The sequence below is a fragment of the Taudactylus pleione genome, unplaced genomic scaffold (assembly GCF_031769625.1).
Source record: "Taudactylus pleione unplaced genomic scaffold, aTauple2 ptg000571l, whole genome shotgun sequence".
Taxonomy (NCBI): domain Eukaryota; kingdom Metazoa; phylum Chordata; class Amphibia; order Anura; family Myobatrachidae; genus Taudactylus; species Taudactylus pleione.
Genome location: NW_028284973.1, coordinates 9,125,286 through 9,269,464, shown reverse-complemented (window position 1 = coordinate 9,269,464; position 144,179 = coordinate 9,125,286).

Below are 144,179 nucleotides of genomic sequence, written 5' to 3'. Positions count from 1 at the left end.
AGTTGTATTATTTAATCCAAGGTCCGGGTCTGTTGAAATCAAGGGCCATAGTTTCCTCGAAGTTTCATTTATAATGGGGGAATAGGTATTAAATCGTGTGACCCATGGTAGTCTATTATCCTGTCTGATCTTGGGTCTTGTTAAAAGCAAGTCCTCCCTGTTCATTAATAGCACCTTTCGTTTGGTTAAATTAAAGTTGATGTTTATTATAGCCTCTAGAAACAAATTTTTCCACCTTATCATCAATTTGTTCAGAGGCTCTCTCTTTATTTCTAGTAGTTCTAAGTACCCTTAGCATTTGTGAATAAGGTAAGCCCGCTTTTATTTTTTTGGGATGACAACTCTGGTATTTTAATAGTGTATTCCTATCAGTGGGTTTTCGAAATAATGTTGTAACTAGATTAACACCTTCCCTAATTAATCTAACGTCAAGGAAGTCAATGGACTCTTGGCTCATCATATACGTAAATTTAACTGGGTTTGTTGTCAAATTATGCCCCTCAATGAAGCTTATGAATTTGTTCCCTTCCATAGAATAAATAAATCGTCTATGAACCGTGTATAAAAGAGAATATCAGATCTAATATCACTATCCTGGAAAAATAGACTCTCCTCGATCATAAACATATAAGCGTTGGCATACGCCCGAGCTGCCGACGAGCCCATGGCGCAGCCTGTTATTTGTTGATAGTACACATTATCAAACATAACATTTTTTTTTGTCAAAATCAACTCAAAAAGCAGTATATAATTGTTTATCTGACTGGGATTAAACAATTGGCTTTCAGACAACAACTGGCGAACAGCCCCAACACCATCTACATGTGGTATGATAGCAAACAAGCTTGATACATCTGCTGTAATAAACCACACATTATCAGGTAAGGTTTCAAAGACTTTTAGCTTATTCAAAAATGCAGTACTATCAAGCAGAAAATTCCTATGCTTCTGAACCAATGGTTGAATAATGGAATCACGCCAAATAGATGAAGGCTGAAACAGTGAACCCCTCGCCGATATGATAGGTCGGCCTGGGGGACTAAAAATACCCTTATGAACTTTTGGGAGGGTATAGATCACAGCGGTGATTGGAAATTCAGGAAGTAATATATTCATCAGTTTATCATCAATAATCGATACATCTCTGGCAAGCAATAATAATTCCGAGAGTTCTTTCTTAAAGGACATTGTGGGGTCACCACTCAATTTTCGATATACTTTTTGATCACCAAGTTGTTTAAGGATCTCACAAGTGTCCTGTAGGATGATTGATCCGCCCTTATCAGCAGGTCATTTCGTAAGATTAGAGTTTTTTGATAGAGAGTGTAGAGCTTGTCTCTCTAATTTAGATAAATTAGGATGTATCGATGGACTAGACTTAATGGCAGATGACACATTATGCTCCAAAGAGTGCATGTAAGTTTTAATTGACGGGTTGTATGATATGGGGTTAAAATTAGACTTCTTAAGATTTTTCAAATTAGTTGGAATGATAGCACTCATAGAGGGATTTACACATTTAGAAGGTTGTTTTACAAAAAAATTCCTTCAATCTTAATTGTCTTTGTAATTGAAATTTTTCAATCTCCCACTCAAACTCATATAGAGGATTTGTAGGGATGAATGAAAGACCCTTCTTTAAAAGACTAGTTTCGCTGTTAGACAAAGTATGTGAAGAAAAAGGTTGAATATTACTTCCTCTGTGACAATGGGGGCTTTGTGCCACGTCTGGCCCCTTTGGTTCTGTCCACCACATCTCGTGTGGCGCCTGATGTGAGAAGTTGTTTTGTACGAGTGGATACCCCTAAAGGGCCAGAGGGTTGTCATCTGGAGTTTGTCTTAGGAATGTCAGTGTCACTCGCAGTGCTATAAATTTCCTGGGAGGAATCAGTATCGAAGACTGTATTTTGTGGTTTATGTCTTCTCAAAAAGGGTTTTCTTGTATCATAATTCTGCTGGCCCTCCGATAACCAGCGATAAACCTGATGCTTCTCATAATCAAGTTCGACCTTCCGTAATTTTTCTTTTATAAAGTTAATAAGTTCTCTCTTATACACATTTAATTATTTGGATAGTTTGTTAATCCAATCAAGGTCTTTATCAGATTGCAAAGTAGCAAGATGAACAGATTCAAAGCATTCAATTTTTTCAACAATGGTTACCAGCTCTTTCTTAGATTGTTCAATAACAGCAAGATTAGATCGTAAGAACATCGATTCAAAATCGCTACCCACTTCTTGCAAAACATCGGGTCATTGCGACCAATGGTCGGACAATTCCTAATTCTGAATTCCGAGGGATTTTCTTTGTCTTGAAATAGTCACTTAATGATATACCATGAAGTTTAAGTCTGCAAGGACTGAGACGCCCAATTTGTCTTTAGACGACGCTGTCGGTCGCACCATCGGAACTAGCAGCTGCTGCGTGCTAGGTGCAGATTGTCCACCAGAGTATGGCCTCCAATGTGAGGGATTATGCATCTGAGTTCGCAACCACGTCAATGACTCGCTCGTGACTTTCTCATAGCACGCGTATAATGAGCACATTTCCAATACACTTCTCATACTGTGTGTCTCAATCGCAACTGTGCCACTCTATGTACACACTGTAGGGTGCATGCGCCGTGCGGCTGTGTAGCGACCCCTCTCACACTACAAGCCAATACCCGAGTTATTGCACGTGAACGTGGGTTACTGGGCAGTGTGAAAGGGCCAGGTTGAAGTAAGCCATTCACAAGCATAGGAAGAGCTATAGGTTAGGATAGCACAGGATGATCTCATCTGCAAGGGCCGGCTCAGCACTTGATGGCGGTGTCGTGCCGCCAGTCTGAAAGGGGTCTCAGCCAGATCGTACCCGAGATGGACACGTGAACAAAATCCCAGGTGCGACCCGGCAAACCAATGTGAAAAAGGCAGGGCTACATTTAGCAGGAACAAGCAGTAACTCAGTATCTGAACCTCTCATTAACTATGACGTGATGCCCTCTTTTCTAAATACTATATATATATATATATATATATATATATATATTTAATAAATATATAAATCATTGTTGTTCTATAGCTCCACCCCAGTAGCTCCACCCACGGTTCCTAAACCTATTTCTTCAGAAAAATAGCCCTGGAAAAAGGTATTAGACACATGCGCTGCAGCAAAAAATCGCATTGTATGTAACTCAGAATGAGTCCCAATGAGAATTTAATATATGTAATTTGTGCAGCCCATTGATCAATATGTATTGTGGGCCTGATTCAGACCCGGACGCTATGCTGCGCTCACTCGCATTGAGCGATTTTTCGCAATCTGCGCATGCATATGAGTCACAATGCGCGTGCGCGAACCAGTCATTGCGATGGGAAAGTGCTCGCCCATAGCCTGCAGTTGGGCCACTATTTTGAGTGACAGATAGCGCCATTTGTGGGTGGTAACAGGGGAAGGTGCTTGTAAATGGGGGCGTGGATGTGCGAACGCAGGTGTGCTCGACCGTCAGAACGGCGTTTAATGGGTGTGCATAATTAGCAATGTAGCGTCATTACACACGTGACTGGGTTATATTTTAGCCCGAACTGCTCGCAATGTTGTGGTGGGAAAAGACTACCACAAGCGCTGCGAACAGCTCCGATGGCTCTCGATGTTCCCGATTAATCCTACAACTGCCGGAGATGACGTGTGTTGCGAGTGGCGAAGGGGCATCTTTATACAGGTGCGAGCATATAGTGCGGCCGCTCGCTGTTACTTAGTGGGCGGCTTTACGCGACGCAGTGCGAGCACATGATTTAAATGGCCAGCCCCTTTTAGCCAGCGAGCGGCTGCAAATAGCGTCTGGGTCTGAATCAGGCCCAGTGTCTGTTAGATCAGTGGTTCTCAAACTCGGTCCTCAGGACCCCACACATTTCACGTTTTCCAGGTCACCCAGCAGGATCACGGATGTACTCATTACTCAATGACACATTTTCAAAAACCCACAAGTGGAGCTAATTATTTCACTTGTGCTTCTGTGAGGAGAGCTGGAAAACATGCACTGTTTGGGGTCCTGAGGACCGAGTTTGAGAACCTGTGTGTTAGTGTATGCTACATCTACATTTTTGCAGTTCACTGTAATCGTCAAGGGAAAAATGGGAGGTGAAATAATGCAGCTAAATCAGTTATCTAGGTTGGATTACCAGCAGAACGCCATTGAAGACCTCCGCAGCGAGTGTGTATTCACCCCCGACCAGAACACGGACCTGTCTCTCCGTGCCCTATAATAATAAGGTGTAATTCTCCACATCTGACATAAATTAGTTCCAATAAACCTTTAGGGGCTGAGCCCATAACTAGCAACTCAACCTAATAGCTGCAACTCCTGATTTTAATTACAGCTTTATCCTGACCACTTGGAGCTCAATCAACACTTCAGTAAAGAAAACCATAACATGACTGGAGGTGTGGGGACAGGGCCTCGCTGACATCAGCTGGCAGAAGGGGAAATAAAGAGGGCAGGAAATGACGTGGATGGAACGGTTTGTTTTACTTGGCATTGCAAAAAAAACAAAACACAACAACGTATGATAGTTATGTGTTGTATAATGTGTTGGAAAAACAGAACAGATGAAAACAGCTGTATGCTGGAAAAACAAACTCGAACGTATCAAAAACTCTGCAACACACTGAACGATGTTGAATCAGATAAGTGAATATAACAAACAAGCAGAAGAAATGATATATTATGCCTCAAGCAGGTCATGTAGGGTTTATTTGTTAGATTTGACACATAACCTTGGGATATTCTGCACAGCAAATAGCATGCTTGTACATTATGCACAGAGAATACAATGTATCAGTCTATGTCGAGTGATAATGGGGAACACTGGTATTTTCTGCGGGTTATTCACTGTGCACTGATTCAGGGCCTGATCCAGCAGTTGCGATTTCACATGGAACGCAGCTGTAAAAATATGCTAATGCATACCCGACCATAAGGATGCCCATTGCTGCCTTCTCATATTTGTCCGATGTTGCTCTTCTGCGTAAATATCGGTAACATCGACACACATCGGCTGGTCATGCAGCATTTTTAAGGCAAGTTTGACCAGCCACAAAGACTGCAGCTCTCCTGACAGGCGAATGCAATCACAATGGCCGATTTATGCACGTCCATGAAACGGCGTTTTGAGATGGTCCAATGCGCCTGTCTTTTTATGACCAACCCCTGTTGCCACCCTCAAGCGCTGACTACTTGTCACTCACTTTGCAAAAGGATCCTCCGGGCGTACATATTCGCATAGCAAACGCTGTGCACAAGCAGTTCGGTTTAAACGCATGCGCAAAGGTAGATAATTATGGAAATATTTGCATTGCGGCTTAATGGGGTTTAACTGGGCAGCAAATTTGCAAGCACGCCATGCAGCCACAAATGTGATCTCTTGGCATGCAACTCTAAATAACTACTGTATCCAGAGCTGCCCAATTAAACAGGCAGATCATCCCCCACCCCCAAAACCTCTGTGCCTCCAACCTCTTCCATGCTATATATGTGTACAGAATTGTGGACAGCTGCGATGGCTCAGGTGGCCGTCTCAGTACACAGCGCCGGAACTAGCAGTCCCCACGCCCGGTGCAGGCCACGCCCCCTTGTGACATCATACAGAGCAGGCCACGCCCCCATGTGACATCATACAGAGGGGGAAGGGCTGCACCAGGGATTGCAGCTATGCCCTGAGCATCCTCAGGATGTTCCGGGGGGCTGTAAGGACGTTCCAGGCAGCACTGCTGCAGAGATCCAGGCTCTGCACTCACCCCTAGTTATTCCCCTGTCAGGACAAGTCCCGGACGCTGTTGAATTAGCATATAAATCGCAGCTGCCGGAGCATTTTTGTACAAATTTGAAACAGGCCCTATAATAATATTAACTGCACTTCACCTAACTTACAAAGTACATTTGAATGTTACATGTCTGTGATAAAATATATATGAAGCTGCACTGAGTACAGAATATTTTTATTAAGTAGAAAGAGATTAATCACTCAGCTATTTTTCTTAGATCTAAAAATGTGAAGTAAAAAGATACAATCATATCAGTGTTGCTGTAACAATAAACGACCTTATTAATATTGTATTCCATAGTAGATTTTTATCCAGAGCACTTCCTCATCATGGGAGGCAAATGACAGAACACTGGATGAATTTTATCCATATATTTCGTACATAAATCAGGAGTAAGTCATATAATTCACAAGCTATTTCCTCAAGTTTATGCAGCCTGAATTTAATTTGAGATGATGGATTGGACCAATCGCAAGGGCTCTGTCTCAGGTCAAGGCTCTTTACCATACTTTGCGGAAGTAAAGACACTCAGTTTCACTTATGTTCTTCGTTAAACAGTTTGAGTTGGAACAGGGATATGTCAGATGCAGGTAGGTAAAAATAATAGCGTTTGGTGTATTACAGAGAATATGTTTTACATTAGCATTTGAAGAGTGGTATAACATTTTGGTTTGGAGATATTTATTCAGTCAGAAACTGAACACATGGCATTTGGTTACATGTCTATTGTATTGCCTTTGCCTATGTTTTTTCTCCACACAAGGGGAGGGGAAAAACGCACACCCTGCTCCCATAGATGACACCTGTCCATTTGGGACACAGAAATCACTGGGAAAATGGCGTGGGTGCCATTTTCCTGGAGATCTGTGCATTGGAGTGATCACCAGGAAAATGGCAAGGGCACCATGTTCTCAGAGATCAGCAGTAGACGGATCACCGGGGTAAAAAAGGCGCCGGTGCCATGTTCTTGGTAATTAGCGCATGCACAGTAGACTGCTCTGGGCATGTGCCTGCAAGGGTGATGGAGGCTTCATACGGGCCCCCTCCTCTCTTAGGGCCTGATTTAGAGGTGGATGTAATGCAGCCATGACTGCATTTTTATGCTAATGCCGCAGGCGATAGTACTCTTACAGAGATTCCCACTGGCTGCAACTCAAATTTGCCACTTTGCATAATAAATCACACCATCGGATGCACATCGGTCACCCCATTGGATATTAGAGCAGGCCTATTGTTGCTCAAAATGTCCACTGTAACATGGCCACCGTGGCAGTGCAACTGCGTAAAAAGGATGCAGTCGTAGACCATGATGCGTCCGCGTCTAGCTAGCTACCTGTTACCACCCAGGAACACCCAAGGAAATTGTCCCTCTCTGTGTCTAAATTCTTTCTGCATCTGCCGGAGGTAACCATAGGGCCACATTCACCATGCAACTTTGCAGATTGAAAAACTTTGGCAGCTTGCGACCGAATTCGACACTGCGTCCACCTCTGAAACAGACCCTTCATTAGCACCTGTTCTGTTTCCTATTTGAAGTAGGGCTTCTCCAAAAGACCTCTATGGGGAAGGCGGCTGAACAGTCTATTAAGCTGTGCAAATCTAAGCTTTTTGTGGCAAGATAATAACTCCATCTAAGGACAGCATTGGCTTCAGCTGTCAATCAGGGAAGCTGGATAGTTTTTCTGGATCCCTGCAGGGTCAGCCTAGAAAAGAAAACTAATACCTCTTTTCCACCAAAAACCCAGGTCCGACCTGGGTTTTTGGACATGGTTCCAACCCTGGTCAGACCCAGGTCAGACCCATTTACACTGCACCTTTGATCAGGGTTACTCCCAGGTCAGCCCTGTTCACACTGAACTCAGGTCTGCCCTGCTAAACCTGTGAGGTCATAAAAAGTGGGAGGTGAATGCTCCACAACCACCAATCCGCTCATTTTAGGCATGATCCAGATCAGATAACCCGGGTTGCACCGTTTACACTGCACCATTACCTGGGTCCATCCTGGGTCCAACCCTGGTAGCTACCTGGGTTGGATTGCAGGGTCACTTGACCCAGGTTATTTTTCAGGGACCCTTTTACACTGAGCTGCGACCCGGGTAGACCCAGCAAAAACCCAGGTTTTTGCTCTGGTGTAAAAGGGGTATAACATCGCAAGGGTTCACCTTTTTCATAGGAAACCACCGGGGAGTGAACTTTCATAAATGACAGTAGTACACAAGGACGGATCTACTGGTGGTGTATATTTATCAAAGATAAAGTGGAGAGAGATAAAGTACCAATAAATCAGCTCCTAACTGTCATGTTACAGGCTGTGTTTGAAAAATGACAGTCTGGAGCTGATTGGTTGGTATTTTAGCTCTCTCTATTTTGTTTCTTTCCAGGATTTGATAAATTCTCCCAACATTCTGTATTGCTGCGATAAGCGGTGATACTGAGCTCATATACCTCCATGTTGATGTGTACTGTATTACCACTAGTGCTATCACACCAGGCCCTTGAAGGGGCTATAACAGAAAAATTTGCTTAGATATTACATGATAAAAAAACAAATAGTTTTGACATGATGAATATTGACCAAACAAACCCAACCCGTGTGCAATAGTTACCTGTAGATCCAGTCCAGCCCTGAACAGCAACACATGGTAATGGGAAGGCCAGGTGATCATTGTACATTTTACTCATGAGGTTCCAGATCATAATGTCACCTTCATTATTTTGAATACTTTGAGGTGCTTTGAGGTACCCACAATCATATTACATTTTACCACAAATAAAAGGTTGTACTAGTAGGTGCGCTTATCAATGCTGCCTATACACTCTGAAATATATGAGTTTCACTAATACTCATAAATTCATAACATAAATACCACAAATAGTGACAGGTGTAATGACGCTTTGAAAAAAAGAAAATAAAGATAAATAAATACTCCCCTATTGTGGCAAGCCTTATGATTCCTCTGGAATTTTTAAAGCAAGCATATAAAAGGAGAGAAAAAACAACATACAATAGTGTAATACTATTACAGAATATCAAGAAAGATCCCGCACCAGACTATCTATAGTACATCTCTTATACAACTAGGGGCAATCAATTAGCTACCCCTATAGGTGCATACACACACAATGATTTAGTTAATGAATGATTTTAGTAAACGATTTTCTACCTTGAAAAACTTAACTAAAATCGTTTACTAAAGTTGTTCATTTAAATGTAATGAACGATTTTTTAGAACTACAAACGATTTTTGCATATTCCCTTACTGAAAATCGTTGAGTTGACAAGTCTGACTGAACTACAAACTACAAACTGCAAACTACAAACGTGAATGCGCATGAACGAAAATCGTTCATCGTTTGACTCAGAAAGTGAACGATTTTTACAAATGATTATCGTTAAACGATATCGTTTAACGATAATCGTTCAAAAAATCGTTGTGTGTGCATGCACCTTTAGGATTATAGTGTATAATTAAACCATAGGTGCTTATTGCATGTAGGTGCTGCCCATTGATTCAAAATTAGGTATATTTATAACAAGAAAAAAAGAAAAGGAATCAATTTCAATAAGGGTGCACTCAAACCCCTTCTGATAAATAAAATATATACATTTTTATTGTATATGCTTTAAAAAATAGTTTTTAATTCACTGGCTGGTAGGTATATAATGAAGGAGGTTATATAGTGCCTCTTCCAGTTGTCAGTTAATAGACTATATAAAGTGCTGACTATTGCTCAAAAATATTCAATAGTACCCTATTTTTATCAGTATGCCCTGAAATAGGACCTTCTAAAGAGAGATATAAATAAAAATATTTTTATTTTCTAATTACAAACAAGTACAGATTGATAGACAAGAAAGTTTTATTAATGTGAAAAGAATTAAAAATATATATAAAAACAAGGTCACATACTGTCTTCAATCCCTCAATTAAGGTGCCGTTTAAATTGAGGGAATAGAAATTAATAGCAAAGATAAATTAATGCAGAAATTGTCTATTCCCGTGTCTCTAGAACTATAACAACTTGCCTGTCATTACTGGTTAATGGAAAATGCAACAAATGTTTCCTCTTCTAATTTGCTACAATAATAAGTAACACTGTGTTTATGATCTGTGGTAAAGACCTTTTACATTAGCTAACAGTTTCAACATAATCTGGATAATTATCCAGAAATATATCTATTTAACAGTATTTATTACTGGTTTAACCAGTATTTAATGACAGTTGTAACAACTATTTTCTAATTAACTAATAATAGGAATTAGTATTTTGTGCCCATGTGTGCTTAACCTGTGGAAAATATCTATTATATTAGCTAATAGGCTCAACACAATCTGAATTAGACAGTCATTTAGGTATAACAACTTGCCGTTTAAAATAAAGTTTGCATGGACAAACACACACATGTAATAGAGATAATAAATATATATATATATATATATATATATATATATATATATATAGAATTGAAGACAGCACGTGACCTTGTTTTATATATATTTGTAATAATTTTCACATTAATATAACTTTCTTGTCTATCACTCTGTACTTGTTTGTAAAAAGAAAATAAAAATATTTGTATTTATATTTCGCTTTAGAAGGTCCTATTTCAGGGCATACTGATAAAAATAGGGTATAATTGAATATTTTTGAGCGATAGTCAGTACTTTATATAGTCTATTAACTGACAACTTGAAGAGGCAATATATAACCTCCTTCATTATATACCTACCAGCCAGTGTATTAAAAACTATTTTTTAAAGCATATCCAATAAAAATGTATATATTTTATTTATCAGAAGGGGTTTGAGTGCACCCTTATTGAAACTGATTCCTTTTCTTTTTTTTCTTGATATAAATAGTGTAGTACTGTTTTATATAAGTCAATATCAAATCACGAAGGTAATAATTAGTCACAATCTAAGTTGTCAGCATTATTGGGTATGCCCCCCACTCATTAAACTCACAGCCACAAACTTGCGTATAGATCTCTTAAGGGTATCTTTCTCTCAATTCCCTTTTAGATATGTAATAGATAATAATTTGGGTTTTCCCCCTATATATCACACTCACGATTTCCTCCCTTAGGATATTGGGCGTATCTCAAATTCTTGAAGGATTTCTCAGACACTTTGTTTAATTTATTGTTTATTCTCACTTTATTGACTCCAATGCAAAAAAAAGTAAAGATTCTTTTATTCAACAGCATAAAGTTCCCAAAAAAAAGAAAACTTAAAAAACAAAGTGTGTCCCCAACGGATAGAAGTTAAATCTTACTGGACCATCAGATGTTAGGGATCCCAAATTATAGTCCAAAGTACGACAAAGTCTCTTTCCTTAGTGGTTAAGAATTCCAAAAGTAACAGCCAGTATTCCCCACCTGGAGATAAATTTACTAAGATGGGAGTTCTATTAAGAAGTGATTTTGCCCATAGCAACCAATCAGATTCCAGGTAGTTTCTTCTAGAAGGTGCTACATAAATGAGAAGTAGAATCTGATTGGTTGCTAAGAGCAAAATCACTTCTTAAATAGAACTCCCATCTTAGTAAATTTACCCCCTGGAGTCAATAAAATGAGAAAAAATTAAACAAAGTGTTGGAGAAATCGGGGAGTATTTATCTTTATTTTCTTTTTTCAAAGCCCCATTACACCTGTCACTATTTGTGGTATTTATATTACATTTTATACATTCTACCAAAGTACATTTTGAATAGTCTTTTTCATGACGAATTGGCTATTCCAGGTAACATATGTACTGTATGATAATCTATTGAAAAAGTTATTTTATTTTAATTTGACATGAATTAGCAAGGAAAAAAATGAATAAATATTATACACATGATCCTACAGATATACAAGAGTTCAATCCACCAGTATGTTTTATGTGGGAAAGAACTGGAACACTCTGTGTGAACCCTATATAAACACAATAAGAACTTACAAAGTTCCCACAGATAAGGTCTTAGGGATCTATGGGCCTCATTCAGCTTTGTTCACAAGTCTGCGTTTACACACACCAGGTCGAAGTTTGCATTCAGTGCATGCATACACACCGCAATGTGCATGCGCGAACCGGCTGCTGTGATCGAAGGAACGCAGACGTGCCTGCGCGTTTGAACGCAGTTACAGGGGCTTGCGTAATTAAGCCCCAGCAACGGCATATGCAGCCAGAGGTCTACATGGCGCCAGGAAGCTTCGCAGTTTGTGAGTCAAGGTCAAGCTCAACCACAACTATGCGTATGGGTCCGATGTCACTCGACGATACCGATGTTTTCGCTGACTTGTGTATTTATGTAATGGGAAGTGGGCGGCTTTATAAGCTGGTAGGCGTCTTGGTGTAGTGCTGCAAACGTGGTACTATCACACTGCGATAGGAATAAAACACACTACATTGGCCTCCTCAGGAATAAAACACACTACATTGGCCTCCTCAGGAATAAAACACACTGCATTGGCCTCCTCAGGAATAAAACACACTACATTGGCCTCCACAGGAATAAAACACACTACATTGGTCTCCTCAGGAATAAAACACACTACATTGGCCTCCTCAGGAATAAAACACACTACATTGGCCTCCTCAGGAATAAAACACACTACATTGGCCTCCTCCGTCGTGCGCATGCTCAGTTCAGAACATCGACCCACTTGCGAGCGGACAGCCGCTCGCGAGTGGGTCTGAATTAGGGCCTTAATACGGTGTTAGTGTACAAACACTTTATTTAGGAATTATACTTTTACACTCTCTAGGGTTCTTAAAATCCTAATTATACTTAAGTTTATGAGAGTAGCAATAACTTGCGACAAAAGAAAATAATGAAGTAAAACTAATTATGAGAGGCTTTTTTTCTAATTTAGTAAACTGCAGAGTTCAATTATATTTCAAGGAGAGCTGTCAATTTTTTTTTTTTTCAAGAAGATTTTAAGTTTTTCAGTTTTGGACAACTCCCCATAATATAAAATGCTCCAGTGTAGTATAGTGGGTTGTGGAGGGCGGGCAGTAGCCCCTTGGACCTCCCATTAGCAATGCACTGTTACTAAATCTGAATGAACTCTACTGAAGACTACAGGATGGATTGTAAGATGGCTGGGACAGCAGGGTGTAAATAATATGGAATCTGTGGAGGCGCACGCCAATAAATCCATTCCGTTGCACAAAGTTGTTCACTTGAAGCATTAAATAAAAGAAACCCAGGTGACCCCTTACTTTCATGAGCTAAATGATAGTAAAATTACAGTGAAATGAGGGCATACTTGCCCACTGTTCCGGGACCTCTGGGAGGCTCAATTTTTAGAGTAGCCCCGAACACTGGAAGAATAGGCACTTCTCCCGAAGGAATGTGATGAATCTTACCGGCAATCTGAGGTCCGGACATAGGGGGTGGGCCTAACAATGCAATTTTATGATAATTGCATCATTTGGCCCTTTCCTCTATTTTAATATGGAATGGGTATGTAATACCGACAGTCGAAATACGGACAGCGGCATCAGGTAAGTATACTGACCACCCCCCTACTCCCCCTAACCCTAACCCTCCCTTATTTTAGCCTAACTATAACCCTCCCCATTCCACACCCTATCCCTAAGCCCCCCCATTAGTGCCTAAACCTTAGTCTCCCCACTTTGTGCCTAAACCTAACCCCCCCAGTGGTGCCTGACCATAAACCCCCCATAAGCTAACCCTAACCCCACTACGCTGGCTACACCTAACACTCCCCCCCTTCCCAGCACTTCTAACAGCTAAGACGCCCTGTATTTAGCTCTTTCTGGATGGCGTCCTTCTGGATTCTGGCATCCGGATTTTGACACCTATTATAAGTCTGCGGAAGCCTGTGTCGGGCTTCCCCCATCGGGATTTAGACTGGCCAGCATACAAGGCGCAAATACTCTAACCCCCCCATCAATGCACACTTGAAAGTCCTTTCCAGGCCAATCCCGGATGGATGAAACCAAATGTTGGTAAGTATGAATGAGTGCTATTTTGCAAAAGAAAAAAAGAAGACATGTCTTCAGTGATAGGAGACAGTGTTGTGTTGTGTTGCTAATTAAATCGGTAATATCACACTACAGTCTGCATTCAAAATGCGGATTGTAGTAAATAGAGCCCTAAAAGCACAATATATACAATATCTATACAGTACTGTATATATAAAAACAAATGTCCTGACTCACTGACTCATCAATGCTGAAGTCAAACCACTGGACCTAGAAACATGAGATTTGGGGAGTATGGGCCTGATTCAGAGCCGGACGCTCTGAAAGAGCGCTCACTCTAAATCAGGGCATTTTTTTTTTTTGGTGCGGCCTCCGGTCCACTCGCATAGCTGTGGGTAACCACCCACAGCTATTGCGAGCGGTCAGCTGATGGTCACGATGGTCTCGACCATCGCGACCATCGGGGCTTGCGACGAGACCCTTGCGGCAGGGTCTCGTTCCCGCAAGCCCCAGTGAGCTTCTGGCTCTTAATAGAGCCGGAAGCTCACCACTGACATCACTCGTGATGTCATGTGGGGCCGCCCCACACAGCAGGAGTTCCGTCGGGAATGCCTCCGTTTGGCCAGCTACCCTCCCCGCCCGCCTCCAAAACGGTGCGAGCTGTCGATCAAGTCGCTAGCCGGGTCTCGCGCATGCGCATGTCGGAGCCATCTCCGGAGTGTGCATGCGCATTGGCCAAACATCGACCCGCTCGCGAGCGGGTCTGAATCAGGCCCTATATTCCTTCCTTGACATAAGCACCCACTAGGCAGGGATTTTACTTATCTGTACTCCTTTACCCCAGAGGCGTAAAATGAACTAAACATATAAGCATACCTCCCACCATGACCCTCTCCAGGAGGGACACAATGCTCTGGTTCTGGACTTCCCAGGTAATTTATGATTGGTGGCGGCTCCAGAGGTGGGGCTGCAGCACAGTCCAAAATTCAAATAGGGGAGTCACACCAACTGTCAGTGAGTCCCAGCCAGTGATGTTTGGCAACGTGTGAAATGACAGTTGGTGTGACTCCCCTATTTGAATTTTGAACTGCGCTGCAGCCCCACCTCTTACCAGGGAAGTCCAGGACCAGAGCATTGTGTCCCTCCTGGAGAGGGTCATGTTGGGAGGTATGGGTAAGTTAAGTTAAGATGGGATGAAGGTAATGGAAATACAGTGTCTAAGGTCTACCTGGGTGAAATCAGTACATACTGTAAGCTGTTTGTGTGTATCATCGTAAACACACACAAATACACACACAGATATACTGTATATATATAAAATGTATATATTAATGCAATTTTGTGCAGTGATTTTTTTATCTTTTTGTTTATGTGATTACTATTGGTCAGAGGCATTAACAAGTGCCTTCTTTTCACTTGCCGCAGATTTATATTACTTTTGCTGGGCAATAAGCTATAGCTGTGGTTCTGAGGCTTAATCACCTCTGCAGCATCTTATTTGTGTATCTCATATGGCAATTAAGCCATGACACAGAATGAAAGCTGACAGAGATTTAGTATAATGCTGCATGCTGTCCAACTCTTAAGCTGAGCCGGGGCATTTGCATACAGTTCTTTGGCAGGCTGACTACCCAGCAACAACTAATGGGTAGGCAGTGAGCTCTCAATCAGCATCCAGCTTCCTCTGATCTTTATCTACCACTTGAGGATTTATCATGTAACAAAGGAAGCATCTGAGTTACTGCAATCTACTATTAACAAGATATGAGGGATAAACCCTCTTTTGAAAGAAAAAACAGGATAGAATTATTCTGGAGGATGCTACACTCCTTAACCTCAGACAGAATCTGGGGAACTCCTCATCCTCAGACAGTACCTGAGTAATCCAACAAACTCCTCATCCACAGACAGAACCCGTGGAACCCAAGGAACTCCTCATTCTCAGACAGACTGTAAAGAATCAGAGGAATCCCTCATCTTCACAGGGAACCTGAGGTACTCCTCATCCTTTGACAGATATTGAGGAACCCGAGGAATGTCTCATCCTTGGACAGAGCCTAAGGAGCCCAAGGAAGTCATCATCCTCAGAGAGAACCTGAGGAATTCCTCATCCTCAGACAGAACCTGAAGAAACTAAGGAACACCTCATCCCTAGACAAAATTTTAGGAACCTCTCTTCCCTCTGTTCATGGATTGAATGGAATGGTGATGATGCAAATAAAATGATAAATGACTACATACCAGTAAGGCTTGTTCATGCTATAGCCCCCAATTCCTATGTTCTGCTTGTAGCTACTGTAGCAATCTGTTGATCCCCATAACTGATATAATCAAAAGCAAGCATTGGAAAATGGTTCATGGCAGCCATATGCCTGTGCTCTTTAATGGACACAATAAGATTAATTTAGGGCTATTAGAAGATTTGGTACCTGCCTCCTCTCTGGAAGTATGTAGACTGGGAGTAAACATAGGGCCTGATTCAGAGCCACTCGTAAGCGGCAGCTCGTTCGCTCCGAGCGATGTTTGCCCAACTGCGCATGCGTACGGATCGTTATACGCATGCGCGAACCAGTCAGTGCGGCCGAAATTCATGTGCTCGCAAAATAGCTAATGCCTGCTAATTTGAGTGACAGGGTGAGGCGTATGTGGGTGGTAACAGGGGAAGGTGCTTGAAAACGGGGAGTGGAGATCAGAACGCAGGCGTGCTTAAAGGTCAAAACGGACGTTTTATGGGTGTGCATAATTAATACAGCAGCGTCATTGACCACGTCACTGGGTTTTTTTTTAAGCCAGAACTGCTCGCAAAATTGTGGTAGCAAAAACCAACCACAAGAATAGCGAGCAGCTCATACCCTGTTCGATGTACTCGATTAATCTAATAAATAGCGGACATGACGTAGGATGCGAGCGGCCAGGGGAGCGTAGTTTCCCAAAAAACATCCCCAAGCTTTGTTCGCTCGTTCAGACCTAGAGGCGTGAACAGACCACAAACAGCGAATGGTTCATTTGAATAGCCACCCCTATTTTCAGGACGAGCGAGCCCTAATTGCGTCCGGCTCTGAATCAGGCCCATAGGCTGTTCATAGTAAGGACGTGTTAAAATAATTATGAAACAACTGTAGTTATTTTAGGAGATGTATCCCTAAAATAAGGGATGGACAGTATATGCTGTGGTCAAGGCCGGTTCCAGGGGGAGCCGCGCCCTGGGCAGGACGGTATTTTGTTGCCCATTACCCACGCAGGACCGAAAATGGGGGAGTGGACTAATTACCATAGGCCACGCACCCTGTGACTTTATTTGGGGGGGTGCCCGTATGGCATGCCTTCCGAAAAACGGGACTGTCCCGCTGAAATCAGGAATGGTTGGGAGGGGTGCGCCTTCTATGGGGTGGTGCCCCTGTTCGACCACACTGGTCGAACATGCCTCGAGCCGGCCCTGGCTGTGGTGATGATGATGGTGGTGGTGGTGGCTTTTATCAGCACTACAAAATCATTACCGTCATGGCTATATTATATGTAGTGACCATCTATTACCATTACTTAGGGATTGTAATTCTGCTTATACACACGCACCGCAGTTGCTAATATCAGCGCTGCTATTTAAATGTTTGCATTCACATTGCGATCGCAGGCAGACATAAGGACGCCCACTTCCTCTTACTCACATCCGTATACTAGGGCAACATAGCGAAACCATCGGTAACATCGAGTAACATCGGACCCATACACACACTTGCACAAGCCCTGGCCTTACTCAGAAGTTGCTAACAGCCACGCACGCAATCAGTGCTATGGCTGCTTATAGTCTTGCAGTGGATAATTTATGCATGCCCCTGCAACGGCGTTGAAAAGCACTGGCACGCCTGCGTTCGCCCGACCACCCACAAACGGCACTTCCTGTCAATCACTCTGCTCTGGGTCTGGGTATCCTCTGCTATCGCAGTTCCAAACGCAATTGCTAGTTCGCGCACACGCACTGCAATGCATACGCATGCGCAGTAAACAACAATCTTCCGATTATGTGAGCATTAGCAACTGCGTTCCGTGCTGAAATTTTAGTGGGGGTACACACATAAAAATTAGCAAAATAGACGTTTGGGGGGTCTGCAAGTATGGGGTAGGTGTTTTTTTGATTGCAGGTGCTTGCTGAAGGTGCGTTTTTTATGTCACTTAAATCTTCACTTTAGCGAATTTAAACCATGCTTTCACCCATCAAGTACCCCAAATCTGACAGGACTACTTTCTTTCACACAAAAAAAATGCTCAATGTTATTCTTCACCACTTGTGCAAAGACGCTATATACTGTATAGGCAATTGAAAGCACTTAAGTACCCCAAATAGCTTCAGGGGGGCTAATCGAGGACATCTATACTGATCCCCAATGTTAGTGCATCTTTTGGGGGGTGTCAGGCTGATTTACCCATCTCTGACAGCACTTTTCGCCTGTTTGAGTTTCGCCGGGATGCGTTTTCGCGTCCTTTGGAAATTAATACAGCGAATAGCAGGGGCGCGCACGAAAACTTTTTGCATCCAAAAAATGCGATGTAGGTGAAAAGTCTGGCAAGCGGGTGCAAAACTAATTGAATATGGCCCTAAGACTGTCAACCGTTCAATCTCAATGCTATGATACAGGGGTAACTCTATATACTTAAACACCTTTTTCACCATCTGAGGCAATTATTTCTGTTTTTGAGCTCGACTTAACTTGAGAGAGCAATGCTTGCACAGCTAGCTGGCTGTTGATGCAACAAGACCCATCTGGGTATGCATGACATGTGGGTGATTAATACAGACTCCAAACTTCAGATTAATCCAAAATTCCCCATTACAGTCCAGGTTTTAAGAATATCCATGCTTGGTTAAATCAAATTGACTGGGGTCCCAGAGGCATCAACAGGTCTGGTGACACCCGGTGCACACTCCGAAAAGGGGGCATGGTCTAACAAGAGGGTCGTCGTCCCATGGAAAATCCCTCTGAGGGCGTGCCCAGCATCCCCGATGATGCTTGGCTGCCCCCGGAGGCTAGTGCCTGCACTGCCGGCTCCTCCTCTGTGACAGGAGCTAAGTGCTGCAGGAGAATGTCACACTGCAGCACCAAGGTCCTGTCACTGAGGATGAGCCAGCATTTTCATGTCACCCCCTCCAAGGATGACACCTGGTACGGCCCGCTCTCCCATAGTGATGCCACTGTGGGGTCCTATTTAATTCACCTTTGCTCAAGCATAAATGTCCTTAAAACCTGGACTGTAATGGCAGAGCTTGGCAGATGCTGGATAATCAAAACAAAATCACTTACTCTAAATTGTCTAAAATCCCCCCCCCCCCTAAAAATGTCTCAAAATCCCTACTAAATGCAAAGTCCTGTCACCACTAACATTTAGAACTGACACTTAGAAAGTCTGCACTTACTGGCTGATTTATCCTGAATAATTACAAGTCAAATTAACCAGTTATTGTAACCCAATCTATTACCTGCAAAAATATAGCATTAGATAAAAAAACCAAGTTTGACAAGTGAATTCTTTAAGAACACAAAGACAGAGCATTATTATTTAGTATTTCATATCCCAAAAAGTCAAAATGCTTCTTGAATAAAAATGGTTATTACAATTTGACATACAAAAATATAAATGCAATACAGTTTCTTTAAACTAAAACAGAAATAAAAGATAGAAACAAATGGAGTAAAGTAAGAAATAATTAATGGTGTAATTTGCCGTCTGGGGAATGCTAGCAGGTATGAACAATTAATCCATAAAAGAGTTAGGGTTTAATTTCACTACACATGATATGAATTTTCAAACATATTTTAAGATGAAACATGATTACATGATATTGAGTCCTATGTATTACTTCTTTCATTATTGTTATAGGCACCTGAATGCCATAGGCATGTGCACAGGGTATGCAGTGTGGGCTCCCAAACATCCCCTTCATGGAGCTCTCACATGAAAACCCAGTGAATAGCCCAGGATCAAGAGACATTAATACCAGCCATGTGCCAGGGGCATAGCAGTGATATTGGCGAGCACTCTCTATAAGACTTTATCCTTCATGCAGTAGTGTCAATAGGGGGTGCAGGGGTTGCGATTGCACCTTTGACACCATCTGAGGGGGTGACAAAAAATAGCAGAGCTGTTCTTCTATTTTTGTGTCACTAAACAGCATCATCAACACTGTAGCGGGAGAGGCTGGGGCTACCCAGCAGCTCCTGGAGAGCTGGGCAAGTCCCTGATGTTATGAGAATGGGGGCGTGAATATGCATTAATGAGCCCAAACATCATAAACACCTTCGGAGTGTGCAAGCCGTCCGTAGAGACACACTGGGTGACAGCAACCCTAGTGACGCTATTGCCTTAGTGCTACCAGCACTGCCTTCAGTTACCTTCAGACTATCAGGGCAATCTGATACCCACATCCATTCTGTACCAGATGTCCATACACCAATCTGGTGCACATGAGAAGAAGCATAATAAAGGCTTCAAGCTTCACATACACTCCTACACTCCTACTGTCAAAGTTAATCTAGAGGGTCCCGATCTGAATCTACAATACCCCAGTGATGTCACGTTGATCTTACAAATAATAGATTATATTTAGGGGTGGGTAAAGGGTATGAAGATTTTTTTTTTCTGATATCATACGAGGGTGTCTAAATCTTACCTTTTTAGACTTTGGGCCCCTGGACATGATCAGACGTGTAGAGTTAGGGCCACGAGAGGGTGATTCTACATTGTTGGGATCTGTAATGTCCACACCAGCTGCAGCATAGGACACCACACCACTGCTTAAAGAACAACGGGGTCAACACCATTAGGAGTGCAAACACCACAACCAAATGTTTACCTAATACCAATGAATTTCATTATTTTATTGGAGATAAGATGGATGTCATCTGATCTAGAATGAAGCTCATGGTCATTTCATCTTTAGTCTCCAACTTACATTATATTCATGTTGGGAAAAGTCTATGCTAATAACGTAACTTATTTGTGATATGTATGGTCTTGAACACATGTGGCCTAAATCGTACACAAAAGCGCATGCAGCAGCCTCACCCCATTGAAACTTGCACCAGCCCTGGGGCAGGTGCAGTTCATACTCACCTACTCTCCAGGAACCTGCGGGAGGCTCCTGATGTCAACAGTCTTAATGTCAATATATCATCCCTGGTGGCCTAGCTTGCTCCTGGCGGAAGCAGTGAGTGCAGCGCAGTTTCTGTATCATGTGACAGTGACTGCCGGGTCTGAGCTGTACCCTCTGGCGCTCCCGTGGGTATTTCTAACCCTAAAGCAACCCATACATGGTGCGATATGTACCTTGGGACGCGATGGCCGATCCGATGGTCGGCATATCGGGTGGTCCCACACATGGAGCGATCCGCTGCTCGACCGCCCGATATGCTGGCACCTCCCTCCCACAATCGTATAGTGCTGCATGGGATCATACATCGCATCCCCAGATCAAGTGAACATGGAGTAAGATCTGGAGGTGCGATGTACGATATCATGCCCACACACAGGCCCTGATTATTTATTTATTAACAGTTGCTTAAATAGCGCAGCATATTCCGTTGCGTTTTACAATTGGAAACATTTATAGAACAAAACAGGGTAATAACAGACAGACATAGAGGTAAGAGGGCCCTGCTTGCAAGCTTACAATCTATAGGATTCAGAGGCGCTCGCTATTTGCGAGCGCTCGCTCTGAATCAGGGCAGGACGTTTTTGTTTTTCGCCGGCCTCCAGGCCACTTGCTAAGCTGTGGGTGACCACCCACAGCTTTAGCGGGCGGCCTGGCGATGGTCTCGATTATCGCGACCATCAGGCTTGCAACGAGACCCTTGTAGTAGGGTCTCGTCCACCGCAAGCTCCAGTGAACTTCCTGCTCTAATAGGAACGCCTCCATTTGTCCAGCCAACCCCCTGCACGCCTACAAAAAGGGGCGAGCTGTCATTCACAATCGACCGCTGCCCCGTCTTGTAGTGAGTCCAGCAGCGAGTAAAAATTCACTCACTACGGGGCTCGCGCACGTGCAGCGTGCATGCCGCGAGTGCTCACTGCCCGGCCAAGGACCCGCTTGTGAGCGCTATGCGCTCACGAGCAGGTCTGAATCAGGCCCTCAGTACGATATAGCAGCGATATCGTACCAATCCGTCAAATCTGCAGCTATATCACACCGTGACCCTCATTCAGACCCGCTCGCAAGCGCTAAGCGCTTGCAAGCGGGTCGATGGTTGTGCATTGCGCACGTGCGGCAGGCGCATTGCGCGTGCGCTCGCCCCGTAGCGTATGAGAATTTCACTCGCTCTGAGGCTCGCTACAAATGGGGCGGCTGTTGATGTTTATCGACAGCTCGCCCCGTTTTGTAGCCGGGGTGGGGGGGGGGTGGCTGGACAAACGTAGGTCACCCACAGCTTAGCAAGCGGCCATGAGGCCGGCTTTGAAAAAAAAAAGTGGCCGCCCTCATTCAGAGCGAGCGCTCACTTTTTGCGAGCGGCTCTGAATGAGGACCCGTGTGTGGTCACCTTAACTCTCTCTCTAGTGCCTAACCCCTCCTCCCCTGCAGCCTAACCCTAATGCCTCCGTTTGCAAGCCTAACCCTAATGTTGACCTTCTCACATAGTCGACATTGTACCAGTCCACATTGCTATTGCCGATTTTTTAACTACATTCCCCTAGAACAAATTAATTTTCAGATCATAGAATCTAGAAAACCTACAATATGCTTTTTTTTTTATCCTCACTTGTTGGGAGTGACAGTATAGAAAAACTATTCATAAAACTAAAAAAAAAAGTAAATTTACTTACGACCCCCGCGTCATCCAACATCGCAAACAATTAAACTTCAAACTCCAGCGATTTCTGCAGAAAGATTTGTCTCAGAGAGATTTTTAGCCAGCTATAATTTATCTAGTCAGGACTGTAAAACAATCAGTATCTGCTAAATCTGATTATTTTCTTAATATATTTTATTGTTATTTCTAGGTAGTTGTTTTATTTTTCCTAGAAAGTTTGAATGGTAGTAGAGCTTACTTTCCCACGTGCCTGTCCTGCAGAATTCCCCAAACACTTCATTATACAGAGAGGTCCCTGCACAGCATAGCTGACCCCATTTCTAGCGATCAGCCAGTGTTACACTGTTTCTTTTAGACTCTACGTTTGTCTGTTGGGCGCTGGGCATAATTTTTGTTTTATAGTATAAAGGTTATTTTTATTAAGTGGGCCATTTATCAAATCTAGCACTAAATTTCAACTCCTTATCTACACATTTTCTTTCATTTTTCTCTTTAATTGACACACACATGTACTCAGGAGAACGTACAAAGGGCTCCATTCATGAGCAGGCAAACTGGTGCGGATCACTCAGCAGCTTATAATGTACTACTGTACATTAAACGACAAGAGGACAGGAGTCTGGGACCCCGCTTGTGGGGTTTGCCAAGAAGCTAGTACATTGCTTTTGAAGAGGTCCAAGTTATTAAACCTAGATCACCCAGTAACTGTAACAAGGCGCCAAAAGTACCCTAACACGTAATATGTGAAATTCCGGGATGCAAATAGGGATTTAGAATGGAAGATCTGCTTCCATAAAACGGCTTGTCCTGATTCCTCTTGTATGATGAGTAAACCATATGTGTCTCATCCCCAGAGCCGTAACTAGACTTTTTAGTGCCCTGTGCCAGAAAGAGCATTGGCGCCCCCCTCATTTTTCAAAGGGACATGATGCAACCAAAAAAGGGGAATTGCCTCATGGGGAAGGGACAGGGAAGAGATAGGAGAGGCCAGGAGATGCTGGGGATGAAATAAGAGGAAGCTACAAGTGAGAATGATAATATACAGAAATTTGACAGGCCCAAACAGCGCCCCCTGACCTGTGGTGCCCTGTGCAATGGCACCGGCCGCAGTACCCTAGCTACGGCCCTCCTCATCCCCTCCTCTATCCCAGGCGGCCAGCAGCAGACTGAGCGCGGCAGTAGACTCATGCGCAGGTCACCGGGAAAATAGCGGCTGACATTTTTCTAGCAATTTCCCCGAGGCTGCCATTTTCCAGGCATTTTGTGCAGGGCTGCTACAGCCGACGTGGGACTTTGGAGAGGTAAGTATTAGCATGGGTGCAGGGTGTGCGGTGTGGGCCCCCCTGGACCCAGGGGCCCGTGTGCAACGTGCACTCTGCACTTATTTTAGATATGCCCCTGGTCTTTAAGGTACTAGGGTCTAATTAAGAGGTGGACGCAGTGTCCATGCCGCCTGCAGTTGGATTTCAGTGGGTGTTCCTGAGAGGTAACAGGGCGTGGACTAGCCAGATGCTGGCCTGTCGCGGGTGCGTCACTGGCGTGTCTAAAGACACAAGACCCAGGGCAGGATGCATGACGCATCGCAGTCGGGATGTGATGCATTCCGCCGGTCTTCGCATGCATGCCGACGTTAGTAACGCCGGTATACAAAGGTCCACGCTCTCAGTATGAGCAGCCCTTTGTGTTGAAGGGACTTCCGGGCCTATGACCCATCCAGCATGTTGAGTGCCAGGATGGATCCGATTGAATCCCTCTATCAGCACTCTGCGGAGAGAAGCCCATAGGATTCTATCGGTAAAGCCATCAGGAAGATGGCATTACCCACCGTAACCAATCCCCAGAGTGCTTGGTGCATATGAGAAATGCGGTCAAACCTGCATTTTGGGGGTTTGACCGCATTTCTCCCCTTCCTACATCTCGCCCCCAATGTCCAGATGGAGAAACTACGCTTGCCATAGGGCTGTTTCGGTGGTGCACCGATGGTACGTCTAAAGATTTGCACAGCTGTATACGGCATCTCATTAAGAAAAAAAATCGTCCACGGTATTAATATAAAGATACAGGCCAAGCCGCTGCAAATGGCGCGTCCACCTGAATTTTGTGAATCCGGACAGATCCAGGTCACCGTTCTGATCTTCCCACAGTTCGGAATTCGGATTTTTAAATCCAAATTTCTGGTTTCAGATTACAAAAAATTACATGATTTTAGCTGATTTTAGCTGTTTTTAAAAACTTTTTATCAATTTTTTTATTTTATTTTAAACTTAGATCCAAAACCAAAACACTAGAGGGTGGTTTTGCAAAACTAAAGATGAATCCAGATCCAAAACCAAAAACATGGTGGTCAGCGCACACCTCTAATTATAATGGAATGTCAGTATACAAATCTAGGGGAAAAATGTTTATCTCACCCATTTGCACACTACTTTTGGCCATACTGTACTTGCCTACCCTCCCGGATTGGGCAGGAGGCTCCCAAAAATCAGGTGGCACTCCCGGCCACAAGGACAGTTGACAATTCTCCCGAGGCAAGCCGTCATAAGTGGCAAAATCAGTGATCACGCAAATCTGCATGGGCACAACTACGAACAGACCCTCCCTCTGCGCTTGCTCCTTGGGCTTTTACTGACACTGGGCCTGATTCAGAGCCGCTTATAAGTGGCCGTTTGTTCGTAGTCAGACGATGTTCGCATGCGTCGGTGTAACAGTGCGCATGTGCGTACGTCTGATTGCGGTCATTTTTCAGTCAATCGTAGACACAGCAAACAGGAAGTGACATGTCAAATGTGATTGACAGAACTGTCCATTTTGGGGTGGTGACGGGGGTGGAGATGGAAAAACGCAGGCATGTCGAGGCGTTTTTTGGGCGTACATAAATTATCTTATGCAAGCGCCAAATGTGAACGGAACAAGTGATATGTCACTGTCTGATCCAATTTCCATTAAGACTGCTCGCTCAGCTTGTGGTCTGGTATAGTCTACCATAATGACGATGGTCTCTTCGTACTTCCCTGGGCTCATCGATGGTGTAGCGATTTATCAATTGAGGCCACAAAAACAATCATCTTTTAATTGCTAAACTGCTTGTAATGTGTTTAGCAAATAGACCTTTTTTAGTAGCTAAAAACTGAACGCAGGTGAACTACTCAGCTGCTAATTTCTGGGTCATACAATCAATTAGCTAACAAATGTTTTTTTTTTGTGGGCTTTTAAAATATTTGTAAGTGTTTCTTTTTAGGGAAACAACATTGTACGCATGTTTGTTTTTTTTCATATTTTTTTTTGGGCCAAGAAACCAATCGTCCTTTTGTTTTTTGTTAAGTGTTAATTAAAACTCATAAATTGTTTTTAACCCTTGTTTTTTTTTTAAATATTAAATGTTTCTATTTCCGTTGTATTGTTTGTAAGTTTGTTTGAGGGATTACCTTTTAACCAGTTTTTGAAAAAATCAACAATCGAATTCTGCAGATTTTGAACATAATTTTATTAAAGTGTCCATTTTTTTTTGTTTTTTTACATAAACATATTTATTTTAAGGTAACAAAATTTAGAAATGATTTTGGCCACACACAAACAAAATAAGTGGCATTTGAACTAAAAAAAATAATCAAAAAAAAACAATTCACAAGAAAGGAGAGGGAGGTTTTTGGCATGAAGGAATATGGGGCAAACACAGAGATGGATTGTGGGAAATTAGCCAGTGCTGTCATCGCCTTTTAGGCCGTTTGGCCGGGGGTTGGAGGGAGCCTGAACGGGTCCGGGATCTCCTTTGGCTGGCCTGGCCAGAGGCAGATGTTGTGGCCTCTGGACTAGGCATAGGGCTAGGCACATTTGGAGGGATGGCTGTTGTTGTGCCAGAGGTGGAGGGTCCTGATGTTCCGGCAGGAAGGGAGGCCGGCTCCAACATGTGCTGGCAAACGAGCTGCTCCAGGGCATTTACAATTCTCACGTTGGCCGCAGCAGTTTGCTCCAGGGTGTCCGCCACCCGTAGCAGATTGGCATCCATCCTCAGCAGAATCTCGGTGTGCTGATTTAACATTGAGATCAGTGAGAAGGGCCACTGCCTGTGAAGGGGAATGCCCTGGACTGTCTGCCACAGGGTTCCCAGCCGGATCTACTGCTTCCTCCCCTGCAGAGCCAGAAGAAATTCTGCGGCCAAAGCTCACCTCTGGAGCAGGCTCATCCGCCTGTGTCTCTGTGAGAAAAAAGAGAAAAGAGTAAAATTATAATCTAGATATTTTACAAAACACATTTCTGAGTTGTTAACATTACAACATTTACCTGGGGCAACATGAGGAGCCGCAAAGTCTGGCATGTCGGTATCCATGTTCGACACGCCCAACACCTACTCATCCTGCACACACCCCTGTGCCAGCTCCTCCAAATCCGTGAGCTCAAGTGACACAGGGGTGGGACCCCCACCTGTACCCCCTGCATGCCTAGCCCTATCAGCCAGTTTTTGTTTAAGCCGATATTTGAAGTCGCTCCATCTGTTGGTTAAAAAGTTGACATTATTACTGCAGTATTTGGACCTGTAAACACTTTTTAGTCAAATGTAGTTTTTACGTACCGGCGTTTGACCTCCCGGGTTGAACGTTCAAACTCACCCACCCCATTGACAGCACTGGCTATGTCATCCCACAGTTTCCATTTCTGGGTTGCACCCATATTCCTTGGTGCCTGTGCCAGGTTGTCATTGCACATTTGCACCAAAACCTCCATCTCCTTCCTTGTGGATTGTGGCTGCCTTTTTGGGGGGGCCCTAGTTTGCCTACTAGGCCCAGCAGCCTCTTCCATGGCATCCTCCACACATTTTTTTTAAATGGTTTAAAATTTTTAAAGTAAAATGTTTCAAAATGTAATGTTAAACATAAGCATTTTCCCATAAAAAAACAAATACTTACATGGTGCCTCTTGGCTAGTACTTTGCTGCTCTGTACTCATTGTCTTTTCTCAATGCAGCAGATCGATTTGGGCCTTCAGTGTAATTTTTATACATGCGTCAGCATTATTCGGCCGCATCATTCATTGTGCGCTCCTATTGTCCGTCCTTAATTTGAGCGGGAAAATAAAGACTATTTATGGCTTGGTGTGACTCCATTCGAGGTGGCATTTTTGGATTGTTGGAGGTATTTCGGTGTAGAGTGGTTTGTTGTTTGGTTGGTGGAACGTGAAGGAGTTGTTTGTTTTATTTGGAAGGAGCGTTTTTTTATTACTTTCTTTGTTTAAGTTAGCATTTTTGCATATTTTTATTTGCTATTTTTTTTTATATTTTTGAGTAAGTATTTCAATAATTCCCATAAACATTTATTAAAAAATTTTTCAAAATTTTTATATTGTTTGTTTTTTTATTTTTTTTACAGTTATTTTGGCTGGAACCCAAGTGACCTTTTATAACTTTTGGATATTTGTCTGTTTTTGGTAAGTGTTTTTGGTTTTATTAATTAACAAATTAGATGTGTTGGTCTTAGTATATGTTTCGCTAAGTAATGTGTGCTTGTTCAGTGTAAAATCATGTCTTAAGTCTAAATGTAGCATACTATTTTGCGAACTAATGTGTGCTTGTTCTGTGTAAAATCATGTCTTAACTCTAAATGTAGCGTACTATTTTGCGAACTAATGTGTGCTTGTTCTGTGTAAAATCATGTCTTAAAAGTCTAAATGTAGCGTACTATTTTGCGAACTAATGTGTGCTTGTTCTGTGTAAAATCATGTCTTAAGTCTAAATGTAGCGTACTATTTTGCGAACTAATGTGTGCTTGTTCTGTGTAAAATCATGTCTTAAGTCTAAATGTAGCATACTATTTTGCGAACTAATGTGTGCTTGTTCTGTGTAAAATCATGTCTTAAGTCTAAATGTAGCGTACTATTTTGCGAACTAATGTGTGCTCCCTTCTCTAAATGTTAGTAAACTATATTTGGTTTAATTCCTAGTTTATAAAATGAATCTCAAATTTTTTTTATCCTTTTGAAATGTAGGTGGTTTTTCACATGACACTGCCCAGGCCTGTAAGATTCTTTGGTTTTCTTTGAAAAGATAAGTATATTTTTCTTAACACATTTGTCTAAAACAATAACTACCTGGCTTAACATTTCAGGTTGATGTTGGTCGTATTCTCTTGGCAATGGTTCCAGAACCCGACCAACCTCAACTTCGTCCCAGGCGTAGGCCTCATAGGCATGCAAGGCCCCAGATATATAGAACACGTGTCACCCTTTTTGGAATGCCAGATGATGAGGTGTTAAGGCGCTACCGTCTGCCTCCAAAAATCATCATAGACACTCTCTCATTAATAGAGAGTGATCTTGAACGGCAAATTGACAGTCCTACAGCAATACCACCACTTACGCAATTCATGTCGGTGTTACATTTTTGTGCCTCAGGATCCTTTCAAACCACCGTGGGAATAGTCGCAGGAATCTCCCAATCCTCCTTTTCTAGGATCCTGAGGGCAGTGATGGATGCACTATTTAAACACCTCCATCATTTTATTAAAATGCCATTGGATATGGGTTCCCTTAATGTGGTGAAGGATAAATTTTACCAAATTGCTGGCTTCCCACACATCATAGGGGTTGTGGATGGCACTCACATACCACTTCAGCCTCCAGCAAGGCTGCAGGCAATATTTAGGAACCAAAAGCACTTTCATTCGATGAATGTAATGGTGGTATGTGATGCCTCCCTCCAGGTCCTGTCCCTGAATGCCAAATTCCCAGGCAGTGCACATGATTCCTTCGTCATCCGGCAATCAGGGATTTGGCACAAATTAAACAACCTTCAAGCTGGTGATGCATGGCTTCTGGGTAAGTTGACACCTTCTGTTGAAACCAATGCAAAGCTTGGTACACAATGGTCCTGATGTTGTTTTTTATATTTTCACAGGAGACAGTGGTTACCCTTGCAACGCCCTGGCTGCTCACTCCTTATTTGGTTCCCACACCAGGGCCACAAAGTGAGTATAATTCCGCACTTACAGCCACCAGGCAGGTGGTGGAGCGCTGTATCGGCCTTTTAAAAGGCCGATTCAGATGCCTCCACCGCTCCGGTGGCGACCTCATGTATTTGCCGGCTATGGTTTCCAAAATTGTGGTCCTGTGTGGGATTTTTCACAACATCGCCATAAGGAGTGATGTCCCAATGCAGCCAGAGGATGCCTTGCCTGAGGACGGCCCCCCCGAGGTTGGTCGGAGGTCAGTATGTGGGGGGGCCATACGCGATCAAATTTTTGCCTGGTTTTTTAGGTAATTATTTCAACAAATTAATTTAATTGACACAATGTAGACATGTATTTTTTTAATGTACACTTTTAACTTTTTTTTTTCTTTTTTATTCCCTAAAATGACCATAAAAATCCTTGCATACTACCTGATCAACACAAATAACTTTATGTGGACACATTGGATATAACTTTGGGAACAATGATTTCCTCTCCTCATTTGTGGATTCATGTTGGCATGCTACTTCAACAAACAGTTCCTGATTTTTTATATATTTTGGGTTTTTGGAATTTGTGGGACTTTTGTGTGTGTTTTAACTGTGATTTTGTTTTGACAAATCACTTGGTGTTTATTATTTGTGTGCAATAATTTTTTTTCCATTAAATAATCATTTCCTTCGTAAATTACAAACAAGTGAAACCTGTTCCAAAAACTGCAAACATGCTTAATGCATAACACTGTAATTTATTAATTTCTAAACTTTTGTACCCTGCTTTGTTGCTAAAAACAAACACCAAAGGTATTATGGTGAATCAGTATGTTTACAATTCTAGGCCTAAGCAGGTTGCTTTAATTTTTACATTACCCCAAAAAATAATTAGACTATTTTTGACGTTAATTCTAAAAACCTATTGGTATTGTTATGTGTTTAATGTGCAAGCTTACATACTTACTTGACCTTTCTCCAAACAAATTGTCATTACTTAAAAATACAGGGATAAATAGTAGACTTATGTAAGGTTCAACAATCTAAGATTTACAGACAAGGAATGAGACTTAAATAAATCAAAATAAACTTTATTTTTTTGGTTTTTTTGGGGTATAACGCCACAAACTTATTGGTGCAGGATCACCAAAAGGTGGTCCAAGGCCACCAGCATGCCAATTACATGGCCCCAGAGTTCCGCCAAGTCTCCTACAATGGCCTCGTTACGCCTCTGGGCCTCTGTGGGGATCAAAAATGTGAGGGTTACTAAAATGACACCTTCATTTAGAATGTTCAAACCCAAATAAAATTCTGGATATAACAAAAATAAACATCAGTTACAAAAACCTGTCCTAAAAAAAAGGAATGCAAAACGAAAAGATTTACAACAAATAAGGGGCCAAAAAGTAGAAATAACCAAAAAAAACATATGTCTTAAACCTAAGCAAAACTACGACATTTGTTGGTACCGTAAACAAGAAAGACACAAGTGGGAGTGTTTGGACATGTGTCATATGTGAAAGGGGAAAACATCCTTGACATTGTTTCACAAAGATATATCTAAAAAACATTTGAACTACTTTACTATTTTGAACTGCACAGGCAAAAGGACAACATCAACCAAATTAATTTACAAATTAAAAAACAAAAAATTAAATAAAATAAAAAATAGTTTACAATGTAAACATACCAGCCACACTGCGGACTGGGCCTGGAGCCACGAAATCCTCCTCATCTGAGGTGGGCCAGTGGGTAATTGAAGGAGGGGTTATGGCTGAGGGAGTTGAGGGTGTGGAAAAGTGAGGTGGGGTTTGAGGGGAGGGGGAAGTTGGAGGGATGGTCAGGTGAGGAGAGGGAGGGGATTGAAGGTTGGCAAGGTCTGGGGTGGAGGGGGAATTTGGGGAGAGTGGGCAGGGGATGTTTGGGTGGGAGTGGGGGATAGAGGACGAGCCACACGTCGGCGCCGTCTGACTATCTGCTCTGCCCCTAAATGATGGAGAAAAACAATTTTAATAACATATTTTTATTTTTTTTTAAATTTGCATTAAAATAAAAAAAAACAGGGATATACTGTAAACAAGCACATGCAGGTATGACCAAAATATATATATAAAAAAATATAAACATACACAGAAACACTTACTTTGGCCAATCCGGCGCCGCAAAAGGTCCAGCAGGCGTGGTGATCTGCGCCGCAGATCCGACCACCTGCGTTAGGCCCTACGTTTTTGTATATTGGTGATGGGGTGCGGCTGGTTGGTAATGTGCACGTCCATCACTTCTGTAAGCACCATTAGCTCCCGCCTACAGAAAGCGTTGGCTTTCATGATGGCAATGATTTTTTTTACACAAAACAGTTTTAATAAAGGACCTAGAAAATATTTCATTGGCTAATGTACTTTGTAAATTAACAGAAACAATTCTATTGGTTAGTGTATGAGTCATGTGACCTACACCCTCTCAAATATAATGTGAGTTATGATAGGCTTGATGCAGTGACATGCGTAAGCTAATTTAAATTTAAACCAAAAAAAAATAAAAAATCTGCTTTTACAAAAAAAAAAATCATTACTAGCATTCAAACAAACTTTTAAATTCGAACAACTATCCCCTTGGTCAAACCGTACGTATTCTGTGGAAGAAATGACACACACTAACAAGAATAAAGTTTATTGACATTGAAAAAAAAAACAGGATTGCAAACATGTGAATAACAATTAAGGTAATTAATATAGTGATTGCCAGTAATCGATTCAAGTATGTTTGCAGAATGAAATCGCAGGCAATCGAAAACTGACAGGGCCACGCTCGCTATTTTGAACGATCGCTAGCTAGAGGAGGGGTTGGGAGAATATGGGGCGGAAGGTTAGCTACGAGCGAACATACAAGCGAGCGCTTGGATTGAAATATTTCCGCTCGTACGGCGGACGAGCGATCGGCCACTTGCGTCCGGCTCTGAATCAGGCCCACTGTTCTATCTATGGTTCTATAATGGTTCATAGGGCCTGATTCAAGGATGACACAATGCAGATGCTTGAGGCGTTAAGCGATGATCGGGAATCTGCGTGCAAGTCGCAATGCGCATGCCTCAAGTACCATTGCCGTCATCGCTCACAGTGATGATTCATTTGCAAAGTGATTGACAGTCAGGGACTGTTCATAGGCAAACGCAGGGGGGGGTTTCCATCTGCCTGGAAACCCTACCCCCCTCCCCAGCACACACCATGACCACAATAGAAATAGTAATATAATACAATGTTACTAGTGCTGCATGCTCTTCTCAGTATCACAAATGAAATAATTATCACCACCTGTGGATCTTTTAAAATGTGTCAGCCAGTAATAAATAAATATACCTGTGCACCAACTAGGAGATGTGGAAAACATGCACTGTTAGGGGTGCACTGCTATAGACCATCAATAGGATTAATTATTAATACTGTATAATAATACACTATCCAGTGCACAAGGAGACCAATATGTACATGTCCAGGGCAGTGCTAGGTTCTTCTGCTGCTACCCCAGACTCCCGGACTCGCTCCAATACTCTGGAATGATGCCCACATCTGAAAAAAAACATTCTGCTCAGACAGGATGGCCCTACTGCTGCATCTGATGGCGATACTGTGATCGCTGGTCCTGTATATGCTGGGATTATGACACAATACACTTTGCATGATGCATATTAAAGCTGGATAAGTACTAATTATGCCCTCTTCATGAACTGGCCACACTCACTCTAAAATCAAGCATTTGGAAACCCCACTCTAGAAATCCTGCGTTTGCCACTGCTGTTTGTGGGCAGCAACGGAGGAGGGTGGTGACCCAAACCGTTGCGACCGTTTTCCGGGGCATGTCTCAGCCTGCTATTGTGATTCAGACGCAGTTAAAATGGCTCCGGCGTCTCAGTTCGGTTACTCAGAAGTCCGATAAGCGGCTGATCTGTGATTGATGTGTGCGTCACTGTACGCAGTCGCTTGGATTTGCCAAGCCGCCGGTGCGACATTTAGAAATTTTGCAAATTTCTGGTGACTGCGCATGCATCATAAAATTTGCAAATGTGGTCCGTGCATGCGTCGCATAATGCATCCACAGTAGCCGGTAGCTCTGTCCTAGTCGCATATTGATCGGATGGAGCCTAACGTGAAAAAAAGGCGTTTCAGGGCGGTGACTGCGTTGGGGTGTCATGGTGGTGGCGGTGGTGTTTGAGGCATCCATACGCAGCTAAGATAACTGTTTCAAAAGGGTCTTTTGCCGCCAACCAATACCGACGCTTGTGGCTCAGATAATGCAGACACACATAGACGGTTGGATATCCGCAGTAAGTACTGTAGGCTGCCGTGGCCGGACGTGAAAGCTTTCGCGGGTGCCTCCACCTCAGAATCGCCTCCAGTACGGACAGTATTTGTGTCCATGTGACGGGGAATATAGATTGTAAGCTCCACCGAGGCAGGGACTCACATGAATGGACAAATATTATCTGTAAAGGGGCTGTGTAATATTTAAGCGCTTTATAAAAAGGCGTTACTGAATAAATAATGCCACGTTGTAGAAGTACGTAAACAGAGAAATAATATTCCCATTTAGGTTGGGTTTAGCACAAGGGCTGCAAGACAGCTTTTAACATCGCTGTAATAAGTCTGCTGTATTGGCAGCACACACTGATTAATGCTCTGTCAGGCGTTGATGTGTATGATTATACTAGATGTCACAGGGCACTGTATTTATATATATGAAGCTTTGAACTGACCTACAACCATATGAGCATATTGTGATTTTCTGTATCCAATAAGTCAGTTGTAGCACACCGTATGCAATATATTATGCCTGATTGTTTTGAATTAGAAGTTACTTTAAAAGGTTATAAATCTTTCTATTCGTATGTCAGCTAAACTTTCTTCTGCTTAAAGGGCCGTTCTGCCACTTGTCCTAATTGAGCCCGGACAGTCCTGATTTTATTGCTCTGTTCCAATCAGTCAGGCAGTTGGGGAGATACTGTAAGTCCCCATTCATTTCTGTACAGTAAGTAAGCCCAGTATATATAGTGTAATTGCTAACACTTTACTGATACTCTTCAGCAACTAACCGGATGTGTTGTCACGGCAACAGTTTCTTAACAAAGGGCCCTGATTCAGCAGTGGATGGAATTGCAAAGCTGCACGCAAGCAGTTTTGCAATTCCGTCCTTTCAATTATGGTAATGCAGAAGGAGGCATCATGCCGCCTGCATGCATTAATGCACCAAGCTGCGTCCATGGATGCAGCATCAGTCAACTGAGTATTAGGATGACTGAGCGCTAAGTACTATTGTTAGTTAATTCCTATTGATCTATGTTAAAAATAGTAAATAAAATAAGTAAAATAATTTTAAAAAACAGCTTTTTTGAAAAAAAAAAAATGTTTCAAAAAAATAAATAAATTACTAAAAACGTTATGCGCCAGCAAGAAAAGCAGGGAGGGGAAAAGGGTATTAGGATAGGTAAAAAGAGAGACTACAATGTTTCAAACTCTTTTGAAAACAATGTTAGAGCAGGAGGTGAAATGATATTCAATGTCCAGATGATTAGGAGGGATCGAGATATTTTAGCTAGTGTTCTTGACTGCCCCTACCTGTGGTTTCATCTGGGACTCTTGCAGCATGCGATCTTCTCCTCCTTTGCTGTCCAGAACACTCTGCGGGGATCTGACTGGAGCATGTCACAGCGGCTGGTGATGATGTCACTTGCCGGCGGCTTCCTGCTCTCACGGTCCTGCTTGGAGTTGCACACTGCTCTGCTCTATCTTCCAACGTTTCACGTCCTTCAAGACGCTTTGTCAAGGATATTTTCTTAATGAATGGGTGTTCTTTAAATAGCAAACTTTATTTAAATTAAAAATGGTGGCCGATACTGGAAGTGACCTATACTTGGCGGTAACCATATGCTCCTAATAGTCACATCATTAAGGTCTCTTATAAATGCATAGGGTAGAATAGAAAAGTAGGGAATGAAGTTAAAAAGGGGGGGGAGAAGGATGGTAATAAAAACTGGCTTGACTTTTAACATAAATATAAATATATATATATATATATATATATATATATATATATATATTAGGGGTGTGCACAGGCCACTTTTCGTGTTTTGTGTTTTGGTTTTGGATCTGGATCTTTCTTCGTGTTTTGGATCTGGATTGGTTTTGACAAAACCACCGTTCCGTGCTTTGGGTTCTGGGTTTTGTGTTTTGGATCTGTATTTTTTTTTAAAAAAGCATAAAAACAGCTAAAATCATAGAATGTGTTGGTTTTTATGCTCCTATGCTATTATTAACCTCAATAACCTTAATTTCCACTAATTTCTAGTCTATTCTGAACACCTCACACCTCACAATAGTGTTTTTATGTCCAAAAGGTTGCACCGAGGTAGCTGGATGACTATGCTAAGCGACACGAGTGGGCGGCACAAACACGTGACCCATCTAGGAGTGATACTGCAGTGGCAGACAGGATGGCAGTTTGAAAAACTAGGCCCCAAACTGTACATAATGCAAAGAAAAAAAAGAGGTGCAAGATGGAATTGTCCTTGGGCCCTCCCACCCACCCTTATGTTGTATAAACAGGACATGCACACTTTAACAAAGCAATCATTTCAGCGCCAGGGTCTGCCACACAACTGTGGCTGAAATGATTGGTTCGTTTGTGCCCCTACAAAACAAGCTGGCAATTAATCTGTCCCTGCAAAAACTGGCTCTACGGAGGCAAGATGTCGTCCTCATCCTCCTCATCCACCGATTCGTCACCCTCTTCAGTGTTGTGTACATCCTCATCCTCACAGAGTATTAACTTGTCCCCACTGGAATCCAACACCACAGGTCCCTCTGTACGTTCTGGAGGCTGGTCTCCCTGGAAGAGTTGATAATTCATTTTTATGAACATCATCTTCTCCACATTTTGTGGAAGCAACTTCCTACGCCTTTCGCTGACAAGGTTCCCGGCTGCACTAAACACTCTTTCGGAGTACACACTGGAGGGGGGGCAACTCAGGTAAAATAGAGCCAGTTTGTACAGGGGCCTCCAAATTGCCTCTTTTTCCTGCCAGTACAGGTATGGACTGTCTGACATGCCTACTTGGATGCTGTCACCGATGTAATCCTCCACCATTCTGTCAATGGTGACAGTATCATATGTAGTGACAGTAGACATGTCAGAAATTGTTGCCAGGTCCTTCAGTCCAGACCAGATGTCCAAACTTGGTCCTTCCTGCCCTGCATCACTGCCAGCGGGTTGCTTAGGATACCTAAGTATTTTCCTGGCAGCCCCAGTTGCGGGAGAAAATGAAGAAGGAGCTGTTGACGTGTCACGTTCTGCTTCAGCTGACAGTGTTTTCACCAGCAGGTCTTTGCACCTCTGCAGGCTTGTGTCGGCCGGAAAGAGAGACACCACATAGGCTTTAAACCTAGGATCGAGCATGGTGGCCAAAATGTAGTGGTCTGATTTCAACAGATTGACCACCCTGGAATCCTGGCAAAGCGAATGAAGGGCTTCATCCACAAGTCCCACATGCCGAGTGGAATCGCTCCGTCTTAGCTCCTCCTTCACTTTCTCCAGCTGCTTCTGCAAAAGCCGGACGAGGGGAATGACCTGACTCAAGCTGGCTGTGTCTGAACTGACTTCACGTGTTATATTGATCTGATTTCAAGAGATTGACGACCCTTGGATCCTGTCGAAGTGAATGAAGGGCTTCTCCTTCTCTGTCTCCATCTTTCTCCAGCTGCTTTTGCAAAAGTCTGATTAGAGAAATTACCTTACTTAAGCTGGCAATGTCTGAACTAACTTCACATGTGGCAAGTTCGAAGGGCTTGAGAACCTTGCACAACACGGAAATCATTCTCCACTGCGCTTGAGTCAGGTGCATGCCCCCTCCTTTGCCTATGTCATAGGTGGATGTATAGGCTTGAATGGCCTTTTGCTGCTCCTCCATCCTCTGAAGAATATAGAGGGTTGAGTTCCATCGCGTCACAACCTCTTGCTTCAGGTGATGGCGGGGCAGGTTCAATAGTGTTTGCTGGCGCTCCAGTCTTCGGCACGCAGTCGCTGAATGGCGAAAGTGGCCAGAAATTTTTCGGGCCACCCAAAGCGTCTCCTGCACGCCCCTGTCGCTTTTCAGAAAATTCTGCACCACCAAGTTTATTGTGTGAGCAAAACATGGGGCGTGCTGGAATTTGCCCAGATGTAATGCCCGCACAATATTGGTGGCGTTGTCAGATATCACAAATCCCCAGGAGAGTCTAAGTGGGGTAAGCCACTGGGCGATGATTTCCCTCAGTTTCTCTAAGAGGTTGTCGGCGGTGTGCCTCTTACTGAAACCGGTGATACACAGCGTAGCCTGTCTTGGAATGAGCTGGCGTTTCTGAGATGCTGCTACTGGTGACGCTGCTGCTGTTATTGCTTAAGGTGATACATCTACCCAGTGGGCTGTCACAGTTATATAGTCCTTAGTCTGCCCTGTTCCACTTGTCCACATGTCCGTGGTTAAGTGGACATTGGTTACAACGGCATTTTTCAGGACACTGAGGACACTTTTTCTGACGTTTCTGTACAGTCTCGGTATCATACAAAAAAACAACAATATAGGTCGTACAAAAGAAATCAATATGTTATATCTATATTATTTAACCCTCTTACATACTAATTCTGTTTATTCTCCAAGATAATTCGAGGGGTGCTATCTCTGGACCATAAATCTGATATACAACAAATAGAGAAGAAAGTGGTCCCTATAATGAAATGCACTAGTCGTAAATATAGATGATCATTATTAAAACATAACCTTTATTGGATATATATTAAATAAAATCAGCGAAGTAAAATGAGAGAAAAGTAATGAAAGTTAAAATAAATGGCTGTAGTATTCAGTGTATCCCTTCAATCAACAAAGGAACTATGTGTATATATATTATAACTAGTCAATAAGTGTTACAATTTAAGTACCAGATAAAGTATCTAATTCATAAAGGGGATTCTGAGTATATGCTACAATATAACAAATCGCTGTATTGCAAAGGGATAATTCATAAACCCTTTAACCAGTCTATGATATGTATGAAATGACTGTTCTGCAAAGGGGCTCACAAAGATATAGAAGGTGTTCATTTACAGAAGTATTATATAGATCTCAAAGGGACTATCAATATGTTAATATTATGTCTATATATGACATGAAATGTCCCAGTAGATTATGACAGTGAGTATTGATACTTTCTGATATAAAGAGTAATGAATAATTGCTCATGTGAACCTATTATTGTCTCACAGCTGTCATTAATCACTTAAGCTGACTATCTCCCCAATTAATATTACTGCATCTAATGTGATATACGTTATGTTATCACTGATACAGTACAACATACACTCTTTTCTAGATATGCAATAGTACTATGCAATTATACTGTTCCGGTACAATAGATACTAATCATCTGTTTATACAGCAGTCGCAGCCAGTCCGCTGTTCACTCCTGCTAATACCGGCTTTACAGTGCAGTGATGCACATCTATAACGATAGTCCGGTGGAGTGTAAACTACTCGTCCGAACACACAGCAGCTGCAAAGCCTGTCCGCTGTTCAGTCCTGCTATTTCTGGATTTCCAGTAACAGGATAATCCTAATGGCAATGAGTAGCTCTAATGCCGCGATCGTACATAAACTGTATAAGCGGTTAATAGCGGCTGTACTGTTAACACATTTTGACACCTTATTAATACATTTCAATAGATTAACACTTCAATGGGTACACTTTATATAATACTACAGCCTAACGCCGACGCGCGTTTCGCTGTAGCTTTTTCAATAGGCAAACTGGCTGCGACTGCTGTATAAACAGATGATTAGTATCTATTGTACCGGAACAGTATAATTGCATAGTACTATTGCATATCTAGAAAAGAGTGTATGTTGTACTGTATCAGTGATAACATAACGTATATCACATTAGATGCAGTAATATTAATTGGGGAGATAGTCAGCTTAAGTGATTAATGACAGCTGTGAGACAATAATAGGTTCACATGAGCAATTATTCATTACTCTTTATATCAGAAAGTATCAATACTCACTGTCATAATCTACTGGGACATTTCATGTCATATATAGACATAATATTAACATATTGATAGTCCCTTTGAGATCTATATAATACTTCTGTAAATGAACACCTTCTATATCTTTGTGAGCCCCTTTGCAGAACAGTCATTTCATACATATCATAGACTGGTTAAAGGGTTTATGAATTATCCCTTTGCAATACAGCGATTTGTTATATTGTAGCATATACTCAGAATCCCCTTTATGAATTAGATACTTTATCTGGTACTTAAATTGTAACACTTATTGACTAGTTATAATATATATACACATAGTTCCTTTGTTGATTGAAGGGATACACTGAATACTACAGCCATTTATTTTAACTTTCATTACTTTTCTCTCATTTTACAGTCTCGGTATCGCCTGCCTAGTGAAGTGGAATCTAGACGGGATTTGGAACCGGGGACACACTACCTCCATCAATTGTCTAAATCCCACTGCACTAATGGCGGATACCGGACGCACGTCTAACACCAACATAGCAGTCAAGGCCTCAGTTATACGTTTTGCTTCAGGATGACTGCAGTCGTACGTCATCCTCCTCGCTAAGGACTGTTGGAGGGTCAATTGTTTAGTAAAAGTAGTGGTGTTCCTACTTCCTCTCTGGGATGATGAACGACTCCCAGCAGCAGCAACAGCAGCAGTGGCAGCAGGAGGCGTAGCAATGCAGGATCCTCCGGAGGAATCCCAGATAGGAGAGTCAGTCATGCCAGTGACATGGCCTGCAGGACTACTTCCGATCCTGACTAAGGAGGAAATTGACGAGGAGGGAGTTGACGGTGTGGTTTGCAGGCGCTTGGATACAACAGGACAACGGGATTTAGGTGTCCCTGGACTGGTTACGGTCTTAGGCAAAGTTTCTGAACTTGACAGTAACTTTTTATTAACACGCTGCAGGTGCCGTATAAGGGAGGATGTTCCTAGGTGGTTAACGTCCCTACCCCTAATTACTCCACCTTTACATATGGTACATATGGCAAGACAGTTGTTGTATGGATTTGGATAGAAATATTGCCAGACCAAAGAGGTGGAATGTTTGGTCTTCTGCCCAGGCATGACAGTGATGGGCTTTTTCATCCCACGGACAACAACTGTCTCCCCCGGAGCCTGATTTAAACAAACCACATCACCATCAGAATCCTCCTCGTCCTCTTCATCCTCAGCACCAGCTACACCAGTATCCTCATCCTGTTGTACTTCAACAGTGACATCTTCAATTTGCATATCAGCAAGTGGACTGTGGTTGCTCCTTTCAGCACTTGCAGGGGGTGTGCAAATGGTGGAAAGAGCCACCTCTTCCCGTCCAGTGCTGGGAAGGTCAGGCATCGCAACCACCACCACACTTGGACTCTCCTTGGGGATTTGTGATATCTTCTTAGAATGCACAGTTCTCCGCTGTGCTTTTGCCAGCTTAACTCGTTTGATTTTTTTAGTGGGAGGAGGGCTTCCATCGTCATGTGAAGCTGAACCACTAGTCATGAACATAGGGAAAGACCTTAGCCATTCCTTGCCACTCCGTGTCATAAATGGCTTATTGGCAAGATTACGTTTCTCTTCAGATGATTTAAATGTTTTTTTCAAGGTCATTTTCCTGAACTTTGTCATTTGGGATTGTATGTGCCCTCTACTATGACATTGGGCATCGGCCTTGGCAGACGACGTTGATGGCATGTTATCGTCTATGTCATGACTAGTGGCAGCAGCTTCAGCACTAGGAGGAAGTGGTTCTTGATCTTTCCCTATTTTATTTTTATCGGAGAAAGTTTGGTCCTCCATTTATGTTATATTGATATATACGTGCGGCTAAGGCGTACACAAACACAGAAAATAATTTTTTATTTTTGTTGGAGACTAGTGCACTTTGTGGGTTACACCACCCTTTAAGAAATGAGCCAGCCAGCCCTTTACTTATGGGACACAGGCGCACGCTTGGCGCTGCTCCTTTGTTGATGCATGTGCAGCCACAGTGCACACAATTCATAAACACAGAAAAAAAATTTTTTATTTTGTTTGGAGTGCCCTTTGTGGGTTACAGCACCCTTTAATGGACAAGCCTGCCGGCCTTTTACTTATGGGACACAGGCGCACGCTTGGCGCTGCTCCTTCGTTGATGCATGTGCAGCCACAGTGCACACAATTCACAAAACAGAAAAAAATGTTTTATTTTGTTTGGAGTGCCCTTTGGGGGTTACAGCACCCTTTAGCAGTCAATCCAGCCGGCCCTTTATTTATGGGACACAGGCGCATGCTTGGCACTACTTTGTTGATGCATGTGCGGCTACTGCGCACACAATTCACAAACACAAAAAAAAATATTTTTTTATTTTGTTTGGAGTGCCCTTTGGGGGTTACAGCACCCTTTAGCGGTCAATCCAGCTGGCCCTTTATTTATGGGACACAGGCGCACGCTTGGCACTACTTTGTTGATGCACGTGCGGCTACTGCACACACAATTCACAAACACAAAAAAATCTATTTTTTTATTTTGTTTGGAGTGCCCTTTGTGGGTTACAGCACCCTTTAGCGGTCAATCCAGCTGGCCCTTTACTTATGACACAGGCGCACGCTTGGCACTACTTTATTGATGCACGTGCTACTACTGCGCACACAATTCACAAACACAGAAAATATTTTTTTATTTGGTTTGGAGTGTACTTTGGGGGTTACAGCACCCTTTAACGGACAAGCCAGCCGGCCCTTTACTTATGACACAGGCGCACACTTGGCACTACTTTGTTGATGCACGTGCGGTTACTGCGCACACAATTCACAAACACAGAAAATATTTTTTTATTTGGTTTGGAGTGTACTTTGGGGGTTACAGCACCCTTTAACGGTCAAGCCTGCCGGCCCTTTACTTATGACACAGCCGCACGCTTGGAACTACTTTGTTGAAGCACGTGCGGCTACTGCGCACACAATTCACAAACACAGAAAATATTTTTTTATTTTGTTTGGAGTGTACTTTGGGGGTTACAGCACCCTTTAATGGTCAAGCCAGCCGGCCCTTTACTTATGACACAGGCGCACGCTTGGCACTACTTTGTTGATGCACTTGCGGCTACTGCGCACACAATTCACAAACACAGAAAATATTTTTTTATTTGGTTTAGAGTGTACTTTGGGGGTTACAGCACCCTTTAACGGACAAGCCAGCCGGCCCTTTACTTATGACACAGCCGCACGCTTGGCACTACTTTGTTGATTCACGTGCGGCTACTGCGCACACAATTCACAAACACAGAAAATATTTTTTTATTTGGTTTGGAGTGTACTTTGAGGGTTACAGCACCCTTTAACGGACATGCCAGCCAGCCCTTTACTTATGACACAGGTGCACGCTTGGCACTACTTTATTGATGCACGTGCGGCTACTGCGCACACAATTCACAAACACAGAAAATATTTTTTTATTTGGTTTGGAGTGTACTTTGGGGGTTACAGCACCCTTTAACAGTCAAGCCAGCTGGCCCTTTACTTATGACACAGGCGCACGCTTGGCACTACTTTGTTGATGCACTTGCGGCTACTGCGCACACAATTCACAAACACAGAAAATATTTTTTTATTTGGTTTGGAGTGTACTTTGGGGGTTACAGCACCCTTTATCGGTCAAGCCAGCCGGCCCTTTACTTATGACACAGGCGCACGCTTTTCACTACTTTGTTGATGCACGTGCGGCTACTGCGCACACAATTCCAAAACACAGAAAATATAGATTTTTTTTGTTTGGAGTGTACTTTGGGGGTTACAGCACCCTTTAACGGTCAAGCCTGCCGGCCCTTTACTTATGACACAGCCGCACGCTTGGAACTACTTTGTTGAAGCACGTGCGGCTACTGCGAACACAATTCACAAACACAGAAAATATTTTTTTATTTTGTTTGGAGTGTACTTTGGGGGTTACAGCACCCTTTAATGGTCAAGCCAGCCGGCCCTTTACTTATGACACAGGCGCACGCTTGGCACTACTTTGTTGATGCACTTGCGGCTACTGCGTACACAATTCACAAACACAGAAAATATTTTTTTATTTGGTTTGGAGTGTACTTTGGGGGTTACTGCACCCTTTAACGGACAAGCCAGCCGGCCCTTTACTTATGACACAGCCGCACGCTTTTCACTACTTTGTTGATTCACGTGCGGCTACTGTGCACACAATTCACAAACACAGAAAATATTTTTTTATTTGGTTTGGAGTGTACTTTGAGGGTTACAGCACCCTTTAACGGACATGCCAGCCAGCCCTTTACTTATGACACAGGTGCACGCTTGGCACTACTTTATTGATGCACGTGCGGCTACTGCGCACACAATTCACAAACACAGAAAATATTTTTTTATTTGGTTTGGAGTGTACTTTGGGGGTTACAGCACCCTTTAACAGTCAAGCCAGCTGGCCCTTTACTTATGACACAGGCGCACGCTTGGCACTACTTTGTTGATGCACTTGCGGCTACTGCGCACACAATTCACAAACACAGAAAATATTTTTTTATTTGGTTTGGAGTGTACTTTGGGGGTTACAGCACCCTTTATTGGTCAAGCCAGCCGGCCCTTTACTTATGACACAGGCGCACGCTTTTCACTACTTTGTTGATGCACGTGCGGCTACTGCGCACACAATTCCAAAACACAGAAAATATAGATTTTTTTTGTTTGGAGTGTACTTTGGGGGTTACAGCACCCTTTAATGGACAAGCCAGCCGGCCCTTTACTAATGGGACACAGGCGCACGCTTGGCGCTGCTCCTTTGTTGATGCACGTGCAGCCACAGTGCACACAATTCACAAACACAGAAAAAATATATTTTTTTTTAGCACTTGGGGGGAGTACCCCTGACTGACAGAGCACCCCCTGGACAACACTACAGCACCCCTTTAGGACTGGGACACTGCACAGGACTTTGGAGTGGACACAGCCCCTATGGACAACTGACTGCACAACACAGTCCAGCCAGCCCCTATGGACTTTGAAGTAGTGGACACAGCCCCTATGGACAACAGCAGCACAGCGCAGCACAGCACAGCACAACACTACTCTGCACTACACTACACTACACTACACAGCCCAGCCAGCTCTAACTCCCACCCTCCCTCTTCACTGTCCACAGCCGAGTGAGAAAATGGCGCCGACGCGGGTACCTTATATAGGATCCAAAACCCACGAGATCCGGAAGGCGGGATGATGACGTTTTGCCTCGATTTCAGATCCGAGTCAGGCGGGAAAAGTCGAGCCTGACTCGGATCGGCCTCGGATCGGGGGGGGTTCGGATTTCAGAAATCCGAACCCGCTCACCCCTAATATATATATATATATATATATATATATATATAGAGATATATATATATATATATATATATATATATATATATATATATATAAAAATTAAAAATTCTAAAAATATAAAATAAATTATAAAATAAAAAGTTTAAAAAGGCTGGCTGAGTGACCATAGGGTCATGCAGACCGGCCATCGTAGATGAGGGAAAGAGGCCAGGAAATCTCTATCAGCTGATGGAGCTCCTGGCCTCTTACTCTGCCCCCAGCCAACGGTGGCGACACGCCTTCTCACCCAAATGGCAGCAGACTGTCAATTACTGACAGTCAGGTGCCGCTCTGCCTACAATCACTTAGGATCTGTTCTGCACATACGGGAATCTGTGTCCAGCAGTGCACCTGTGTGCGCTGCTGGACGGGGGCTACAGTGCCCTTAAGTACATTACAATTGAGGAAGGGTCAGACTGGCCATATGGGGTCCAGGTAAATCCCCTGTAGCCCTCCCCTGCTTCAGAGTTATGCCCACTAACATACGGAGGTGGGGCACATATAGTGGTTTTAGTGAACAAGCAGCGAATTACATCACTACGCACCTCTACTGAGCAATAGGCTGATGCCTGGTGGGAGAAGCAGCAGAGCGTCACCCTTGCAAATAAGCTAGGCACTGAAGGGGCAAGCTGCGGGCAGGAGGAGGCAGAGCCGAGCACGAGCAATAGATTTAATTAGGTGTCTGTAAAGCGTTACTGATTGATGGGAATATCAGCGAGGGCTTCTGCACGATCATCACTGTGTAATACGGATAAACCTACTGACGGCTTAGGTGTGTCTTGTGTTTGTGTGTGGTGGCCTCTAATTATACTTATTAATTAAAAAATACAGACTCAGGAAAAAATTGGGAATTAAAAAAATCAGCTAATTATTCATAATAATCAATCTTCTTCTTTAGGGAAAGAGGCCTAAGCTCTAAAACAGGGGAGTTAAAAAGCTATTGATAAATAAGCATAACCAGATGACCACCACTCAAGCCAGCCCCCAGTATCGTGGTTTAAACACTCCCCCGCCCCTCCCCTTCCCCCCAGACTTATGTCAAGTCTTTTGTTATCCTAAAGGACTTCCTCTGTTTTGGTTTTAGAGTGTTATGTTATGAATTACACTCTTACTGCCAGATTATTAGTACCCTATAGCTCTAATAGAAGATTCATAGTGTATTACTGTTTTAGTAAAGGATTCACAGATTATCACTATTCTAATAGAGGGGAACAGATTACCACTAGTCTACTAGAGGAGTATCACTAGTCTAATAGCAGGGGAACAGATAATCACTAATTTAATAGAGGGTTGCACAGATTATCACTAGTCTAATAGAGGGGGAACAGATAATCACTAGTTTAATAGAGGGTTGCACAGATTATCACTAGTCTAATAGCAGGGGAACAGATAATCACTAGTTTAATAGAGGGTTGCACAGATTATCACTAGTATAATAGCAGGGGAACAGATAATCACTAGTTTAATAGAGGGTTGCACAGATTATCACTAGTCTAATAGCAGGGGAACAGATAATCAGTAGTTTAATAGAGGGTTGCACAGATTATCACTAGTCTAATAGCAGGGGAACAGATAATCACTAGTTTAATAGAGGGTTGCACAGATTATCACTAGTCTAATAGCAGGGGAACAGATAATCACTAATCACTAGTTTAATAGAGGGTTGCACAGATTATCACTAGTCTAATAGCAGGGGAACAGATAATCACTAGTTTAATAAAGGGTTGCACAGATTATCACTAGTCTAATAGAGGGGGAAAAGTTTATCTGTAATCTAATAGAGGGGAACAGATTACCACTAGTCTACTAGAGGCGGCAAGAAGTATCACTAGTCTAATAGCAGGGGAACAGATAATCACTAGTTTAATAGAGGGTTGCACAGATTATCACTAGTCTAATAGAGGGGGAAAAGTTTATCTGTAATCTAATAGAGGGGAACAGATTACCACTAGTCTACTAGAGGCGGCAAGAAGTATCACTAGTCTAATAGCAGGGGAACAGATAATCACTAGTTTAATAGAGGGTTGCACAGATTATCACTAGTCTAATAGAGGGGGAAAAGTTTATCTGTATTCTAATAGAGGGGGGACATATTGGACCTCATTCAGAGCTCTCTCGCAAGCGGCCGCTCGTCCGCATCCAGCGTATGCATATTTTTCAGAGTGATGCCATGGGAAGCGATCGCTCGCCAAGGCATAAGCACAGCCACTTTGGCTGTGCGAGCGATTGCTGTGCGTATGCTGACACCCATTAGCGTATGTTAAGACGCTCACTTGCACACATCATCTCCAGGAAGTGAATTAAAACATTGGTACATCGAGCACCATCGGTAGCGATCGCAGCGCTTGTGGTTGCCTTACCCTACCGTAAGCACTGCGAGGACTTCAGTGTAAAAAACAGGCATGTGATGTGTACTATGACGCTGCCTGTTAATTATGCACCCCTCTAAAAAGGCATTGAGACACTCAGGCACGCCTGCGTTCGCACCTCCACTCCCCCATTATTAGTGTCCTGCCCCTGTTACCACCCACAAACGGCCTCTCCTGTCATTCATTACACTAGGCTGTCTATGCTGGGCGAGCGAGCGGGCTGCACTCGCACAGAGTAGTTTGCGCAGGCGCAAAATGAAGAGTGCGCATGTGCATTCGCAAACCATCAGGCCGCTTGCGAATGCACAGCACTTGCGAGAGACTATGAATGAGGTCTATTATCCCTAGTTTAATAGAGGGGACAGATTACCACTTGTCTAATAGAGAGGAGGAACCAGATTATTAGGGGGAATAGATTATCACTAGTCTAATAGAGGGGGAACAGATTATCACTAATCTAATAGAAGGGGAACAGATTATCTTTAGTCTAATAGAGGGGGGACATATTATCCCTAGTTTAATAGAGGAGACAGATTACCACTTGTCTAATAGAGAGGAGGAACCAGATTATCAGGGGGAACAGATTATCAATAATCTAATAGAGGGGGAACAGATTATCACTACTCTAATAGAGAGGAGGAACCAGATTATCAAGGGGAATAGATTATCAGTAGTCTAATAGAGGGGGAACAGATTATCCTTGGTTTATTAGAGGTAAACAGATTATCACTACTCTAATACAGGGGGAACAGATTATCCCTAGTTTAATAGAGGGGAATAGATTACCACTAGTCTAATAGAGAGGAGAGAAAAGATTATCAGGGGGAACAGATTATCACTGTTTTATTAGAGGTAAACAGATTATCACTAATCTAGTAGAGGGGGAACAGATTATCACTAGTCTAATAGAGGGGGAACAGATTATCATTAGTCTAATAGAGGGGGAACAGATTATCACTAGTCTAATAGAGGGGGAACAGATTATCACTAGTCTAATAGAGGGGGAGCAGATTATTCCTAGTTTAATAGAGTGGTGACAGATTATCAGTAGTCTAACAGAGGGGGCACAGATTATCCCTAGTCTAATAGACAGGGAACAGATTATCACTTGTCTAATAGAGGAGAACAGATTATCACTAGTTTAATAGAGGGGGAATAGATTATCCCTAGTTTAATAGAGGAGTAACAGATTATCACTAGTCTAATAGAGGGGGAACAGATTATCCCTAGTTTAATAGAGGGGTAACAGATTATCACTAGTCTAACAGGGGGGGCACAGATTATCACTAGTCTAATAGACAGGGAACAGATTATCACTAGTCTAATATAGAGAACATATTATCACTAGTCTAACAGAGGGGGCACAGATTGTTACTAGTTTGATAGAGGGGAACATATTATCACTAGTCTAATACCTCTTTTTCACCAAAAACCCAGGTCCGACCAGGGTTTTCAGACATGGTTCCAACCCAGGTCAGACCCAGGTGCGACACCATTTACACTGCACTATCGATCTGGGTTATTCTCAGGTCAGCCCTGTTCACACTGAACCTGGGTTTGCCCTGCTAAACTTGTGCGGTCATAAAAAGTGGGAGGTGACTGCTCCACAACCACCAATCAGCTCATTTTAGGCATGACCCAGGTCAGATAACCTGGGTTGTGCCGTTTACACTTCACCAATACCCAGGTCCATCCTGGGTCTGACCATGGTAACTACCTGGGTTGGATTGCTGGGTCACTTGACCCGGGTTATTTTTCAGGGACCCTTTTACACTGAGCTGCGACCCGGGTAGACCCAGCATTAACCCGGGTTATTGCAGCAGTGTAAAAGGGGTATAACAGAGGGGGCACAGATTATCACCAGTCTAATAGACAGGGAACAGATTATCACTAGTCTAATATAGAGGAGAACATATTATCATTAGTCTAACAGAGGGGGCACAGATTTTCACTATTTTGATAGAGGGGAACAGATTATCACTAGTCTAACAGAGGGGGCACAGATTTTCACTATTTTGATAGAGGAGAACAGATTATCACTAGTCTAACAGAGGGGGCACAGATTTTCACTATTTTGAAAGAGGGGGACAGATTATTACTAGTCTAACAGAGAAGGCACAGATTATCACATAATATTACTCAGCCTCGATATGTTCAGTATAAATATGCATTCACCAGGGGAATCAGGCAACCAAAACCACCACCACCACCTCAGCCCCTAAAGAAAATAGTCCATTGTTGAAAGCACTAGGGCAGTGGTTCTCAAACTCGGTCCTCAGGACCAGACGCAGGTCACGTTTTCCAGATCACCCAGCAGGTGCACAGGTGTAGTCATTACTCACTGACACATTTTAAAAGAGCCACAGGTGGAGATAATTACTCCAGTTGTGATCCTGTGAGGAGACCTGGGAAACATGCACTGTTTGGGGTCCTGAGGACAGAGTTTGAGAACCTGTGGACTAGGGCATTCATTTACTAAATAACGCTTTTACAAACCACTTTTTTTGGCACTTTTTCTGTAGTTTTCATATATTAACTTTTGGTTTTATCTAAATTGTCAAGAATATTTTTATTTTTACATTTCAAACATTAATTTATATATTTTGTATTATTATTGAAAATATTGCACTTTCTGTAGATAATACACTGGATTATTTTTGTTTTTAAATTGTTCTATACTAAACAGTCTAAATTATGTCAACAAATTATTTTATTTTAAGATTATGCTTTTTGTATCTTTTACAGAATTGGTGCCCACTTATTTGCATAAAAATGTTACCAGCTACAGAAGCTCTCCCGAGTGTAACAATATAAGATACTGTACGTGTTGCCTACTGTGTTTTAATCTTAGAGGAGTACTAGAGATGTGAACGTAATATACCAGCGCTAATCAATTGATAAAGAGCTAATAGTAGATTATCAATGGACAGTTGATGTAACATATAAATAATTTAATAAATTTCATCAATCCTCAAAAAGGCATTAAAGAGGCATAATAAATTAAGTACAAACAATTAAACATTAAAAATGGCCACAGATAAGCATAAGAGAACCATTTGTAAGTTCCTTAGTAGGTACTCCCTCCAAAATGAAACAATAAATAATTAAGGTGTCCCTTAGGCGATTATATTACCGGTATAGGTCACGGATTAGTCACAGTCCTTGGTGGCATGCAGCGGCCGTAGAAGTGTATTTCAGGGCTGTAGTGTTCCACCGGAAAAGGATTGAGATGCCAAAGTGAACAGGGGTTAATTAATCCAATGAATAAAGACTGCCAGCAATAGGAGGGAGTATGAAGATATTTACAGGGTCAACGCGTTTCGCTGGTTAGATTTCCATCCAGCTTCCTCAGGAGCATATCCACAAATGATCCATAGTGGTATATATACTAGAGATGGAAATTAAAGTTGTGTGTTTTTTTGTTATATATTTTCTTATACTTTTTTTTAGCTGTTGTTGTTTCACTTTTCAAAACCAAGGCGGCCCTACCTTCTCCCAAGTGGGTCCAGGTTGTTTACGGATCTGTCCCGTGTCTAGAGCATGTATTCCTTGCCAGACACAGTACTTTCCATATTTTCCAGTATATGTGAAAGAGTAATATAAATACTGACTACTAAATATATGAGTGGAATTTATTGCTTTTTAGTGTCCACGAAAAAGCACAATATCATGACCTTTATCTACAGGATTTGCCAGGAACACTAAATAAGGGCAGTTGGAGTCCCCAAGCACATTCTGGTGGGTAGGGGGTCTCCAGGTTACCAGACTTATAAAATGCAATGACTTATGACTTGAGCAAAGAATTCCCGGAGCGAGACACAAAGTATAGATGTTACATCTGATCCAGAAGATAAGGAGAATGTGGGAAATGGTGACAATAATGTCAGGAAGTTAGATTAGGTGAGAGTTGAAAGAGAAAATAAATAACCGGCAGAAATCTGGAAGATCTTATAAATTGCGTCCCCACAGCGTATTCAATGATTATGAATTTTATAGAGATGCCTGTAATGACTTTAATAAGAAATGCCAAGAAGAGCAGACAATGCTGGTTTCCATAGCCAGGAAAACATTGTGTGAACTATCTCAGGAGAGAAAGGAGTAAGGAGAGCCCTGTAAAAACTACAGTGGTAATATATAATTCTTTCAAGAGTGTGGACGGCCACACTTTACTTAACATAAGATATTTTAGCTCATATCTATATAAATTTAAGTGGACAAGTGTAAAGTAAATTCTTAGCTTATCTGACTTTTTCTTCCATTGGTAACTTAAACCAATCTAATCAATGCCAATTCCTGAATGGTTACCATGGTTTACGCCTCATTTGTGTCATTTCCGTCTGGACAGCTCAGCTCAAATGATCAGATCGGCTTCTATGTCCCGAACGAACTACAATTCGTTAGAATAATATTTATTTATCATTTTATATACTCATTGCAGCAGCCTCTGCTTCAAATGTGCTTTGTTGTTTTGTTCAGTTGTTCATGTTAATAAAGCTGAAAAAAGTTCAATTTGGAGACAGGCAGGGCTGGCTCCAGGCACGCTCTGAGCGTGCGGCCGCACAAGGGTACCGTGGTCCGGGCGTAAAAGATCCCCACCCTCCTCCCACCCGCTGCCATAAATATTAAGCTCATCGGAGGGTGCAGTGAACGAAGGGGCGGAGGGAGAGCACGGGATGGTGCTGGGTGTCGGGACACCGAGCTCCGTCACTGGAGACAGGAAACGCATATAGCAACCAATCAGATTCTAGCTATCATGTTATACGGTGTAAAATGATAAGCAGAGTTTGATTGGTCACTTTGTGAAACAGCTTCTCTTTAGAAGGTAATACATCTTCCTCTTTGAAGGCAACATGGAAACCTGCAGCCAAACCACAAACTTTTAGGTACATCATAAACTGCAGCATATTCAGTGGTTATTCCGTGGCTCAACGGGAAGAGATTATAGAGTCCAGCCCATTGGCCAAGTCAAATTTAGTCCTGTCTATGGGCAGTCCAAGGCAGTAACTGTTGGTGTGCTAGCGGTGCAAGCCTAGGAGGCAACGCCGTTACTGTCCCATGGCACTTGCATTCGGAACAACACCCTGCAGCCTGTAGAGCAGCCAGTAGCATCCTTAGGATGCTCTGGGCAATCCTCTTCTTCCTCAGCCTGGCAGCCCCACATCAATGTAACAAAGGGATGGGGAACCTCAGGCCTGGGGCCCGTATAAGGCCCTCGCATAAGGCCCCGGAATCATTTGGTCTGGCCTTCTGAGCTTTTTTATGCTAGCCTCATCTGTCTAGCAGGGTGCCTAGAATGTCACCCTGCAGCCAGAATCTATGCAGTAGTGCCACCTGGAGCGTCCGTAGGACGCTTCAGACGATCACGCTGCTGCCCTTACTGCTCCCTGGGGCATCCTCAGGAGGCTCCGGGCATTGCTGTAATCACTGGTGATTGTGGCCCTGCCCCCATGTGACATCACGCGGAGGGGGCATGGCCTGCGCCGGGCCATGAATAATGTTATATATATAAAAATGGCCCTCAGCAGAAAAAACGTTCCCCACCCCTGATGTAACATCATGATGTCACATGTTTGGGGGGGTGAGACCGGCACAGAGTGCAAAATTGCCCTATTCCAGCACTGGTGCAGTATCCTCTCTCTCGGATTGTCTACTCTGCTCAAACATCCACTAGTATTGGTGCAGCGTTCTTGGTGCTTTTTGAATTTGGAAAGAGTGGGTCTTGTCTCTGTTGATGTATTATGGGCCTGATACAGAGCCGGACGCTCAGACCAGAGCGCTCGCTCTGAATCAGGGCCCTCCTCCATTAAAATGGCGCGTCCTCCTGGACACTCGTATAGCTGTGGGTCACCACCCACAGCATATACGAGCGTCCAAGAAGATGGTCGCGATGGTCTTGACCATCGCGACCATCGGACTTGCGAGGGAAACCCTGCGGTCGGGTTTCCCAGCCACAAGCCCTGGAGTGATTTTGGCTCTATCAGAGCCAAAATCACTCCCACTGACATCACTAGTGATGTCAGTGGGGCCGGCTTCACACGGTAGGCGTTCCCATGGGAACGCCACCGTCTGGCAGGCACGCCCCCCGCACGCTCACCAAAGGGGGCGTGCTGTCAATCAACATCGACAGCACGCCCCCTTTGGTGCGAGACCCGGAGCGATGGGAAGCCCGTCACTCGCCGGGTCTCACGCATGCGCACGACGGAGCTCCCTCCATCGTGCACATGCGCAGTGGGGAACATCGACCCACTTGCGAGCGTACTGCCGCTCGCGAGTGGGTCTGAATGACCCCCTATGTGTGTACATGGCATTGATGTACCTCGAATTGTAGCACAGTACAGTAGCACAGTACTCAGTGTATTATTCACCATCTATAAGTTGTAACAAAAGTACAGAGCCTCCCCTGTCATTAATGATTAAAATAATACAAAGAAAATACTTATGACACATACAATGGGCCAAATGTAATAGCTAGTCTGTTTTGGTAAATTGCGAGTTTGGTGCTAAACTCGCAATTTTTCACAACTCTCCAATGTAATAGGGTGTCTGTTCACTAAAACTCGCATTTTTCAGAGTTACTAAAACTCTCCATTCTCAAACTTGCATCCAGATGTTTTCACATTGAAAACAATCAACTCGCCCAATGTAATAGAGTGTCTGTTTCAGACTCGCAAAAAAAAGATTACCAAAAGTCCCCAAATAATAGACCTGCTTCAGGCTAGCGAGTACATCCTGAGCAGGTCAGATTAACACAGAAACATGCACATATCCATGAGATATGTGCATGTTTCTGTGTGTACTTATGTTAAATGTTTTTAATAAAAAAAAAATTACGTGCACCCCCTCCCCAAAAGCATAACCAGCCCCGGGCTTTATAAAGCCTGTTCTGGTTCTAAAAATACAGGGGCCAAAATGCGTAGGGGGCCCCTGTATATTAAGAACCAGCACAGGGCTTTGTTGAGCTGGTCCTGGTTCTGGAAAATCAGAGGACAAAACGAGTAGGGGTCCCCTGAAAATTCCAGAACCAGCACCGAACTTTGTCTAGCGGGGGGATAATGCCACAGCCAGGGAAAACCTTTCAGCGGTTTCCCCAGCCAAAGCATTACCCCTGACCGCTAGTCAGTCCAGGCCGGAGATCCCTGGGGAGTTGGGTACCCCCCCAATAAAGGGTTCCCCCTCTCCAGGGCACCCCAGGCCTAGACTGATAGCCCGGGGCTATCCCCGGCACCCTAGGGCGGTGGGTGCCGGGTTGATAGTGTAAAGTGTAAAGTGTAAAATTAAATTTTTCATATTGTCTTTATTTGTAGAACCACAAGTACCAGCAAGCCTCCCCTGCATGCTGGTATTTGGAGAACCACAAATACCAGCATGCGGGGCTTTACGGGCCCGCTGGCACTTGTAGTTCCACAACTAAAGAAATACGTAAATAAACAAACTGACACCGTGAAAGTATAATTTTAATAAAACATACATGCACACTCACACTCACACATACTCACCTAGTATCCGAAGTAATCCATAGGGGTGTACCTGAAAAAAAAAAATCCATACTCACCTCTCCTATGCGTAGATCACGTCCACTTGTCCGAGTAGGCAATCCAGGGGTTAAAAAAAAAAAAAACACGAACCATACGGACTGAGCAAAGGTATGTGTGTATACATACCTTTGCTCCGCGTAAATGACCGGGGCACACGTGTGCCCCGTCAGTGAAGGGGCCGCCAGCCAATCAGGGAGCATCTCCGTCGGAGCAGCTCCCTGATTAGCTGAATGCGGCCAGCCTGTGTGTTCCATAGACGTCTATGGTGAGAAATCCCCATAGACGTCTATTGTGGGAACCGCTACATCGTAGCCGCAAGATTAATTGATGTTAATCTTGTGGTTACATCAATGATACAATGTCGTGACATTCAAAGAATAGATAAATACAGTGCTATGAGAACTGTTGGTTAGTAAACCAAATGAAGTGCAATCAAAAATTTATAAAATCAGTGGTTTAATAATAGTTAAAAATATCGAACATAAATTGTGAGCCAATTGTACATGCTACCCCTGTAGGAATAGGTATATAGATGACTATATAGAGACTTATTCATAAATATTGATCCATCTATATACCTATTCTTACAGGGGTAGCATGTACAATTGGCTCACAATTTATGTTTGATATTTTTAACTATTATTAAACCACTGATTTTATTAATTTTTGATTGCACTTCATTTGGTTTACTAACCAACAGTTCTCATAGCGCTGTATTTATCTATTCTTTGCATTTCTATTGAGTGTGACTATACTCATTTATTATAGCTGCTGTTGGAAAAACTGCCTAATCAAGTGCCTGTTGTGAAGGTCATCTTCACACATTCCTTAATGTCGTGACATTGCCTACTCGGACAAGTGGACGTGATCTACGCATAGGAGAGGTGAGTATGGATTTTTTTTTTTTCAGGTACACCCCTATGGATTACTTCGGATACTAGGTGAGTATGTGTGAGTGTGAGTGTGCATGTATGTTTTATTAAAATTATACTTTCACGGTGTCAGTTTGTTTATTTACGTATTTCTTTAGTTGTGGAACTACAAGTGCCAGCGGGCCCGTAATGCCCCGCATGCTGGTATTTGTGGTTCTCCAAATACCAGCATGCAGGGGAGGCTTGCTGGTACTTGTGGTTCTACAAATAAAGACAATATGGAAAATTAAATTTTACACTTTACACTATCAACCCGGCACCCACCGCCCTAGGGTGCCGGGGATAGCCCCGGGCTATCAGTCTAGGCCTGGGGTGCCCTGGAGAGGGGGACCCCTTTATTGGGGGGGTACCCAACTCCCCAGGGATCCCCGGCCTGGACTGACTAGCAGTCAGGGATAATGCTTTGGCCGGGGAAACCGTTAAAAGGTTTTCCCTGGCTGTGGCATTATCCCCCTGCTAGAAAGAGTTCAGTGCTGGTTCTGGAATTTTCAGGGGACCCCTACTCGTTTTGTCCCCTGATTTTCCAGAACCAAGACCAGCTCAACAAAGCCCTGTGCTGGTTCTTAATATACAGGGGCCCCCTACGCATTTTGGCCCCTGTATTTTTAGAACCAGAACAGGCTTTATAAAGCCCGGGGCTGGTTATGCTTTTGGGGAGGGGGTGCACGTTTTTTTTTTTTTAACACACACAGAAGCCATCACGGATCTCATTGATCTGTGATGGCTTCTCTAAAACTCGCACCTTTTAATGCTACTCGCATTAAAAGGTGTCAGTTTACATAGTCCTAAACTCGCCTGCACTCGCAAATGCAGTAGCCTCGAGCTGAAAATTTTGCAGGCTATTGAATTTGCGAGTTTCAGTACAAACTCGCACTTTTTAAAAGTGCGAGAAAGTGCGAGTTTGTACTGTTACTAAAACTGACTACCTATTACATTTGGCCCAATGTGTCAAAAGTATCTGCTTTATATTATTCTAATCATTTTACAGTGTAAAATGTGTTTATTAGCTGCCTCCTCCTGAGTATAGTAAAAGAGGTGAAGCGGGCGGCGGGGCCAAGCCACAGGCAGTAAAAGCCTATTGAAAAAAATCAGAAGAAGTGGCACCTATAGAAATGCCTCAATGACAGGGACATGCTTTCGGCCCACATCAAAGCCCGCCCCTGTCACTGAAGCAAATGTGATTGGGCAGCATCAGATCCAGCACTGACAGTGACTGTACCCGGCTGTCACTATCAGTGCTGTACTGATACTCTGTGGGAGAGTGTCTGCAGGGTAGGCACGGGCCCCGGTGGCATTGGCATTAGTGGTGGCGGCGACAATAGTAGCGGGCATTGGCGCGGCAAGGGCAGCAGTAGCAGGCAATATCAATGCTGCCTGACACTACTGGTGGTGGCATTGGTATTGGGCAGGGTCAATAGTAGCAGTTGGCAATGATAGCAGGGCATTGGCGGTGGCGTTGCGGGCATTGGAGGCCATGGCAGTGGTAATTGGCGGGTGTGGCGGTACTTGACATAGATTATGCTGCAGGACCTGGATCCTGGAGGATCCTGTGTTTGTCAGACATTAAAGAAGCGTTTGACCCATTTCAAAAATGATGCCGCAGATCGATTTTTGAAATCCAAGATGGCCACCGTGAGCCAATCACTACTCGCCATGTCATCTCCCCACCCCCCCAGGCTGGTTAAAAGAAGCCAGCATGAGGCAGTGGCTGGCAGTCCGCCAGCGGGGAAGGAGCATGCAAGAGCTCCTGAAGATAAAAGACGCTGGAAGCTCTGGCGACCATGCAAAAGAGCTTAAAGACCACAGCCTCCCAAGGGAAGACGTCAGAAGCCCAGGGGAGGCAGCGTCCCCTAGGTGAAGATGCCGTGTAATAAACAATCAAGTCTCTCCTATTTATTTTAATATTTTCTTTACGTGGGGACTACAGGTGCCAGCGGGCCCTTAGTGTCCAGCATGATGTGGCAGGCTTGCTGGGACCTATAGGCCACCTGTAAAGAACAATATTATTATACCATGAACACTGCACCCGCCGCCATCAGGGGTGCGGGGCATAGCACTGGGCTTTCAACCCAGTGCTAGTTGCTGCTCGGGAGACCCAATTTACATTTTTTTGGGATCCCGACTTTCGGTGGAATTCCAGCACTGGGCTGACTAGTTCAAGGGTGGTTAATGTGATGGCAGCTGGGGACCCCACAATGAGTTTACCCCTTGCTATGGCATCCAGCTGGCAGGTTTAGCCTGGTGCTGGTTACTGTTAAATAGGGGGAGCCTTATGCTTTTTTTTTTAAGGGGAGGGGGGGTGGCTGGGGGGATGTTAATCAGCCAGTGCCTCCCCAGCCAGTGACCTCACCACACATCACTGATTAGCAGAGTTTAGCAGAGTGCATTTCGGCAGAGGTTTTGATTCAGAGATGTACACAATGCACCAATGTTTTGTATACATCCGCACAGCTACTGTGCAAAAGTGTACAACCCAGAAATAGACCCAGAGTGACCAGGGAAGGATGCTGGGGTCAGCAAATTGATAGATGATATGCTGTAAATATATGTATATAACCACAGAGTACACTGGGTCCTGGTTGTACAGGATGTTAGGTGAATTGGGCAGAAGAGGCACTGGTGGCGGTTAGTCCACACGTGGTACAGCATAACCAGGTTTCAGGTTTATTTAAGATGCCATAGAGGCACAGGGATGAATAAGTACAATAACAATGCGGGAGCAGCCTGAATAGCAAGGGTACCACTGGGCATTGTATGCCACAGCGATTAGTGACGCTATGGTGTTGTAGGGTACTTGCGGTACTCTGTAGGGCTCTGTATGGCTCTATGACTGGGGGTATCAGAGGGCACATCCAGTCTGGAATGTTGAGGAGGAAATACGCACCAATAGGGTGAGCATGCACAGTAGCGCATGTCAGAGGTGGGTCCTAGAGACCACCGGGTCTGTTGCTCTGTGGATCTGATGCAGCGCAGAAAGCTCCTCATCCAACAAAAAGCATACAGGTTAATGAATCTGAGTGATGAATTTCTAAAAAGTGATTTACTGTCTTTTCCTAAATCACAGAGAATTCTTAAAAGTATTCAGAGGAACTAAATCACTGGGCCTCCTCGAATTTAAAACTTCTTTTCAAGACAACAAGTGTATTTAGCCTAGCTATTCCCATTTGCATCGAGTGACATGCCTACTGTATCTATAACTATATAACTATATATATATATTTATATATATATATATTAGGGATGTGCAGGCTCGGATAGGTTCGAGTTTGCACGTGGAGTTCGGATTTTTCCCTCCAAAAAAACGGAACTCAGAAAGAGGCTAAACGTCATCTTACATGGACGAACATCATCATTCCTGGACTTTTGTCACTCAGGTGTGAGAAAAAGGCCCTGCTTGGTACAGGGCAATCAGTTATTGGATGAGAGTGAGCTGTATGTTAGTTATATATCGGTATAGCTATATACACGCATTTTTTCATTGCTTTAACACTTTTTGTTGATAGGAGAGTTTAAGGTAAGAATATTTTAATGTAATTATTATATGAAAATATAGTTTAATGACATGGGACTATTATAGCGGGACCATCTAAGCCCGGCATATATACCGTATATACTCGAGTATAAGCCGAGTTTTTCAGCACATTTTTTGTGCTGAAAAAGCTCCCCCTCGGCTTATACTCGAGTCATGCCCGCATGGTATGCAGCTGAGTAGTGTACCATGCGGGCCGTGGTGCAGACTGTGTCTCGGTGACACAGCTGCACCGTGTGTGTAGCGCTGACCGGACGGAGTTCGGTCAGCACTACAGACTGCCAAACACACAGCCGCCAGAGCCGGCAGCTGTGTGTTTGTTGTAATCAGCAGCCGCTGAGAGTCTGTCAGACTCTCATCGGCTGCTGCTGCTCCCACTGCGGGAGCCATCTTCTGGCTCCCGCAGTGGGTAATGGGAGAGACGTCATCATGACGACGTCTCTCCCATAATGCAAAGCAGCCAGAGGAGCCAGTAGCAGCGTCGGGACCAGGATCGGGGTTTCAGGTAAGTGGCTTTTTTTTTATTATTACATCTCTCTCTACTGGGGGGGCTACTACTAGGGGCAGTACCAGGGGGGGATTACTACTGGGGGCACTACCAGGGGGAGATTAATACTGGGGGAACTACAAGGGGGGGTATTACTACTGGGGGCACTACCAGGGGTGGTTTTACTACTGGGGGCACTACCAGAGGGGGAATATTACTATTGGGGGCAGTACCAGGAGGGATTACTACTGGGGCAGTACCAGGGGGGATTAATACTGGGGGCACTAAGAGGAGGGGATATTGCTACTGGGGGCACTACCAGGGGGGTATTACGACTGGGGGCACTACCAGGGGGGGTATTACTACTGGGGGCACTACCAGAGGGGGAATATTACTACTGGGGGCAGTACCGGGGGGGATTATTACTGGGGCAGTACCAGGGGGGATTAATACTGGGGGCACTACCAGGGGGGGATATTGCTACTGGGGGCACTACCAGGGGGGGTATTACTACTGGGGGCACTACCAGGGGGGTATTACTACTGGGGACTCTACCAGGGGGGGTATTACTACTGGGGGCAGTACCAGGGGAGGGATTACTACCAGTAGCTGCAAAATTTTCCACCCTAGGCTTATACTCGAGTCAATAAGTTTTCCCAGTTTTTTGTGGTAAAATTAGATACCTCGGCTTATATTCGGGTCGACTTATACTCGAGTATATACGGTACACAAAAAGAAGAAATACAAGTGCACAACTCCAAATTAACTGATTATATATAAATAAATACATTTTTGCAGTAAATAGAGGTTTTTGGCATAATCTTGGCCAAGGTTATGGGCCTAAGCAACCACATCTGGATAACCTCTGTAGGGTAGGTCCCTAACATACTAGGGTTCAAATCCAGAGCGCAGTACACCCCCAAACTAGCCCAGCTAAGCCACCCCAAGGTACCGCTCTAATAAGAAAAGTGAAGTGTAAAGGAAATAGTTAAGAGCACCCGCAGCTGCATATAAAGAATAAAAATAAAAAAGTGAAATACATATATAAAAAACAGACAGTGAAGCGTTAAAATGTGTTATAAAGGAAAAATGTGTTATAATGCGGTGCCCTGAAGAAGATCAACCAAAGCAATCCAGGGGGACCCACGCCCAAAAAATGAACCAAAGCTGCACTATACAGTCTAAATATTAGCAGGACTTACCTATATTGTGCCTCTGACTGGTGTGCATATTACAATGCCAGACCTCATGCTCTAAACCAATGTGGTAGGAGTGCTAGTCTGAGCGGAAAGTGTCTCAAGCTTTCAGGTGTGCAAAGCAATGCACTGATTGGATCACATAGAAAATGGGCCTCAGACTGCACACTCTGAACATACAGTATATATATATATATATTATATATATATATATTATATATATATATATATATATATATATAATTGGAGGTGCTACCTGTGGAGACCATTGGTATTTACACAAAAAGAAGAAATACAAGTGCACAACTCCAAATTAACTGATTATATATAAATAAATACATAGCCTGGTTCTGATTGCAGTTTTCTGGGGGACCTAACAACACTGTTTGTTCCCTTGCATTAGCTGTAAGCAGACCACGCTATGACCGTTGGTGCTAAGAGTTAGTTTGTATTGTTGGTGGGATATTTTTATTTTCTTTATTTCTAATTATTTTTATTTATTTTTATTGCCAATCATCATCAATCTTGCAGTCAGGATTACCGTATTACTCATATAAATCAATTTCAGAATTAGAATTTCTTATTTTGCTTTCATGTTCAGTCTATTTGATTCTGTGGCTTGCTTGGACTACATTAGGGGTATTCAACATGTAGCCCTCCATCCACTGTGGAACATCACATCCCACAGTTTTAGCATGCCCTAATAATACATACTTGCCTACCTTCTAATATCTCTTCCCGGGAGAAACCCAGGTAAGAGAAGCAGGAGGGTGACAATGGGGGCGGGGCCTGATGATTCCTGTCATTAAGCCCCGCCCTCACGATAAAATTGCTGTGACTGGCTAGAATTTGCATAGGGGACGGGGCCAAGTGACGTGATTCCTGTAGAATCACGTCATTAAGCCCCACCCCCTACACAGAGACCTGCGATCGCGTGAGAATTCTCCTCATTCTGCCCACTTCACTAGGAAGTGGGCAGAATGTGGGAGAAATGCCTACCCTTCCGGGGGGTGCGGGGGGTTACCCAAAAAATCGTGAGCCTCCCATGAAAACGGGGAGGGTAGGCATGGATGCCCTAATAGCTAGACTGTGGCAGAGCATCCTGAGATGTGTAGTTCTACACCAGCTGGAAGTTTGCATTTTGAATATCCCTGACCTACACAATCAAGTCACATGGATATTTTAAAACATAAATAACATTAATACAATCACTGGTATAGAATCCACTGTAGGGAATACCCTGCACATTACATAGTGTTAACTCTAGCTCCGCCCGAAAAGGGGGTATGGTCATGAAAAGGGGGTGTGTCTATAAGACGCGTCCCCTTTTCGTCATACTTGGGAGCGTGCCCGGCGCTTACGGACATGCAGGGCAGCCCCCAAGCGCTGCAGAAAGGGAGAATAGATGCCGGGCGCATGCGCTCGGCGTCTATTCTCCGGCGGTGACCGGGACGTCGCCGCGACACCGCATGTTTCTCCACCCGCGGGACACTGCGTCCCGCGGGTGAGAACGGCACCCGCAGGCTGTGAGGGCAGGGCGCTTTTTGCCCTCCTTCTGGAGGGCAGGGTTCTTTTTGCCCTCCAGAAGGAGGGCAGGGCGCCGCGCCTCGCTAAAACAGCCTAGCGGGAACGCTACATTACATATGTCGCTGACTGTAAAAACTACCATTCCTACACTCAGGAACATACTAAGGAATGACTCAGTAGACCGTCTTTTCCACTGTCCCTCACCCTCTACATTAAGATGCTTCCCATGGCCTAGGACGAAGCCTGATCTGAACTTTGGGGCTTATGTAATAGGTGAGTCCTGCCCTATGTTTAAAGGGGCAATCATTTTAAAGGCAAAATCAGTTTGGTTTTGCCTTTAGAATGATTACCACTTTAAAAATAATGGGAGGGCTCATGGGAGTTCCTGCAGCGGCTGCAGCTCGTGTTGGTGTTTACCTTCGTCGATAAATGGGGCCCAAAATCTGCTACACTATGCTCACATTGCCGCAGGTATCAGGAGCACTCAGCTTATGTTAGGAGCTTCTGTGGGATGTAGTTAAAATATTAGCAAATGGGATTCCGGCCCCCGGGGATACTTAGATTTAGGCACCCCCCAGGGAGGGTTAGGGTGCAGGAGGGGGATTAGGCACCACCGGGGAGGAAGGTTAGGGTAAGGCACCCCCCCGGGAGACTTAGTTTTAGGGTGAGGGCAGGAGTGGTTAGGTTTAGGCACCACCGGAGGGAGGTTAGTGTAATACACCCCCCGTGGAGGTTAGGATTAGGTACCACTAAGGGAAGGTTAGGGTAAGGAGAGGGTGAGGGTTAGGGTTCTTACCTCCCCTGTCGGGATTTTCACAGTTCGGGCTTCCGGCGTTGGGATTTTAACCAGCATCTACTGAGCCACCGGTATATCATACCCATTCCTTCTGGTTTGCTGCAAAACATCGGCGTGCTTTAGGAGCAGATTGCATATACCAGCATGTCTCGATCATGCTGTTTGCTTTGTTTAATACCATTGATTCATTTTACTATTCCCATTGGCTTCTGGCAAATACTTTGACTATACTGTTACATGGATTAGATAGGTAGTACCACACTACACCTGTATACTATTACCTAGTGGCCTAAGCAATGGGGAAATGCTGTGCATGTGTCTTTTCAGCACATTTAAGCAACATTGGTTTAGTAGGTAGAAACATATTGACTTTTTTTTTTAAATGTATTTTATTTTTTTTCTAATTCAATTTTTTTTCTTGCACATTTTACAGAACATGTGGATGCCTCATTTTGGGCTAACACATGCAGATAGACTCGACTTGCAGGGCTACGGGCCCCTGTATCCCAACATCATTGATGCCGCTCAGTCTATACTGCGGCGACAATTTAATACACACTGCTTGCAATGCACATGGGGAGGAATGTATGGCTCCTACAACCCCGTCTCTGGCCTGCAGTACAGATCCACCCAGATAAAGGTCACATACACTGTTTTGTGTTGGAATGGGCAGATACAAGTTGTGGACAGTGATCTAGGGTCAGACTTTTCCCCCTGTGCTCTTAAACAACTGCAATAATTAATGTTTGTATGGCGAATTGACTTACAGTATGTGGGATACAATTTTGGATTAGCTCCTCTAACCTCCCTTGCCTCCTCTGTATTTGCCACATATTAAGATGTTAAAAGAACTAATAGCTCATGGTTTTATGCTTCAAAATTAGCCACATTGTCTCTATACTGATGTAGGTCAATATTATGATGTATACAGCATGCATTTACAATATATTCAACTTTATGAGGACCATAAAATAGTACACCTCCGGATTTATCTAAACACCTGAACCTGCTCTTCAATAGTCAAAGGTGTGTTCTCTCACATTCGTAATGGATTCATGTGCATTACTTTATTTATGCTGAGCAGGAGTCAGTGGGGTCAAAGGAGGTATCATAAGCCAGGATTGACACCCATATCCAGAATCACTTGAAATGAGACTACAGGAAAAGGTATAAATACTTCCAACACTGTTCAACTGGTTTACATGACGGCTTTCTTAGTGGGTAAAGAAACTACTCTATACCTAGAAGCCAGTCTGAGGCATCTGTCCACTCTCGACTTTTTCATGCATGTCTGACTGGATATAGACATCATGGCTAGATGCAGGATAGCCCATTATTGCACTCATAATTTTAAGGTTTACATCACAGATGACCTACACATTAAAGTGACGTTTATTTACATACACCTCTATCCCCAAGTGAGGTACTCTCAGCACATTATGAGTATAATCAATGGCTTCCAGGCCATTAAGGATCCTGACATCTATCTATAGAAGGCAACCTTGATATCTTGATAGTCTGACTCATGACTGGGGAAGGAGATATATACAGTATGGGCCTCATTCAGAGGCGGTCGGAGGATGCAAGCGGTCGCTCAGAAACTGGGCAGCCACTTGCATCCTGACCGCCCACCTCTGTTTCGGTCATTAGGCTGTGGGTTAACACCCACAGCTTTAAAGACCGCTCGGGTGATGGTTGAGATGGTCAGAGACTATCGCGACCATCGGGGCTTACGACGAGACCCTAGGGTAGGGTCTCACTTGTCGTAAGCCCCAGAGAGCTTCTGGCTCTGTCAGAGCCAGAAGCTCTCCACTGACATCACTAGTGATGTCAGTGGGGCCTCCCTCAAACGGTAGGCGTTCCCATGGGAACGCCTCAGTTTGGGCTGCCACCCCCCGGCCCGCCTTCCAAACGGGGCAAGCTATCAATCAACATCGACAGCTCGCCCCCTTTGGAAAGAGACCAGCTACGACCGGCGCTGTCGGTCATAGCGGGTCTCACGCATGCACACGAGGGAGCCGGCTCCCTCGTGCGCATGCGCACTGGCCAAACATCGAGGCGGCCGTGCGGTCGTAGACCGTACGGCCACCTCTGAATTAAGCCCTATATGTGCACAACTGTTTCTGGAAAGCACCTAACAGTTGGCATAAGTGCCTTGAAATAAATCACCTGTGTAATCCCTAACACTCTAGACCTGACAGTCCAAAAAGAAGCCTATGGCCATAAAGTGCAGGGCACACAATAATGTAAGAAGTCTAGGCACTGCATAGTTAGTGCCAGGCAAAGATGGCACTGATCAAATTGATGAGCAACATGTGTACATCTGTGTGCGAATTAGTCTGAATACAGCAGTCTTCTTGTGGTTCAACTGTACATGTTTAAAACAAATTACTATGCAGTTAAAATTGCAGCCCAGCATCTCTAGTACAATTCAATCCTGATTCAGAGGTGCACTCTGACTGCACACAAAGCGGTTAGGCATGCAGTTGGCCAATGTTGGAAGTACTGTGCATGCAACCAGGTGGATTTCAGTGGGCATTCCTGGGAGGTAACAAGGGGAAGATGCGGGCAAGTCACTAACAGTGACTGCATCAAAAGACACAGTAGCACTGACACAGGGAGCCATATTCAGATGGAGAGATTGCATCTACAATAAGGCTGGTGCAAGTAAAGTTGGTGCATCTAAAGATGCACCGAGATGGATTAGCACCACTACAAGTGGGTGTCTCAGCATGAAGAGAATCAGTTGCGGCATTAGCATAAAAATGCAGATGCGCCAACTGACACGGCTGTGGCCGCCACTGTGCCCATCTCAGAATTAGGCCCTTAGAGTGGTGTTTGTCTGCATTAGCAATACAAATACAATGCCACAAAAAAAAAAAAAAGCACGCTGCACCACCCGGAGCGTCTCTAAGTCATCGGCCGTCCCACTGCCATATGGCGTATAGACACTAGGGGGTAAATACAGACCTGCACTAACAACTTCATCTCAGCCAGAAAGTATATCACTTCCATCTGCCTGTGTACCGTCACCTATCATCACGACAGCTTCCATGCTGTTTACTAACTTGTTACCCCACAGTACTGAGCTGGCGAGCTTCATTCCATCATACTTCTGGGACAGTGCAGGCAAGTTACTTATGCTGTTATACTCTATGCTCAGTGGTTATCCAGGTTATCAGGTTATAAGCTTGTGCTGAGTTGTATTGATTTCCCTGCACTATGTGCTATTGTCTTGGTACAGAGAAGGGTGCTGGTTCCAGGGCTAGGGTTCAGTGTGCAGTATACGGCTTGTACACTGAGGTGTGCAGTAGCTATATTACTTATCCTGACTCTCAGTTACTGAGTTCCTCAATGGTTCCAGTTCCAGGTCTTGCGTCAGAGCTGTACCAGATTTACAGCTTCCACAAGTTGTACTCTGATTACATAAGACTCCGATTCCTGACTTGAGTTCTGAGTTCCTATCTACCAGCACTATACTAGTCTGAGTTCTGGGGTCACTCTTGTGGTTGGTCTTACTGGCCTTCACAGGTCACTATATGAGGGATTGCCTATTGGAACTGCTCTGTTCACCCCAGTTTCAGTCCAGTATCTTTGCATATCACAAATCTGTGGTTTCTACACTATTACTAGTGTACCTAGTTCCTATTCATATCCATTAGCCAGAGTTTCATCAAGCCACCTCATTTCCTATGCACGTCAGCCAGATCTAAGGGTCCCAAGCCGGATCTACATAATACCCAGACCGTGACACTCATGGCCTGAATACTGTACAAGACTCAAGAGGAAACTTGGTTTATGGTACAGTTGCACTCTCAGACTATGCGCATTTCCTTGGCAATAGCTCAGTCATCTCTCCCAGCCTTCTGATACACCATATTTTGGTTTGGATGGAGTGGTTGACTGATGGATTAGGCTGGAACCAAAGTCTGTTACCCCATTTGCCCCCATTACAATTTGCCACCATAGTGCTCACAAGACAGGGCCATGCCTTTATATTTTGTATACACTCCTCCATTTGAAGCCCCCTGCACAGCAATTTGTTGCTTCCAAAACAATTCTATCTACTGTAGGGCACCATATCCAATAGTGTTACCAGTGGGAATTAGATAAGGAACCAGTGAAGTTGCCATACGGTTAGCCTTGCATGGTTGGGACCATATTTTGATCATGGTCAAGGAGTGGGCACACAGAAATGTAAAATAGCTAGAGATGTACATAGACCACCGTGTTGTGGTGTTAAATCACTGTCATGTTTTGGTTTTGGCAACACCACCATCAAGTGTTTTCATTCGGTTTCGATTTTGGACTTCTTTAAAAAGTTATAAAAACAGCTACATTCAGGGAACTTGGACCTGTTGTTGTTCCTATAGTATCATTAACATCAATAAAATAATTTCCAGTCATTTCCAGTAGTTTCCAGTCAATTTTGACCACCTCATAGCACCTTAAATTACAAGACAGGAACTTAAATGGAATCCAAAATACGTTAGATAACGTTTTTGGATCCAAGTTTCAAACTTCAAAGAAGACCTGAGTCGGGACTCAGAACCCCAAAGTAATCCGAGACGGGACTCAGTTTGACTCAATACCGCGTCTCTCTACAAAAAAATAAAAAAATTGTTTACCAGCAGGAACTGATCTTCTGGCTTTTACCATAAGTGGATCTACAAAATTAGTGCTGGGCAAAATGAGAGCATAAACTAGAAATCAAGGCATGACAAGGAGTCTTTTAAATTGTACCCTAAATATATGTCACAAAACACTCAACAAACAACTACTGTGTCGAAAGTCATTTCGCAGAACACATTGAATGGCTTGTAGTTCCAAAGTTGAGATTTGGAAAAAAATGTTTTGCATGCAATGTAAATATATGTTAAATTGCAATGCTTTTTCTACAGTGGAGCCATTGTCCTTTAGACAAGCTATCGGTCGTGCAGTTCTAGTAATAACTTGCTGCACATGCTGTTTGTGTTTACTCTCCTTTTATTAAAGAAAGTTGTATAAATTGTTGTTGAAACAGTATAAAACAAAATATACTTAGCCGGGTAATGTGATTTATGAGAGTTATAGAGTAGATAAGGTTCAACGCAGGCTTTGAAGACCACTGTACGTAATAAACACACTCCAAGGGTCTCCAGCTGAAACTTGTACAATTTGAAGTCGTACAAAGAATAAAAATAAGGATAACAAAGGAATGATATAAAAGAAAGCCTTTCTGCTATCTACGCCTGGTTTATATGCTCCATATTATTAGACTATCTACATTTCATTTATTCAAGAAACACATTTGAACAGCTGAAACAACTTTAAACAGTTACAAAAAAAAAAAGGTGGTTAAAATATGAAACAAGTTCTCATAAAACAAACTACACGATAAAAGTGCTCTGTTCTACTTGGTGATGAAAAGTTGAAATAAATAGAGCCACTAATTTGTGTTCCTGTGCCTACATTTGTTACGTTTTATTAGTTCACACAGTGTGAGTCCAGTTTGGATGTTTTACAGCATGCGGTGGCTAGTAAAAGGGAAAAGATGCTGGTAAAGCTTTATAAGATCAAACGCTGAACTGTTCAATAAATTAGTGAGTTAGCAGAACAACTGCTTTCAAGATTTCCTCCCACGCTAAGCTTAAACTTGAAATATTATATCTATACAGCACCAACATATTAAACAGCCCCGGTGATAACACGTGGTATTTGCAGTAGTCCCTTAGTGGAGCTTACAATCTAAATTCCCATGACTTGTACATGAAAGCACCCACATGCAATTGTACACAATAGCACACAATTTATTTTACAGTCAACTAACCTACTACAGGTTGAGTCTCCCATATCCAAAAATTCCGAAATACGGAATATTCCAAAATACAGAATATTTTCAGCATGACTGAGATAATGAAACCTTTGATTTTTGATGGTTTCATGTACATAAACTTTGTATAAGGCACAAATTATTAAAAATATATGTATAAAATAACCTTCAGGCTCTGTGTATAAGATGTATATGAAACATAAATGAATTTCATGTACAGTATGTACACAAACTTTTTTTAATGCACAAAATTATAAAAAATATTGTAGAAAATGACCTGCAGGCTGTGTGTATAAGGTGTATATAACACATAAATGCATTCTGTGTGTATATTTGGGTCCCATTCCCAAGATATTTAATTATAATATGCAATTATTCAAAAATACGGAATATTCCGATATCCAAAATACCCCTGGTCCCAAGCATTTTGGATATGGGAGACTCAACCTGTAGTATGGTTTTGAATGCTCAGACCTAGGGTAATTCATATGAAAACAGTGAGAACATGGAAACTACACCCTGGTTGAAACTCGGTCCATAGGCAAATGCAAGGGGGTTTCCATTTACCTGGAAACCCTCCCTACCCCCACAATAACAGTAGTATACAATACGATTTTACTAGAGCTGCGGCCTCAACATGCAGTATAAGGGCCAGAACACAGCTGCTGTGCGTGCCCAGTGGCAGCAGCTCTCCTACAAAGTCTGCTGTGTGTGGATCTGAGTGCTCAATCAGTCAACGGACCAGAGAGTAGCTGCTAGCATGAAAAGACAGGTGTCTTACCACGAGGTGGGAGAATGTGTGCTTAGGAAGCTCAGTTCTGTCTACTACTGACCAGTGTGGAATGATGCCCACATCCAGAAAAAAAAACATGTAGCTCAGATGGGCTGGCCCCTCTGCCACATCTAGGTGTCTATTTATCAAGAAGTGTAAAGCGTGGAGAAGTGGACCAGTGGAGAAGTTGACCATAGCAACCAATCAGCTCTTGCCTATTTTATATACTGTACACGATAAATGCTACTTCAAAGCTGATTGGTTGCTATAGGCAACTTCTCCACTGGTCCACTTCTCCACACTTTTCACTGCTTGATAAATAGACCCCCTAATGACTTATCATGATTGCTGGGCCTGTATATGTCTGTATATACTTTGCACTTTGTATGAGGCAGACTATAGTTTGTTGAGTGCTAATTATAGTCAGGGTTGTCTTAACAGCAGTGTGGGCCATGGGCAAATTAATGCACTGGGGCCCCTACCCACCCATTCACTGGAAAAAAAATTAAATGGTCAATAAAATTAAACCCTCCTGCATGCCCACCACACCTCCCACACATGCAGAGAGACTCTGTCTGACTGGTCTAAAGCTGAAAGTGAAACTGGGACTGAGGTGAGTACTCGCGGCTGTAGGGAGCGGGTTCGTGGGCCCCTAGAAGCTTCGGGCCGTTGGGCAACTGCCCAACAAGCCCAATGGAGGAGATGGCCCTGATTACAGTATGCACTATTTATGGGCTGGCCTCACACACTCTAAAATCAAGCATTTGGAAACCGCGCTCAAGAAATCCTGCATTTGCCCCTGTGGTCAGCTTACAAGTCTGAGTGAGGGGTGTGCCAGTTTTTGTAGCATATCTTGGTTCCATGCTTAGAAAGCCAAAGCATGCATGGGCACGATGCAGACCTACAAGCATCTGACACAACTCACCAAAACTGGAGAGGCACAAAGGGGGAGAGGAGGTGCCTTCTATTATAGACCAAATCCAGTTAGCAAAGGCTGCTCATGCAGGCTTGTAGAAGCACGCATTTAGTACACATGTTACAAGGCTTATGTTTTGCACTGTTCACATATGCGGCCGATGTGAAGTCGCCTGCATCTTGGAAGCCTACGGCTATGAATATGTGTGAAAATACTGTATGCTTGGGTAATTTGGATTATTCAAAGCGGATATACAGGTCAGGAGCAATTAAAACTAATTATTTTCTGTAACACTGTACAATAAATCCATTTCTCTACTAAGGACTTTGTCTGCGTAAATTATACTGGAATTATTTGTCCAGGCAGATATTTGTAGAATAATCTAATAATCCATAGCTATTCTTCTCACACAGCTAGATTACACAATCCTAATGACCTAGCTGATGTCTTATGCACTGAGACGGTCACCATGAGTGTCTGACACCTGCCGCTTATATATAAAAGGGAAACCATCGGCCATACATGGAACTTCAGAATAAGCTTATACTATTTGGGAGTTGGGCCCCCGGAGTGGCTGTAGCTGGGCCTTTTTCAGGGCATCACCACTTGATTCACATAGATACTTTTTCACCACTTTTCTATTTGTTTGTTTATTATTAATGTCATTTTAATTCTTCCTCATTTCATTAACACTTATTGACTATCTTAACACATCTATACTTTAAAGTTCATTGTCACCTTTTTTCCCCTTTCGTGTGATGCCCTGGGGATGGTCCTTGGCTGGAATTTTTTGGGGTACCCTGCTCCTCGGACGTGAACCCCTTAATGTTAGGGATGCCAGTATAGATGAGCCTTGATGCTGGCCTGGCGCTTATTCATATATTTGCAAATGTATGTAACTAATACCTCTGAATTTCTATTATCATGTAGGATCAGGTATTTTTGTTGATATTGCTGCAGTGTGCTGGAGGAAATCTCCCTTTTTTTCTGTGGTTAACCTTATACTGTCTCAGACAGAGCGGCTCTCTACTAAAACGCAGAGGCCTCTCCAGCTTCAAAAAAATTTTCAGGGGCTCGTTAGGTCATGCCCAAAAAATGGTCCTGACACGCCTGCATTTTTCTAACCTCCCCCCGTTACCTCCCCCAAATGCTGGCTACCTGTCACTCACTTTGCGAATAAATCCTCTCTACGACCGCCGTCGCTAATCTATCGCTACACATTTGTGGTTTAACAAAAAATCCCTCCACTGCATCTATCATCTCTGAATCAGGTGTGTGCGCGGTCCTGTATATATGTGGAAAACAAAATTTTTATGTACATTTTTCTTTTTAGTAATAAAGGACATTTTACATACAGTACAGTACAACTACTGATTGTATTGGGCAAAAGCCTTTCATGTTAAAAAAGCATCAAGTGGAATCCAGCACTAAATACAAGGTTACAATCAGTGAATCATACAATAAATAAATAACTTCATTTTATGTACCTATAGCTAGTGATTCAAGCTGGCGAGTGATAGCCAAGAGAAACAACACAGCACTGAAACATACTCTAAAATTAATTTCCAATTATTAATTCTATAAATAAATAAATATAGGGATAGATGTACTAAGCCTTGGAGAGAGATAAAGTTGAGAGAAATAAAGTACCAACCAATCAGCTCCTAACTGTCATGTTACAGCATACTTGCCTACTCTACTGAAATAGTCGGTAGCCTCTCGAAAATTGGGTGTCACTCCTGGCTCCCTGGAAAAGTGGGCAAGTCTCCCACCTGGTGCCACCTGCCTGTACTCCTTTGCAACCCCTACCAGCACCCGCTCACACCTTTTATAATTGGCCAATCCTGGGGCAGCTGATGATGCGATTCGCTCTGATACAATACAATAGAACGATAGTATGAGGAATTTAAGATCTGTATAATACTCCTACTGAATCAGATCATATGCACATTCAATTTCGGTCTGTGCATGCATGCCGATGGATACCGCCAGGGGGGGCACAGAACGAATCTGGACCCAGAGAGAGACTATTCCAGTGGGAGTTCCTGGGTGGTAACAGTGACTGGCTAGATGCGGGAGTGTCACAGATATGTTGTGGCCATCGACTACGTCTTTTCTCGCAATAGTAACCAATACTTGTTATAATGTCTGATTCAACCGATGGTGTGACTTACTATACAAAGTAGCAGATTTGATCGAATCCGGTGGGCATCTCTGTACGAATCGCATCGGCTGCGGCATTTTACCATAAAGTCGCCACTGCATAATAAGATGCAGTCGAGGCTGTATTACTGTCCACCATAGTTCCTGTTATCTCATACAGTGAAAGGGGTCCTTACAGTAGACTGCTTCACTTCGATCCCCAAGGTAGTCACGTCTTCCTCGCTGTTAGTTCACAAGTTTATATCTGGGTGGTTAAAATTATTGACCGACCATACAAGGAAACAGGCTGCTACAGTAGTACTTTAGTTCCACTTGACATGAAGACGATAATAGTTATGTCTCATAGTAAGTACTGTATAACAGTATCCACAAATATGATCAGGTGTATCAAGAGACCAGTACCAACGTGTTTCATTCAGGGACTAAAACATTTCTAAGACCTATTAACTGTATCAGGTATTTTATTCTTATAGAACAATAGGAAATATATAAAATATAACAATAATATATATATATCAAACGTTCATAGGGCCGGCACTCCAAAAATGATTACTGCTCCCGGTGCCTTTCACAGTATATATCCAAAGAAATGTGCTTGATTAAAACAAACAATGTGGACAGCATTCATAGGCTACAAAGAGTAACTATAAAGTTTAAGTTGTTTCCAACGTTTCAGAACCTTATGTTCTTTTGTCATGGATAGAGTGTATAACTGAACAAGCAAACCTTATATATGCTCAGCCCATGTGCCATGCCGTGGGCTGGACCTCTGTCTCGGCTGGATGATGTCAGAAATGTGCGACCCGTCACCATAACAACAGGTTTGCAATCAAACTACGGAAGCTCACTGGTACAAAGAATGCCATGCCAAATCACAATAGAACTATATATTTGAATGTGCATCAAGAATAAAACACAGTGATTATATTATGGCAATAACAACAATTTACTGACAACATTATTGCAATGAGGTAAGTATACAATTTAGAGGTCCCTATTAAGAGAATATTCATTAAACAGCAATAAATAAATTGACAAATCAGCTATGAGCCTGGTGTTATTATTAATATGACTTAATAGTATATCCTGTATGTAAGGGGTGAACAGACTTTTGGACTCTAGTGATCTACTTTCAAAGCTAAAAATCTTCAGTTATCTACCAAGTATCTACATTTGCCCGAAAAAGGCGGCATGGTGTGCCACAAAAAGGAGGCGTGACCTTGCTGCAATGGGCGTGGGGACTGTACCGCCAAAATCACACAATAGCCCCCACAGGACAAACCCCAAACACAATGTCCCACCCCACAGGAAAAAACAAAACAAAACATTGTCCCTCACATAAAAAAAATAAAACATACATTAAATTGCCCCAGCCCCCCCACAGAATAATTACCTGCCTGAGAGAGATGAGCTCCAAGTCCCTCCCTGCCCTCGGTTGTAGGTGACACCAGCAGTCCAGCAGAAGCCTCAGAGCAGGCACGCCAGTCTTGACCGGTCCAAGGTTAAATCCAACAATTTGCAGGATCCCAAACAGCATGGATTTACTGGGGGAAGATCAAGCCAAACAAATATTATTGACTTTTTTTGACTGGGTGACCAAAGTAATAGATCAAGGGGTTGCCATAGATGAAGCTTATCTAGACCTTAGTAAGGCTTTTGACATGTTCCCGCATCGCAGAATGATAAGCAAACTGGAAAGCTTGGGATTGGATTCTATGACTGTTGAATGGATAAGATTTTGGTTGCAGGATAGGAAACAGAGAGTTGTAGTAAATGGAGTGTATTTACAGGAGGGAGTACCCCAGAGATCAGTACTTGGGCCAATGCGTTTTAATATCTATGTTGGTGATATTGCAAATTGCAAGGGAAACTATGCCTTTTTGTAGATGACACAAAGGTATGCAACAGGGTAGACACACCAGGAGCGGGTAAAACAAATGACTGAGGATCTGGGTAGACTAAAGGAATGGGCAAGAACATGGCAACTACAGTTTAATGTCAAAAAATGCAAAATCATGCACTTGGGTCCCAATAACCTAAAGGCTAAATATAGTATCAAGGAAACTATAATAGAGAATACAGAGGAGGAAAGGGATCTAGGAGTCACTATTTCAGATGACTTGAAGGCAGGCAAGCAATGCACCAAAGCAATGAGGAAGGCAAGTCAGATGCTTGGTTGCATAGGGAGAGGAATCAGTAGCAGGAAGAAAGAAGTGATAATGCCCCTGTATAGGTCCTTGGTACGGCCTCATCTAGAATACTGTGTTCAGTTCTGGAGGACATATCTCCAGAAGGTTAATAAACACATTAGAGACGGTACAAGGAAGGGCAACTAAAATGGTGCATGGCCTACAGCACAGAACTTACCCAGATAGACTAAAAGATCTTAATATGTATAGTTTGGAACAGAGAAGGGAACAGGGGGACATTATAGAAACTTTCAAATACATTGAAAGGGACAGGAGGGAAGCATTCTTCAAAGGAAGAGATGGACAAGAACACGAGGACATGCACTGACACTGGAGGGGGGTAGGCTCAGAGGAAATTTGAGGAAAAATTACTTCACAGAAAGGGTAGTGGATAAGTGGAATAGCCTCCCATCAGAGGTGGTTGGAGCTAAAACAGTGGAACAATTTAAACACGCTTGGGATAGGCATAAGAATATTATAAGAGTAAATAGGGTTGAAGTTGCCTAAAGGATGGGCAGACTAGATGGGCCAAGTGGATCTTATCTGCCGTCAAATTCTATGTTTCTAAGGTGCCGCACTGCAGTCCCCTTTTTGGGTTTCACACCTTTGAGGCGACCCTGCCCCCGTGCCCTCCCTTAACTGGGCTCTGGCACATGGAGGCTGTTACATATGATAGCCATAGCCACTTAGAATCAGCCTGTTAGGCAGCTGGTGGGATCCCTGGTGCCCGCTGCAGTGACTACAGTTGAGCAGCAGCGACTGCAGGGGTGCCGACATCCTCTACCTTTCCTCTGGCTGCAGCATGCTGAACTGCACAGATGGCTCCCATAGGGACGTGCATGCCAAGCACGCCAAAAGGGAGGCTTCCCATTGGTGGTCAATGGAACTCTACATATCTACAGAAGTACCTGAGAGCAGTAGCTCCTGCGTTCTTAGTGCATTCTGACCTTCATTCCTGACCTCGGCTATCCTTGTGACCTGATTCCTTCGCATCCCTGGTTCTTAACTGTCCATCTGGTTCTGACCTGGCCTGGCTATTACACTTCTGTATGCCACATGGCGAACTACCTGTGCTCAACACAAGGTTCCACCGCACTCTCCCGCTGGTTCTTTGCTTCCATTTACCAGTGTCCGATCTGCCTAGGACTTACATCTGTAATACCCCGCTAGAAGATGTTTGAGTGTGATAGTATGTTCTTGAACCTTACTAAGTAAGGATGGATTGTTACACTCTGGGTAGGTTCTCTTTATCATCTTGAATTACCAGAGAGGTAAGGAGGATTGCTTCAGACACAAAGAATTATTCCTGTTGTTATCAAATACATTTCAATTCATTTTAAAATATGATTCCTCAGTAAAGTTTTAGTAACCACAGCTACAATAACAACTTCTCAAAATACATTAACAAACAAACGTTTATATATTTATAATACATTTCCACAATAAATAAACCTGTTTATTGTACTGGAACTCCGGATCTGAAGCTATATGAATTGAAAGCTCAGTATTTTGCAAATGTAGCAATCCGAATAAAATTTATTTTACTCCACTGTAACATATAACATAAACACATTTAAACATTACACTAGTGGAATTAATTCTGGACACTTTCAGGAAATTTTTAAAATTTTGCATTTAGTCATTATTTTTACATTATAATCCCTTAGAATTTATATTCCAATCAAAGTATTTGTGAGTATAATCATTACTATTTATTTTTAAGTTGTCATTTTGTCAAATTTCCAAAATTCAGCAAAATCACAGTTTTACAGGTATGCTTTTAATGGAAAAAAAAATGCAATTTCAGCAATACACAAAATTAATATTTCATTGGATATCCTGTTTTTAAGAACAGCTTCGATTCGTTGAGGCATCGAGTGAACCAGATGTCCCAGATCTTCAGGTGAAATCACATGGTAACAGACCTGAATTATGGCTTCGATCAGCTCTCTCTTGTTACTTGGATTTTTGCATGATACCATCACATTAAGCCTTGACCGAAGATTTTCTATCGGATTTAAATCCGTACTATTTCCTGACCAAGACAGAACGGTGATTTGGTGATCACCGAACCACTTCATGGAACTGTTGGCTGTGTATCATGGTGCTCCATCCTGCTGAAAGATACACTTCCGTGGGTCACCTTTGAACAAATCCTCAATTGTGGGCAACAGTTTCGCCTACAGCACTGCTTCTTGATACTTTTTGCCATTGATATTGCCATCAACGACAGCCAAACGTCCCACACCATGGCTGGCCATGCTGCCCCACACCATCACACTCACTGGGTGCTTCATAGTTGCCATGGTGCACTCAGGCAAAAGATCTTCCCCAGGCTGACGCCAAACAAATTTCACTCCATCACTCCCAAAGATGCTGATTTTGGTCTCGTCGCTCCAAAAAATCTTGTCTCAGTCTTCTTCTGTCCACTCCTTGTGTGCCAGAGCCCAATCTATACATTTCTGCCTCTATTCCTGGTTTAGATACGGCTTCATTCTCAGGATCATAGCTGGCAAACCATTGTCACAAAGTTTTTTTCGTATGGCTTGGTCACAAACTTGAACACCAGATGTTTTCATTATTTTCTTGATGGCTTTTGCAGACCTTCGATGGTCCTGCAGGGCAAGGCAATAGAATCTGCCCTGATCTTGTTTTGTAAGTGTGGGCTTTCTCCCAGTTCTTATGGCTGATTTTGTCAATCCACTGCGCGCAACCCTTATGCAGAGTTTCCTTACACCTGACTTCATTGCCCCACCACCCAACCTCTTCGCAATTTCTTCGTAGGTATACCCTTCCTCAGGAAGCTTCATGGCTTTGCCTCTCTTCCCAGGCAAACGGTCAACATGTTTCGAGGTATTCAGAGGCATTTTAGTTGTTATACACACTTTGACCAGAGCTGCAACTAGCTGTGAGGATTTTACAGTAGATTGATTGTAAAGGCTGCCACAGTCTGGATGAATTGAGTGCTGAACAAAGCACATGAGCCTGCATGGATGCTGTGTGGGACCTGCTCCTGGATCCTGTCTGCATGCTGCCTGCTGTGACTGGTGACTGCCTGCATCTTCACCACTGACAGTGGCTGGTATGTGTATTTTAAAACCTTCTCTCTTTTCTTTCTACCACTCTATCTCTCCATCCCCTTCTCTCTGTTTCCTCTCTCTCTCTCTCTCTGACAAATCATGTTAAAATATTAAGTAGAAACATCATAGATTAATATAAAAAAAATAAAGTATTGATTTGGTATAGCAGAATATGAATTTTCTGCATAAATATCAAATAAAACATTTTTTTTTTAATTGTCCAGAATTAATTCCACTACTGTACAATCTTATCTCTCATTACACTTTCTTGAAATAATTCAGTTTACACTAACCAATCTCAATGCATAACAGTGTATACACATAAATCAGTATGCTACACCACTTTACTTCAGTACCTTAGTCCGGACTAGGTTAATCCCCCGCCCCTAATTGAGTCTACCATTATTGGCCAAGATGCTTTCGTCAGTGCACATATAATTCACTGATCCCTATCTCTCTCAGGTTTAAAATGAAAGTAGATAAATAACTATCTATAGCTCAGTTAGTAGAGAGAATTGCTGAGCTGGAGTCACTAATGATGATTGCTGTGCTGCAGCCTGAATTCCTGTTACGGGTATGTTAATTTGTCTAAAAACCTTGAGGTCAGATACCCCCTTTACTTCCTTTGGAGGGTCCTTAGTGCACTGGCTGTAATGCCTTTCTGCTCAGTTACCATCAGTTTCAGTCTTTACTAGATGACGTTGGGTAAGGCTAACCGGGCTCTGACGATCAACAGTGAATGGATGCGCTCAGTAATGCTGGTGTGGTGAGATAATAGTCTCTAATGTAGATATTTCAGTCTAGCTTGCCCTCAGTAATGGTGGTGTGGTAAGGTAATGCTCCCTGATGTAGATATTTACAGTCTAGCTTGCCCTCAGTAATGTTGGTGCGGTGAGGTAATGCTTCCTGGTGTCTATATTACAGTCTTTCTTACGATTAGAAGATTAAGGCCAGGAGTATACACTGTGACTGGTGTTATACTACATACAATAAGCTAGTCTCTGGTATTGTAGTTAACTTAATCAGTTTACTAGAAGGGTAGGCCAGGGTGGTAGGGCTGTGCATGGGGCGCATTTACAGACCTCTCTGGTAGTTTTCACCAAAGCTCAGTTAGGTGGGGGCATCTATCAGAGGGGAATCACCTCCCTCTCACTAGTTGCTGCCTCACAGAGCGTCCCTTTCTGCCATCCGCCTGTCTCCTCAGCTCAGGTGGGCTTTTCTGCTACCTCTCCTGCAGAGCTGCTCCTTCCATCCCCGTCCTGTTCCCACATGGCCACCAGCAGCAGCCTTCCTTAGGGCAGACTCCTACTCTGTCCTTTACCTCAGGAGAGTCTCCCTGGCCGACTTAACTTGTTCCAGCCGGTTCTATGTCATGTGACCTCTGCTGGCTAACCACTCCATTGGGGCTCACTCCTCCTCTCTTCTGTGAGGGGGAAGGGAGTAAAATATATGTGAACTAGAAAATACTTTTAAGATTAACAGACACAAATACTATATAATAGACATGTATATACATAGATTTGACATAGGTACCAGCATGGGTACCACCAGTGTCTGGGGTACCAGTGTCTGGGGTACCACACATCTCTATGGACTTTGTTATGGATCTGCTTTCCTGTGAAGTGGTGGTGGACAGATTCTCCAAGGCAGCTCACTTCGTTCCGTTAAAGGGTCTACATACCTCTCAACATTTGAAGACATGAAGTCGGGATATCTGTGCGCCAAAGGGAAAAAGGGTGTGTGGCCTATACAAGGGGCGTGGCCTAGCGACATGCCCCGTTTACATCAATAAGGGGTGTACCCAGCATCTCCGGGATGCTGGGCTGCCCACAGGGCATTCCCCCCATACTGTGAATAGATAATGTGTGCATGCGCACAGCATCTATTCTCGCTCTGCATACATGCTGCTCTGCTATGCAGTGCAGCGGTGTATGCTTCCCCCAACTTCCCCCCACCACGGGACACTGTGGCCCGCGGGTGGGACAGCGGGACAGTCCCAAAAAAACGGGACTGTCCCGCTGAATGCGGGTCAGTTGGGCAGTATGGGTCTATCTTCAGCTCCAAAATTTGCAGAAACATTCATAGAGAAATTGTCAGGTTGCAAGGGTTCCCCCACAGACATTGTCTCTGATCGAGGGGTACAACTCACCTATAAGTTCTGGAGAGCACTATGCAAGTGCTTTACTATAAATCTGAGTTTTTCTTCAGCCTACCACCCTCATGGTAATGGACAGACGGAGTGAGTGGTTCAAGATTTGGAGAATTTATGTTTCTGCCAATCAAGATGACTGGGTCTCCTTGTTGCCTTGCATTGAATTTGCCCACAATTATCTATTCCATTTTTCATTCAGTACCGCCTGCATCTGGCGTTACCAGAGTTGCCAGTCTGCCGGTCGGTATCACTGCCAGCTGTTTGTAGTACAGTGCACCGCTTTCTTAACATCTGGAAGGAGGTGACGAAGAATTTATGCAAGACTTTGTCACTTTACAGGCTGTGTTTGAAAAATGACAGTTAAGAGCTGATTGGTTAGTATTTTATCTCCATCCACTTTATCTCTCTTAAAGGCTTAGGGCCTGATTCAGACGTGCTCGCGAGTGCACAGCAGGTCTGAATCAGGCGTGTGCATGCGCCTCTGGCGTGCGCATGCACGAGACCCGTACTGCGACGGTAGCTAAATCGCAACGGGTCTTGCTAGAAGATGGGCCGGCTGTCAATGTTGATTGATAGCTCGTCCCGTTTTGTAGGTGGGGAGGGGGGTTGGTTAGGCAAACGCAGACGTTCCCTTAGGAACGCCTGGCATTTGTGGGCAGCCCTACTGACATCACTCATGATGTCAGTAGTGGACTTCCTGCTCTATTACAGTAGGAAGTCCACTCGGGCTTGCGAGAGCCGAGACCCCACCACAGGGTCTCCTCGCAAGCCCAATGGTCGCGATAATCGCGACCATCGCCAGGCCTCTCACGAAAGCTGTGGGTGGTCACCCATAGCATAGCAAGCGGCCTGGAGGCCGAAAAAAAAAAAAAAACCCGTCCTGATTCAGAGCGAGCGCTCGCAAACAGCGAGCGGCTCTGAATCAGGCCCTTAGTACATAGACCCAAAAAACCCCACTATGTCATTAGTTACATCGAGGAATTTAATTCTGTCTTCACCTTGTCTCACAAGGCAGTATTTCTTATTGTGTGCTGTCAATAGATCCTTAAATAGTTGCTGCATTGATGCAAGTTATCGGATGCCAGGCTGTATATATAGTGAAATTATATTAGAGCAGTGGTTCCCAAACTATTTGGAATCATGGCGCCCTAGAGTATCAGTATTGTTTTCATGGCACCCCTAAGCCAAAATTATGTGATTGAGAAATTCAGAAAAAAATGTAGTAAAGTGAAGTAAATTGTGCTGACCTGTCATCCTTAGGGTCAGTTATGTGGTGGGGACAGGTTTGTGCTTCTGTTTGTCCACATATTTACATTACATTGACCATAAAGAATTTGATTTGGTGATGGCCCACCAACCTGAGGCACACCTGCAAGTGTCCCGTGGCACCCCAGGGTGCCACGGTGCACAGTTTGGGAACCACTGTATTAGAGATGAGCAGTTTGTTTTTTCTGAAAAACAAACACACCCAAGCTTTGGGGTTCCAAGATGAACCGAGTCCTGGCTCAGGTCTTCCCGTAAGTTCGGAACTCGGATCTAAAAAACGAATCTTGGGTTTTGGATTGCATGTTGTAAACAGGTCCAAATTACATGATTTTAGACGTTTTACTAAATTTTAAATAAATACCAAACCAAAAATGAAACTGAACAAAAATATAAATGATATGGCAATGGCAACTGAATCAAAATGAGACAAATTAGCGCACTAGTGTATTGTAAATAATATATATTAAGGGTTACTTTGGAAGCCACTAAAGTATGCATTGTATATGAACCAACATAAGGAACTTCAGCATTAAATATAGGACTCCTACATGTTCTGATTTTGCAAGGACTGTGCTTTTTTTTGCACACAAAATTGTTAAATCACAATACGTACTAATACTTTCTCATAGTTTTAACTCTGGGTGGACCTATCGACCGGACAAGGCAGAACAGATTCCTGTACCCGTTTTACCTTATTTAAGACCAAAGAGTATGTTGTGGACTTTATGGCCCCAACAAAGTTCAGGTCACATGGGACGTATATTATGTTTTCATTTGTAAATGATGAGAGTCGTAGTCAAATATAATATGTGGTGGGAGTCGGACAGCTATGGGTAATTGGAAAACTATTTTCGACTAGCTCTATAAACACGTACATCTACCATATAATAATATTCCCACAACAATGACTCCCTATGGAATAATATTTAGGCACGTATTCAATTTGGAGCGAAAAATCGTTTTAGAGTGTGTTGGGCGAAAACTTTTCGCCGATGACGTCATTTTCGCCTGTTTTGATTTTACTCCGTATTCAGTTTGGAAGACTGTCCGCCTAGGCGGAGTCAATGCAATGTAATAGGCGGAAAAAGATTAGTCTATGAATAGTAGGCGGAAAAAAGTGCAGAATTGGGGTTTTGGGGTACAATGTTGCAGGAACCTCCCGTGCAGCCTTCAGAGAGTCGCCTAAAGGTGAACTGTGTCAAAAAAAGAAAAAAAAAACACTTAAGGACAGCCCAAAAAAATCACTTTGATTTTGGGGGCGAAAAAAAAATAAGTTGTGGGACAATGATAAAAACTAGCGAACTTGACTCTGGGGGGGGTCCCCAAGTATGCACCAAGTGTTTTTATCATTGCAGGGGCTTGTGGTGGTGGATTTTTCACATTTTTTTCAACTTAACTTTAGCAACTGTAAAATATGCTGACCCCCATTTTCAAGTACCCCAAATTTGCTGGGATAAGTTATTTTCTGCAAAAAAACCTAAAGAATACTATTCTGCACCACGTATAGAAAAGTGCTATTTAGCAGCTATTGAGCCCGTTTAAAAGCACCAAATACCTTTAGCAAGCCAAATCTGGGGGTACCACCATTTCAGAGCATCTTTTGGAGGGTGTCAGGCTGATTTCACCAAATCTGACAGTACTTTCCGCTTGTTTCAGTTTTGCCGGGTCCCGTTTTTGACTACTTTCAAATTGAATGCGGCGATATGCGGGCGCGATACTTTTCCTCCTGCAAAACACGCGATGTAGGCGAAAAGTCTGGGAGGCGAAAAAGTGTCGCAGCTCAGCTCAAATTGAATACGGGCCTTAGTGTTTCTGTTACAGTTGTGTAAGCTTGGCGTTTATGCTTGTGAACATGTCTGAAAAGGACAAACACATTGTAAACGTCCCATTTTAGGTGAGTACCACCACCTTTATTTCTCAGTAGCGCCAAATCTCCAGATGTGTATGATTATGTATCGGCAGCGTATGTGCCAGGTTTATGATAAAACATCAACTCACTGGGGTCAATCCTATTAGCTGCGATGATCTCGCCCGTGCGAATCATCGCGGCAGTGGACGCACTTTACGGCAGACCGGACTCACCTAACATTGCTCGCAGCCCCATAGGGCTCCGAGCAAAATGATGCGAATCCAGGCTTGGGTCAGGTAGCGAAGGGTGCGAGATGCGGTGCCATTGCCGGCGTTTGAACGCCAGTGCAACGGCACTTCGCACTATTCACACCTAATAGGATTTATTCCAATGTTTTTTTTTCACCTGGCCTGTAGCAGGTGCAAACAATACTCCTCCTAACAGACATCAATGCATGATCCACATATCTGCATTAACCAAATTTTTGTAGACACACCATTATTACCCGGATGACGTTATCAGTATCCAGCATGTTGAGACCTAAAGAAATGAGCATTACCCACAGAGACAGGTTTGTAGTGTAGAACTGCTGGGGACCCAGATGTGGGATCTCCATGGTACTGCCAGCTGTGGCAGGGGAAACTGATCACTTCAAAATTACATTTATTTGGTTGGAGTTCTTCTTTAAAGAAAAGGTAAACTGCCTTGAGGAATTTAATATACACCAAATCATGCACCTTACTAAGGTAATAATAATGAGAGTTACGGTAAGAACTTACCTTTGTTAACTCTCTTTCTTCGAAGTCCATAGGGTCCACAGGTAGACATTGGGGTCTAGCTGATCGATCTGGAATCCGGGCACCACACAGTTAAAGCTTTCAGCTCCCAGGATGCACTAGGTCCACTCTCCCTATAGCCCGGCCCCAGAGGCACCTCAGTTCGTAATAATCCAAAGGTCGGAGGATTTTTACAATGAGCCTGAGGAAATGGGTAACATGAGGTCAAAAGCTTTGGAGGATGATACCACTTACCAGGCAATTGCCAGGCAGCAGCCATGTGATACACTAGCTGATCTGATAGAGGGAATACTGCTGAAGTCACCTTGTCCCATTTAAATTCAGGGTGTTTGGATTGAGGGTCTGGCTTCTCATCCTCTATTACCAATATGGATCTGACAGCACGCACCAAGGCAGGAATATTATTATTTGACCTAGTTTCCGCCTCTTGCAGAGGTGAGTCAGGGTTAGAGGCATCAGGAATCTCTCCTTCATCAGATGACATCTCAGACTCTGAGCGCTGTGTGGACTGAGATGACAACACAGGACAATTAGCTGGTTTCAGGGGTTTCTCACCCTGCAACATGGTCTGAAGGGTAGTAGAGGAAGCTGCCAGGTTCTGCACTGAAGTAGATAAAACATCTACCCATGGTGGATGCATAGCCTGTGGTAATCCCTGTAAGGGAATGACATACTGCTGATGTACAGGAGGAGTCTGCATAATTTGAGGTAGACCCTGAGAGGGTATGATGGTCTGCTGAGGTAACTCCATCTGGGGAAAAACAGCTGGGATCGCCAGGTAGCCCGCAATGGAAGCCAGGACCTGAGAAAAGGCAGCCCAAGGGGGTTCTTGTAACAGTGTTGGGGGGTTTGTTGTACATGGAGGATTATAACACCTCACACATAATCCCCCCATGAACCCAATCCTCCTCACTTAAACCTGCAGCACATAACCTGCAAGAAAGCAGAATGGATGCAAACGCTAATATATATATATATATATATATATATATATATATATATTTGTACATAGATATTAATTGCAGAGCGACCGGCTAGTTGATTATAATTATAATGTGTGTGACTGAAAAACACATAAAAACATAAATATGTATATAAATGAATAAATTATAAAGTGACAGTGCAAGACTGTGCAAATAATTCACAATAGTAATTTTAACCTATTTCATATATAGGTATAAATGCATACCATCAAGTGCAAGGAGATAGTGGATATAAAACTATTCTTCTTCCTAGAGGTGCGGCTCAGTAGTACTAAGCCAAATGAAAGGGGGTGTAGCCTATCGTAACTCAGGTTGCGTCAGAGGCCTTCAGGTAGCCTCATTTATAGTTTATTCGTGGGCTAGAGCTCGGAAAGCAATGCTTTTATTCGCCACCAAAGAGATGTGTATTTTAATAAATATTTGTTCAATTTTTGATTCCACTACAGTTGTCTGTGTCTTCATTAAGGTCAATTAAGACAATAACACCTGTGTAAGGATCTAACGCCTCAGGGCATAGAGGGCTTATCTGGGGTAGCAACTTAATAGTTCATGTGGCAGGTATGGCAACAGCAGGCACCAACGCGTTTCGTCAGTTCAGGACTTCTTCAAGGGATTCAACATTTTTCAGATCATGCCTGAGTTTCTTAGAGCTACCCCTGTCTCAACCAGAACCTCTACCTCGGAATCCCTAAGAAAGAAGGGTTCTTCCAAACCAAGTAATGTGAGACATTAAAGTTACCTGTGGCTGAACGCCAGCTCTGTCTCTATTGTGGGGGTTCTGACAACTTCAATAAAGATTGTTCCCTTTGCAGCTCCAGCAGTGATTCCAAGTGTCAGCGTCTTAGTGCCCGTTCCAATCCCAGCTCGGATTCTGCCTGTTCCGGTCCCAGCCCGGATTCTGCCCGTTATGGCCCCAGCCCGGATTCTGCCTGTTCCGGTCCCAACACGGATTCGGCCCGTTCCGGTCCCAGCCCGGATTCTGGGCCTGATTCAGACCCAGTCGCAAGCACTGATCGCTCACAACTGGATCGATGGTGGCCCAGAGCACATGCGGACGATGGAGCCGGCTCCGTCGTGCGCATGCGTGAGACCCGGATAGCGACGGGCAATCCGTCGCTCCGGGTCTCGTACCAAAGGGGGCGTGCTGTTGATGTTGAGTGTCAGCCTTTGGTGGGCGGGCCGGGGGAGTGGCTGCCCAAATGGAGGCGTTCCCATGTGAACGCCTATGTTTGGGGGCGGCTCCACTGACATCACGAGTGATGTCAGTGGGAGAGATTTTGGCTCTGTAGGAGCCGAAATCTCTGGGGCTTGCGGCAACGAGACCCTACCACAAGGGTCTCGTCGCAAGCCCGATGGTTGCGATGGTCTTGACCATCACGACCATCTTCCTGGTCACCCACAGCTATGCGAGCGGCCAGGAGGCCGTTCTAAAAGAAAAAAAACTCCGGCCCTGATTCAGAGCGTTCGTTCTGTCAGAGCGTCCGGCTCTGAATCAGGGCCTCTGTTTGTCCCAGTAGGGGACTCCAGTTGGCAACCCCAGGAGGAGTCTCCAGAGACTCAGCCCCAGGAGGGGTCTCAAGTCTCAAACCCCAGCAAGGGCCCTCAAGTCTTGTAAGTTAAGAGGGGGTTTTGAGTCACTCACCCCAGGAGAAAATCTGTTCTCGCATCCCAAAAGGGGGGTTCATGTTCCATACCCCAAAAGGAAAAGCCAAGTCAGCTTCCCCAGAAGGGGACTTTAGCTCCCATACTCCAACAGAGAGTGTCAAGTTCTGTACTCCAGGAGGGGACCCTAAGTCTCTCACCCCAGGAGAGGGTTACAAGAATTACGCCCCAGGAAGGGGTCTCAAGTCTCTTACCCCAGGATGGGGTTTCTATTGCTATTCCCCAGGAGGGGAATTCAAGTGCCTCGCTCCAGGATGGAGTTTCAAGGTGCTATTCCCCAGAAATGGATTTCCAGTATCCTACCACAGGACGGGGGTCCAAGTCTCGCACCCCAGAAGGGGGTCTCAAGTCTCGCACCCCAGGAGGGGGTCTCAAGTCCCGCACCCCAGGAGGGGGTCTCAAGTCTCATACCCCAAGAGGGGGTTTCTAGTTCCATTCCCCAGAAGGGGGTCTCAAGTCTCGCACCCCAGCAGGGGGTTCCAAGTCTCACACCCCAGCAAGGGGTTTTGAGTCTCGCACCCCAGGAGGGGGTCTTAAGTCTCATGCCCCAGGAGGGGGTTTCAGGTTCCAGTTCCCAGGGAGGAGTGTCATGTACTACTAATTCTGATCGAGGTTCCTGTTCAGCATCCCCTGTGAATATCGTTCTCGTGAACGATGTTCTCTGTAATCTGTTTTCAGCTTTGGTTGTTGATCCTACTGACTCTAGCTCCTCTGGCCTCCTTCCAGTTCCATCAACTGGTCCTAATACCGAACATCTATCAGCTTCATTTATTTCGACTCCCCATCTATCAGAGCATCCTCAAGTTTCCTCCAGCCCTGCACCTGAATGTGCCCCACAATCCACGAAAACACAGAATTCGTCAGATACTCCAGCATGCAAATATTTTGATGGGGACTTATCGCAATACTTTGCATTACTGGAGCAATATGCTGCCATCATGGAAGCAGATCCAGCTTGTGCTATCACTCCTACCAACTTTACTAAGTACCTTCTCTCTTCCTTTAGAGGTAAGACGTTGGACTGGGCCAATCCTATCATCGAGCCTAAAGATCCTCTGCTTCTAAATATAAAGACTTTCAGTGAAGCTGTTATTAAAGAATTTGGTCCTAAACCTATCAAACGAAATCCTAGTGAAGCTCCCATTTCCAAAATTCTATCTAAGCAGTCTGTTGGTTCTACTAAGAAATCATCCTCTGCTGAGTCCTCCACTTCCCTGAAATCCGAACAAGGTCAAATTTTCAAGGGCCATTGTGCTGAACTCCAAGTATCCAAGGAAGGCAACATGATAGAATTGGCATCCCTGAATTTGAGATGTGCATACACCTCCTTGTTCCCTTTGTATGACTGTACCTCCCAAAATAAAGACTCTGACAAAGTTTCTAGTGTGAGGAAGTCACCCTCTGAGGTTAGACTCCAATATGCCTCTTGTAAGGTACAGAATCAATCGCTCAATGAGAAGTCTCAAGGAACCTTTAGGAACCAACCATCTAACACCATCAAAAGTGCTCATGTTTCGCTTAGTTCCTCCCAGGAGTCCTATCAGTTTTCAAATCCTACTAATCCTTCCATTCTACTTTTAGATATTGACTCAGAATCTGAGTTCGATCATGCACATGATAAGTCTCCTTTCCCTGAAGACCATCTGTCATTTGACCCTGTCCTTCCCAGTCATGTATTTCCACAGGAGTTACCAGGGATCCCATGTCTGTTGGTTGGCACAAAATGTTCATGTTCTTTTATGTATTTATTTGGGTGTTCGGAGTCCACCCATGAAGAGGGGGGTACTGTCACAACCCTGGCTAGTTTTTTACCTTTTGCCTTGAGACTTACCTCTGTCAGCTGCTCCATGGATCTGTGTGTGCAATTCGCCTGGGAGATCTGCTCTGAATCATGCTGGCTGTAACACTGCTGTGTGTGTATTTAGACTGTGCTCTCTTTTCCACAGTGATTAGTCACCTGGTCTCTCCTCTGTCTGTGAGCATTGCTAGTCTTGACTGGAATCGCAGGTGTGGTTCTGGTTCTTAGTGCTGTAGAGATGAATACTCCCTCTGCATGTTGTGCCATCCACCACTCAGAATGCTACTGCCAGACCCAGGGGTGTATCTAGGGGTCAGAGCGCCCCTGGCAAAATAAGGAACTGGCGCCCCCCCTACCCCTCTCACAGCTTTCCCCCATCACAAAGCTCTCCCCCAGCTCTACCTACATCACACAGCTCTCCCATCCCACATTCTTGAGACAGCCAGGATTACAGAAAGTTTTCTGGCACACAGTTGTGTGGGGATACTGACAGTTAGACAGCAGCGCAGGCGCATTGCTAGAGCTTGGAACAGTCAGCTCGGAGTCCTGGTGGTGCGTGCAATCACGGTGTGCAGTGCTCGCTGCTCAGTCATTTTACATCTTACCAGAGCCAGGTTTAGACTGTTTGGGGCTCTATGTGAGATAGTGGCTTGGGGCTCCCTCTGTCCGAGAACAAACCACTGGCTATAAATGTATTTGTCACACACTATTTGACTGTGTGTGTGTGTGTGTATAAATATATATATATATATATATAAAATATATAGTTATATACACACATATCACTCTCACTGTATGTTTCTTATTGTGCTACTCATCCTCCCCTCATATGGAATGGACATATAAACTGTATTGTACCCATGACCTCACTGTCCTTACTATGCTACCTTTTCCCAGATTTGCCTTTTATTCCCCCTCCCCTTGTGTGACAACTTCATCTACTGTGCTCCCCCGGCGTCCCTAGAAAATGTAGCTAACTTACCGTTCTTTCCTCACTTCGGCTGCGCTCTTTGGACAGGCGGCAGTGGTGTGATGTCATCACCTCACCACGATATGCAGATACCATTGGCTCAGTGAGGGGTGACTGTGATGGAGGCCTCTGTGGATCCAATGTGCTGCACTGAGCGAGGCGCCGCGCCAGGCACTTATGAAGGAAGTTCCCTGAGCAGCAGCTGAGAAGGAAAGGGTGGGACAGATCTTTGCAGAAGGTCCCGGGGAGGGGCCAGTCACAGTGAACTAGAGCCCCCGATTAACTAGTATACACCTGCTGCCAGAATTTTTCCTCCTCGCTGATGGTGGCAGCAGGCAGCATCATTAGGGTTTGCCGGCGCTGGGACCTAGGCAGTTATATAGTGGGTAAGCCAGCTCTGAAGATGTGTACATGAGGAGGGTAGTACCTGCCCCCTGGCTGCGGATAGCACCACCGGGCGGCACCCCCCCTTCGACCGGCGCCCCTGGCGAGGGCCATCCTGGCCAATGGGTAGATACGCCCCTGGCCAGACCACCTGTCCGTATCCACCAATTGCTGTCAGAACCAGGGTATATATATCCTCCCCTGAAGGCATTCTAGGCCTGAACATCTCGTTACTTCCCGTGGTGTATGGTTTGTGTTGCTACTGTGTACTAGTGTATCCCGGGCTCCTGCTACTGCAATTCCTGGCAATCCAGAAAACCAGCTACTGCAATACCTGGCAATCCAGAAATCCTACCAGTTCCCAGGCCAGTGCATTATGTCCATTGTTGTTGCATGACTTATGATCCTAAGTTCCCTGTGTGTTACCAGTGCTTCCTAGCACAGCCCACGATACTCCAGCCCGGAGTGATATTCCAAGTCCATTCCACGATACACCAGTCCGGAGTGATATTCCAAGTCCGTTCCACAATACTCCAATCCGGAGTGATATTCCAAGTCTGTTCCACGATACTCCAGTCCGAAGTCAAGTTCCAAGCTCACCAGTTCAATTCTCATTACTCCAGTCCAGAGTCAACTTCCAAGTTCATCAGTTCAATCCACGTTTTTCCAGTCCAGAGTCAAGTTCCAAGTTCACCAGTTCAACTCAGCAAGTCTTCCTGCCAGTCCCGGTCCGGTTCCTCCAAGTCTTCTACTAGTTCCACTCCAACGTTACAAGTTTCCTGTTCCTGTCATTTATCACCAAAGGCAGTTCTCACTGCTATACAATTCTTTCACAAATAGAGCTATTTACCTCAACCATGGTTCCAGTTAAGCCGGTCTCCGCTGAATCCACTTCAACACCTGAGTCAGGTAATTCTCGAACACCAATCGTGACAGAGCTGAGGGGAGGAGCCGCTGAAATGGGGAAGCTGTCTCCCCTGGCTGATCATTAACCTCCAGGATGCCAGTTCCCGCACCGAATGCCCCTGATGGTCTAGTTGATCGTGGTGTCTAGAGCCTGTGGGCCTGATTCAGGGTGGCCACTTTTTTTTTTTAAAACCGGCCTCCTGGCCGCTCGCATAGCTGTGGGTGACCCACAGCTTTTGCGAGCGGCCAGGTGATGGTCGCGACCATCGGGCTTGCGACGAGACCCTTGTGGTAGGGTCTCATTTCCACAAGCCCCAGTGAGCTTACTGCTCTAATAGAGCAGGAAGCTCAACTACTGACATCACTAGTGATGTCAGTAGGGCCGCCCTCAAATGGCAGGCGTTCCTTTGGGAACGCCTCCATTTGGCCAGCCACCCCCCTTCCCCGCCTACAAAATGGGGCTAGCTGTCGATCAAAATCGACAGCCGCCTCGTTTGTAGCGAGCCCCGGAGCATGTGAATTTCTCACTCGCTCTGGGGCTTGTGCACGTGCATTGCGCACACCGCACGTGTGCAATGCCCCAACATCGACCTGCTGGCGAGCGGGACTGAATAAGCCCCTGTGTCCACACTCAGCCACCTCCGGTCTGTCCCGTGAGACCGGAGGTATTGACTGCCTTAACGCGCGGGTGACCCGCTTTAACTGTCCCCTTAGTGTCCGACTGCAGTCTGGGTCCTCCCCTGGGGCCTTGGCTAGCGCTGATCCCTTGTAAGCCCACCGAGATCCCCAGATCAGTGCTGGTGTCATGGCACCGGAGGGGTGACGGAGCAGAAGCACAGACATTGCGCACTGTATGGAAGAAAAATTAAACTATATTAAATCATAAAAATAACAAGCTTAAGGGCTGCCTATGCAGCCCCCTGCGAAATGGTGACCGACTCCGGCCGGGCACCAATGAAACTGAGGTGCCTCGGGGGCGGGGTATAAGGAGAGTGGACCTAGTGCATCCTGGGACTTGAAAGCTTTAACTGCGTGGTGCCCAGATTCCAGATCCATCACCTACACCCCAAGGTCTCCCTGTGGAGCCTATGGACCCTGAAGAAGAAAATAATATTTGTTAAAGGACATGCTAATACCACCAAGGGGCTAATAATGAGGCAACCAACCTAAAAGTACAGTAAAGAGATCTCACTAACCTGCTTACACATTGTCCTTGGTAACTGGCATGTAATATTTCATTCTAGGTCTTTGGGTTCAAACTCAGGCATGATCAGCCATATCTCAAGTTTGAAGAGACATGCTATGCTTTGTTGTTTGAGCTTTTTGTCTCAACTCGAAAGTCATTGACTGAAGTCTATGAAAATGTGTGTGTCAGGGGAAGTGTTGTTGTTTGTGATAGAGGACGGGATGTACTAAGCATCGCATCGCGATGCAGAACATTGTGCCAATTATCAGGTACATACTGGCAACAATATCGCCGGTATGCACCTAAACATTTGCGAAGGACAGCTATCGCAGTAAAAGCTATCCTTTGCGATCGAAGGAATTCCTGGTTTATGATCCAGATGCCCTCTGACGTCCCTCTACGCATGCGCAGAAGAACATGCGCGTTGCAGGGGCTGCTGGGAGGGATACGATTGGATCTCTCTCAGGGGGAGTTGTGAAGAAAAGCCCATAGGCTTCTATTGGGTAACGCCACCCACCAGGGGGTTTTAAGAGAGGAGGGGCCCAGTGTGCAGACTAAGTGCGGGCCCTCTCCTCTCTCCGTGGGTGCCGCGGTTGCCACGGCAGATTCTGGCTAAGTGCCAGAATCTACTGCACATGCTCTGGTCTCCGGGAAAATGGCGCCTGCTCCATTTTCCCGGGGGCAGCAGTGCTGCGCATGCGCGAGTCACCTCAATTTTCCCAGTGATTTTTGCACCCTGCACTCGTTATAGATACCCCAGGCCACCTACCGTGGCCAAGCTCCCGAATGTACTGTTTTGCATTGGTACATATGGAAATAAATGCTGCGAAAATTTGGGTTTTTTGGAGTTTTGACCGCATTTCACCCCTTAGTACATCCCGCCCAGAGAGAGAGAGAAAATATAGTGTACCCAGTTACATTTATTTGTTATATAAAAGCAGTGCAGACAGTAATAGCAAAATGCAACATCTGACCTACTAGTTTCCTATACAGTATGTAACTTTTAGCTGAGTGTAGCTTAGCACATTAATAAAACATCTGGAAAATACATGTTAGGAAAGCGGCGAGCTATCGTAAATCACATAGATTGTATTAGTGATGCTTGAGAGGGTGTGCTCACAGCCACTGCTGTATGTGACATTGTTAGTGCCTTGAACTTAACATAAGTACATTTTTACCATATATTGTTAATCACTGGAGAAATATGTTAAACACCAGTTGCTAACATAATTATTGCCTGAACTAAAGCAATATTTCTTGCTGAGTAATTTATACAAAGTGCAGTGTGTTTGGATAACTTTTGATTTTCTTAGTATGTACATAGCACAATGCTGGAAAATGCAGCCTGGATTGAAATGTATAAAGACGAGTCACACGCAATCGGTATGAACAAAGATTTATGATTGCTAAGCGATACATTTTTAGTTTAACACTTTGGGCCCTATTTACTGTATCAATATTATTTTTACAAAAAAAAAACACACCCTTTCACGTAATTTTAGTATCACACAAATGCATTAGAGGGCTTTTGGAGCAGTTTTCATGAATTCAATTTGCTTATTGTTAGTTAACAGATCGCATCTCCCATACTTGTAATAGGAAATGTGATCTGCTCAGATTTACTAAAAATAAATTGTGTAAAAATACCGTAGGAAGCCCTGTGATAATAACGCCATCCAGGCTTTCCTTTATCTCCTGGATTCCTGCTATGCTCTTACAGGGCGAGCAGAGCTGGGAGCCGGCCCCTGTGATCAGCTTTGTGGTCTAAATAGATCATAAGCTGATCACTTAAAAAACAAATAAGTTAAAAATAAAAACCTAAACACTTACCTGCATCCAGGGTGCGGTGATAGGAGCTTGTCTCCAGGCTCCTGCAGTGTGACCTTGGGCAGCTGCTCTATGTCGGCATCTCAGTTTGCAGCACAGAGCAGCTGGGATCCAGTCAAGATGCCTACGGACGAGATGTCGGACGGTAGGATACCGACGCCTGTCAGAATGCTGACGCCGGCATCCCGAAGGGATCAAGATACCATCGTCGGTATCTCGACCGCCAGCATCCCAAAGGTGAGTATGCGGGTTAAGCTGAGGATGGGGGGTTAGGTTTAGGGACCTTCCTGGGTGGGTTAGGCACTGGCTGGGAAGGGTTAGGATGTGGGGAGGGGGGGCAAGGCACCACCAGGGGAAGGTTAGGGTTAGGCACCGCCCGGGGAGGGATAGGTTTAGGGTGCGGGAAGGGGGGGCTTAGGGTTAGGCGCTGACTGGGGAGGGTTAGGCTGCAGGGAGGGGGGGTAAGGCACCACTGGGGGAAGGTCAGGGTTAGGCACCGCCCGGGGAGAGTTAGTATTAGGGTGCGGGAAGAGGGGTTTAGGTTTAGGCACCACCGGGGGGGGAGGTTAGGGTTAGGCACCACCAGGGAGAGTTAGGGGGAGAGAGGGGGACAGCTAGGCTACTTACAGGTCCCTGTTGGGATGTCCACCATCGGAATGCCGCTGTCGGTCTTCTTACCGCCGGCATCGCGTCCGGTGGTAAATCATAAGGATTCAGAGCAGCTGACCAGAGTCCCAGAGGACCTCACCAGAGCACCGATCACCAGACAGATGAGTGTAAGCCAAACCATGTAGGGGGGTTGTGGGTAAGGGGTTGGTGAGCCGGCGTCGCAAGCACGGACCACTTCTCACTATGGCCCCCATTTAGTAACAAGTTTTATCACCAAAACGAGTGATAAATTTCACTGTGTATGATAAATGGTGCTCCAGCCAATCAGCTCCTAACTGTCAACTGTTAGAAAAATGACAGTTGAGAGCTGATTGGCTGGAGCAGCATTTATCATACACAGTGAAATGTATCACTCGTTTTGGTGATAAAACTCGTTTGTAATTGGGGGCCTTTACTTTTTGCCAAAAATATAAGGAGAAGTGTGTGAAGTGGATTCGCAGGGACAGAGTTTTATCACAAGCTTGTCCATGCATGAGATATTTGATGCATCTTTGTGACGTATTCAAATATCTCAATACGAATTCAGGCGGTATTATCATAACCAATTTGCATTTTAGATGCAGATTGTGATAAATATAGTCCATTAAACTCTGTACATCGATCTTGGGGCTGTAAGCATAAGCATTTTGTTTTCCCTAGCGGCGCCTGTTAAGGGTTCCATAAAGAGCCGTCCACCCACCAACCCCACCACTTCACATGGTTACTTACCATAGGGTTCCTAGCAGCACACTGGTAGTGCCATGTTGGAAACCTTCTCATTTTCCAGCACGACGCTGTTGTGCAGAGAGAGGTCGTGTCTACGCCATCTTGGAGACATAATTACACCCCCCTTACAGTCTCAGGCCCGTACTTTATACTCTTCTTGGTGCCCCTGCACATACTTATCTCTCTACAGTATCTATCTATCTATCTATCTATCTATCTATCTATCTATCTATCTATCTCATATGTCATATCTTTCTTTCTATCTATCTCATATCTATCTATTTATCTATCTATCTATCTCATTTCTATCTATCTATCTATCTATCTATCTATCTATCTATCTATCTATCTATCTATCTCATATCTATCTATCTCACATCTATCTATCTATCTATCTATCTATCTATCTCACATCTATCTATCTATCTATCTATCTATCTATCTATCTATCTATCTATCTATCTATCTATCTATCTATCTCTGTCCTTTTACCTTTCTACACTATACGTTATACCTTATGTATTGGGAGTTAGAACTGGCCAGTTTAATTGCTTTGTTATTTTTTCCCATTGTCCTATATGTACAGTATATGTTCTGTATTTGTTATTCTGAGATTTTCCATAAGTATCATCACAGCAACCATCTGCCTGAGAGTGGTAGGACTGATACAAATAGGGTGTGTAGAGCCATCAAAGACCGTCCACAGGAATATCATTAATCGCTTTAATGGATAGATTCTATATTACATTTTGTTCCCAGCTGTTCTTCAGTCTGACATTCGTGCTTGCCAGATACCAGGGATTGGCTTAATAAGATTTTATTGTGTAACACAATGTATATACATGTACTGTACTTAGTACTTACAGCCAATACGGCAGACGGGCTCGTGTTTCAAGAAAAGTTACAATTGAAGTTTGTTTGATGAATCATTTTCTTCATGACGACTTTAACTCTCACGGATACAGATCTGGTAGGATTCTGAAATGAACCTATAAATAAAAATAAGTCAATTAAAAAAAAAAGGTAATTTGCTAAATATAAGCTAAATATAAGGTATATGAGGCATTTAACTCAATATTGTTTCTGAAAAGAAAAACCGCTGTGGTAGGTAATATTTGGCACTGAGTTTCACAAGGTACTGTAGCAGCAGAGCCGGATTTAGACCTCATGGGGCCCTAGGCAAGATACCAGTTTGGGGCCACCTTCCCTCAAACAAACCATATCACTATTTGTGAGTTCCTGATTCATGCCCCTTACATATTTTGGGGGGGTTTTCCTCCTTATATTCAACTTCTTAAAGCTTTATAATGAAAATATTTCCACTATGTACAAAGGGGAACATGCAGGGACAGTAGTTTTGGTAACTGCTGTCCCTGCAAGTTGTATCCGCGGCAAATTGCAGAAGTTTTTCACAAAAGTGAAAGACTCCTCCCGGAGAAGCTGGCACTGCACATGCACACAGCGTCAGCTTCCTTAGCCGGCTGGGGGCTGCGGGGGAGAGATCTAAAGATCTCCTGCCCCTATTGCCTCCGTAGGCTTAGAGTAGTTTACACCATCTGATGGTGTAAACTACTAGGACTAAACTCTGAAAAGCTTCAATTTTTGGAGTTTAGTACATAGGGGGTCAGATCGTAGTCCCCATTGATAATAATGGGGACTGTGATCTGCAGCGCTAATTAGCACTTTGCCGGAGATTTCTTTGAGACATCCTGCATTGTGATTTATTACATAGGAACTATACATCACTGGAGGGAGTGGCGGTAGGAGCAGGTGGGCTCCAGCGGTGTGAAGTGGTGAAAAAACAGGGCAGGGGGGGAGAAGGGGTTGGGGTGTGAAGTGGTGACAGGGGGTGGATGTAGAGGAAAGTAAAGGGGGCAGAAGAAGATGAAGGAGTCTGGGCCAGAGGAAGATGATGGGGGCTGGGGCAGAAAGTGACAGGGGCTGGAAGAAGAGGAAGGTGAAGGGGGCAGAGGAAGATGAGGGAGGCTAGCGGCAGAGGAAAGTGATGGGGCAGAAGGTGACGGGCTGGAAGCAGAGGAAGGTGATGGTTCCTGGTGATGGAGGAAGATGAAGAGGGCTGGGGGCATAGGAAGGTGATGGGGGCTGGACGCAGAGGAAGGTGAAGGGGGCAGAGAAAGATGAGGGAGGCTGGGGCAGAGGAAGGTGATGGTGCCTGGGGCGGAGAAAGGTGAGGGGATGCATCCTCCGAAACGTTGATATTGTCAACGTTTCGGGCTTACATCCCTTTCATCAGGCTACACACATGGGGGGGGGGGCAAAAGATATTCTTTCACCTGGGCCCATCCCTCTCTAGTTCCACACTGGTTGTATGTATGCGTATATATATACATCTAGTGACATTATAAAAACTGTGCATATATCACAGTAGGTGTCACTAGGGCAAGATACACATGTCATATACACACTATATATATATATATATATATATATATATATATAGTGTGTATATGATATTAATATGTGTATCTTGCCCAAGTGACACCTCCTGTGATATATGCAGTTTTTAGTTTCTTGCAGCTCATTGCAGACTGGATAATTCCCTACCTGTCTGGCTGCTGTGCTTAGCAGTTCCTGGCCTGAGATCCTCCTTGCCTGTCCCTCTGATCTGCCGCCTTGCGGGGTGCTGCTGCTCATTGATGCTGCTGGTGAGCGGAGGGCCTGTCAGTGTGGCCAAACATCCTGGGAAAGCTGCTGCTGGAGGTAGCCGGAGCAGCTGGGACTGGTCGGCGGGCCGCGGAAGCGGTCCAGGTGATGTCGCCTTCTGTAATGCGCAGGCCAGGCACACACACACAGTCTCTCTCCGAGAGAGCACTGTGCAGTGCACTGCCGACAGCGGCGCGGAACTCTCTGGGAGTCTAGGTGCGACCGCATGACGTCATGCGGTACTCGCGCAGTGCTCCTCTGGGAGCACTTTGATCGGCCGGATTTCTTGGGGCAAAGGGGTCCATCCACGGACCCCTTGGGTCCCGCTGGATCCTAGGCGAGCGCCTAGGTTGCCTAGTGGGAAATCCGGCCCTGGGTAGCAGACGGGTTTATGAAATTTTGTAGTTTTTATCTTTGAGTTGCTCATTGCCGTGGAATGGGTTTCAGTAGGACTAGGGACACTCATGGCCAAATTCCACAGGGACAAAGGGGCTGATTCAGACGCGCTCGCAAGCGGGTCGATATTTGCCCCCTGCACATGCGCCACCTCTGGCGTGCGCATGGGCGAAACCCGGCCAGCGACGGGTGCTCCGTCGCTACGGGTCTCGCACCAAAACGGGGTGGCTGACAATTGTGATTGACAGCTTGCCCCGTTTTGGAGGCAGGCAGGGGGGGTGGCTACACAAACGGAGGTGTTCCCGAAGGATCGCCTGCCATTTGTGGGAGGTACCACTGACATCACCAGTGATGCCAGTGGTGAGCTTCCTGCTCTATTTAGAGCAGGAAGCTCACTGGGGCTTGCGGAAACGAGACCCTACCACAAGGGTCTCGTCGCAAGCTCCGTTGGTCGCGACCATCACCTGGCCGCTCGCAAAAGCTGTGTGTGGTCACCCACAGCTTAGCGAGTGGCCAGGAGGTCGGCTCCATTAAAAAAAAAAAAAAACGCCCTGATTCAGAGCAAGCGCTCTGAAAGAGCGTCCGGCTCTGAATCAGAGCCATAGTGTGAAATGTTGCAGCCACAATGCATAATGAGTAGAATAATCCAAGGAACAAATATATATAATGACACTCATTTGTGCATATGAATCATTATTTATACAGTATGTGTTCCATGGATATGGTATGATGTAGCTTAAATGATCACATTTAAAAAGAAATATTGATTACATCTTGCACAATGATTTAAAAAAATTATATACAGTATATTTCCTGATAAACCTCCTTGTCATTTTTGAATTTAACTCTCTATTTTTTAATTAATTAATCAAATTTTTTGAAATACCACCAGTATATATATACTGTATATATATATATATATATATATTTATATAAATATATATATATATATAGATATATACACAGTCCAGAAAACCGGCACTCCCCATGAAACTGCAACTGACCTTGCCCTGGTGCCCCCCCAGGTGGTTTGTATCCTCCAAACTAGCTGTAGGTGTAGCGGTGGCACTCACAGGACTTTCAAGAATAAATAAAGGGAAACACAGCCCAATTGTATTGCTGACGTTTCAATCTCCTTTATTGGAGATTTTCCTCAGGGTCAAAAACATACAGAAATAACAATGTTTAAATAGACAAGACACTCACCCACGTGCAGCACCATCAGAAGCTCAGCGCCAGGAGGAGTGACGTCATCATGTGGCGTCACATGGACGGAGCGCGCACCGTCATCCGTCACGCGGCGTCACATGGACGGGGCACGCGGCGTCATCCGTCACCGGGTAGCCATGAGTAACCATAGTGATATAGCCAACGATAGTAAACACCAATAAGCACAAATAAAACCGCTGTACAAAACATAAACACACACAGCCAACGAGGACAGATATAAGACAACCAGTAAACACAGACAATGATTTCAAAGACAGTGCAGAGAGCCGCTTATGTATACATACAATACAGAAACACCATTAGTGTCAGGAATACTCGTCCCGTTAAATATTTAGAAATAATGCCCCCTGTATCTATTATACTCAGGGCAGTAATTACAGAGGTATACTGAAAACCCCATAATACATAAATCGTGCACAGGTGCAGTCAAACAAAAGCCAAAGCACATGTAACTCTAGCAGGAGCAATATTAGAAAACAAACAAAACCTCCAGGGGTACTAGCAGAAAAACCCATTAAGAAAAACTCAAAACACTATAGATGTGGACTATCACAAATCCATTAACACATTTAACTAAAGAAAACAAGAAAGATGTAAGTTTTCATTCAATCCAAAAGGTGCCACACTATTTAGCCTGTGGATCCATCTTGCTGCTAGTTGTAGGAGGGATTTCTCTCTGTCACCTCCCCTCGGAGATAAAGGAATGTGGTCCACAATCTTATAGGTTAATGTCGCCAAAGAATGATGCAGTTCTTTAAAGTGACGCGCCACTGGTTGATCTGAGTCGCGTCCACTCAGGGCCAATCTGATTGCTGATCGATGTTGGCCTACTCTTTCACGAAATTGGCAGATTGTTTTGCCCACATAATAAAGGCCGCAGGGACACTTTATGACATAAATGACGAAAGAGCTCATACATGTGAGTACATATTTAATAAATATTTTGCGGCCTGAATATGGGTGAGAAATGTAATGTCCTGTCTCCATATACTGACAGGTAACACATCCAAGGCACTTATAACACCCAGGTTTTTTGTGAGGAAGTTCTTAGCATAAGGATTAATGAATCCTGTAATGTCATTTCTTACCAAACAGTCTCTAAGGTTAGGACCTCTACGATAGCCCTGCATCGGATTTAATTCTTTCAAACATCGTAAATTAGGGTCACTGGTGACCAATGGCCAGTGCTTCTTGACGGAATGGTTAATGTCATTGCTGGCTGAATTATAGGTGTTAACAAAAATTATATTTTTTAGGCCGTTGTTGTTTAGAAGACCTCTGTAAACATTCCTCTCTCATCATTCTCAGGGCCTTCTGTTTAGATTTAAGAAGTTCTTTCAATATATATCCTCTGTTATGGAACTTGTGGAGCATATGATCAATTTGCTGTTCAGCAGAGGCGTTATTACTGGCTATACGTCGGATACGCAAAAACTGTGAAAAAGGCAAACCTTTTTTAAGTGCAATGGGGTGATGACTTGCAGCATGTAGGAGAGTGTTTCTGTCCGTGGGCTTAGTATACAAACTAGTTTCTAATGATGTCCCATCCCAAATAACTTCCACATCCAGAAAGTTGATTTTATGGGGATTGCTGTCAAAGGTAAATTTGATGGTATCATGTATAGTATTAATATAGTTCATAGCTGTCACAAATTCCTCACTTGTGCCTCTCCAGATCACAAAAATATCGTCTATATAATGAACAAATAATTGTACGTGCTCAGAAAAAGATAGATTATCAAAAAATAGTTGTTTGTCAATTTTTAGCATAAATATATTCGCCAGTGACGGGGATACGTTAGAACCCATACTGCAACCTTGTAGCTGGAGAAAATATTTCCCATCAAAATAGAAGTAGTTTCTACTTAATGTTAGTTTCAGGAGTTCTGTAAAACAACATACCTGTGGTTCAGCATAACTGACATTGGAAGACAGGTAATCAGACACAGCCATCAAGCCTTCTTCATGAGGAATTTTCATTTATAAATTTACGACATCTATGGTACACAGAATAACAGATGCTGGCATATTGGTTAGCTGTTGAAGGCTCTTGATAAAGGATGTTGTATCTTTCAGCAAAGTGGGTTCAGACTGTATCAAAGGTTGGAGGAAGAAATCAAGATATACCGATATCGGATTAAACAATGATTCTCGAGCCGAAATAATCGGTCTACCCGGGGGGGTGGCAAGGTTTTTGTGTAACTTCGGCAAAGTGTACAGAAGGGGGACCGCTGGATGATCCTGAGAGAGATCTTTCATGGTTTTATATATAATCTATTTTTATTGAAAATGAAAGCAGCACAGTACATATATGGCCTACAACGGCCCACAGAAACAGCAAACAAGATCAAGTAACAATATGGATTCAGTGGACAAATATACTCAAACAACATGAAATATAGGAGCAAGAAAGAATAAATCTCAAATCGCTTAATTTTGAACGTGCCGTCAAATATTACTAACTGAAATAGAATGAAAAATAAAAATAAACAATCAATATAGAAACAAAAATCAAAATAACTAAATAAATAATAATATATAGAAAGAAAGATAACAAAATAATAGTAGGGAAAAATAAAAAAGGATGTCGCAATATCCTAAGAAGCATTTAAATATTTATTTTGTACTCAGCAGTCTCTTTAAAATTCAGCCAGCAATACCAAATGTCAGTAAAATCTAGGGGAGAGGATTTAGACAATGAGAGGTCTTCCATATACATATACTGATCTATTCTCTGGAACCATCGAGAGATGGGAGGACAAGTCAAAGACCTCCAATAACATGGTACAGTAGCCCTCGCAGCATTCACCAGATGACGCAACACGGATTTTTTATATATGGATATTGGAAGGTCAGATAAATTTAGCAACCAAAATTCAGGTTTATCAGATAAAGGAAGACCAGTGATCAATTCCGATAATTGTCGAACCTTCCTCCAGAAATCAGCTATCACTGGGCATTGCCACCAAATGTGGAGGGGAGTGCCCACCGCCTGTTGACATCGCCAACATAAATCAGGTAAATTTGGAAACATCCGGTGGATGTGAACAGGGCATCTATACCACCTTGCCAGAATCTTATATTGGGTTTCTAAAACTTGGAGTGAAGAAGAACTAGCAAAAGTAAAATCAAATATTTGTGACCACTGATCCTCAGTTATGTCCCTTCCTAGTTCACTATGCCAAGCAGAGACATAAGAAGGTAGAGATGGGTTAGAGCATTCAAGACATATTTGGTATATGGAAGAAATAAGGTGTCTTGGTGGTTCTACTGCCATACATAAAACTTCAAATTTAGTTGGAGTCCAGCGAGGTTCACTAGCCTTAAGAGAATTCACATAATGTCTTAATTGGAGAAATACCCAAAACGAACGAGGTGGGAGATTATATATTTGCTGGAGTTCTGTAAAGGATCGTATTCCACTAGGTGTCACTAGATGGGATATACGTGTAATACCTTTTGTGGACCAACTAGATAAATTAGATGCCATAAGGCCTGGGGGAAAAGACGGGTTATCTACCAGCAGAGTAGGTAATGAAGCGCATGGGCTAAACAAGGGGAGGTTTCTAAATTTATTCCAACAGCGTAGAGTGGGGCCTAGTGTCGGGTGAGATAAGTACGGACATTTAACAATCCAGGGAAGGACATGGGGTGGTTTACCTACTGTGTGACCTACCACACATGACCATTGTTTGATTGTAGATAGACGAGACATTTCAACAATCCTAGACAAGTGAACTGCATGGTAATAAGTAAGGAAGTGGGGTAATTGCAAACCACCTCTCAAACGGCTTTGCGTTAATACAGCCTGTGATAGTCTGGGTCTACCTGAGCCCCAAACAAAATGACCCACTAAACTTTGTAATTCCCGAAAAAAGGAGACTGGTATGGTAATAGGCAACACTTGCATCAGATATAAAACCTTAGGCAAAATAGACATCTTAACCGTGTTAATTTTACCCAACCAGGATAGCTTCAATATAGACCATCTCTGAAAATCTGTCTTAAATTGTTGAATAAGAGGGGGAAAATTTAGCTGGTACAAATTATTATTTGAAGGGGATAGAAGAACACACAAATATTTAAGACTAGAAGAAGTCCAAACAAAGGGAAAAGCACCTCTAAGACTTGTCACAGTGCTGTCAGGGGTTGATACATTCATGGCAACGGATTTGGAATAATTGATTTTAAAATTAGAGACCCCACTGAATCTATCAAACTCATGCATGAGGGCAGGGAGAGAGGTCACCAGCAAAGAGATGGTAGCAAGGAGTTCATCGGCAAATAGTGCCAATTTGTACTCATGGTCTCCAATCTGCACACCTTTAATATCCCCATTACATCGGATAGCCCTCGCCAATGCCTCCATGCAAAGTACAAATATAAGAGGAGACAGTGGGCATCCTTGACGTGTACCATTATTGATCGGGAAAGATTCCGAAAGGGCCCCATTGACCCGTACTCTGGCTGTGGGAAATTTATAAAGGGCTAAAATACGATGAAGACAGTGAGAGCCTAACCCCATATATCGAAGAAGGCCTTCCATGAACTGCCAATCAATCCTGTCGAAGGCCTTCTCTGCATCTGTTGAGAGAAGAATAACAGGGGACCCAGTACTTTTAACAAAATGGATTATATCAATAATCTTAGAGGTATTGTCCTTAGCCTCCCTACCTTGAACAAATCCCACTTGGTCTTCGTGTATCAAGCCAGGGAGAAGAGAACTCAGCCTATTTGCCAGCATTTTAGCATACAAGTTTAAATCATTATTTAATAAAGAAATAGGCCTATAGCTAGCGCATTGTGCAGGGTCCTTCCCCTCTTTAGGGATTATTGAAATATGTGCTTCAAGTGTCTGAGGGGAAAAACCTACCCTATCGGAAACTTCATTACAGGCTTTCAGAAAAAGGGGCAAAAGCATGGAGCGAAACATCTTATAGTAACTTACAGGAAAACCATCGGGGCCAGGACTTTTCCCAAGAGGGGTATTTGACAGAGCAAGATCCAGTTCCTCGTAGGTAAAGGGGCGATCGAGAGAAGTCAGATCACTCTCATCGAGTTGTGGGAAATCAACCGAAGAGAGGTAATTTCTGATCGCTTCCTGATGCGTTAATAAATGGGAAGGTGTTTGTTCTTTACGTAAATTATAAAGTTTCAAATAATAATTTTGAAAGGCAGCTGCAATCTGAGGAAAAGTGTGGACAACATTCCCCCTTGAATCCCGAACATTGGAGACAAAAGATTTTAGCCTCTGAGTTTTTAGAGCTCTAGCTAGCATTTTGCCAGGCTTGTTTCTCCATTGATAAAATTTATGCCTGCATTTCTGTAAATCCAATTTAGTTTTATCCTGAAAAAGCTTATTAAGAGCCTGTCTTGCTTCAGTAAGTTCTCTCAATGTAGTTGCATCTAAAGAGGATTTATGGGATGTTTCCAGGGACTTAATACGGGCTAGAAGTTGTTGCCATTGAGCCATCCTTTCCCTTTTTAATCTAGAACCTAGCTGAATACAATGTCCTCTAATCACACATTTGTGTGCCTCCCACACTATAATCTTAGACACATCTGGAGCGTCATTAATATCGATATTCAGTAATGGCTTTTAGAAGATCATTTTTAGTACAGGGGTCACTAAGTAAGGTCTCATTAAAGCGCCATGTCCACAGTCTGGGTGTCGAGTTAGGGAAACATATATTTGCAAAAATTGGGGCATGGTCAGACCATGTGATATGACCTATTTGACTATGGGGAAAATATTGAAGGTTTCTATGATCTATAAGAAAATAATCAATACGTGAATATACAGAGTGCGGATTAGAGTAAAACGTATAATCTCTAACCGTTGGATGTTGAGTCCTCCATAAATCTATCAATTGGTATTCAGAAAAGAGTTGACGTACTCTACGATGATCCCGCAAGGAGACTCGGGGCGATCCCAAAGAACAGTCTAACACAGGGTCTAAAGACCAATTAAAGTCTCCACCTATAATTACACATCCCTCTCTCAATGGTTCCAAAAGTTTCAAGACCTTGTTAAAAAATTGCCTCTGTTTCTGATTAGGAGAATAAACATTCACAATAGTGTATACTTGATTATATATCTTACATTTCAATATCTGACATCTGCCTTCCACTAGAATATGATGAGATATATCTGTAATGGCGAGTCTATGAGAAACAAGTATAGCCACTCCCAAAGATTTACTCTGAGAGTTATTACTACAAAACACATGAGGGTAATAATAATTCCCAAGCTTAGGAGCAACTGGCTGTTTAAAGTGTGTTTCTTGCACAAAAGCCACATCTACTCTCATGGTTTTATCAGTAATTATATTGCAGTTTACTGCGGACTGAAGGATGTTATCCAACTCTAATTTATATAAAGATGTCGGGTCCTGGGTTAATTGTTTATATACATTTGTATCCCCCAGTTGTCTGTAGATTTCATTACAGTAAGTCACAGTATCTTGTAATACAATCCCTCCACCTTTGTCCGCCAGACGAATTATAATAGATTTGTTTTGACTAAGATTTCTGAGTGCTTCTCGGTGGCTACTAGACATATTCTGATGTCTGGTGTTAGATAATTTAACACTAGATAAAACATCATGATCCACCATCCTAGTAAAACACCGTATCGAGGCGTTAGAGTAATTAGGATCAAAAGAAGATTTGGTTCTCAACGGGCCTAGAGATTCCTGGAGCACATTTTGAGTAGAATCAGAGAAAAATTCTTTAAGCCTAAGTTGTCTACCAAATCTCCATAGATCTACCTTCCAGTCAAAAGGTTTAAATTTATTCGAAGGGACAAAAGATAGTCCTTTATTCAAAACTTCTTTTTCAGCACAAGTTAAAGTATGGGATGATAAATTGATAACTAGGTCCTCCTTTTGTAGGGTCTTTTGCCTTTGATTTTGGCCGCCCCTTCGCGTAAAGCACCTCTTCCAATCCTGCGATTTGCGCGGGTAGTAACCCCTAAAGGGGGTTTTTGAGAAGTTGGATGAGACTGTGGGCCTGATTCAGAGCCGCTCGTAAGCGGCCGCTCGTTCGCTCCGAGCGATGTTCGCACAACTGCGCATGCATATGGGTCATAATGCGCATGCGCCAACCAGTCATTGCGGTCGGAAATTGAGCGCTCGCAAAGTAGCGAGTGCCTGCTAATTTGAGTGACAGGATGAGGCGTTTGTGGGTGGTAACAGGGGAAGGTGCTTGAAAACGGGGAGTGGAGATCCGAACGCAGGCGTGCCAAACAGTCAAAACGGGCATTTTAAGGGTGTGCATAATTAACAAAGCAGCATCATCGACCACGTCACTTGGTTGTTTCTTAGCCTGAACTGTTCACATGATTACGGTAGGAAAATCCTACCACAAACACTGCGAGCAGTTCAGACGCCTTTCGATGTACTCGATTAATCAAATAAATAGCGGAGATGGCGTAGGATGCGAGCGGCCAGGGGGTGTCTTTACAATATAGCGAGCGCATGTTTCGTTCGCTCGCTCAGACATAGAGGTGTCAACAAACCGCAAAGAACGAGCGTTCAATTTACATAGCCGGCCCCTTTTTCTGAACGAGCGACCGCAAACAGCGTCCGGCTCTGAATCAGGCCCTGTGTTTCTTGTTCACTTAATGAAGAGTTGTTATCACTGGAAGGCTCTGTATCAAAGCCAGGGCGATGGAAAGGTTTTGATGTCACGTCTGAGACTGGAGAAGAGGACGTGGTGGGCCTAAGTTGGGGAAAGAAGCGGAGACGAGGGGCCTGGATGTACGTTCTCCTCATCCACAGGTCTTGAGTATTGGCGAGACCTGGGCAAAGGTGCGGAGTCTAACCCACAGGATGGTGTTCGCCAGTGACCCCCCCAATTGGGATATGGGCTTAGCTGCACCCCGTGAGCAGGTCGCGGTCCTTTGACCAGGTACCCAAGCCCTGCAGGGATAGAGACACTACACCCGTGGCCCAGCGAGGATATGCCTGCTAGGCACCAAACAGTCCCTTAAAACACTGTATAGAAAAACACCTTGACACGAGGATCAAATGTCAATAAGGATTTCAAGTGGGCAGCAACTCACGGTTACTTGAGACGTCACCAGAGATAGAAGGCACATGGGTAGAGGTGGTATACGTTGTAGCACGGATGTTCACTGGAGACGTAAGGCACACAGGTGGGGATGGTAACACTGCTGCAGGGGTATTCACCAGAGACGTATAGGCACACAGGTAAAGGTGGTAACACTGCTGCACGGGTATTCACCAGAGATGGGAGGCACACAGGTAGAGATGGTATACACTGCTGCACGGATATTCACCAGAGACGGGAGGCACACAGGTAGAGATGGTATACTCTGCTGCACGGATATTCACCAGAGACGGGAGGCACACAGGTGGAGATGGTATACACTGCTGCACGGATGTTACAGAGACAGAAGGCACACAGGTAGAGATGATAACACTGCTGCTACAAGGAAGGTTAGGAACCTGGACCGGGAACTCAATATAGCACGCTAGGAGACAACCGTTGTTCAGGCAATTTCCTGGAACCTGTGGAACAGTTTTATACCCAGGGGAACCCTTAGACAGGTGCACAGCATCAGCTGATCACGGACCTATCAGGGAGAAGGATACAGTCACATGGGCCGACTGTCATGGCGGCGCCCATGTCCGGACTTGCGATGCCGGACACCAGCCCACCAGGAAGCCACTGCATGCGGGGAGAATACTCAGCTTCTCCCCCGCCGTCGCGCAAGCTGCCCGACCACCCAGGATGACAGGGGAAGCCGGCGGCGCGGTAAGCGGGAGCCGATCCCCGGCTGAGCCCTGACATTTGATCTCGGCATATTTCGGTCCCTTGAAGGTGTTTTGCCCGTTGCCCAGGGATACACAGACTGCTCGTCGTAGTCCCTATTTACCTTTGAGAGTTTTTCTTTTTTAAATTTTACTAGGTTTTGTTTGTAAGACTCCACTTGTGCGTTGAGCTTCTCCAACCATTTAGAGGATTTATCTTGTATTAAAATGCTCTGTTGGGTCTCCTCAAAAACTTTAATTTTATCTCGAATAATTTTAAGTTCCCTGGCTGATTCCTCAATGACAAGAAGAATCAGATCCAGGGAACACTTGTTTAGAATAGCCACCCACCGGCGGCAGAATTCCACGTTGTGCCGGCCAATGGTTGGAATATTTCGGACGCGGAATCCGCGAGGGATTTTCCTCTCTTTATGGTAATCGGAGAGGGTTATACCATGTAATTGAAAATCAATTTCTTTCTTTTTCAGTTTAAAAATAGTAAAAAAATAAAATTCCTCCGCTGATTCTTGATATCCTTGAAATACAGACTTTCTGCCTCTGAGTCAGAGAAGCTCAATGTGTCACCAATGGGTAAATTGAGATTCAGAAATCCACTACCTTCTGCCATAGTAACATACGGTTGTATATAACACTAAAGGGTCAACTTGTACAGCACTACACAATTAATTGCTAGTACTTCTTTAAATGAACACATATACAAACAAAGTATACAAGTAAAATACTTGCACACTGAATAAAACTGCTGAGGAGAGGTTTCTCGTAAAGTGTCACATCAGGTGCCTTGTTACAAGTCCACAAGGATAAGTTTAAATACACAGTCGAGAAAACCGCGTGACGGATGACGTCGCGCGCTCAGTCCATGTGACGCTGCGTGATGATGTCACTCCTCCCGGCGCCGAGCTTCTGATGGTGCTGCACGTGGGTGAGTGTCTATTTAAACAGTGTTATTTCTGTATGTTTTTGACCCTGAGGAAAATCTCCAATAAAGGAGATTGAAACGTCGGCAATACAATTGGGCTGTGTTTCCCTTTATTATTCTTGAAAGTCCTGTGAGTGCCACCGCTACACCTACAGATATATATATATATATATATATATATATATACATATATACATATATATATATATAGATACTGTATATATATATATATATATACACTAGGGATGAGCGGGTTCGGATTTCTGAAAATGTGCTGCTGTTGTCCATAGGGGCTGGCTTGGCTGTATTGTGCTGCTGACATAGGGGCTGGCTGGGCTGTGTTGTGTAGTTAGTTGTTCATAGCGGCTTTGTCCACTCCAAAGTCTATAGGGTCTTGCTGGACTGTGTTGTGCAGTGTCCCATAAAGGCTGTAGTCCTAGAGGGGTGCTGTAGTGTTGTCCAGGGGGTGATCTGTGCATCAGTGTTGCTCCAAAAAAAAAAAAAAAAATTCTGTGTTTGTGAATTGTGTGCGCAGTAGCCGCACGTGCATCAACAAAGTAACGCCAAGCGTGCGCCTGTGTCATAAGTAAAGGGCCAGCTGCCTTGACCGTTAAAGGGTGGTGTAACCCCCAAAGTGCACTCCAAACAAAATAAAAAATAATTTTCAACTGTCTCGTCTGTTAAAGGGTGGTGTAACCCCCAAAGTGCACTCCAAACAAAATAAAAAAATATTTTCTGTGTTAGTGAAATGTGTGCACTGTGGCTGCACGTGCATCAACAAAGGAGCAGCACTAAGCGTGCACCTGTGTCCCATAAGTAAAGGGCCAGCTGGCTCGTCTGTTAAAGGGTGGTGTAACCCCCAAAGTGCACTCCAAACAAAATAAAAAAATATTTTCTGTGTTTGTGAATTGTGTGCACTGTGGCTACACGTGCATCAACAAAGGAGCAGCGCCAAGCATGCGCATGTGTCCCATAAGTAAAGGGCCGGCTGGCTTGTCCGTTAAAGGGTGCTGTAAACCCCAAAGTGCACTCCAAACAAAATAAAAAAATATTTGCTGTGTTTGTGAATTGTGTGCACTGTGGCCGCGCGTGCATCAAAAAAGTAGCGCCAAGCGTGCGTCTGTGTCATAAGTAAAGGGCCAGCTGGCTCATCTGTTAAAGGGTGGTGTAACCCCCAAAGTGCACTCCAAATAAAATACAAAAATATTTTCTGTTTGTGAATTGTGTGCACTATGGCTGCACATGCATCAACAAAGGAGCAGCGCCAAGCGTGCGCCTGTGTCCCATAAGTCAGTTAAAGGGTGGTGTTACCCCCAAAGTGCACTCCACAAAAAATAATATTTTTTTCTGTGTTTGTGTGCGAAATGTATGCGCAGTAGCCACACGTGCATCAACACAGCAGCAGCGCCAAGCGTGCGCCTGTGTCATAAGTAAAGGGCCGGATGCCTTGTCCATTAAAGGGTGCTGTAACCCCCGAAGTGCACTCCAAAAAAAATAAAAAAATTCTTCTTTTCTTTTCTGGCTTTGTGAATTGTGTGGGCTGTAGCTGCACCTGCATCCTCAAAGCAGCAGCAACAAGCGCACGTCTGTCTGTTAAAGGATGGTGTAACCCTAAAAGTGAACTCCACAAAAAATAAAAAATTCTTCATTTTTTTTCTGTCTTTGTGAATTGTGTGCGCTGTAGTCGCACCTGCATCCTCAAAGCAGCAGCGACAAGCATGCGTCTGTCTGTTAAAGGGTGGTGTAACCTTCAAAGTGCGCTCCACAAAAAATACAAAATTCTTCTTTTTTTTTCTATCTTTGTGAATTGTGTGGGCTGTAGCCGCTCCTGCATCCTCAAAGCAGCAGCGACAAGCGTGCGTCTGTCTGTTAAAGGGTGGTGTAACCCCCAAAGTGCGCTCCAACCAAAATAAAATAATATTTTTTTCTGTGTTTCTGTGTGAAATGTATGCGCAGTAGCCGCACCTGCATCCTCAAAGCAGCAGTGACAAGCGTGCATCGGTCTTTTAAAGGGTGGTGTAACCCTCAAAGTGCGCTCCAAAAAAAATAAAAAAAATCTTTTTTTTCTGGCTTTGTGAATTCTGTGGGCTGTAGCTGCACCTGCATCCTCAAAGCAGCAGCGACAAGCGTGCGTCTGACTATAAAAGGGTGGTGTAACCCCCAAAGTGCGCTCCACAAAATATAAAAAATTCTTCCTTTTTTTTCTATCTTTCTGATTTGTGTAGGCTGTAGCCGCACCTGCATCCTCAAAGCAGCAGCGACAAGCATGTGTCTGTCTGTTAAAGGGTAGTGTAATCCCCAAAGTGCGGTCCACAAAAAATAAAAAAATCTTTTTTTTCTGTCTTTGTGAATTGTGTGGGCTGTAGTCGCACCTGCATCCTCAAAGCAGCAGCGACAAGCGTGCGTCTGTCTGTTAAAGGGTGGTGTAACCCCCAAAGTGTGCTCCAACCAAAATAAAATAATCTTTTTTTCTGTGTTTGTGTGTGAAATGTATGTGCAGTAGCCTCACCTGCATCCTCAAAGCAGCAGCAACAAGCGTGCATCTGTCTGTTAAAGGGTGGTGTAACACTCAAACTGCGCTCCAACCAAAATAAAATAATCTTCTTTTTTTCTGTGTTTGTGTGTGAAATGTATGCGCAGTAGCCGCACCTGCATCCTCAAAGTAGCAGCGACAAGCGTGCGTCTGTCTGTTAAAGGGTGGTGTAACCCTTATAGTGCGCTCCACAAAAAATAAAAAATTCTTCTTATTTTTTCTGTCTTTGTGAATTGTGTGGGCTGTAGCCGCACCTGCCTCCTCAAAGCAGCAGCATCAAGCATGCGTCTGTCTGTTAAAGGGTGGTGTAACTCTCAAAGTGCGCTCCACAAAAAATAAAAAAACGTCTTTTTTTTCTGTCTTTGTTGTTTTGTGTGGGCTGTAGCCGCACCTGCATCCTCAATGCAGCAGCAACAAGCATGCATCTATTAAATGGTGGTGTAAGCCCCAAAGTGTGCTCCAAGCAAAATAAAATTATCTTCTATTATTCTGTTTGTGTGTGAAATGTATGCACAGTAGCCGCACCTGCATCCTCAAAGCAGCAGCGACAAGCGTGCATCTGTCTGTTAAAGGGTGGTGTAACCCTCAAAGTGCGCTCCACAAAAAATAAAAATTTCTTCTTTTTTTAAAAATCTTTTTGAATTATGTGGGCTGTAGCCGCAACTGCATCCTCAAAGCAGCAGCGACAAGCATGCGTCTGTCTTATAAAGGGTGGTGTAACACTCATAGTGCGCTCCACAAAATATAAAAAATTCTTCTTATTTTTCTGTCTTTGTGAATTGTGTGGGCTGTAGCCGCACCTGCTTCCTCAAAGCAGCAGCGACAAGCGTGTGTCTGTCTGTTAAAGGGTGGTGTAACCCCCAAAGTGCGCTCCAACCAAAATAAAATAATATTTTTTTCTGTGTTTGTGTGTAAAATGTATGCGCAGTAGCCACACCTGCATCCTCAAAGCAGCAACGACAAGCGTGCATCTTTCTGTTAAAGGGTGGTGTATCCCTCATAGTGCGCTCCACAAAAAATAAAAAATTCTTTTTTTTCTATCTTTGTGAATTGTGTGGGCTGTAGCTGCACCTGCATCCTCAAAGCAGCAGCGGCAAGTGTGCGTCTGTCTGTTAAAGGGTGGTGTAACCCCCAAAGTGCGCTCCAACCAAAATAAAATAATCTTCGTTTTTTTCTGTTTGTGTTTGAAATGTATGCGCAATAGCCACACCTGCATCCTCAAAGTAGCAGTGACAAGTGTGCATCTGTCTTTTAAAGGGTAGTGTAACCCTCAAAGTGCGATCCACAAATAATAAAAAATTCATCTTTTTTTTTCTGTCTTTGTGAATTGTGTGGGCTGTAGCCGCACCTGCATCCTCAAAGCAGCAGCGGCAAGTGTGCGTCTGTCTGTTAAAGGGTGGTGTAACCCCCAAAGTGCGCTCCAACCAAAATAAAATAATCTTCATTTTTTCTGTTTGTGTTTGAAATGTATGCGCAGTAGCCAAACCTGCATCCTCAAAGTAGCAGCGACAAGCGTGCGTCTGTCTTTTAAAGGGTGGTGTAACCCTCAAAGTGCGATCCACAAATAATAAAAAATTCATCTCTTTTTTTCTGTCTTTGTGAATTGTGTGGGCTGTAGCCGCACCTGCATCCTCAAAGCAGCAGCGACAAGCGTGCGTCTGTCTGTTAAAGGGTGGTGTAACCCTCAAAGTGCGCTCCACAAAAAATATAAAATTCTTCTTATTTTTTCTGTCTTTGTGAATTGTGTGGGCTGTAGCTGCACCTGCATCCTCAAAGCAGCAGCGAAAAGCATGCGTCTGTCTGTTAAAGGGTGGTGTAACCCCCAAAGTGCGCTCCAACCAAAATAAAATAATCTTTTTTTCTGTGTTTGTGTGTGAAATGTATGCGCAGTAGCCGCACCTGCATCCTCAAAGCAGCAGCAACAAGCGTGCGTCTGTCTTTTAAAGGGTGGTGTAACCCTCAAAGTGCGCTCCACAAACAATAAAAAAAATCTTTTTTTCTGTCTTTGTGAATTGTGTGGGCTGTAGCCGCACCTGCATCCTCAAAGCAGAAGCGACAAGCGTGCGTCTGTCTGTTAAAGGGTGGTGTAACCCTCAAAGTGTGCTCCAACCAAAATGAAACATTTTCTTTTGTGTTTCTGAATTGTGTGCACTGTACGTGCATCAACAAAGCAGCAGCGCCAAGTGTGTGCCTGTGTCCCATAAGTCTGTTAAAGGGTGGTGTAACCCCCAAAGTGCACTCCACAAAAAATAAACAATTCTTTTTTTTCTGTGTTTGTGTGCGAAATGTATGCGCAGTAGCCGCACGTGCATCAACACAGCAGCAGCGCCAAGTGCCTGTGTCATAAGTCAAGGGCCTGTTTGGACATCTAGTCCGGACTGAAGGAAGTACCAAAAATTTCTGACAAGTCTACTGTCACTGCATATGATACTGTCACCATTGACAGAATGGTGGAGGATTACATCGGTGACAGCATCCAAGTAGGCATTTCAGACAGTCCGTACCTGTACTGGCAGGAAAAAGAGGCAATTTGGAGGCCCCTGTACAAACTGGCTCTATTTTACCTGAGTTGCCCGCCCTCCAGTGTATACTCCGAAAGAGTGTTTAGTGCAGCCGGGAACCTTGTCAGCGAAAGGCGTAGGAGGTTGCTTCCACAAAATGTGGAGAAGATTATGTTCATAAAAAATAATTATCAACTCTTCCAGGGAGACCAGCCTCCAGAACATACAGAGGGACCTGTGGTGGTGGATTCCAGCCGGGACGAATTAATACTCTGTGAGGATGAGGATGTACACAACACTGAAGAGGGTGAGGAATCAGTGGATGAGGAGGATGAGGATGACATCTTGTCTCCGTATAGCCAGTTTGTGCAGGGACAGATTAATTGCCAGCTTGTTTTGTGGGGGCCCAAACGAACCAATAATTTCAGCTACAGTCGTGTGGCAGACCCTGGCGCTGAAATGATTGGTTTGTTAAAGTGTGCATGTCCTGTTTATACAACATAAGGGTGGGTGGGAGGGCCCAAGGACAATTCCATCTTGCACCTCTTTTTTTTCTTTGCATTATACACTGTTTGGGGCCTAGTTTTTCAAACTGCCATCCTGTCTGCCACTGCAGTGTCACTCCTAGATGGGTCACGTGTTTGTGCCGCCCACTCGTGTCGCTTAGCATAGTCATCCAGCTACCTCGGTGCAACCTTTTGGACATAAAAACACTATTGTGAGGTGTTCAGAATAGACTGAAAATGAGTGGAAATTAAGGTTATTGAGGTTAATAATAGCATAGGAGCAGAAAAACCCACAAATTCTGTGATTTTAGCTGTTTTTAAGCTTTTTAAAAAAAAAATACAGATCCAAAACACAAAACCCAGAACCCAAAACACGGAAGGGTGGTTTTGGCAAAACCAATCCAGATCCAAAACCAAAACACAAAACACGGAAAGTGGCCGGTGCACACCCCAATACACACAGGATTTGTAAGACGTACATAGTCGTAATCATTGCCGCTCCTCAACACATTGACTGTGTGGTGAGGAGCTGTCTTGTTCACATCAAGGGCCTGATTCAGACCCGCTCACTAGCAAGCTGTCGCTCGAAGTGAGCGACGTTTTACAATGCGCACAAGCATAAGCATCATATTGCACGAACTAGTACGAGCGATGGGGAAACACTCGCTCGCCAAGCGTAGACAGCCCAGCTGAATGAGTGACAGGTCAAGCCATTTGTGAGTGGTAACAGGGGCAGGCCACTGGAAACGGGGGAGTGGAGGTGCGAACGCAGGCATGCCTGAGAATCCGAACACCGTTTCAGAGGCGTGCATAATTAACAGGCAGCGTCATAGAACACGTCACTTGGTTGAAATATACACTGAAGTGATCGCAGTGCTTGCGACAGGATATAGTCAACCTCAAGCGCTGCGATCGCATCCGATGGTGCTTGATGTACCAATGGTTTCATGCACTTCCGGGAGATGACGTGCGCAAGTGGGCGTCTTAAGACAGGCTGGTGGGCGTCTACTAATACAAAGTGATCGCTCGCCAAGACATAGTGGGCGTGCTTATGACTTGCCCTGCATTGACGTCACTTAGCCTAATTAGAAAAATGCTGGGAGCGAGCGATCGCATTTTGCGAACAGGTCTAAATCAGGCCCCAAGTGTCTTGATCCTGAGGACGGTCCCACTGAGGACTGAAACGTCAACTTTTATAATTATGACTATTAAGTCTACAAATAAAGCTGTGTTTTAATTTTTCATTTCTACCTAGTGAGAGCCTTTCTTATGAATTCTGCATATGTGGATTTGATTCGTTTACATGGATCCTTAAGGAGCACCACTCTGAACACTAGTACGGATTTATATACATTGCATCCGGAAAGTATTCACATCGCTTCACTTTTTCCATATTTTGTTATGTTACAGCCTTATTCCAAAATAGAATAAATTCATTTTTATCCTCAAAATTCTACACACAAAGGCCCTCATTCAGAGCCGCTCGCTATTTGCGGTCGTTCGTTCTAAAACAAGGGGTGGCTATTCAAATGAACCGTTCGCTAATTGCGGTCTGTTCACGCCTCTAAGTCTGAACGAGCGAGCAAAACTTGCGGTTGTAATTTTGAAAAATACGGCCCCTTGCCGCTCGCACCATACGTCATGTCCGCTATTTATTAGATTAATCGAGTACCTCGAACAGCGTATGAACTGCTCGCTATTTCTGTGGCTGGTTTTTTCAACCGCTATTTTGCGAGCAGTTCTGAGTAAAAAAAAAACAAGTGACGTGGTCAATGACGCTGCTGTATTAATTATGCACTCCCTTAAAACGCCCGTTTTGACCTTTAAGCACGCCTGCGTTCGAATTCCACACCCCCGTTTTCAAGCACCTTCCCCTGTTACCACCCACATACGCCTCCTTCTGTCACTCAAAATAGCAGGCATTCGCTATATAGCGAACAAACGATTTTCGGCCGCACTGACTGGTTCGCGCATGCGTATTAAAATCCGTACGCATGCGCAGATGTGCGAACATCGGTGAGAACTAACAAGCGGCCGCTTACGAGCGACTCTGAATCAGGGCCAATATCCCATAATGACAACGTGTAAAAAGTTTTTTTGAGAATTTTGCAAATGTAATTAAAAATAACCACTAAGAAATCACATGTACATAAGTATTCACGGCCTCTGCCATGAAGCTCAAAATTGAGCTCAGGTGCATCCTGTTTCCACTGATCATCCTTCAGATGTTCCTACAGCTTTATTGGAATCCACCTGTAGTAAATTCACTTTATTGGACATGATTTTGAAAGGCATACACCTGTCTATATAAAGGTCCCACACTTGGCAGTGCATGTCAGAGCACAAACCAAGCATGAAGTCCAAGGAATTGTCTGTAGACCCCCGAGACAGGATTGTCTCAAAGCACAAATCTGGGGAAGGGTACAGAAAAATGTCTGCTGCTTTGAAGGTCCCAATGAGCACAGTGGCCTCCATCATCCATAAATGGAAGACGTTCGGAACCACCAGGACTCTTCCTACAGTTGGCCGGCCGTTTAAACTGAGCTACCGGGGGAGAAGGGCCCTAGACAGGGAGGTGACCAAAAACCCGATAGTCACTCTGTCAGAGATACAGCATTCCTCTGTGGAAAGAGGAGAACCTTCCTGAAGGACAACCATCTCTGCAGCAATCCACCAATCAGGCCTGTATGGTAGAGTGGCCAGACTGCAGCCACTCCTTAGTAAAAAGCACATGGCAGCCCACCTGGAGTTTGCCAAATTCTCTGGTCTGATGAGACAAAGATTGAACTCTTTGGCGTGAATGCCAGCCATCATGTTTGGAGGAAACCAGGCACCGCTCACATGGGCGCCGAGAGGGGGGAGCGGGTACAGTTTACCCGGGCTTGCTGGAGGGGCCTGGCGGGGTCCGGGTCTGGTGGCACCCCCCCCTCACAGCAGCTCAGCACACAGCTTGTGCTGGGCTGCAGTGAGTGACTGCTCGCGGCTGCTGCAGCAGCCGGAGCAGTCTCCTATGGCTGTGGGGGGGAGCGATCACACGGATTGCGCCACCCCTGCTTAGCGCCAGGCTGGGGGGCTTACAGCACCCCCCTCCCCAGCGCGCAGCACCGCTATGTGGCGCTGCAAAAGTCATTTATTATTTCTTTTTTTGTCAAGGGGGCACATGGTCACGGCTCACGCAATTAGGCCACACCCCTTCCATTACCTGGGCCCGGCTGGGCTCTCTACAGCCCTGACCGCTCATCACCAGGCCAATACTATCCCTACAGTGAAGCATGGTGGTGGCAGCATCATGCTGTTGGGATGTTTTTCAGCGGCAGGAACTGGGAGACTAGTCAGGATAGAGGAAAAGATGAATGCAGCAATTTACAGAGTCATCCTGGATGAAAACCTGCTCCAGAGCACTCTAGACCTCAGACTGGGGCGACGGTTCATCATTCAGCAGGACAACGACCCTAAGCACACAGCCAAGATAGCAAAGGAGTGGCTTCAGGACAACTCTGTGAATGTCCTTGAGTGGCCCAGCCAGAGCCCAGACTTGAATCCAATTGGACATCTCTGGAGAGATCTGAAAATGGCTGTGCACCGACGCTTCCCATCCAACCTGATGGAGCTTGAGAGGTGCTGCAAAGAGGAATGGGCGAAACTGCCCAAAACCAAGCTTGTTGCATCATATTCAAAAAGACTTGAGGCTGTAATTTCTACCAAAGGTGCATCAACGAAGTATTGAGTAAAGGTTGTGAATACATATGTACATGTGATTTCTTAGTTTTGTTTTTTAAATAAAATTAATGACAATGCACAGCCATACTCTTTGTTTGTAGTTTTGTGAGGCATGAAAGGAGCCAGCATTGGGAGGATGTGTTGGCCTGAATAGTGCCATTAGGAGGTTTCTGGGGTACCTTCTAGGTGAGTCTGCTATGTACTGTTATTATGCAGTACATTAATTTGTAATTATATGACCCAGAGTGGGTGCTACTATTAGGTAGCAACAATTATTTTGGGGTGAGCGTTTGGGCGTGGGGCCCCCGAAGTTGCTCTGGCTGGGCCTTTTTTCAGGGCATCACCACTTAATTCACATAAATATTTTTTTATCACCTTTCTATTTGTTTGTCAAATATTTATGTAATTTTAACCCCTTACCATTAACACTTATTGATTTATCTTTACACAACTATACTTTACACTTCACTTTCACCTTTTTTCCATTTTTCGTGTGATGCCCTGGGGATAGTCCTTAGCTGGATTCTTTTGGGGTTCCCTGCGTCTCGGACGTGAACCCCATAATGTTAGGAACGCTGGTATAGAGGAGCCTTGACATTGGCCCAGCGCTTATTCATATATTTGCAAATGTATGTAAACCAAAACCTCTGAATTTCTATTATCATGTAGGATTCAAGTATTTTTGTTGATTTTGCTGCAGTGTGCTGGAGGGAAAATCCCTTTTTTTTTCTGTAGCTCAGTGTAAACCCTGCCCTTTACTAGCACCTGTGCAATGTCATTAAGTTGATGTGAGCGACCACCATACTCTTTGTTAGACTATAGATTTACGTCTGGAATTTATGTGAACTATTATGGACTTCCTAAGGACGACTCATCTGCTTGCCCCGGCAGCTGCTTCCAATGAGCGCTCAACGGAGCAATTAAATTGTTGCTCCACTAATGCGCGAATAGCCGCAGGAGCGCACATTTTTAATCCTCTTGAGGTGGCGAGCAGAAATGTGCGATAAGTCAGTGGTTTGGGCTAACCAGGACTTTAGACAGGTTTAGCAGTTCCACGCGACTAAACCCAGTCTAATTGTACGCGACAAGCGTGATAATTAATGGGTGCTCAAAAACAATTAAATTGATACATCAGACGCCCATTAATTACTGTGGCTAAATAAAACAATTGAATGGCTTCCCATATCTTTATTAGGACATATAATTGTTTTATACATGTTATCTCAAATTTAAATCAATATATTTTGAAAACATTTCATGGAGAAAATTTACAAATCAACATGTACAAAGTTACTATATAATAAAACTATTAAATATTTGTAACCATTATAACTGCGACTTTGATAAAAATAAATTTTTAGCATCAACAGAATCACAGTTGCAAGGGAATTTATGGTGCAAAGAAAATTAATTTAAAAATTCAAATAAATCGTATGAATCTGTGAATAACCATACTATGGCATACATTTAAAAAATTAAAAAATGTATTAAAATTTTTTCCCAAATGATGTTCTCCAGGGAAATATTTACTCTTAAGTGAACCTTGCGATTTTTGCCCTGAATAGGAATTCTCCAAGGATTATGGTTTTAATGCTTTGTTCTCACACATTCCCTGTCTGAGACATGGCTTTAAAATAGGAATATTCTAAATTACTGTGTCTGAGACTGTGCACTAGTAATATTATTGTTCTAACTATAGTATAAATGCCTGTTTGTCTGTCCATCTAAAGTCTACTGCAAACCTATCTATACGTCTGTTTTCAATCTATATTCTAGCATACTGTATATAATATCTATCTATATATCTATCTCATATCAATCTATTGCTGGGTACACACTTGATATATTGTTTGTTTGATCGATGAGCGATATATCGTGAGTGCATTGGCAGGTGTGTACTACACCCAATATGTCTGTGACTGACATCGTTCACAGGCATATCAGGTCAACCCAGCAGCACAGCCGATGCCGATATATCTGAAAGATATACCGGTGCATCTGCATGTGTGTACGGCCGCAGACCACCCGTATACTTGCTGCTGGGACCACCGGCACTGACATCTCAAATTTAAATGCCTGCCCAGTTGTGTTGCCAGGCCAGACATATTGAGTGGTGGATTGGTAAGATTGGATAGCTTAGTGTGGGTTGGGTATGCAATCCCGGCGCACACAATGCCGGCGATCGCAATACCGATGCCAGAATACAGTTGAAATGCTGACGCTTGCAGGTAAGTAAGGTAAACCTTCTCTTAACCCTACCCCAAACCCTCCGGTCCTGCAGCCTAACTCCTAACACTCCACCTAGTGCCTTACCTTAACCCTCCCTCTAACCCATAATACTTACCTTCGGTATCGCAGCCGCCGGTATTCTGCCACAACAGCGTCCACCTCTGAATCCACCACTATCTGTTATTTTGCATTCTGGTTCCTTGAACCATCATTTGCTCTAGACTGGAAATTCTTCTATACAAGCTCAGAAGACACGTGATGGATCCCCTGTGAATAAAAGTGTCACAGGTATGCAGTCAGTTTCTCTAACTGTGTGTCTCATCTGTACATGGTTTATTCAAATATCATGCTCACTTACACCCACCACAATCTGGCTCCCATACAATGCGAAACACCTACGCCTAGTGGAAATTCTTTATTCTCATGCCATTCCTAGAAACATTCCTTCTCCGCACGTTATTATCAAATATTCCTGTGTTTCTATTATCTGTGGGTCTGATTCAGCAATGGACGCAATGGCAATATTTCCGCAGATCGAGTGATTATTTATTTGCCATTGCGCATACATTTAATTCGCACTGCGCACATGGTCGCGATTGCTTTGCGATTACATACGCACAGAGGATTCACTCCCAAAGTGAGTGTCATGTAGTCAGTGTTTGGGGGTGGTAACAGGGGTGGGGGTTAGGTAAATGCAGCCGTGTCTGACCATTTAAACGCCATTTCATGCGTACATTAGCCAAAGCGAGTGCATTTGCAGCATGCGAGCTCTCTGTGTGCGAGGAGAGCTGCAGTGTTCGTGTACTTGTCGTACATGCTGCCTGACTGCTTGATGTGCGGCGATGGTACCGATGTTTACGCAGGAGAGCAACATTGGACGGCTATGAGTAGGCGGCAGTGGGCGTCTTTATGCCGGCTGTGATTTGGCAGCATTAGCATATTTCTGCAGCTGCGTTTCGTGAGTAAATTGCAGCTGCGATCGTATTAGCTGAATCAGGCCCAATCTCAGAATAAAATCAGAGATTCCAAGAAACTGTGACTAACACTGTAAAACAATGTTATACTTACATAAAAAGCAAAGGTCTCTAAAATAACAGTACAGTAAGTATGAGATATCTTTATAGAACATATCATTTATAATACATCGTGTGCTATAGATTCTAGGGTTAGTTAAAGACCTGAGGGGTTCCCAGACTGTATAAAGGGCAAAGCCGATGGTCAAGACACTGATCAGCTATGATAATGAAGGAATTCTGAGATGATGCACCACTCTGTTCATTTGTAGTTAGGAAATACAATTCCCATTTATTTATATAATGCCAGGCGTGGCCAGCACGGGAGGCCTGTACTCTGATCAGTGTGTGCCGGTCAGTCTGACATGAGCAGCCACCTGACCTAAGTCCTCTTCCCCTACCAGACACCTCTTCCTCTCAGAAGCCCGGCATCGAATCACGCAATGCGATGGCTAGTAGCCATTATATCAAACCATTAGATGGTATAACCATTAATGGTTGTATTGTGCAGATGCGCAGAAGCAGCTGAATCTTCACAATGTTCACATGAGCAGTACTGCGGGCATCACCTCTGGGCGACCGTGGCTGAGTAGAAGCAGTCATCTGCTACAATTTGTAGTAAATCCCTGTGATATTGCCTGAATTTGCAATGCGAATTTAGTCGGTAATATCACACTGCATTCTGCATTACAAATGCGGGTTGTAGTAAATAGAGCCCTAAGAGAGGCCATGAGAGGAGAGTAAGAAAGTGAGAAAGAGAGGTGCCCAGGAGAGAGTGAGTAAGAGAGGTGCCCAGGGGAGAGTGAGAGAGTGAGTAAGAGAAGCCCTGGTAGGAGAGTAAGAGAGGTGCCCAGGGGAGAGTGAGAGAGTGAGTAAGAGAGGCCATGAGAGTAGAGTAAGAAAGAGAGGTGCCCAGGAGAGAGTGAGTAAGAGAGGTGCCCAGGAGAGAGTGAGTAAGAGAGGTGCCCAGGAGAGAGTGAGTAAGAGAGGTGCCCAGGGGAGAGTGAGTAAGAGAGGTGCCCAGGGGAGAGTGAGAGAGTGAGTAAGAGAAGCCCTGGTAGGAGAGTAAGAGAGGTGCCCAGGGGAGAGTGAGAGAGTAAGAGAGGCCATGAGGGGAGAGTAAGAAAGTGAGAAAGAGAGGTGCTCAAGGGAGAAGGAGAGAAAAGCGGCTCTGGAAAAGAGAGAGGCAGCTCAGGGGAGGGAGAGAGACAGAGAGCAAGTGAGAATCAGCCCAGCAGGAGAGAGAGAGAGAGAATAAATTAGACAGTTAAAAAGGAAAAAACACACATAGACAACTCAGAACACAACAGCTAACATATTAACAAGCCTGGATAACTCTGAAAGCTGTACCTGAAATTTACTTCTGTGATGAAATTTTGGAACACTCACAGGGCAGGGTTATTAATACAGTAAATGCAGTTCATACAAATCTTTGTTTAAAATCTTTAAAAAAGTTTTTAAACAAAACAATATTGAAAACTTAAAAATAAAAATATATATATATTTATTAGCACAAACTATTAAAATCCATGTATTTCGTAAAGTAATTGATTTTACTCTTAGGGCCAAATGTACTAAGCTCTGGAAAGTGATAAACTGGAAAGTGATAGACTGCCAACCAATCAGCTCCTATCATTTTTCAAACACAGCCTGTAACATGACAGTTAGGACCTGAGTGGATGATAGTTTATCACTCTCAAAAGTATCCCTTTCCAGAGCTTAGTACATCTCCCCCTCATTCATACTTGCCTACTATCCCGGAAGTTGTAATTTGTGGGCAGTCCCCCATCCTCCGGTAGAGTAGGCTGCCCTCCTGTGCTGCATGTGTAGATTTCCTTCTGCTTGCTCGTGTGCAGTACCCAGGGGCAGCATCAGGCAGCAATGATGGCTTGTCGGCCCAATTTTCGGACGTTCTGAAGCCAGTGGCTATCCCTTGCTGCTTTGTTGGCTTCAGCTCATACTTACCTACTCTCCCAAAATGGCCGGGAGCCTTACGAAAATTGGATGGAACTCCTGACCACCCGGAAGACTAGGCAAGGCTCCCAGAACTGGCTGCCCACTTACTGAGCAAAAGTGGGTAGTGGGGGGAGGGATGTTGCGATTCACGCCTCGTAGTCCCGTCCCCTGCTTTACAGTGCCTGTAATATCTGCGCTGTACAGCGGGGGCGGGGCCATGAGAATGAGTCACTATGCCCCCTGTACCACCCACCTGCTGTGAGGAGGCAGCCTAAAGCCGCATATCCACTACACGACTAATGAACGATTGAACGATAACGAGGCACCTATGTACACAAGACGCCTCCTGCAGCATTAGCGTCTTATTGCACAGCCGCTGAATATAAAGTTGCAGCGACTGAGCAACAGCATATCACTCTAAATCAGGCCTATGGATAGGAGCTGCAGGAAAATGCCTTGTGATCCGAACCTGCAGATACCGTATTTCAACGTGTTCCAGTGATTTTGTGGGTGGTATTCTATAAATTCTACAAATGTGGAGGCACCGGAGAATGGGACGACTAGACAATTTTACACCATACTATTTAAAAAAAGACTATATAGGATGTAAAAATGTTCTCTTCATCTTAAAAAACAAAAATTGTTTTTTTTATTATTTTAAAAGAAAGCAGATGTTCTCACAGTAGTTTTGTATTCTCTTCAGACAAGGTAACTTCTCACTTTGCTGATTCAGTTGGAAGAAAACCTGTAAAAAGATTATACAACATTTATTCCATAAAAGATACATTTTATTGCGGCGTTAACAGAAACACACCTGCTTTTCTACTCAGCAAAGGCAAACGTGTGCTACAGTATGGTATTATACTGGTATACATATGGAGTGCAATGCAGGACTATCCTCCATGCAAGTTACGCACTTTCTCCGTTCATATTGTTTTCATACAATGTCTGCCAAAGTAATCTGAAACTTTCATCATCTAAACCAATTTGTTTCTTGAAGTGGCCACATACCGTAGGAAAAAATTGATGGTTCTTTTTTTTTTCTTCAAATATTTTTATTTGTTTTTCAAAAAGTACATAGATATAATACAGACAGGTGTGTATAAATTGGAACAGGAATAGTCTGACCAAAATATTGCATTTGGATAACACACATAATTAGCATAACAATCTAATTACCCAAATCTATGAGTATGAACAATATATTATATTGTTAGATTTTCAAAATATAATGGACTAAAACAATTTGAAATCAAATAAAATAAAATGAAAGTAAGTTAAATTAAATTAAATAAAAGAACACGAAAAGAATAAATAAAACAGATAAATAAAACAATAGAATTTTGTAATACAATATGCACTCATCTGATAAAATAAACATTAAATTCCAGAGTCTATCAGTGTCATGATGCCATCGACAGCCTTTTATACAAGAACCAGTCTGTTGATTCAACGATTTAAAAAATGTTGGATTGGGTATTTTCATCTAGAGTTTCAATATAAGGTCACCAATTGCGGTAAAATTTTACAATACCCTTTTCTATGTCAGGAGTAGCAGATTGTCTATATAAATACATTATTATTAGGGATGTGCGCCGGACCATTTTTGCCGGATTTGGATTTGGATTTGGTTCTAATTCGTCGTCCGGCTTTGGATTTGGATTTGGATTTGCCAAACTGCGGTGACTGGCTTTGGATTTGGATTTGGATTTGGATTTGGATTTTTTTACAAAAATTGACAAAAAAAGCTAAAATCACATAAATTGGTCTTTTTTTTCTTCCTAGAGTATTATTAACCTCAATAACATTAATTTCCAGTGAATTTAGACCATATCACAGCTTATAATATTGTTTTCAACATTATTGGCCAAAGGTTGCAGTGAGCTGACTGGTTACTAAGCGACAAAGCAGCGGCACAACGACACAGACACCACAGTATAAAGCACATCTATGACACATTGCCACACAGCAGTGGCAGAAATGAAAAGTAGTGCACCCACCCAGTGGGGTACGGCCAGCAGAGTCACAGTACTTGTTTACAAAGTGGGCTACGGCCCTAGGAGTCACAGTGCACAATCTTATTAGCATTACACCGCACATAGGGCCTGATTCACATTACACCATAAAGTAGTGTCTCTTATTTATGTTACGACACACAGTAGTGCCCCTTTTACACAATGCCCACAGTAGTGAACCTTTTACACAATGCCCACAGTAGCGGTGTCCCTTACACAATGTCCCTCAGCAGTGGTACCCCCTATGCAGTCCCCTTAGTAGTAGGGTCCACTATGCAGTGCCCCCAGTAGAATGCCCCCCAGTAGTATGCCCCCCATTAGCAGGCCCCCCCAGTAGTATGCCCCCCATTAGCAGGCCCCCCCCAGTAGTATGCCCCCCATTAGCATGCCACCCAGTAGTATGCCCCCCCAGTAGTATGGCTCCCCCAGTAGTAGGCTGCCCCAGTAGCAGGCCCCCCCAGTAGTAGGCTGCCCCAGTAGTAGCCCCCCCTGTAGTATGGGCCCCCCCTGTAGTATGGCCCCCCCTGCAGTAGGCTGCCCCAGTAGCAGCCCCCCCCCAGTAGTAGTAAGCCCCCCCAGTAGTATGGCCCCCCCAGTAGCAGGCCCCTCAGTAGTATGGCCCCCCCAGTAGCAGACCCCCCCCAGTAGTATAGCCCCCCCCAGTAGCAGGCCCCTCTGTAGTATGGCCCCCCCAGTAGTATAGCCCCGCCCAGTAGCAGACCCCCCCAGTAGTGCAGACCCCCCCAGTAGTATAGCCCCCCCCCAGTAGCAGGCCCCTCTGTAGTATGGCCCCCAATAGTGCAGATCCCCCCCAGTAGTATGGCCCCCCCAGTAGCAGACCCCCCCCCAGTAGTATAGCCCCCCCCAGTAGCAGGCCCCTCTGTAGTATGGCCCCCCCAGTAGTATAGCCCCCCCCAGTAGCAGACCCCCCCAGTAGTGCAGACCCCCCCCCCCAGTAGCGCCCCCGGACCTTTGACAAGTAAAAAAATAAAAAAAATAAAACTTACCTGATTCCCCGCTCCCGCGCCGTCCGCTCTGTCACACGCTGAGGAGGGATCCGGAAGACGGAGCTCATGCGTGAGCTCCAGCCGGCTCCCTCCGTGCAGCAGCCAATGAGAGTCTGTGTGACTCTCATTGGCTGCTGTAACAAACACACAGCTGCCGCTGGCGGCTGTGTGTCTGTGTCTGTGTAGGGCAGAGCGCTATCACTGCGCTCTGCCCTACACGCGAGGAGACCTGATGTCGGATTCTCTAGTGAGAATCCGACATCAGGCGACCGCCGTTCGGCCCCGAACGGGGATCCGAGTCAGGCGGTGAACACCCGAACAGGGTTCGGGTGGACTCGGATCCCCAATGTTCGGAGCGGTTCGGATTCCACAGAATCCGAACCGCTCATCTCTAATTATTATTAACAACAATTGTTTGACCTCTGTGAGTGATGGTGAGGAACGACATATTCAGTGGTTAAAAATAATCTTTTTTGCCACTGTAACCAAAACTACCAAGAAGAGGTGTAGATGTTCCCTAGCAAGACCTGTATGATCCGAAACAAAATGTTTTTGCTGTGATTGCGATATGTACGCTCTGTGGATGGTCTTAATATGGACTTCCCATAGATTACGCACTTGTAAAAATCGCAAAGTTATATTATATAATGTGTAAATAAAAGACTACTTTGTGTTATTTCTGGAATATCAGTACGCCAGCTACAGTATGTGACCAAAATGTTTCCTCTTCTAAGTCACCATATAAATATCGCAATCTGTATGGGATTTTTTTCATTAAGGAAATTAGAGACATAAGAAAATTGGTATCTTCCAGATGGTTCTTTATAGATGCCAGCAAGACCCTTGGGGGTATACTGTATTTACTAAAGTGCAGGATTTTAGAAGTGGAGATGTTGCCCATAGAACCCAAACAGATACTAGCTATAATCTTCTAGAAGGTGCTAGATAAATGATAAGTAGATACTGGTTGCTATGGGCAATAACTTCACTTCTAAAAACCTGCACTTTAGTAAATATACCACTTGGCGCCTGGGGAACAAGTTTGCCCATGTGCCATTGGGCCTGATTCACTTTGGATCGCAACTGCGATTGTGGCTGCGATTATATGCTAATCCATTGCGATCGCTATGTCATCGCAGCATTACATAAGGACTCCCACCTTTGATTACACACATCCGTAATGCTTAGCAAGACTGTGAAACCATCGGTAACATCGAGCACCATCGCAGCCTCTCGCACTCTTGCACAAGTTCTGACCTTACTCAGGAATCGCTAACTTCATCACATGCACTGAGCACTCCAGCTGCGTAAGGCATCGCAGTGAATAATTCATGCACGCCTCTGCAACGGCGTTCCAATGCACTGGCACACCTGCGTTTCACAGACCACCCCCCCATTCCCACCCCCAAATGGCACTTCCTGTCAATCACTCTGCGATGGGTCTGCGTAGTTACTGCAAATGCAGTCCCTATGGCAGTGGCTAGTTCGCGCACGTGCAATGCAATGCATAGACATGCGCAGAACGCAACAATCGGCCGATGGCCTGTGTAATCCCAGTTGTGATCCTTGCTAAATCAGACCCAATGACTCTTTTGCAAACTCTGGTCTCCACCTCTGTGTGTCACGTCCAGGGTTTGTCAGCATGGCGGTCAGCGGGTGATACCTGTGAGGACGCTAAGGCGAGGGACGTCTGGCGGTGGTGCTGGTGCCTGGCGTGGAGCATTTGTCTGTGCGTGGTCCTGTGCAGACAAGTTGTCATTCTGGGCTGGTTAGGCCTGGCGTTGTTTCCGTTCTGCTCCGACATGGGCGCTGCCATCTTGCCTCTGGGAATGTGACCTAGTCGCCCTATCCTGGTGTGTCACGTGCTCTCTCTCTGGCCTGTCATGGCAGAGCACTGGGTATTTAAGGGAGTTCAGAGCTCCCTTTCATTGCCAGTGCAACGTGTTTCTCAGCGGAAGCTGAGAGAGAGTTCCTGTGCTCATACACCAGTCGTTGGAATCCCTGCCTAAGCCTGCTTCACCTTGCCTACTCCAACTCCGCTGGATTCCCCTGCCTCCTCTAATTGCCTCTCCCTTGCCTGAGTACCTGAGTCTCCTGTACCCTGCACCTTGCTTCCACTTGCATTCCACTGGATATTATTTCTTCAGCCTGCACTTCACTTCAGCCTCTCAAACCTGGAATACTGGACTGTCTCCTGTCTGTCACTACCTGGACTTTTTCCCATTGCCTCACTACAGTTCCAAGTGCACCTTATTATTACCTGGACTCTTATGTTGCCATTTCCATGTCTACTAAACCACTCATTAAAAGTTCCACGTTCTCTTTTAAACCTGCTTCAGTGTCTGCTCCTAATACCACCCCAAGTCCACAACAAAACCAGAACCTCACTCTGTGCACCTAAAAATGTTCCTGACCTAGCACAGATCACTAGGTGATTGACGCAGGTGGTCTGGTCTTATGATTAAACAGCTAGTGATACATGGACAGGTAACTTAGGGCCTGATTCAGACCCGCTCGTAAGCGTCCGCACGCTCGCTCTGAGCGATGGTTGCACAACTGCGCATGTGTATGGTTTGCAATGCGCATGCACAAACCAGTCATTGCGGTCAGAAATCGTGCGCTCATAAAACACAGAGGGGCTGCTATTTTGAGTGACAGAATGTGCCGTTTGTGGGTGGTAACAGGGGAAGGTGCTTGAAAACGGGGGTGTGGTTGTGCGAACGCAGGCGTGCTCAACGGTCAAAAGGGTATTTAATGGGAGTGCATAATTAGCAAAGGAGCGTCATTGATCACGTCACTTGGTTGTCTTTTAGCCTGAACTGCTCGCAGTGATTACGGGAAGTAATTCCTACCTCAAGCGCTGCGAGCAGTTCAGATGCCGTTCGATGTTCCCAATTAATCTAATAAAAACAGGAGATGACGTGATTTGCGAACGGCAAAGGGGCGTCTTGAAAAAATAGCGAGCGCATTTAGCGGACGCTCGCACAGACATAGAGGCGTCCTCATACCGCAAAGAGCAAGCGCTCAATTTAAATATCCAGCCCCTTTTTTAGAGCGAGCGGCCGCAAATAGCGTCCGGGTCTGAATCAGGCCCTTAGATCCATGATACTAAGTTATCTGCCCATGTATCACTAGTGGTTTGATTATTAGACCACTTGCGTCCGTCTGTTTCCTATATCTTTGTATTGCTTGTTTCAGAATAACTTTCTGTTTGCTCCTCAACATCCCTGCTAATTTGTGTATCGAACTTGTCTCCGTTCCTGTCCTGTATCTGGATTATCTTTTAATTTTTATATAAAGTAAAAAGTACTGTAGAATGATTGTCTGGACTTGTGACCAGGGCAATGTACTAAAAGGGAATGAGGTAAGAAGCCATGTAAAATGGGGGGCATATGTATGTACAGATGTGACTTCACTTGCTTGTTGTCTGTACGACATACGGTTCAAGGTACACAGTATAAGATCTGTGGTGGTACCAGCGGGGCTGTTGTCACTGATCAGCAGCAGTAGTATCTCCTGGCTGTGCAGGGAGGGGGGGGGGGGGAAGAGTGATCACACCGATTACGTCCCCCTTGGATTTGCGCAGCAAATACCGAAGTATCCCGCTCAGGTAGGAGCTGGTTGGTCACCTCCCCATGTGGTACATAATGTGCCTGGCAGCACTACAAAATGACAAATTGTGAACTGGAGGAATACAATGTGACAATATGAACTGGTGGCACTGTATGATATAATGTGAACTAGTGCACTACTATGGGACATGAAATGAACTAGGACACTATTACTGTATGGTGCATAAAATGAAGTAGGGAGATATTATACAGCATAAACATGAATCACTGTGCAGAGAGGTGTCTCTCTCTAGATGCATTGGAGAGGGGCCCCTTCAAAATGTTGTTATGGGGCATTCAAAGTTCTGGCTACGCCCCTGCCCATATACACTCATAATAGATAGGTATATTACCACTGACAGGCTAATGCAGAAACTCCTAATGATCTGGCACAGTGGCGTCTCTCCCTGAGGTGACACTCAGTGCGGGTAGGGGCAGGGAGGGTTGCTACATACCTCCCAACATGACCCTCTCCAGGAGGGACACAATGCTCTGGTCCTGGACTTCCCTGGTGATTATATGATTGGTTGCGGCTCCAGAGGTGGGGCTGCAGTACAGTTCAAACGTCAAATAGGGGAGTCACACCCGATTTGGATGTAATTACCCTCAAATTAAATCTGAAAGTCTGCAGTTAAAGCACAACTTGTTTGTTTCATTTCAAAACCATTGTGGTGGTGAATAGAGGCCAAAATCTGAAAATTCTGTCACTGTCCTAATATTTATGGACATGACTGTATGCACATAGGATTTTTCCCTTATACTTCAAAGGAGTTATTCTCTCTTTTTTTTACTTTTTAATCAGAATTTTTGTTTTTTTAAAATTTTTTTACATTTTATTTTTGTATTTTTATCTATTTTGACTCCCTATCCTCACTATCCCACCCTGGGACTCCTTTGTCTCCCGTTTATGTACATACGCATTCAATTCTTGCAAGTCTTATATGTATTTTAAACATTAATAATTCAAAATAAATTGAATAGGTTCATCGATGTATCTGTTTATTATATACTATTTTAAAGACGCATACACATGCTCGCACATAATATAAGGGGAGCACTTTATATCTACAGTATATATATTATTTGGCATACTACAGTATTAGAGGAGGTGGTGTACTCCTATGATATAGAAGTTCCCGAATCACCAATCCAATGAAATTGAATTATGCACAATGCCTGGGAGTTACTATTTGGTCCAGCACTTATCTCCTCCTGTGGGGGATTCGGTCAACAATGTCATCTCAGAGGACTTCTGTCGCCTTAGCTATCAGTTGATTGACTCGTTGCTGGCATTGGTGTGTACCTCGGGGACTGGTTAAAGTGGACATTAAGTCTGCCTTCTGTTTTTTACACTTGTATCCAGTGTCTTTTATGTTCATAGGTTTTAGGCTGGTGCAGGGGCTGGCTGGCAACTTTTAGCCTGGGGGGCAGACACAAGTAAGTGGCCCATTATTCCACCAGCGCATTGACTAACCCCGCTAATGCAAAGGGCTGGAGTCTTTGGAGTTCCAGCGTAAGGATTAAGATAGGCGTCGGTATTTCGACGCCTATCTAAAGTCCATTGCCGGGATTCTGATGTCTATTATTATGGTTTATTTATGTGGTGCCACAAAGGCTCTGCAGCAACTAACAGCACACATGAACAGGGTATGAGCCCCCCAAAAAAGTTAATTACAGTATAAAACATTGCAGAACAAGGACAAGGTTTATAAACCATTGTTGAATAGGGGGGGCACTGATTGAACTGACTGGGGTTCTTGCTGAGGGGCAGTGGGAAGTTAAGGGAGGAGACACTGGGCTGGCAATGTGGGAGACAGTGGGAGGGTTGTGGTTTGGAAGCCGACGGTCTAAATGCCGACCGCCGGCTTCCAGACTTTTTTAATCCCGGCATGGTACTAATGACAGGCGTCATACCGAACGAAGGTAAGCCGGGCGCCGGCAGCTCCGGGGGGGGTTAGCTTTGGGGCTCCTGGGGGGACTTAGGGTTAGGCAACCCCCCGGGAGGGTTAGGTTTAAGCTAGGGGGGTTAGGTTTAGGCACTTGGGGGGGAGGTTAGGGTTAGGCACCCCTAAGGGAGGGTTAGGGGGGGGAATTAGGCTAGCGATACTTACCTTAGGGACGATCGGGATTTTCACCCTTGCCGGGCTGCTGCTGTCGGGATTTGAACCGCCGGCCATGCGTTCGGCGGCAATACCTACTACACCCCGGTGGGATATGGGGTCAGTGAAATGGTGGGTATGGGGGGGGGGCATTGTAAATGGAGAGGTCCTAGGCTGTATTGGAAGTGGGGCAGTGAGATAGGGGTGGGAGGAAGGAATGCTAGGCTGCAGAGGGGACACTGGGGTGAATGTGGGGGGGTAAGATTAGACTGGTTGGGGGCAGTTAGATGGGACACTGGTCTGGTTGGGGAGGTAAGGGGGAGACACTGCAATTGGTGTCAGTGAGATGTTGGGGGGACACTGGACTTGATGGGGAGGGATGTGGCCATGATGGGAAGGAGCCAGTGAGTTAGGAGTGGGAGGAAGGGGGGGAACACTGGGCTGAAGGAGGGTGATCACTGTGACTGTACTGGCTGAGAGGTTCTAAGTGGGTGGGCAGTGAAATAGGAGCAGGGAGCTGTTTGATGAGGGATAGGGTGGCAGACACTGAGATGGGAGCACTGATCTGTTGCTGTACCTTCTGCCTGGCCCGAATACTCGTTGCAGCATGTACGCTCACACAGCAGCCCCCTGACTCTGGCTGCTGCTGCTGCTGGGAGCTGGGAGGATCTCATGTGTTTGTAAGAGGTGGCTGTCCTTTCCCTGGCGGTGCTGCTCCGTTTCGGTAGAAGTGACTAGCGTGCCCACCCAGCCCAGGCAGCAGCTGCAGCCGTCAGTGAGAGACGGAGCTTAGGGCTATGAGGACTGGAGTTGGGGCCTCTCGTCTGCTCCGTCTCTATTGAGCATGTGATGAGGCCAGGCTGGCTCCCAATCAGCACTGGCCGGGGCTCAGTTTGCAGTGCACAAGCAGAGACTGCGGGAGGAGGAGCCGAGTACATGGAGAAAGAGGGATTAAGGGACACCCGGGAATAGCCAGAGCTGGGTGCTTGTAACCTAATGACAGCCCAGCGCCGTCCTGCAACACATACTGCATGCAGTGTGACACCGGCCCTCAAGCAAAAGTGTACCGGCCCGGGGGGCATATGGCACCCTGCCCCCCGGCCCAGCCCGCCCCTTGGCTGGTGGATAGATGTTACCTAGATAAGTGTCTCCTTATGGGCTGCTCAGTTTCTTGAACCTTCTTTGAGTGGTTCAGTTCCTTACCTGGACGATTTCCTGTGTGTCGGTCCGGCAGGTTCTTAGCACTGTGCTCACCTCCTTTATTCATTGAAGGCTCTCTTTGCAGAATATGGAGTCCCAGTCGCGCATTATAAAACAGAAGGCCCCTCCACTAGTCTGGTTTACTTAGGTATAGAGATAGATACCTCAGAGTGCTGTTGCCGGTTGCCACAAGACAAGGGAGCTTATTCAGACCCGCTCGCTAGATGCGTTCGTTCGCACCCAGCGTATGCAAATCTGGCACACACCCAGCAAGGCAGGCGATCGCACAGCAAGGCATAAGCACGCCCACTGTGTCTTGGCGTGAGATCACTTTGTGTATGCAGACGCCCACTAGCCTATCTTAAGACGCCCACTTGCGCACTTCATTTCCAGGAAGTGTATGTATCCATTGGTATATCGAGGACCATCGGATGCGATCGCAGCGCTTGAGGTTGACTATACCCTGCCACAAGCACTGCAATCACTTCAGTGTGAATTACAACCAGGTGACATGCACAATGACGCTACCTGTGAATTATGCACGCCGTTAAGACGCTCAGGCACACCTGCGTTCACACCTCCACTCCCCCGTTTCTAGTGGCCTGCCCCTTTCACCACAAACAAACGGCTTTTCCGGTCACTCACTCTGCTGGGCAGTCTATGCGCAGCAAGCGAACGCTTCCAGAGCTTGCACACTGGTTCGTACATGCGCACTGTGATGCATACGCATGCGTAGAATGCAAACATCGGCAGCTATGAGCAAACGCTTCTAAGCGTCCGGGTCTGAATCAGGTCCAAGGTGCGACGGCTTCAGGATGCCATTTTGCTAGCTTTGGCGGCAGGGGCAAACCTTGTTGGGGTTGCTTAATTTTGCGTTGAGTAATTCCAATGGGGAGGGTATTTTGTCGCAAACTGCAGATGGCCTTGTATGGCCTGCACTTGCCGTATCGTTTTTTGTGGCTGTCGGCTGAGCTCAAACTGGATCTGGCAGTTTGGGAAGCCTTTCCACTGGACTTCAACAGGATACATTTCTGTCCTTCGATCTCCAACAGAACTCGTTACTGACACTGCCGGCTCATTGGTCTTTCCGGCCTTTCTTGACGGTTCTTGGTGTTTTCAGGGTGGCTGCAAGGGTGGGTGCAGACAGGCCTGATCAAGAAGACTGTGCTCCTGCTTGAACTATTCCCCATCATTGCAGCTCTGGAGTTCTAGGGTCCTAGGTTGAAGGACTATTCTGTTGTTTTCTGGTGCTACAACCTGGGCATTCTATGTGCGATCAACAATCAGTGTTTGTCTTTGCTTCCCGTTCTGCGTCTCCTCGCAGTTAGAAGCTGATTGGTTGGTACTAGCAGAGAACATTTCACTGCAAAGTGATTGACATTCAGCGACCATTTGGAGGCTGTTAGGGGGAGTGGTGGCAGGAAAGCAGGCTTGTCACGGACGTTTTCCGAGCGTGTCTGCAACTGCAAACCCGTATGCAGATAAAATGGTACCTACGTCTCAGTTCAGATGCCCATTCTGCGTGACTATAGGGATATATTGCCCGATCATCGAATGATCTGCATATGCAGTTGCTTGGATTTGCGATGGCCCCAATGGGCGTCTCAATACATATACCGGAGTCTTTGACATTAGAATATTTCAATGAGGCCCTTTATCTCTCTCCAAGGTTTGATACATCTCCTCCTCAGTACTAAAAAAAAACACCATAGAGTAGGAATTCTAGCTCAGCAAACTATACAACAAAGTGTATATAATTTAGTTTAAATAATAGTTTATTAGCTTGTATTACACAGTATATAATACAGATTATTATTATTATTATTTAAATTTAATTATTTGCATTTTTATAGCAATTCAGAATGATATGGTGATACTTTTTGGCTGCTGATGTAGCATATGTTTTCCAGCTTTTGGTTCATATGATAAGGCGGCTATAGCTAAATTAATACATTTTGCAAACAATACCAAAGCATGTAGTTAATGATTGACAATTATGGTAAACCTAGCATGAAAGACATGTGGGTATCAGAAACATAAGGGGGCTTTACACAAAACAGCCCTTTGTGTGCTAAGCAACTTCTATCCCTTCACGGATTTCTGAATACAGGTTATTGTAATTGGAAAACTACTGGAATTCTATCAAAGAGATCTATAAAACCTGCAACAGCTTTCCCCCACCTGCGAGAAATTACATGTAATTGCCTGTATTATACATTTCAATAAAGTTTAATGTCTCTATTTTAAACATACTACAGGAAGTTTCATTTTTTATATATATATAAATGCTTTGCACAGCGCACAATCACCCAACATTATCCTGACAAAGACTGTAATAAGCATTTTATTTATTACTATTTTTGCATAAGCACCTGGAGATTATTAAGCAACTACTGTTGGACAGGAAAGGAAAGGCAATCAAAGAAAGTGGAAATGTGCTTAGAGGTGTAAAATAGGAAGTGGGGAATAAGAGGGGCCTATTCAGACCTCATGTTTCCTGTTCCTCCAGTATCTTACCCTATTAGTAAATGATGCATTCATTTTCCTACGGCGTTGAATGTGCCAGTTGTATAGCTGTGCCTCACCTGGCCGACACGGAAACTTGTCATATTATATAATAGTTCACTGTTGAAATTATCTCCAGGGTTCCTGACCCCAAAGAGGAAGTCTATTTTTAGCCATTTTATACTTGCAAATGCAATGTTGGAATCACTTCATTGGTCTAGCTGCTTTCCCAAGATACTGTAGCGCGTTGGGTTGAAAGCAGAAATTTACGCAGGCTGAGGGAAGGATAGGATGTTGATGTTTCTACTGAAGTAGGAAGTGAGCTCACGGAAACGTCTTTTGGGTAGAAGGTTTAATTTTTTGGAGAGACTGTTTTAATGAGATGAAAGCAGAGCATTTTCTGGTGGTTTTCCTTGTCACTTTCCCACTCTACAAAAGTTCTTGTGGATTAGTTCAGGCTCATCTAGAGGGGCGGCAGTGGACATTTCCTGACGGTGATATTGTCTGAATTCTAGAGTATATGTTTGTCCCTGTACTCAGAAGCCTGAGTTTTAGCCAGTCTTACCTTGCTCTGCAGTTCCTGCATTCTGTTCCTGAACCTGTTGTCCTGATTCAGAAGTTGCCCTTGTTTATCCTGCTGTTGTGTCACCTGCTCACGTCCTTGCTATTGGTATCATCCGCAGCAGTGACTTCTGCAGCCGCGGACTATCTCTCCGCTGTCTGCGGCATATCCACAGTCTTGTCTGAGCCACGACAATGATCAGTTACTTCAAGCCAGCCGTGTCATCCATCTCGCAGCCTCCAGCTTGTGTTCTGCAGGGATTTCCACACTGCAGCCCAAGTCTAAGCCGTGTCAGTCAGTGTTCAGCTGCTCTTTGCCAGCAGTGTTCTCCCCCTTGCTGCCCCTATGGCACCATGGGCATCAAGGCCGCACCTTGCTGTTCCTGATGCACTTCGGCCCTCAAGGCCACACCTTTCTGTTCCTGTTGCACCTTGGCTCTCAAGGCCGCAACTTGCTGTTGCTGTTACACCTCGACCCTCAAGGAGGCTCCTCGGCCCTCAAGGCCACATTTTGCTGTTCTTGTCGCACCTCTGCCCTCAAGGCTGCACCTTGGCCCTCAAGGCCGCCCCTTGCTCTTGTCGCACCTAGAACTTTATTCTGTTTCTTCAGTCCTCTCATCCTGTAGCCTGCAGCCTGGCCACTCCAGACCACTATCCAGCCGCTCTGCAGTCCACAGACCAGCTGCACCAAAAATCTTGTCTGTCTTGTCCTTGTCTGTAAACCCTGCAGTACCACTGTCCAGGTCACTCCTGCTGCACAACCTGAACCGGTTGTCTTCCCCCTTAATGCCTGGTGGCCCAGCTGCACCATAGTCCCTATATGTCTCTAAAACCATTATCATCTGCCACTGCTTGTGTACCTTGTCCATTACTGCTGTGCAAATAATCATCCGCCTGCAGCCTCACTCCAGCTAGTTCTAGTAGTGGAAGGACTACAACTTCTCAGATTCATCTAGTTTCCAGTCAGCAGTCCTGCGGTCTCTTGTCAGTTGTGTAAGCCTTTACTGATGGAGGCTAAAATCCAAATGGCCACCTAAGTACTGGTGTGAGTATCAATCACTAAGGGAACAACGGATAGCTGTTAGTGGTGGAAGATCCTCTCGTTGGCTCTAGAGGTCTTACACAACCGAGCGAGAACCGTAACAAGGAGCAATCCAGCCTTTACAATCTTTGCGTAGGGACAGGGAGAGAATGCATTTACTGTGTCTGCTGGGCTAACCTGAAGGCAGTGTGGAAAGCTCCAGATTAACCTGTGGGAGGAGATGCTGCGGATGGGCATGCGCAGAAGCTCCAATTCAGCAGTTTTGGTATTCGGTGCAAAGAGAAGTGTCCGTGGTACTTCTCTCTGCAGTAGAAGCAGAACATTTTGGTAAGTCCGTAGAGGGGGTTGATTTCAGGCAGCCAAGATTATTTTTTGGACACTGGCTTGTGGGCCATATTGCAGCAGATGGTGGGACACGTTTGGCCTGTGGGCTGTAGTTTGGGCACCCTTGGTTTAATGGGGCCTGGCTTGCACCTGCATGCAGGGCTGTAAATATGGGTGACAAAGTGGTGCCAATGCCCATAGCGCAGGGCCTGGGGGTGGCACTGTTGCAACGCGGTCGCACCAGTGTTTGGCTTGCAGGGTGCCTGGAGAGCTCAGCTCCTTCCTGGTAGCCCCTCCTCTTTGTGACATCATGACATCACATATTTGGGGGACAGGACTGGCACAGGGTGGAATATTTCCCTGCTAAAGTCCTGCATGCACGTATTATAATAAAAATGTTAAATGTGAAGCCTGCCTTGCTCCTCAGATACCCAGCCTGTCCCCCAATTATAAAGCCTCAGGTAATTTCCACAGTGACAGGAGTTCCCCACCCATAGCAAAATCCATCCTATTGCAACATGCAAGTATAAAATGGGTTACGGGGATAAAAACCTCATCTCCATTAAATGGCATTCTAGGCGCATTTCAAGTATGTAGCAAAAAGTTTCACACACACTTAGGTCTCTATTTACTACAATCCGCATTAAAATGCAGATTGTAGTGTGTTATTACCGACTGAATTTGCAATGTGAATTCAGGCAATATCACAGGGATTTATTAAAAATCCCTTGCAGGGACAGAGCTTGCGATAAAGCTCTGTCCCTGTGAATCCCCTCCGATGCCTTATCACTGTATTTTTTTTTTAAAATACAGTGACTAGCTGCCATGCATGTGCTGACCGGCCGCCGCTACCCCCCCACGATTGCGACTCACCCACAATAGCTGACCGGGTCACAGTGCAGGATGGGAGACCAGCTGACCGGAGCCACGGAGGACATCACCGGATTCCTGATCACAGGCCCTGGACTCAGGTAAGTTTTTTTTTACTTTTTTTTTTTTAGCAGTGATCAGCTTGTGGTCTGTTTAAACCACACAGCTGATCAGTGGGGCCGGCTCTGGGCTCTGCTCTGCCCGTTAGAGTGGAGCAAGAGTCGGGTAGCTGGGGGAGACCCTGGATAATGCCACCTCTAGGTGGCGTTATTATCACAGGGCTTCCCACGGTATTTTTTCACAATATATTTTTATTAAATTCCAGGCAGATCGCATTTCCCATTACAATTATGGCAAATGCGATCTGATTACTAAAAATATGTGATAATTAGGGCTTGGCGTAGAATTTTACGAATTCAACTCTAATTGCCCTTTAGTAAATATAGGTGATACTAAAATAATGTGAAAAGTGTGTGAAAACACCCTTTTCACTTTATTTTAGTAAAAATAATGATAATAAACAGAGCCCAAAGTGACACAACAGTCCTAATTTCTACTCTCTTGCTTTATTCATGCCTTAAATATGGCTATACCAAGCTGTATTTTAGAAAAATAAACTGAAATATTTAACTAAAAGCCGTGACACCAAAGGGCAGGACTTTGATCCCACTGATCTATGCATGCATCTGTGTAAAGGGGTCTATCCATTACATGACTGTCACGACCCTGTCTAGTTGTCACCTTTTTGCCTTGAGACTTACCCCTGTCAGCTTCCCCATGGATCTGTGTTTGTAATTTGCCTGGAGGATTTGCTCTGATTATTGCACCTGGTCTCTCCTCTGTCTGTGAGCACTGCTATCCCTGATTGGAATCACAGGTGTGGTTCTGATTCTCAGAGCTGCAGAGATGAATACTCCCTCTGCATGTTGTGCCTTCCACCACTCAGAATGCTACAGACCCAGGGTATATATATTCTCCCCTGATAGCATTCTGGGTCTGAACATCTCATCTTCCCGTGGTGTATGGTTCATGCTGTTTCTGCGTTCTAGTGTGTCCCTGAAACCTGCTACAGCATCCCCTGGTGCTATCCAGAAAACCTATTACAGTTATACCTCGCAATCCAGTAAACCTGCTGGCAGCAACCCCCGGTGCATCCTGAAAACCTGCTACAGCTATACCTGACAATCCAGTAAACCTGCCGACAGCAACCCCTGGTGCATCCCGAAAACCTGCTACAGCAATACCTGGCATCCAGATGTCCTGTTACAGCAATACCTGGCCTGTGCTCTGCTGCTAGCCCTACTCCTGGTTGGTCCCTGGCACTCTGTAAACCTGCATCGTGTCACCCTGCCTTGCTTCCTGCTGTGGATCAACTCCTGCTCCTTTTACCTACCTATTCCCTCCCTGAACCTAAAATTCCCAGACCTACCCTTTCCTTCCTGAACCTGTTATTCCCTATTACTCATCCAGCCTGCACATGTGTTCCAGCTTTTGTCACAGAAATTCCAGATTACCCTGTTTAGCCCTCGTCTCAGCATTACCTGACTTCCCTTCAGCCATTGTCACATTGTTCCAGTCCAGAGTCAAGTTCCAAGCTCATCAGTTCAGTCCACATTGTTCCAGTCCAGAGTCAAGTTCCAAGCTCATCAGTTCAGTCCACGTTGTTCCAGTCCAGAGTCAAGTTCTTAGTTCATCAGTTCAATTCAACAAGTCTTCCTGCTGGTCCCAGTCTGGTTCCTCCAGTTCCTGTCATTTATCATCCAAGGCAGTTTTCATTGCTACACAAGTCTTGTAAATAGAGCTATCTACATCACCCATGGTTCCTTTCCAGCCGGCCTCCAGAGAATCCAGTTCATCACCTGAGACAGGTAACTCACAAGCACCAATCATGACTTTGTGAACAAGCCGACCAAAACCAGGAGGTTTTGGTCGGATCATGTAAAAAGTTGTGTAATGGATAAGCTATAAATGTCCTCGACGCGTACTCCCGTGAACAACTTTCTGAGTCTTTTGCTGTTCGAACATGCTGGTCAATTTCTGTATATTGCTGAATGACTTTAGAAAGTTGTTCAGTGGATATGCAGTGAACGACCATCGGTGAACGGCAAACGACTTCTTTAATGAATATTCACTGCACTCATTAAACATTTGGTCCTTGGTCTATAAAGAAATTGTTCACAAAAGTCTATCATGTTTGTGAAAGACTTTTGCATGAAAGACTGTTTGTGAAAGACTTTTGTTGGCAGGAAAAGTCTTTGGTCTCTGATATTTCACAAAAAAATCTTCTAATGGATAGGCCCCTTAATTCATCCCCAGCATGAAGCAGGTCTATTATTTGGGGGATTTGAAGTTCAATTTAGAGTTGGATTTGGTGTTCCTCTTCAAATTGAATACTAGTAAATGTGGGATTTGTATGTCGGTCTATGTAAAACTACCAATGTTTTGTCAATGTTCAACTTTGGGTGGGATTTGAGTGGGATTCGGTCTTATGTTCGATTTGACATTCGGTTTTAGCTTTTGGTAAGTCTCCAAAGGCAAAATCCAATGAATACTGAATGAAAATCGAATGCGAAATTACACAAAACATTAGTAATATACCCCTAGGCCTGATCTGGTGGAGGAGAAATTAAAGGCCAATAGGAATCTGTACTATTAAGGTTCCTGGCATAGGTGGTCTGGTGAATACCTGTATTTGGAAGTTTACATGTACGTGTTTACTACTATTAAGTTGTGTTTTATATATTATCTTACCATTGTGTGCCCACTAATCTGATTAAAGAAATTAGAGTTGCATCCAAGATGGCTGCTGTACTGGTTATTAGTTTAACCCACACAGCCGCCACGGATCTCTGCAATGGCTCAGACACACTTCTGGCACCTCTGCTGTGATGACTGGCATGGTAATCAGTGGCCATAGCACTTGGCCCCACCTTAGCATCATACAGTAGCTTGCCCAGTTTTGGCTCACAGACATGTGACACCTCACCCTGCTCTCCAGCACCGCTTTTCAGTATCTCTCAAACTGTACTGCGCATGTGCTAACCACAAATTCTTTTCTATTGCCAGAATGTCCCTTTGTTGAACTCTAGAATAATAGAATAGAATAATTTATTGTTGTCGCTATAACATAAAAAAATGCATAAGTGAAGTTACAGAAAAATAAATAAAGGTTTTACTGTGCTTAAGAGTTACCCAATTTCAATGATAATCGACTGAACATCAAAAGTAAGTGCCAATTTAGTATAATGAAAAAATAATAAGTTAAAAAAAAGAAATATTTTAATAAAAAATGGTATATATCATATTAGTTACATACAGATGCAACACAATATCACATTTGACAGTAGAGAAATTTCTCATTCAAAGCGCATGTGAACTCATAGACAATTATAAAATAGCAAAAAAAATTTTACTTTAATGTAATACAGCCGCGTCCGGCTAGTAAAAAACACAATAAAACAGTGTTACCGTGTTTCCCCGATAATAAGGCCTACCCTGAAAATAAGCCCTACCCTTTTGTAGCCCGGTCTAAAATAAGCCCTACCCCGAAAATAAGACCTACCTTTTTTTCTTTTTGAGCTGGGAACGCTGCAGAGACCAGCGTTCCCAGTCATGCAGTGTGCGGGTGACGTCATGACGTCACCCGCGCGCTGAGGATCCTGTGCGGCCGCGTCTGCTGGATCATATTAGTTCCAGTCAGCGCGCAAGTGAAAGGGACATCCCGGACGGCGGTGACTCAGGTAAGTACCGTACTTGCACTGCAATAAGGGGGCCTGCATAAAGGACACTGCTACAGGGGGGGGCTGCAAAAGGGGCACTGCTACACAAGGGAGGCTGCATAAGGGGCACTGCTACAGGGGGGGGCTGCATAAGGGGCACTGCTACACAAGGGAGGCTGCATTAGGGGCACTGCTACAGGGGGGGCTGCATAAGGGGCACTGCTACAGGGGGGCCTGCATAAGGGGCTGTCAATGTTAGTTAAAATAAGACCTACCCCGAAAATAAGCCCTATGGTGTTTTTTGGAACCAAAAAAATAATAAGACAGTGTCTTATTATCGGGGAAACACGGTAGTATGAAAAATATGTTGTTGTCATTTTCCCTCAATATGGCTTCATTGCTGTAACAACAAAAAAATAAACTGGTAGATCCAACTGTTCAAGATGTTGTTATATTGATTTGTATCCAATGATGTAGTTGGATTTAAATTAAAATGTAGCAAGTTTCCTTGTAAGGTGATACCACTTTTAGTTATCATATATATTTTTAGCAGCTTCTATCACAAAGTCCACCACGTATATATGTCTCTGTGTTAAAAACAGTCCTAGCGTCACCAGGAGGAACGGCAATGAGACAAAGCACAGGCACATCAACCTTCCATTATGCATCAGTTGAATAACTGTAGCACAATGGACATAGCGAAGATGGTACCAGAGTGAGAAAAATCAATACCAAACAGGGAAAGTCGAAAAGTGATGACCAACGAGCAAATCGAGACCATACAATCTAGAGGCGCTCTGGGATTAATATATAAGTATGTATACATGCTGTTATAGAACTACATTTAAATCTATATACTCATTGAGACCATCAGGGAATAAACAATTGAATTAATGTATCCAGAATACTTCTCTTTTACATAACCGATCTCCCCCTCTACTGTCAATTTAACATGTTCAATACCTGTAATTGTGAAGCTTTTTGGGTTCCCATTGTGACACTGGGAAAAATGTCGGGATACACTGTGTGTCATGATTCTATTGTTAATATTTCTTTTATGTTCCCCAAATCTGATTTTGAGTTTTCTCGTGGTCCTACCAATTTTTGGTAAATTGCAACCACAACGCAATAAATAAATAACATATTGTGTGTTGCAATTATTGAACTCCTTTAGTTTATATATTTTGTTCGAAAAACACAGATCTACTTCTTTTGTTTTATTCATGGTATATGGACACATCGCACAACATGTAGCTCCACATTTATAAAATCCCAGAGGACAAGTAGGAAGCCAGGAAGTGTTCAATTGTTTATTTATTGTATTGATCGGTTTCAGAAAACTAGGGGCCAATACATTTTTCAGATTTTGATTCTTTTTGAAGATCACT